At 46.9% G+C, this 143,623-nt stretch overlaps 4 protein-coding genes and 2 pseudogenes across 8 annotated transcripts; 2 read left to right on the forward strand and 4 right to left on the reverse strand.

Annotated features, from left to right (window-relative positions):
• The first annotated feature begins 43,468 nt into the window (after nt 1–43,468).
• Nucleotides 43,469–55,381, forward strand: LOC100280934 (uncharacterized). Its single transcript, NM_001153854.2, has 4 exons — nt 43,469–43,891; nt 53,734–54,113; nt 54,258–54,887; nt 54,978–55,381. Exons 1-4 carry the CDS (start codon nt 43,819–43,821, stop codon nt 55,176–55,178), a joined length of 1,284 nt encoding a protein of 427 aa, NP_001147326.1. The 5' UTR covers nt 43,469–43,818; the 3' UTR covers nt 55,179–55,381.
• LOC100193668 (sodium/hydrogen exchanger - dihydroorotase - Thiamine pyrophosphate pseudogene) lies at nt 45,280–53,610 on the reverse strand (annotated as a pseudogene). Its single transcript, NR_160406.1, has 18 exons — nt 52,415–53,610; nt 52,116–52,286; nt 51,804–52,041; nt 51,570–51,734; nt 50,902–50,999; nt 50,758–50,817; nt 50,627–50,673; nt 50,432–50,527; nt 50,320–50,366; nt 50,164–50,230; nt 49,964–49,985; nt 48,623–49,870; nt 48,331–48,448; nt 47,952–48,145; nt 47,350–47,591; nt 47,013–47,174; nt 46,627–46,732; nt 45,280–45,574 (listed from the first exon to the last, which is right to left on the reverse strand). The product of NR_160406.1 is annotated as a sodium/hydrogen exchanger - dihydroorotase - Thiamine pyrophosphate pseudogene (transcript).
• Nucleotides 55,382–55,497: 116 nt separating the features above from the next.
• On the reverse strand, nt 55,498–64,295 carry LOC100279780 (uncharacterized). 2 transcript variants are annotated; one of them, NM_001152738.1, is made up of 18 exons: nt 64,160–64,247; nt 63,523–63,620; nt 63,344–63,394; nt 63,108–63,221; nt 62,818–63,018; nt 62,629–62,730; nt 60,924–61,031; nt 60,613–60,843; nt 60,280–60,530; nt 60,033–60,204; nt 58,352–58,507; nt 58,207–58,257; nt 57,745–57,885; nt 57,464–57,661; nt 57,266–57,397; nt 57,006–57,179; nt 56,244–56,483; nt 55,498–55,991 (listed from the first exon to the last, which is right to left on the reverse strand). In NM_001152738.1, exons 1-18 carry the CDS (start codon nt 64,242–64,244, stop codon nt 55,797–55,799), a joined length of 2,700 nt encoding a protein of 899 aa, NP_001146210.1. In that variant the 5' UTR covers nt 64,245–64,247; the 3' UTR covers nt 55,498–55,796. The 2 variants fall into 2 exon arrangements, with proteins under 2 accessions (NP_001146210.1, XP_035822113.1); XM_035966220.1 differs by having other exon boundaries at nt 55,513–55,991; nt 63,523–63,693; nt 64,160–64,295.
• Nucleotides 64,296–93,574: 29,279 nt separating this feature from the next.
• Nucleotides 93,575–94,272, reverse strand: LOC118473502 (uncharacterized). The gene is made up of 3 exons (XM_035963170.1): nt 94,179–94,272; nt 93,929–94,081; nt 93,575–93,861 (listed from the first exon to the last, which is right to left on the reverse strand). The coding sequence occupies exons 1-3, from the start codon at nt 94,270–94,272 to the stop codon at nt 93,575–93,577; spliced, it is 534 nt and encodes a 177-aa protein (XP_035819063.1).
• Nucleotides 94,273–101,351: 7,079 nt separating this feature from the next.
• Nucleotides 101,352–103,693, forward strand: LOC103655953 (probable 3-deoxy-D-manno-octulosonic acid transferase, mitochondrial; annotated as a pseudogene).
• A 3,554-nt stretch (nt 103,694–107,247) lies between these two features.
• LOC100193505 (Proline-rich receptor-like protein kinase PERK4) lies at nt 107,248–118,277 on the reverse strand. 3 transcript variants are annotated; one of them, NM_001358760.1, is made up of 11 exons: nt 117,866–118,132; nt 115,786–115,897; nt 114,660–114,782; nt 110,103–111,178; nt 109,362–109,991; nt 108,800–109,276; nt 108,625–108,711; nt 108,343–108,490; nt 108,105–108,249; nt 107,830–107,991; nt 107,248–107,693 (listed from the first exon to the last, which is right to left on the reverse strand). In NM_001358760.1, the coding sequence occupies exons 5-11, from the start codon at nt 109,852–109,854 to the stop codon at nt 107,454–107,456; spliced, it is 1,752 nt and encodes a 583-aa protein (NP_001345689.1). In that variant the 5' UTR covers nt 109,855–109,991; nt 110,103–111,178; nt 114,660–114,782; nt 115,786–115,897; nt 117,866–118,132; the 3' UTR covers nt 107,248–107,453. The 3 variants fall into 3 exon arrangements, with proteins under 3 accessions (NP_001345689.1, XP_008651782.1, XP_020398049.1); XM_008653560.4 differs by lacking the exon at nt 114,660–114,782 and having other exon boundaries at nt 107,292–107,693; nt 117,866–118,277; XM_020542460.1 differs by lacking the exons at nt 115,786–115,897; nt 117,866–118,132 and having other exon boundaries at nt 107,292–107,693; nt 110,103–110,469; nt 110,837–111,178; nt 114,660–114,700.
• Nucleotides 118,278–143,623: the final 25,346 nt, after the last annotated feature.

Below are 143,623 nucleotides of genomic sequence, written 5' to 3' on the forward strand. Positions count from 1 at the left end.
CATAGGCAAGTAAAATGCGAATCGACTCAAGCCTAGCTACGGGTGCATAGGTTTCACCGAAATCCAAACCTTCGACTTGTGAATATCCCTTGGCCACAAGTCAGGCTTTGTTTCTTGTCACCACACCATGCTCATCTTGCTTGTTGCGGGATACCCACTTGGTTCCTACAACATTTTGGTTAGGACATGGAACTAAATGCCATACCTCATTTCTCGTGAAGTTGTTGAGCTCCTCTTGCATCGCCAACACCCAATCTGAATCTTGAAGTGCTTCCTCTACCCTGTGTGGCTCAATAGAGGAAACAAAAGAGTAATGTTCACAAAAATGAGCAACACGAGATCGAGTGGTTACCCCCTTATGAATGTCGCCGAGGATGGTGTTCACGGGGTGATCTCGTTGGATTGCTTGGTGGACTCTTGGGTGTGGCGGCCTTGGATCTTGTTCATCTTCCTTGTCTTGATCATTGTCATCTTCCCCTTGATCATTGCCCCCGTCTTGAAGTGGCTCATCTTCTTGATCTTCATTTTCATCCTCTTGAGCTTGATCCTCATCTTGGGTTGGTGGAGATGCTTGTGTGGAAGAAGATGGTTGATCTTGTGTTTGTGGAGGCTCTTCGGATTCCTTAGGACATACATCCCCAATAGACATGTTCCTTAGCGCAACGCATGTAGCCTCTTCATCATCTAATTCATCAAGATCAACTTGCTCTACTTGAGAACCGTTAGTCTCATCAAACACAATGTCACAAGAAACTTCAACTAGTCCAGTGGACTTGTTAAAGACTCTATATGCCCTTGTGTTTGAATCATAACCAAGTAAAAAGCCTTCTACAGCCTTAGGAGCAAATTTAGATTTTCTACCTCTTTTAACAAGAATGAAGCATTTGCTACCAAAGACTCTAAAATATGAAACATTGGGCTTTTTACCGGTGAGGAGTTCATATGATGTCTTCTTGAGGATTTGGTGTAGATATAATCGGTTGATAGCGTAGCAAGTGGTGTTAACCGCCTCGGCCCAAAACCGATCTGAAGTCTTGTACTCATCAATCATGGTCCTTGTCATGTCCAATAGAGTTCTATTCTTCCTCTCTACTACACCATTTTGTTGTGGCGTGTAGGGAGAAGAGAACTCATGCTTGATACCCTCCTCCTCAAGGAAACCTTCAATTTGAGAGTTTTTGAACTCTGTTCCATTGTCGCTTCTTATCTTTTTGATCCTTAAGCCGAACTCATTTTGAGCCCGTCTCAAGAATCCTTTCAAAGTCTCTTGGGTTTGAGATTTTTCCTGCAAAAAGAATACCCAAGTGAAGCGAGAATAATCATCCACAATAACTAGACAATACTTACTCTCGCCGATGCTTATGTAAGCTATCGGGCCGAATAAGTCCATATGGAGCAGCTCCAGTGGCCTGTCATTCGTCATGATGTTCTTGTGTGGATGATGAACACCAACTTGCTTCCCTGCTTGGCATACGCCACAAATTCTGTCTTTCTCAAAATGAACATTGGTTAGTCCCAAAATGTGCTATCCCTTTAGAAGCTTGTGAAGATTCTTTATTCCAACATGGGCTAGTCGGCGGTGCCAGAGCCAACCCATGTTAGTCTTAGCAAATAAGCAAGTATCGAGTTCAGCTCTATTTAAATCAACTAAGTATAGCTGACCCTCTAATACTCCCTTAAAAGCTACTGAATCATCACTTCTTCTAAAGACAGTAACACCTGTATCCGTAAAAGATAGTTGTAACCCATTTTGCATAATTGAGCTAATGAATCTACAAGAAAAACATTGGAAATAGAATGGTCGGGTGATATAGCAATTTTACCCAATCCTTTGACCAAACCTTGATTTCCATCCCCGAATGTGATAGCTCTTTGGGGACCTTGGTTTTTCTCATAGGAGGAGAACATCTTTTTCTCCCCAGTCATGTGGTTTGTGCACCCGCTGTCGATGATCCAACTTGAGCCCCCGGATGCATAAACCTACAAAACAAATTTAGGCCTTGTTCTTAGGTACCCAAACGATTTTGGGTCCTTTTACATTAGAAACAAGCACCTTGGGTACCCAAACACAAGTCTTAGAGCCCTTGTGTTTGCCCCTAACATATTTGGCAACTATTTTGCCTGATTTGTTAGTTAGCACATAGGAAGCATCAAAAGTCTTAAATGAAATGTTAGGTTCATTTGATGCAATAGGAGTTTTCTTCTTAGGCATTTTAACATGTGTAGAACGCCTAGAGCTAGAAGACTCATTCTTATAACTAAAAGCATGGTGAGAAACATAATGAGTCTCCTTAGCATGAATTCTCCTAATCTTATCCTCAGGATAACCAGCAGAATATAAAATATAGCCCTTGTTATCCTGAGGCATGGGAGCTTTGCCCTTAACAAAATTAGACAATCTTTTAGTAGGGGCATTAAGCTTGACATTGTCTCCCTGTTGGAAGTCAATGCCATCCTTAATGCCATGGCGTCTCCCACTATAAAGCATGCTACGAGCAAATTTAAATTTCTCATTTTCTAGTTCATGCTCGGCAATTTTAGCATCTAGTTTAGCTATGTGATCATTTTGTTGTTTAATCATAGCAAGGTGATCATGAATAGCATCAATGTTAATATCTCTACATCTAGTACAAATAGAAACATGATCTACGCTAGATGTAGAGAATTTGCAATCATTTAATTCAACAATCTTAGCATGTAAAATAGCATTCTCATCTCTAAGATTGGAAATAGAAGCATTGCAAACATCTAAGTCTTTAGCCTTAGCAATTAATTTTTCATTCTCATTTCTAAGGCTAGCAAGAGAGACATTCAATTTTTCAATCTTAGCAATTAAACTAGCATTATCATTTCTAAGATTGGCAATTGAATCATCACAAATATTTGACTTCTCAACCTTAGCAATCAAATTAGCATTCTCAATTCTAAGGTTGGAAATAGTGTCATGGCAAGTGCTTAGCTCACTAGTTAATTTTTCACATTTTTCTACCTCTAGAGCATAAGCATTTTTAACCTTAACATGCTTTTTGTTTTCTTTAATAAGAAAGTCCTCTTGGCTATCCAAGAGTTCATCCTTCTCATGAATAGCACTAATCAATTCATTCAATTTCTCTTTTTGTTGCATGTTAAGATTGGCAAAAAGAGTAAGCAAGTTATCCTCATCATCACTAGAATTTTCCTCATCACTAGCGGTTGCATACTTAGTAGAGGATCTTGATTTTACCTTCTTTTTCTTGCCGTCCTTTTCCATGAGGCACTTGTGGCCGACGTTGGGTAAGAGAAAAGTCCCTTGTTGACGGCGATGTTGGTGAGAGCACCTAGAGGGGGGTGAATAGGTGATCCTGTAAAAACTTGAAACTTAATCCACAAAACTTGATTAGGAGTTAGCACAATTAAGCCAAGTGGCTAGAGAGGAGAGCTTGCACAACACGATAACCACAAAGAGATCAACACAGAGATGGCACAGTGGTTTATCCCGTGGTTCGGCCAAGTCCAACACTTGCCTACTCCACGTTGTGGCGTCCCAACGGATGAGGGTTGCAATCAACCCCTTTCAAGCGGTCCAAAGACCAACTTGAATACCACGGTGTTTTGCTTTCACTTTACTATATCCCACTTGCGAGGAATCTCCACAACTTGGAGCCTCTCGCCCTTACACTTGATGTTCACAAAGAAGCACGGAGTAAGGGAGGGATGAGCAACGCACACAAGACACGAAATCAGAGTACCAACACGCACACAAGTCACAACAAGAGCTCACAACACAACCCGACGAGTTCACAACTCAAATGGAGCTCTAGTTGCTATCACAAAGAATCAAATGCGCGGAATTGAAGTCTTGGTGCTTAGGAGTGCTTAGAGAATACTTGGTGTTCTCCTCCATGCGCCTAGGGGTCCATTTTATAGCCCCAAGGCAGCTAGGAGCCATTGAGAGCAATTCAAGAAGGCAATTCTTGTCTTCTGTCGCCTGGCGCACCGGACAGTCCGGTGCACCACCGGACACTGTCTGGTGCGGATTTCTTTCCTTCTTTGGCGAAGTCGACCATTGGCGATTCAGAGCCGTTGGTGCACCGGACACTGTCCGGTGCACACCGGACAGTCCGGTGCCCCTTCTGACCGTAGGCTCTTGCCACGCGTCACGCGCGGATTCCGTGGCCGACTGTTGGCCCGACCGACTGTTGGCTCACCGGACAGTCCAGTGCACACCGGACAGTCCGGTGATTTATAGCCGTACGCCGCCGTTGAAGTCCCGAGAGCAGCTAGTTCGCAGATGCCAGCTTGGTGCACTAGACACTGTCCGGTGCACCACCGGACAGTCCGGTGCACCCAAACTGAGCAGACTCTTGGCTGCTTCGAGCCACGCTTTTCCAATTCCATTTTCTCTGATTCTAACACTTAGACAAACATGTTAGTACACAAAAACCAATGTACTAAGTCTAGAATCTTACCTTTGTATTGATTTGCACCTTATCCATCATTTGGCATAGTTTATCACTTAAGCACTTGTGTTGGACACTAAATCACCAAAACACTTAGAAATGGCCCAAGGGCACATTTCCCTTTCAGTTGGCGGCGTCCTCGTCGAAGGAGGAGTCAGTGGAGCTCTTGTCGGAGTCCCACTCCCGGCAAACATGGGCATCGCCGCCCTTCTTCTTGTAATATCTCTTCTTCTCCTTCTTCTTCCCCCTCTTGTCGTTATCCCTGTCACTATCACTAGACAAAGGACATTTAGCGATAAAATGACCGGGCTTACCACATTTGTAGCAAACCTTCTTGGAGCGGGACTTGTAGTCTTTCCCCCTCCTTTGCTTGAGGATTTGGCGGAAGCTCTTGATGATGAGCGCCATCTCCTCATTGTCGTGGAGACGTCGATGGGGACCCTACTTGGTGTAGAGTATTCTTTCTTCTCCTCTGTTGCCTTGAATGCAACGGGTTGTGCCTCGGGTACGGAGGAGGAAGCGCCTTGCTCGATGATCTTCTTGGAGCCTTTGATCATCAATTCAAAGCTTACAAATTTTCCTATTACTTCCTCGGGAGACATTAGTTTATATCTTGGATCACCACGAATTAATTGAACTTGAGTAGGGTTAAGAAATACGAGTGATCTAAGAATAACCTTGACCATTTCATGGTCATCCCATTTGGTGCTCCCGAGGTTGCGCACTTGGTCAACCAAGGTCTTTAGCCGGTTGTACATGGCTTGCGGGTCTTCTCCTTGGTTGAGCATAAAACGACCGAGCTCCCCCTCGATCGTTTCCCTCTTGGTGATCTTGGTCACCTCGTCTCCTTCGTGCGCGGTTTTGAGCACATCCCAAATCTCCTTGGCGCTCTTCAACCCTTGCACCTTGTTATACTCCTCTCGACTTAGAGAGGTGAGGAGTATAGTGGTGGCTTGGGAGTTGAAGTGCAGGATTTGGGCAACTTCGTCCGAGTCATAGTCTTCATCCCCCGGCGATGGTACCTGTACTCCAATCTCAACAACATCCCAAATACTAGTGTGGAGTGAGATTAGATGGTGCCTCATTTTGTCACTCCACATATTATAATATTCACCATCAAACATGGGTGGTTTGCCTAATAGGATGGAAAGTAAAGGAGTACGTTTGGAAATGCGAGGATAGCGTAGGGGAATCTTACTAAACTTCTTGCGGTCATGGCGCTTAGAAGTTACGGACGGCGTGTCGGAGCCGGAGGTGGATGGCGATGAAGAGTCGGTCTCGTAGTAGATGAGAGCACCTAGACGGGGGGTGAATAGGTGATCCTGTAAAACTTAAAACTTAACACCACAAACTTGATTAAGAGTTAGATCAATGAAATCAAGTGAGTAGAGAGGAGAGCTCTTGTGAAGCACAATAGACACAATAAGGACAAGCACAAGAGACACGAGGATTTATCCCGTGGTTCGGCCAAGTACAAAACTTGCCTACTCCACGTTGTGGCGTCCCAACGGACGAGAGTTGCACTCAACTCCTCTCAAGTGATCCAATGATCAACTTGAATACCACGGTGTTCTTCTTTACTTTACTCTTTCCCATTTGCGAGGAATCTCCACAACTTGGAGTCTCTCGCCCTTACAATAAGAATCTCAATGAAGCACTAGAGTAAGGGAGGGAAGCAACACACTCAAATCCACAGCAAATACGCACACACAAGACCAAGACTTAAGCTCAAAAGAGTATCCCAAGGTTCTCACTAGAACGGAGCTCAAATCACTAAGAATGTCAAACAAGTGTGCAAGAATGAAGTGTGAATGATCAACAATGCTCAAAGGTTGCTTGGTGTCCTCCTTCATGCGCCTAGGGGTCCCTTTTATAGCCCCAAGGCAGCTAGGAGCCGTTGAGAGCATTCCAGGAAGGCAATTATTGCCTTCTATCGACTGGCGCACCGGACAGTCCGGTGCACCACCGGACACTGTCCGGTGCGGATTTCTTTCCTTCTTTGGCGAAGCTGACCGTTGGCGGTTCAGAGCCGTTGGCGCACCGGACAGTGTCCGGTGCACACCGGACAGTCCGGTGCCCCCTTCTGACCGTTGGCTCTGCCACGCGTCGCGCGCGGATTACGCGGCCGACCGTTGGCCCGGCCGACTGTTGGCTCACCGAACAGTCCGGTGCACCACCGTACAGTCCGGTGATTTATAGCCATACACCGCCGTCGAAGTCCCGAGAGCAGCCAGTTTGGCAGACACAGCCTGGCGCACCGGACAGAGTCCGGTGCACCACCGGACAGTCCGGTGCACCCAGATCGAGCAGCCTGTTGGGGACTTGTTCTCAAATGCTGAACAAGGCAACACAAAAAATGTTAGACGTTAAAATCCTTCGTCCTTCGAAGCATTATTTCCCTTGAGGATATAATGATTTTCGGACGAAGGTTATGAAGGACATACCTTCATAAACACTACATATAATAATGAAGAAGAAGGCATATGAAATGTAAAGGATAACGTAAACAATTATATATTATTATTAACTCATTTCTATATTATTATTACTATGGAAAAATAGAAATGATATCAAATTACAAATGTACCTTCGGCTTAAAAGAAGGTAATAGTACAAGCGTGACGCAAAAGCAGAATGCCAAGTCAGCGTGAACAGTACGGGGGCACTGTTCACCTATTTATAGGCACGGGACATAGCTCATATAAAATTACATCCATGCCCTTTACATTTGGTAGTAATTCTATAGTAATCCACCGAGGTCTGAATAGCCTTTTCATCTTTAAGTCGGTTTCCTTTTCTGCTATCACGCCGAAGCTTTCCTGCTCACAGCTTCGGCGCTGTGTCGACCTTCGTATTCTTTGGGCTTCTCCTACTGTGGTACCGATTCGAGTCCGAAGATACCTGTTCACACATTATACTCCAGAAATATCATTAAATCATGTTTTTGAGGACCTTCGGAAGCCGAAGGCCCCAACAGTAGCCCCTCGCAATATTAATTTGTTAGAATAATAAATTTAGATTGCGACATGGACGAAGGCCTTAAGCCGAAGGTCCGAAAAAACACCTTTCCTTTGCTAGAATAGCAACATTCGCTGACAAGCGGGGTTTTCCAATTTTCAATGCGCTGGGCGTATAAATAAGAGCATAACACGAGCTCACTTGGTACGCTTTCTTGCCATCTGCCCTTGCTTACTCAATTTTCAGCTCTTGCGCACCAACACTTGCTTGGCTTTTTAAGTTTTTAAGCTTCGGCTTTGAAAACAGTTTTTTAGCATTTTCGAAGATGTCTGAAGATAAAAAGGCTGCTGTCGAGATGAAACTGAGTCTCTCCGAAGAGAAAAACCTGGGGTTTCTTGTAGCAATGTCGAAGACCAATACATAAAAGATCACCAAAGAGATTTTAGAAGGTTTATCTGAAGATACTGGTGACAGCGACAGTTATGATGTGGATAGTGGTGGTGAAGACTCCGAAGATCGCCCTTGGCGACCAAGCCATGCGGTTTTCGGCAAATCAAGTATCAAAGAAAATCATCTTGTCAGCATGAGGGGAAGATATTTCCGGGACTTATCCATTGTGAGGGCCGATGAAGGAGAGAAGACCTGTCCGTCCCCTGAGGAAAATGAAGTCGTAGTGTTCCGAAGCTTCTTGAAAGCTGGATTACGATTTCCCCTGAGCAGCTTTTTCGTAGAGGTGCTGAAAATATTTGAAGTCTATCTTCACCAACTTACCCCCGAAGCAATCATAAAGATGAATATCTTCGTGTGGGCCGTGAGAAGCCAAGGTCTGGAACCTGATGCGAAAAGTTTCTGCAACATACACGAATTGTTATACGAGACAAAACCCTGGGGTAAGGAACAGTATCACAATAATTTCTGCTGCTACAGTTTCGTCTCTCGGTCCGGGTCAAGCAGTCCCGTACCAACCTTTCGGAAGAGATGGCCCGGCGACTGGATGACAGAATGGTTTTATGTGAAGAATGACCTTGAAATACGGGAAGATATTAAAGGTATAATTATGCGCCCTATTTGGCAAAGCTTCGGCCTACGGAGGCCGAAGGTTGAAATGAATGAAGCTGCCGAAGAATGCCAGAGAGCCTTCGGAGTTATTTGCTCTTTTATTGGAACGAGGGATTTGGTCCAAGAGCATATTGCCTTCAGAGTATGGCCACTCGCGGAAAAATGGGAAATGCCGCAAGAGACCATAAAGGAGGCCGACGAAGGTGGACTTATCAGGCTGAAATATACTTTCAAGTTCGGAGATAAATTCGTTGAGCCAGATGATGACTGGCTAAAGAGCATTGAAAATGTAAGTGATGAACTACTTGGGGTTTATTCAAAGCCCGAAGATACTGCATTGTCGGCAGCCTTCGGAGGCCGGAAAAAGAAAAGACTCAACCGGGTATTTGATGCAATCAGGTTTGTCTACCCTGACTACCGTTATCCCATTCGAGGGCAGAAAAGAAAAGGCACAACTTCTGCGAAAGAAGAAGCTGCAGCTGCTCCTAGTGAGCCAGCACCGAAAAGAAAAAGGATAAAGGTCCTCACACATCGGCCACGCTATATTGAACCAGCCTCGGTGCCTGAGTTCACCGGAGAGACCTCTTCGGCCACCGAGGCTGAAGAGCCAACCTTGCTGCCAGAAATCGCAGAACTGGCCGAAGCGCCAACAACAACAGAATCGGAGGAACCAAAGATTTTATTACCAGAAACCAAAGAGATGGCCGAAGCGCCATCGACAGAAAAGATGGAAGAAACAAAGGGATCAATTGAGGGATCAAAAATATCAGAAATTTTAAGTCCTTCAGTAGAAATTGAAGTAGCAAGAATTAAAAAGGGCCCAGCGGTGACTCCGAAAAGAAAAAGAATGGTCAATGTGCTAGATGTTCTAGAGACAATTAAGTCCTCAAGCACAACTCCGAAGAAGACTGTTGAAACTTCCGAAGCGAAAACTGAAATTTTTGATACTAAGGCTCCAAAGCAACAAACTGAGGCTGAAGCTGGGCCCTCAGAGCCCACGAAGGTGGAATCCTTGGAAACCGAGGAAGAAAAAATGACGGAGCCAATTCTTTTTGAAGAAATCAGTGCTGTTGCCCCCGAAGCATCCCCCAAAGTCCTTGATTATATTGTTCGACATGCTTCGGGGAAAAAATTATCAGAAAAAGAAAAGCAAGAGGCCCAGCTTTACGCCCAAAAACTGAAATATCCAAAGGGGTGTTGATATTCAACGGCAGCGGAGAAGAAGACTTCTTGTATTGTCTCCCTGACAGCAAGGAGATTTCTGTCTGTCGGGAGATGAGCAAGAGCTTCGGATTCCCAACACTAGAAGACGGGCTCTCGGTGCTGTCGAAAAACGAACTGGCCGACAGCCTGGCGTACAATAGCTTAAAGGTGCAAAAAATGAGATCTTTGTATTTTTTCTTGAGACCAAAATTTTTCGTTTGCTTAAATTTATTGACGCACACACATTTTTCTTTGCAGGGCCTTATACTTAGCAATGCCCTCAGAGCCCAAAAAGATACCGAAGACGAAGGGTGTGTTATGGCCCTGAGCAACCTTCGTTCCGAAGTAATTGAACTAAGGAACGAAGGTCTCGAAAAAGATAAAATATTACATTCATTGATAAATAGAATAAAAGAAGACGAAGCTACTTTTAAAAGTCAAGCTGAGGCTCAGAAGCGTGAAATTGAAGATCTTCGAAAACAACTAGCCAGAGCTAAAGAGGAACGCATACTTGAAGAAACGAAGCGAGAACTTAGCGAACAATGGGCAAATCATTTAGAAGGAACTGTTGAAGAGCTTCGTTCGTCCAAGAAAAGATGCTATGACAAATCTATGGAGTGTGTTAAGAAAATGAAAGCTAGCTTCGCCAGCGTTGGCGCATTTTCGAGTGAAGAAAACTTTACAAGAGGCAACCCCGAAGGTCCCATCGAATGGATTAATCACGAAGCTGAGGCCTTTGAGGAAATTTTAAATAGCCACGGAGACATATGCGCTTTTTCGGGTGCCAGGGGGATTGCCACCATTTTGGAGAGAAAGGGCTGTGAGCATATAAAGATTTTAGCACAGTACGAAGGTACTTTGCCCTTCGAAGATGCAAAAGATCCTTCAGCCGAAGCTAGTATGGTTGGTGGAAAAATTTTCACCGATATCTGGGACAATGGTGGCCGAGAAATGGCCCGAGAAATTATCCAGAAAAGCGAAAAAGGCATCCATGACGCTAGAAAAGTAGCAGAGGCTGTTGAGAAAACCGCAGAGCCCGAAGGGCAAATAGGTATTAACTAATGGTTTTTATTGTGTTATAATTTTTGATTTTAAACTTCGTTCGCAATTTGTAATAGCAATGTAGTCGTATCCTGTCCTCCCTCAGATCCTACTAAAGCGTCTCCAGGCCCTCAGCCGAAAGATGACGATGAAATTAAAAAGATGGCTGAAGCTATCATGGATCAAGTTGTCAATCAACTCCTGAACGAAGCTGCGGAAGTAGTACTTAGGGAAGACTAGGTGCCATTGTAAAAGCATCTGAAATGTAATATATGTAATATCTTGTAACCCTGAATGTAATATACTTGTTTTTTATGGTTCAATTCTTTACGATGCATGAAATTTACATACATACCGTTTTTGAGTCTTTGACGAAAAAACACCTTCCCTTCTTTTCATGCTTCGTGAAGAAGAATTTTTCATTTATCACAACTATATCCATAGTGTTCTGATGAAGAATATCCAAACTTCGTGAAAACATTTTCCGAAGCTACACTCCGAAGATCAATATTGTATCTCCTTGTGACTTAGCATGATTTTCCCTTTTTCAAAGCATTCTTCCGAAGATCAATATTGTGTCCCCTTCTTGTATATGCAGCATGATGTATGATGCTTATGCTATGCGAAATGATATGATGATGTTATGCTATGTAAAATGGTATTTATTCCGAAGATACACGCACATCCCTGCAATAAAACACATAATCTTTTTAAATCATCGTTGACTTTTCGCTGTAAGCCTCCCTTAGGAGCTTCTTCGCCTTTTACTTCAGCGGAATCAGCGTTTATTTTTCGCTGTAAGCCTCCCTTAGGAGCTTCTTCGCCTTTTACTTTCGGCGGTATTCGCGTTGACTTTTCGCGCTTCGCCTTTTACTTAGGCGGTATCAGCGTTTATTTTTCGCTGTAAGCTCTGCATTCCCTTTGGAACGACTTTTGAGCAGAAAACTTACACTGCGCTCCTTTTGGAACGGCTTTTTGTAACTTCAGCAAACTTACTCTGCGTTCCTTGGAACGACTTTTTGTTGCTTCGAAGAATTCATGTCGTGCCTTTTAAAATAAACTCTTTATAATTCGAAGGTCCTTCTTGCTATCACAAATCTTCAAGCTTCAACAACTTAAGCCTGTAGAGGAGATATATTTTCCTTGTGGCAGACAACGAAATCATTACGTGAGATTTAAAAAGTGTCCTTTATTACACAGAAAATAAAACTGAATTGAAAAGACTACTATCAAGGTAGGATATTTGTCAATAAATGTGCTTCGACTCTGGCACAGTGTTATTGACTGTGCGAGCTTCGGACTGTTCTCTGAAGTCCCTTTGATGTTGAGCATATTGGCCCCCTTCTGGCTGCTGGCCTTGTTGCAGCGGTGGTGGAGGCGGAGGCTGTTGCCAGGAAGCTTGAGGTTGACTCGCCGAAGCTACAGAAACTGCAAGGTGGTTGCCTACATATTCTGGGATATAAGGTGAATGATACGAAGCAGTGTGCATGATCTGCTTCGGCTGACCCTGTTGTGCTGCAGCTTCGGCTATCTCCTTTTGTTTCTAGATGGTAACATGGCACATCCTGGTGGTATGGCCCTTGTTTTCACCACAGAACAAGCAAAATGTTCTCCTTGGTTGATCTCCAAATCTTCCGCCGAAGCCCCTGGTGCCTCTGCCTCTTGGAGCTGGCGGCCGGAAGGAGCTTTGCTGTTGCCCCGAAGCCTGTGAAGAGCCCTGTGGCCTTTGCTGCTGACTCCCCTTATCATCATTTTGAGTAGAGTTATGAATTGACCTGACGTGCCTCGGATAAAATCTTCCTCCGAAGCCCCTGGTCATTTCGGAAAACCTGAAAGCCTCCTCCCTTCTTTGACGAAAATCATTGTCGGCACGAATATACTCGTCCATCTTCTGGAGCAACTTCTCCAAAGTTTGAGGAGGCTTCCTAGCAAAGTACTGAGCTGAAGGTCCTGGCCGGAGTCCCTTGATCATGGCCTCAATGACAATTTCGTTGGGCACTGTTGGTGCCTGTGCCCTCAAACGCAAGAACCTCCGGACATACGCCTGAAGGTATTCTTCGTGGTCCTGGGTGCACTGAAATAGAGCTTGAGCAGTGACCGGCTTCGTCTAAAACCCTTGGAAGCTGGTTAACAACATGTCCTTCAGCTTTTGCCATGAAGTGATCATTCCTGGTCGAAGGGAGGAATACCAGGTTTGAGCAACACTCCTGACAGCCATAACAAAAGATTTTTCCATGACTGCAGTATTGCCACCATACGAAGATACTGTTGCCTCGTAGCTCATCAAAAACTGCTTCGGGTCTGAATGGCCGTCGAATATGGGAAGCTGGGGTGGCTTGTAGGATGGAGGCCAAGGTGTAGCCTGCAGCTCAGCGGACAGAGGAGAAGCATCATCAAAAGCAAAATTTCCATGGTGGAAATTCTCATAGCAGTCATCTTCGTTGAAGAAATCCTCCTGATGAAGATCTTTGTGCTAAGGCCTTCGGTTCTGCTCATCCTGAGTAAGATGGCAAACTTCTTCAGAGGCTTCGTCTATCTGCCTTTGCAGTTCAGCTAGCCTGGCCATCTTTTCCTTCTTCCTCTGCACCTGTTGATGAAGCATCTCCATTTCTCTGATTTCTTGGTCTAGCTCATCCTCTTGCGGTGTCGGGCTGACAGCCTTCCTCTTCTGGCTTCGGGCCTCCCGAAGGGAGAGAGTCTCCTGATTGGGGTCCAGCGGTTGCAGAGCTGCAGCCCTAGTTGCTGAAGCTTTCTTCGGCGCCATAGCGAAGGTTTATGAGTGGAAGTGAGTTTACCGGAGGTGGGCGCCAATGTTGGGGACTTGTTCTCAAATGCTATGAATTAAGAACAAGGCAACACAAAAAATGTTAGATGTTAAAATCCTTCGTCCTTCGAAGCATTATTTCCCTTGAGGATATAATGATTTTCGGACGAAGGTTATGAAGGACATACCTTCATAAACACTACATATAATAATGAAGAAGAAGACATATGAAATGTAAAGGATAACGTAAACAATTATATATTATTATTAACTCATTTCTATATTATTATTACTATGGAAAATAGAAATGATATCAAATTACAAATGTACCTTCCGCTTAAAAGAAGGTAATAGTACAAGCGTGACGCAAAAGCAGAATGCCAAGTCAGCGTGAACAGTACGGGGGCACTGTTCACCTATTTATAGGCACGGGACATAGCTCATATAAAATTACATCCATGCCCTTTACATTTGGTAGTAATTCTATAGTAATCCACCGAGGTCTGAATAGCCTTTTCATCTTTAAGTCGGTTTCCTTTTCTGCTATCACGCCGAAGCTTTCCTGCTCACAGCTTCGGCGCTATGTCGACCTTCGTATTCTTTGGGCTTCTCCTACTGTGGTACTGATTCGAGTCCGAAGATACCTGTTCACACATTATACTCCAGAAACATCGTTAAATCATGTTTTTGAGGACCTTCGGAAGCCGAAGGCCCCCAACACAGCCTTTTGGCTGTACACAGCCAACTTCTTCAAACTTGTTTCTCCTGTTTCTAGCACTTAGACACAATACATTAGTCTTCAAAACAATGTACTAAGTCTAGAAACATACCTTTAATCTTGATTTGCACTTCTTGAGTCCTTGGCACAATTTAACACTTAGGCATTGTGTTGGACACTTAATCACCAAAATACTTAGAAATGGCCCAAGGGCACATTTCCCTTTCAATCTCCCCCTTTTTGGTGATTTATGCCAACACAATTAAAAGCAACTAAAGGAAGTGCAACATCAATGCAAATGAAAACTCAAATTTGTTTTGATTCAAATTTGGCCTATTTGGATCATTCTTTGCCACCACTTGGTTTGTTTTTGCAAATCAACCTTAATTTCCTATCTCTAAGTCACACACACTTGTTGAGACATAAAGAGAGTTGTTCCAAGAGAAATTGATCAAAGATTTCAAAAACTCCCCCTATGTCGGTGTTTTGGGTCCGACCGCACACCTGGGGTTGCCCCTCAAGGTGTTTTTTAGGAGTAGGACGGTGTCGACGACTGTAGCAAAATGGTTCGTGCCGATTGCACGAAGGACAATGGACAAGATTTGCAGGTTCGGGCCGCTTAGAAGTGCGTAATACCCTACGTCCTGGTGAGTATATGAGCGTGGTTACAAGGGAGTTCTCTGGATAGAGGGCGCAGAGAGTTTGCGTGGGTGGCTAAGTAAAACAGGGTCGATCGTTCTGAAGGGGTGCCCCCTAGGCCTTATATACTCGACCGTGGGGCAGCACATGTGATATGATAACAACAAGTAGCTAAAAGATAGTGAACCTCTTGAGTTTATCCCTACGTAACCCTCGCCGACTTATCCTCGCATGGCTCCGTTGCACGGGGGCTTCAGCGCGGGAAAGTCGGGTCTCTGTTGCAATTCATTCGTTTGACGTTGCGGGCCGTCCAGGTTTGCACTAATCCAGTCTCATGTCTTCTCTTCTTCGTTGGTTGTCTTTCCCTAGGCCCACGAAAGAATGACCTCACGAATCATTGGGCCCTTGGGCCTTTCGTGAGGCCTTTTACTTCTTTAGTGGACCCAGGGGATATCTATCCCCCACAAGCCCCCGATCTTTGGGTTGATTTAGAGGTAATCAACTCAAAGATCCAAGGTCCAAGAAATGACTTCCTGCTGTCTTCTCTTGCTCTGATCACTCGTCCAACCAAAGTTTAGTTTTGTGCTTGTGCCTTAGAGGTCGGCATTTTGGATTGTAGGATTCTGGACTTCATTGGGTGCACCGGAGGTGCACCCAATGGGTGTAGCCCCCGACCTTCAAATGGATTTTTTAAGGATAATCCATTCGAAGGTCTTCCTTTCGTTTGTGGAAACTGGCATGAAGCTATTTTGCATTATGCTTTGGAGGTCAGCATTATGTCATCAATATTTTGCTGCAGAGGTCAGCGTATATTTTGTCTTTAGCAGCCGAGTTTGCAATCCATCCATATCTTGCTAGGTAGTGCAATTTATTTGCTTCTGCGATTGATTGGACGTTTGACGGACGTTCTCTGTCTAGTCTTCACGTCGCTTCTGTCGGCCATATCTTGTACTTTGCTGGCTATATTTGGCTTTCCTCTGATCCTTACTGATATCTCATTTTTGTCTTGAGGTATTCACTGCATGCCCTGCACGGATGTGACCGTTTTGAAAAATATACTTGATAATTCCTGGGCGTCCCCCCCCAATGGGTGTGGGCAAGGGACGGCTTGGTACGCTGAGTGTTTTAGCCGACTGCTTCTGAGTAGTAATGCGATGGGACGGCTAGTGTAATCATATCCTTTGCACTGTTGACTGGAGTCCCAATGGGTGTAGTGTTGCATGAAACGGCGTCCGCCGTCTGACGTGTCTTCGGATGGGTGGGAGTGCTTATTGAATGCCTTGCGACTGTTCAGTGACCGCGGTTGGAAGTGAGCGGTTGCCTTTCCCTTCTATAAATAACCCCTTTGCTTCTCTGGTTTTTTCACATCTCCTCGCTGCTCTTTACTGCCTTCTTCTCCTCCCTTCTCTTCCAAAGCTTCCACCATGGGCAAGAACAACAAGCGCAAGCGCGAGCCGACTCCTCCATCGGAGGAGTTTGGTGACTCGTAATACTCAGAGGAGGAGTTCTCCTCTGAGTCCGAGGGGTCTCCGGCTCCCATCCCCCTGCGTGAGTCGTCTGATGATTCAGACGACTCCCAGGGGCTTGCGGCGGAGGTCTGGACGTACATCCGGGCCGTCGAGCGCTCCGGGCTCGAGGGCTCGGATGAGTCTGAGTTCTCCTCGGACGAGGAGGACTCAGACGGCGGCGAGGGCGAAGATGACGACGACGACGACGGCGACGACGACGACGGAGGCGACGGCGACGGTGATGGCAGCAACGGCGGCGGAGGCAGCGGCGGCAAGGGCGACACCAAGGGCAGCAGCAGCGTGGGCAGTACCGGAGGCGACGGCGGCAAGGGCAGCAACGGCAGGGCCAGTGGCTAAACGCCACTGGTCTTTAAATATTAGTATAGTTAGAATAATATAATAGTAATGTAGAGTAGTATAGTGTAGTTTAGTAGTAGTAGTAATGTAGAGTAGAAATAGGGAAGCACCAACTCGCGAAGAGTTGGTTTGTAAACTTATTAACTTCCCCTTAATGAAGAACTGTCGTTGGCCCCATCTCGATGATTTGCTTTCTCTGATTGTTGAACTGGTTCTTTTGATATAGTAGATAAATAACTTGCGCATCACATTGACGCTTCCAGAAGTAGCTGCCGAGTAATATTGTAGTCGGTATCGGCGTTTTAGAAGTAACGCCGAGCGATTGAAAGTTGACATCGGCGTTTTGGAGGTAACACCGAGCAATCGAACACGAGATCGGCGTTTTAGAGGCAATCCCGAATGATAGAAGGTCGGCATCGGCATTGTAGAAGTAATGCCGAGCGACAGAATACGAGCCTGGCGTTTTAGAGGCAACGCCGAGTGTTTAAATGTCGACATCGGCATTTTAGAAGTAATGCCGAGCGATTTGGACACGAGGTCGGCGTTTTAGAAGCAACGCCGAGTGATTGAAGGTCGGCGTCGGCATTTTAGAAGAAATGCCGAGCGATTGAACACGTGGTCGGCGTGTTAGAGGACATGCCGAGTGATTGGAGGTCGGCGTCGGCATTTTAGAGGCAACGCCGAGCGATTGAACACGTGGTCGGCGTTTTAGAGGCAACGCCGAGTGATTGGAGGTCGGCGTCGGCATTTTAGAGGCAAAGCCGAGCGATTGAACACGTGGTCGGCGTTTTAGAGGCAACGCCGAGTGGTTGGAGGTCGGCGTCGGCATTTTAGAGGCAACGCCGAGCGATTGAACACGTGGTCGGCGTGTTAGAGGACATGCCGAGTGATTGGAGGTCGGCGTCGGCATTTTAGAGGTAACGACGAGCGATTGAACACGTGGTCGGTGTTTTAGAGGCAACGCCGAGTGATAGCCAGCTCCACGAGTCACTTTGAGGATAATAACCGAGTGATGAAGTGGCACGTCGGCTTTCTTGGAAATAACTGTCGGATATCCACGTGGCATGCTGGGATTTCGGAAATAACCGCCGGGTGATGACTGGGCACTTTTTGAAACGGTATCTGGCTTAAGAATATCCCATAAGAGTTGCGCTTTTAGCCGCCTTTGCTTTCCGTGCCCTAGTTCTTGCATTTCCGCATCTGAATCTTCTCTGCCACTCGCCTCCTACTCTGTCCGCCGGTGAGAAGCAAGATGGCGCCCAAGAGGAAAACTGCGAACTCGTCTGCTGCAGTGATCCCCGCAATCGACCCCAACAGTCAGTTACCCTTTGCAGGTAACCACATGTCTGTAATTTCCGAAGCTGAGCTCCTCCGTCTTGTCTCCATCGGGGTTCTTCCCCCGCGGGAACTCTGTTCTTGGCGGGTTTGCCATGGGACTACTGTCCCAACCGAAGATACCCACGAGTCAGTAGTTTACGCTCCTTTCCTTCTCCGCGGCCTCGGTCTTCCCATCTCTCCTTTTTTTCGTGGCCTCCTTGATTTTTATCACATCAACCTGACTCATCTGAACCCTAATTCCATTCTCCAAATCTCTATTTTCGTTCACCTTTGCGAAGCTTATCTCGGCGTGCTGCCGCACTTTGGTTTATGGAAGTATCTGTATCACTGCCGTCCTGGGATGGCCGGGGGGCAACATCAGTTGGTCGGAGGTGCCAGTTTGGAAATGCGCCGTGGGCGGAAGACCGAGTATCTCGAGATACCCCTCAAGGACAGCATTAAAGGTTGGCGTCTGGAGTGGTTTATAGTTGATAATTATGGAAATTCTCTCCCCTCCCGGTCAGGAAGACAACCAGACGTTCGAACTCCGAGTTGGACTGAGTCTCCCACGGATCAAGAAGTGGCCGAGGCAGGCGTGTTGCTTACTGAAGTCGGATTATTGAAAGAGAGAGGTCTGACTGCCGAAGCTGTGGTCACAGATTTTGTTTTCAAAAACATTCAGCCGCTGAAAGATAGGGCCTATTCGGCATATCTTTATCGAGGGCTGGCCGACTCAACCCGAGTTACCAATAGGAGAATTCCTTCTGTTGACTTGGTAAGCCGACTTGAGATGATCCTCAGGGGTAAAGTTTCAAACGTTGGTGCTCCAGTGGCATACTCGGCTTGGAACCTACCTTCTCCCAAAGCTTTCACCCTTTTTGTGTCCAATCCGCCCGTGACTGATAGCAATTTGGGTCTTAGAGTGCGACCCTCTGCTGAAGAGGTCCGTACTTTGGTTGCTTCGCTCGGGGAGATACCTGATGATGAACGGCAGATTTATTTTGAAGTGCCCCTGAACCCTAGTGATGCAGACATAAATGACATGCTTGATCTGCTAGCTGAGGATTCATCTGATGCTGCTCCTGATGGTACATTGGCAGTGGTGCCTCTTCCAGAGGTTGATGCAACCTTGGATGTCCCGAAAACTGTCAGTACTCGCCCGAGGCGCCCTAGCCGAACCAGTCAGCCCGAGCCTTCTGCTGATGAGCAGAAGAAGAAAAGAAGACGCCTCCGGCGAGTATCCAGCTTTGACGAGGACGCCAGTACCTTAGCCCCTGCTGCTGAAGAAATGACTGCAACTGGCCTTGCTGACATTGATCCCAATGGGTGTGCTCCGCCTGCTGCTGACCCCAACGAGGATGCCGTTTGCGCTGTTGCTGTAGAAGATGAGGAGGAAGAAAATGAAACTCCATTAACTCGGAAAAACAGTCGGCAGTTCGTCGCTAGTGGTGGAAGTAGTGGAGTCCCCTCTCCTGCTTTGTCTGCCCTTATTGGTCTGCAAGAGCTGTCCATGGCCAATTTTGATCAACTCTAGAGGATATGGTCCCAGAGGAGTTGCTATCAGAGCCTGTGGATGTTGATGCAACAGAGACTTGTGCTGCCGTGCCAGATGCTGGGCTGAGGTCATCCCGTGCCTCGTCGACCTTAGAGCATGATCTCGAGGGTCGGGATGCTGACTTGGATTGTCCTGATCCCATGGAAGTGGCTGAAGGCCCGTCAACCTTAGAGGTGGTCACGGCAGAGAGCTTGGACCCCTTGAATAGTGCTAACACGTGCCCAGCCCCCGAGGATGTCGCCGGGGAGGACTCAGCTCGGGTGAGGAGTGTAAGCCACTGCCCAGCCCCCGAGGGTGTTGCCGGGAATGATCCGGCTCAAGTGGGCAGTGCCAACTTTGACCCAGCCCCCGAGGGTGTCCGAGCGAGGTCTCCTTCCTGCACTTCCACGGATGTTCATGCAGGTTCACCTCCACACTCTGGCGGTATGGTGGTGGCCCAAACTCCGGATCAGGGGGTCGCTTTAGAGGGCAGCATCCCCACTGGTCTGGCGTTAGGCTCTGTTGAATGTACTGAGCTCGTTCCTGCTGGTCTGCTGCAAGCTGCTTCGGGTGGTGGTCTGGCATCTGGTTGTCAGTTGATTTCTCCTGACTTGGGGATCCCTTCGCTCTTTTCCAACCTCCAGGTACTGTGCTGTGCTTTAGTTTGATCTTTATGTTGCACGAGTTGTTGTCATTATGTTCATCTGTTCTTCTTATCAGGCTTTGGTGGATGGAATGGTCGGCCAGCTGAAGTCGCAGGGTGCTTCCATCCCGGAAGTGGCTTCATCTCTTGAGCGTTGGAATCCGGTGTTGCTTCGGGGTCGTGTATCCGAGTTGGAGGCAGCTAATGCTGGTTAGTGTCCTTTCTTCTTCTTCTTTATTCTTGTTCGTGGATTGTTTTACCTTCTGACCTTATTTTGTTTGAATACCTCTTGATAGGGATGACTCGGCAGGTTACAGTTCTTGAAGAAAAACATTCCCAAGATCAAGCTGAGATGGCTCGACGGTGCGCTGACTTCGAGGAGAAGTATTCTCAGAGCCAGATTGAATTGAGTCAGGTCTCTGCGGCTTTGGATGACGCCAACGCTCTGAGTTCTTCTCTTCATGCTCAGCTTGACTCTGAAAAGGTAACTTGCGAAACCGTGCTTCGTCTTATCATGCTTTTGGATTCTGAATGAGTTGATTTTTGCTTGTAGGAAGAAAAGCGCATCCTTGCTGCTTCTCGCGACAACCTGGACAGATTGTACCGAGATTCCAGCAATTCGCTAACCATCTTGGAGAGGAGCCACCGTTTTACGATGGAAGAGCTGGACAATCAGCGTCGTCAGCTGCAAGAATCTTCGGACGAAGTGACCCGCCTTACACAGTTGCTATCAGCAAAGGATGCCGCCATCAAGGGACTCCGAGCTTCTAAGAAATCCATTGCTCAGGAGTTAGAAGCTGCTCAGCTGGCTACTAGAGTTGCCGAAGAAACTGCCATCACTTTCAAAGCTCAGCGTGATAAAGCCCTCGACAAAGCTATTCGGGCGGGACGAATCTTGATGAGAAGACCCGGCGTGGTTGTCCCTGAAGATATAAGAGCCGATGTGAATGCTGCCCCTGATTCCTCGAATCGCCCTTCTTCGTCAGTCGTCCCTGAGAAAGACATTGGAAAATAAAGAAATAGTTCGCGTGCTCTGAGCGCGCAGTTAGCATGATCAAGTACTCGTTAGAGGTTATCGGCTTATCATTCGAATGACATCATCACTTTCTTATTGTATCCGAATTGCGAATTTGTGGTAACGCTGCACGATGATTATGAAGTTTGTTTGTGGGATATGGAAGTCATCCCCTGAATTGCATAAGCGCGAGTATGCCATACCGGCTTAAGCCGTCAATGACTTTTAGCCGATAACTCCGTTAGTAGGGTATAGTGATCACCCTAGGTAAAGTAAGCGTGAGCATGTTGCACCGCCTTAAGTCGTTGCCGACTTAAGTCGATTGCTCCGTTTGTAGGGCATAGTGGTCACCCCGAGTTAAGTAAGCGTGAGCATGTTGCACCGCCTTAAGTCGTTGCCGACTTAAGTCGATTGCTCCGTTTGTAGGGCATAGTGGTCACCCCGAGTTAAGTAAGCGTGAGCATGTTGCACCGCCTTAAGTCGTTGCCGACTTAAGTCGATTGCTCCGTTTGTAGGGCATAGTGGTCACCCCGAGTTAAGTAAGCGTGAGCATGTTGCACCGCCTTAAGTCGTTGCCGACTTAAGTCGATTGCTCCGTTTGTAGGGCATAGTGGTCACCCCGAGTTAAGTAAGCGTGAGCATGTTGCACCGCCTTAAGTCGTTGCCGACTTAAGTCGATTGCCCCGTTTGTAGGGCATAGTGGTCACCCCGAGTTAAGTAAGCGTGAGCATGTTGCACCGCCTTAAGTCGTTGCCGACTTAAGTCGATTGCTCTGTTTGTAGGGCATAGTGGTCACCCCGAGTTAAGTAAGCGTGAGCATGTTGCACCGCCTTAAGTCGTTGCCGACTTAAGTCGATTGCTCCGTTTGTAGGGCATAGTGGTCACCCCGAGTTAAGTAAGAATGCAAGTCAATCGTAAACGAGCCAAGTATCTTTGAAATCTCTCTTTATTGATGACGTATTTCCATTATACAGAATACATGGTCGCCCCGGCTGTTTTGAAATACAGCTAGGGGTAAAACTTTCGGAGGTGCTCTATGTTCCAGGAGTTCCCAACTTCTGTGCCATCCATCTGAGTGAGGCGATACGATCCGGGCCGAGTGACCTCTGCTACTATGAATGGCCCTTCCCATAAGGGTGATAACTTGTGCCGTCCCTCCCCCGTTAGAATTCGCCGGAGGACGAGGTCTCCTATCGAAAAGAAACGTTGCCGCACAGCTTTGTCGTGGTAGCGCCTTAGAGTCTGCTGGTATCGTGCTGATTGGATTACTGCATTCAGTCGTTCTTCTTCAAGTACATCAATATCCTCCAGTCTGGTGGCTTCGGCTTCTGCTATGCTTTCGAAGATCAATCTTGGCGCCCCAAACTTGAGATCAGCAGGTAGCACTGCCTCCGACCCATAGACCATGAAGAAAGGAGTATTTCCATGCAGCGCCCGGCTAGGTTGGGTTCTCAAACTCCAAACAACATAAGGCAATTCTCTTATCCATTTTCCTGCGAATTTTTCGTTTTTATCAAAGACCCTTTTTCTGAGTGCCTCCAATATCATTCCGTTGGCTCGCTCAACCTGCCCGTTGGCTCTCGGATGGGCTACAGATGCATACTTGATCTGAATGCTTTTTTGCTCGCAGAAGTCAAAGAATTCTGAACTGGTGAAGTTGGATCCCAAGTCAGTGATGATACTGTTTGGTATCCCGAAACTGAATATTATGCTTTGTATGAATTCCACGGCTTTAGCAGAGGTTAAAGAGGCAATGGGCTGGAACTCTATCCGTTTAGTGAATTTGTCAATTGCCACCAATACATGGGTGTATCCTCCTTGAGCTTTCTTGAAAGGTCCAATCATATCCAATCCCCAGCATGCGAAAGGCCAAGTCACTGGTATGGTCTGTAGCTGCTGTGCTGGCATGTGCTGTTGCTTTGACAGGTATTGGCAAGCTTCACATCTCTGAACTAACTCGGCTGCATCGTTCTTCGCCGTCGGCCAATAGAATCCTGACCTGAAAACCTTCCCGACTAGTGTTCTGGATGCCGCATGTACTCCACACTGCCCTGCATGGACTTCCTCCAGAAGTTGCTTCCCGGTGGACGGGAGAACGCACTTCATGAGGACACCTGACGCGCCTCTCCTGTATAATACCTCCCCAATGAGTGTATAGTGAGCTGATTGTCTGGCAATGCGCTCTGCCGAGTTCCTGTCATCTGGTTCTTCTTCATTCTTTATATACTTAATAATCGGTTGCCTCCAGTCATCAGAGTCTGACTCGGGTTGATCTATGATGTTGCACTCTTCTATTTGATCCGTCGAGATGCTCGGCTGGAGAATTTCTTGCACGAAGACCCCGGGCGGGACCTGAGTCCGACCGGATCCGAGCTTGGACAGTACATCGGCGGCCGTGTTCCGATCTCTTTCTATATGATGAAACTCCAGACCCTCGAATTTATCTTCTAGCTTTCGGACGACGGCGCAGTATTTTCCCATTGAATCACTTGAACAATCCCATTCCTTGTTTATCTGACTGATGACTACCAGAGAATCTCCATACACCATCAGTCTCTTGACACCCAGTGATATGGCGATGTTTAATCCGTGTATCAAAGCTTCATACTCGGCTGTGTTGTTAGAGGCTGGGAATAGCAACTGGAGAGCATACTTGAGGTGCTCGCCTCCCGGTGCAGTGAAGAGAATCCCTGCTCCTGCTCCCTGCAGCTTCAGCGAGCCATCAAAATACATTCGCCATACTTCTGCCGTTTCTGGATTGTCTGGGACTTGCTGTTCTGTCCACTCTGATACGAAATCAACCAGTGCTTGAGTCTTGATGGCGGTGCGAGGTCGGAACTCGATATCATGGGATCCCAACTCGCAAGCCCACTTGGCTATTCGGCCAATGGCTTCCTTGTTGTGAAGAATGTCCCCTATTGGAAAACCAGTAACTACTATGACTTTGTGATCGTCAAAGTAGTGGCGCAGCTTGCGGGCAGTTAGAAGTACTGCGTATAATAGCTTCTGAACCTGAGGATACTTTTTCTTCGATGGGCCTAGAACCTCACTGATGAAATAAACAGGATGTTGTACCGGATAGGCATGCCCTTCTTCCACTCGCTCGATTACCAACGCAGTGCTTACCACGTGAGTCGTGCAAGAGATATACAGCAGCAAATCTTCAGCCGGTTGAGTCGGCGTAGCTCGCCGGGGCGGTTTCAATACTGGTGGTGTTGTCAGGAACTTCTTCAGTGCGTCTAGAGCTTCTTGTGCTTCTGAAGTCCATTGAAACTTATCCACCTTCTTGAGTAGTTTGTAAAATGGCAGACCTTTTTCTCCTAGCCTGGATATAAATCTGCTCAGGGCTGCCATACATCCAGTGAGTCGCTGAACCTTCTTTTGCGACCGAGGAGCTTCCATCTTCATGATAGCTTCAATCTTATCTGGATTAGCTTCAATTCCCCGGTGGCTGACAATAAATCCGAGCAACTTTCCTGCTGGTACCCTGAAAACACATTTTTCAGGATTGAGCTTCCATCTATATCTTCTCAGGCTGTTGAAAACCAGCTGTAAGTCTTCGATGAAGTTTTCTGGATTCTCCGTTTTGATCACCACATCGTCTACGTAAGCCTCCACACGCTTGCCCCAGTGATCGGCTAAGCATGTTTGAATGGCTCTCTGATAAGTCGCTCCAGCGTTTTTGAGGCCGAACGGCATGGAGGTATAACAGAAAGCACCAAACGGGGTGATGAACGCCGTTTTTTCCTCGTCTTCTTTTGCCAAACTAATCTGATGATACCCGGAATAGCAATCTAAGAAGGACAGCACAGAACACCCGGCGGTGGAATCCACCACCTGATCTATCCTCGGGAGCCCGAAGGGATCCTTCGGACAGTGTTTGTTGAGATCAGTATAGTCGACGCACATGCACCAATCCACTTTATTCTTTTTGAGTACAAGAACAGGGTTGGCTAACCACTCGGGGTGTAATACTTCTCTAATAAATCCAGCCGCGACCAAGCGAGCTAACTCGGCACGAATGGCCTCTCTCTTGTCGGGCGTGAAACGACGCAGCTTTTGCCGGATGGGCCTCGCCTGAGGATAGACTTTCAATTTGTGCTCGGCCAACTCCCTCGGGACTCCCGGCATATCCGCAGGTTGCCATGCGAATACGTCTCGGTTGTCTTGCAGGAACTGGACGAGCGCGTTTTCCTATTTGTCATTCAAACTGGAGCTGATGACGGCCGTCTTGCGCTCATCAGCAAACCCCAGGTTGATCCGCTTGGTTTCTTCAGTCGGCCACATAGAGGTCGCGGCCTGAGCTTCGTTTGCCGGTACGGCGAGGTCTTCCTCAGGCTTAGAGTTCGCCGGTGTAGAAGGAACCGTTGACGGCTTGGTGGTGAGGGCTGCTTGGATGGCCACTCGGAAACATTCTGCGGCGCCTTGGAAGTCGGCGCGCACAGTTATGATTCCTTGCGGTCCTGGCATCTTCAGTATCATGTAGGTATAGTGCGGGATGGCCATGAATTTGGCTAGCCCCGGCCTTCCGATGATGGCGTTGTACTCGCAGTCGAAGTTCGCCACCTCGAACCTCAGGAACTCGGTTCTGTAGTTATCCGGAGTCCCGAAGGTGACCGGCATGTAGATGTGGCCCAGCGGGTATTCCCCTTCCGTCGGCACGATACCGAAGAAAGGAGTGTCTGACTCGTGGAGCTCTTTGAGGTGAACTCCCAAGCCTTGGAGCGTACGGGGGAAGGTGACGTTGATGCTGCTCCCCCCGTCCACTAGCACCTTCTTTACCCGGCTCTCTCGGATCACCGGATCGACGAGGAGCGGGTATTTGCCTAGATGGTCAAAGTTGAGCCATTGATCCTCCCGAGTGAAAGTGATTGGGCGCTCCGACCACCGGTATGGGGCGGGAGGGGCGGTGGTCGCCACCAGTATCTGGCGGTCGTTGAGCTTTTGTTGTCTTTTGTTCTCCTGCGACCCATGTCCACCGAAGATGACATTGACCTCCCTGTCAACGCGCGGGAAAGCTCCTCTTCCCCCCTCCTCCGGCTGATGGGGCTGTTGTGGTTCATCTGGTCCTCCCCTCGGCGGAGGAGGCGGTAGAGGTTGGAAGGGTCGGCCATGCCCGACGGAGTGCTTGAAATCCCGGCAGTTGCGGAGAGTGTGGCGCATGTCCTTGTGGTACAGGCACTGGGCGTCGAGGATGTCGTCCAACGTGCGCTCGCCTCCACGAGGCCCTCCTCGGGCGCGAGAGGCGGGTGGTCCGGCGGCGTGTACCTCTTCACGAGGCCTCTTCTCCCAGCGTTTGTCGGGTGGCTGGTTCGCGTCGCGTCGTGGTGCTGCCGGTGCGGGCTTTGCTCCTCCTATGAGATCCTGGGCCCGCTCGTCGGCGGTGATGTAGAGGTCGGCTTCCCGGAACAGCTCCTCGGAGGTAGTCGGCGCCTTTTGTAGTATGGCTCGGACGAAAACCGAGTCGTTAGATCCTCTGTAGAAGTCTTCGATCACGGCCGCCTCCGTGACCTCGGGGATGCGGTTTCTCATGGTCTGGAACCTTTTAAGGTATGACCGGAGAGTCTCATCCCCCCGGCGCTTGATGGATTTGAGGTCCCATGGTTGCGCTGGCTTGTCGGAGAGAGACTGGAAGTTGGCGGTGAAACGTCGACTGAAGTCTCCTCAGTTATCGATGCAGTGTCGGGGTAGATGTCGTAGCCACTGCAGCGCATCTTGCCCAAGGATGATGGGCAGATACGCGGTCATGACGTCTTCGGATGCCCCGGCAGCCCGAGCAGCGGTGGTATAGACGGCTAACCAACCCCCTGGATCCTGCTTAGGTTCATATTTGTCGACATTGGATACCTTGAAGTTGGGAGGCCATTGGATGGCCCTAAGGCGCGGAGTAAGGGCGGATACTCCGCACGTGTCCTCCTGTCGTCGGGGATGACGCCTGTCCCGGGGAGGGGAGTGGTGGTGATGGTTCCTCGACCGTCCCCGGGTGGTACCGCCAGTTGAAGCTGTTGCCGACTCAGTCCTGGTGGCCTGACTTTGAGTCGGGAAGCCATGATCTCGGTCATACTCCTCCCGACGGCGAATTTCGTTCTCATGCCGCCGTTCGCGCGAAGCATTGATAGAGCTTCGTGCGTCTCGGCGACTGTTGATGGCGTGTCGCAAATCGTTCGGCGGGTGAGCGAGCGGCAGAAGATGGTTGGCCGCCTGAGTGAACAGGCGTCGGTATCCCTCGGCGTCGGGAGTCCGAGGAAGTCCGTCAGCTATCCGAGCTAGAACGCCTCCGACTTCGCTCGGCGTGTTCATAGCCCGGGCGAAGTCGGGGTTCAAGTTGCGCCCGAAGAGCGGATTCTCGCGTCGTTGCCTTGCATCTTGCTCGGCTTGCTCCTGAGTCCGCCGGCGATCACGTCGTCGGGAGTTCCTTCGTTCCCTAAAGACGCGTTCTTCCGGAGTTTCTCCTATCTCTGAGACCTCGTCTCGCGAGACAGGCTGCTCCAGATCCCGTTCTCCGGCTGCGTGATGTCGTCGAACGTTCCTGCGTCGGTTCCTTCGTCGGCGGGATTCTCGCTGAGGTGGTTCTTCTCCAGGCACGGTCGGTTCATCGTCAGAGACGGCGGGCGACTCTGCTCTCCCGATGAAGAGGACGTCGGGGTAGAACGGTACTGCTGTCGCGGCGACTTTCTTTCCGTTCTCCTTTGAGGCCGGAGGAACGGGAAGAACGACTTGCCTCTCCTTGGTCTCCTTCTTTCTCACGATCCGTGTCCATTCTTTCGTCGGGGAAGTAGACAGCGGGGTCTTCTGGGTCAGCGAGCTTTTAGCTCCAGCCTCCCCGGAGATAATCTTTTTCCGAAGAATCGGAGGTAGCGTTTTTCCAGCATTTTCGGAGTTTGTTGGAGGAGACTTCTGTTCCGGCAGATCTGCGAGGCGGTGTAGAATCCCCTCTTCGTCCGCTACAGATGAGATTGTCCCGAAGCAGAATACAGATCCGGGACGTACGGCGATCTTGCTGTGGAAGGTGACGGCCATTGAGCTAGCTTGGATCGTCGACACACCCCCTACCTGGCGCACCAGCTGTCGGTGTTTTGGGTCCGACCGCACACCTGGGGTTGCCCCTCAAGGTGTTTTTTAGGAGTAGGACGGTGTCGACGACTGTAGCAAAATGGTTCGTGCCGATTGCACGAAGGACAATGGACAAGATTTGCAGGTTCGGGCCGCTTAGAAGTGCGTAATACCCTACGTCCTGGTGAGTATATGAGCGTGGTTACAAGGGAGTTCTCTGGATAGAGGGCGCAGAGAGTTTGCGTGGGTGGCTAAGTAAAACAGGGTCGATCGTTCTGAAGGGGTGCCCCCTAGGCCTTATATACTCGACCGTGGGGCAGCACATGTGATATGATAACAACAAGTAGCTAAAAGATAGTGAACCTCTTGAGTTTATCCCTACGTAACCCTCGCCGACTTATCCTCGCATGGCTCCGTTGCACGGGGGCTTCAGCGCGGGAAAGTCGGGTCTCTGTTGCAATTCATTCGTTTGACGTTGCGGGCCGTCCAGGTTTGCACTAATCCAGTCTCACGTCTTCTCTTCTTCGTTGGTTGTCTTTCCCTAGGCCCACGAAAGAATGACCTTACGAATCATTGGGCCCTTGGGCCTTTCGTGAGGCCTTTTACTTCTTTAGTGGACCCAGGGGATATCTATCCCCCACACCCTATTTCCCATAATCAGATATTCTCCCCATAAGAGACCAACTTTTGACAATAAGAGACAAACAAGAGTATTTTGACAAACAAAAACTCTAACTCTACTTTTCAAAATTCTCAAGTGGTAGCTGAGCCATTTCTTGCTTTGGCCTTATTTTCTCCCCCTTTGGCATCAAGCACCAAAACGGGATCAATTTTGGCCCTTTAACCCCATTGCCTCACCAAAATCTTCAACTAAGAGTAAAAAGGCAATAAGAGTACAAAAATGAACTTGGAATCAGTTACTCTTTCATCGGAGTGCAGTGGAAGTCTTGCATGGTCCAAGTCCACCTTTTCCCTTTCAAACCTCCTTTGAGACTAAATTAAGCAAACTCAAGCACACAGTTAGTCTCAAAGGGTCAAGTTGTAGCACATCTCCCCCTAAATATGTGCATCACTCACACAAGGACTTTTGAGGTCCGGGGAGTACTTGTACAACTTGAGCACCATAAATAAACAACAAAATGCATTAAGGAACATGATCAAGGCATAAAACACATGTATGCTATAAATCAATCCAGGTTCCACGAATCTAAGACATTTAGCTCACTTCGCAGCTTGCAAAAGGTCGACTCATCTAGAGGCTTGGTAAAGATATCAGCTAGCTGGTTCTCGGTGCTAACATGAAACACTTCGATATCTCCCTTTTGCTGGTGGTCTCTCAAAAAATGATGCCGGATGTCTATGTGCTTTGTGCGGCTGTGTTCAACAGGGTTCTCCGCCATGCGGATATCACTCTCATTATCACATAGGAGTGGGACTTTGCTCAGATTGTAGCCAAAGTCCCTGAGGATTTGCCTCATCCAAAGTAGTTGCGCGCAACACTGTCCTGCGGCAACATACTCGGCCTCAGCGGTGGATAGGGCAACGGAAGTTTGTTTCTTAGAACTCCACGACTCCAGGGACCTTCCTAAGAATTGGCACGTCCCCGATGTACTCTTCCTATCGACCTTACATCCAGCATAGTCGGAGTCTGAATATCCAATTAAGTCAAAGGTAGACCCCTTTGGATACCAGATCCCGAAGCAAGGCGTAACGACTAAATATCTAAGAATTCGCTTCACGGCCACTAAGTGACACTCCCTTGGATCGGATTGAAATCTAGCACACATGCATACACTAAGCATAATATCCGGTCTACTAGCACATAAATAAAGTAAAGACCCTATCATAGACCGGTATGCCTTTTGATCAACAGACTTACCTCCTTTGTTGAGGTCGGTGTGTCCGTCGGTTCCCATTGGAGTCTTTGCGGGCTTGGCGTCCTTCATCCCAAACCGCTTGATCAAGTCTTGCGTGTACTTCGTTTGGGAGATGAAGGTGCCATCCTTGAGTTGCTTCACTTGGAACCCAAGGAAATAGCTTAGCTCGCCCATCATCGACATCTCAAACTTTTGAGTCATCACCCTACTAAACTCTTCACAAGACTTTTGGTTAGTAGAACCAAATATTATGTCATCGACATAAATTTGGCACACAAAAAGATCACCATCACAAGTCTTACTAAAAAGAGTTGGATCGGCTTTCCCAACCTTGAAAGCATTAGCAATTTAAAAGTCTCTAAGGCATTCATACCATGCTCTTGGGGCTTGCTTAAGTCCATAGAGCGCCTTAGAGAGCCTAGCCATTTGGAATAGCCTGAAAGAATGGTGAGTGGCATATGCTAGCAAGATACGAATGGACTCTAGCCTAGCCACAGGAGCAAAAGTCTCCTCAAAGTCCAAACCAGCGACTTAGGCATAACCTTTTGCCACAAGTCGAGCCTTGTTCCTCGTCACCACCCCGTGCTCGTCCTGTTTGTTGTGGAACACCCACTTGGTTCCCACAACGTTTTGCTTGGGACGAGGCACCAGTGTCCAATCTTCATTGCGCTTGAAGTTGTTGAGCTCCTCTTGCATGGCCAACACCCAGTTCGAATCTAGCAAGGCCTCTTCTACCCTGAAAGGCTCAATAGAAGAGACAAAGGAGTAATGCTCACAAAAATTAACCAATCGAGATCGAGTAGTTACTCCCTTGCTAATATCACCCAGAATTTGGTCGACGGGATGATCCCTTTGAATCATCGCTCGAACTTGGGTTGGAGGTGCCGGTTGCGCTTCTTCCTCCATCACATGATCATCTTGTGCTCCCCCTTGATCACATGCCTCCTTTTGATGAACCTGATCATCGTCTTGAGTTGGGGGATGCACCATAGTTGAGGAGGAGGGTTGATCTTGCTCCTTTTGTTCCTGTGGTCGTACATCACCAATCGCCATGGTTCGTATAGCGGCCGTCGGAACATCTTCTTCATCTATATCATCAAGATCAACAACTTGCTCTCTTGGAGAGCCATTAGTTTCATCAAATACAACGTCGCTAGAGACTTCAACCAAACCTGATGATTTGTTGAAGACTCTATACGCCTTTGTATTTGAGTCATAACCTAACAAAAACCCTTCTACAGCTTTGGGAGCAAATTTAGAATTTCTACCCTTCTTCACTAGAATGTAGCATTTGCTCCCAAATACACGAAAGTAAGATACATTGGGTTTGTTACCGGTTAGAAGCTCATATGACGTCTTCTTGAGGAGACGATGAAGGTATACTCTGTTGATGGCGTGGCAAGCCGTGTTCACGGCTTCCGACCAAAAGCACTCGGGGGTCTTGAACTCTCCAAGCATCGTCCTTGCCATATCGATGAGCGTCCTGTTCTTCCTCTCTACCACACCATTTTGTTGAGGTGTGTAGGGAGCGGAGAACTCGTGCTTGATCCCTTCCTCCTCAAGAAACTCCTCCACTTGAAGGTTCTTGAATTCGGACCCGTTGTCGCTTCTTATCTTTTTCACTTTGAGCTTAGACTCATTTTGAGCTCTCCTTAGGAAGCGCTTGAGGGTCCCTTGGGTTTCAGACTTATCCTGTAAAAAGAATACCCAAGTGAAGCGGGAAAAGTCATCAACAATAACTAGACCATACTTACTTCCTCCTATGCTTAGATAGGCGATGGGTCCGAAGAGGTCCATATGTAGCAGCTCCAGGGGTCTTGATGTGGTCATCACATTCTTGCTGTGATGCGCTCCTCCCACTTGTTTACCTGCTTGACAAGCTGCACAAGGTCTATCTTTTTCGAATTGCACGTTAGTCAAACCTATCACGTGTTCTCCCTTTAGAAGCTTGTGAAGGTTCTTCATCCCTACATGTGCTAAGCGGCGATGCCACAGCCAGCCCATGCTAGTCTTAGCTATTAAGCATGCATCTAGACCGGCCTCCTCTTTTGCAAAATCAACTAAATAAAGTTTGCCGTCTAATACACCCTTAAAAGCTAATGAACCATCACTTCTTCTAAAGACAGACACATCTACATTGGTAAATAGACAATTATATCCCATATTGCATAATTGACTAACAGATAGCAAATTATATCCAAGGGACTCAACTAAAAACACATTAGAGATAGAGTGCTCATTTGAAATTGCAATCTTGCCTAAACCTTTCACTTTGCCTTGGTTCCCATCACCAAATATGATTGAATCTTGGGAATCCTTATTTTTGACGTAGGAGGTGAACATCTTCTTCTCCCCCGTCATATGGTTTGTGCATCCGCTGTCGATAATCCAACTTGAACCCCCGGATGCATAACCCTGCAAGGCAAATTTAGGCTTGGCACTTAGGTACCCAACTCTTGTTGGGTCCTACAAGGTTAGTCACAATTGTCTTAGGGACCCAAATGCAGGTTTTATCACTCTTGCATTTTGCCCCTAATTTCCTAGCAACTATCTTCCTATCCTTTCTACAAATAGCAAAGGAAGCATTTAAAGCATGATATATTGTAGAAGGACCATCCATAACTTTCCTAGAAATGTGAACAATATTCTTTCTAGGCACATGATGAACATATCTCCTAGACATATCTCTATCATGCATATAAGAAGAACTAGAAGCAAACATAGCATATGAATCATAAGCATGTGAATCATAACTTTTATAGTCATTTCTAGCATGTTTCCTATTATGATACATAAAAGCATGGTTCTTTTTGGTACTACTTGCCATAGGAGCCTTCCCTTTCTCCTTGGCAGGGATGGGAACCTTATGGCTTGTTAAGTTCTTGGCTTCCCTCTTGAAGCCAAGTCCATCCTTAATTGAGGGGTGTCTACCAATCGTGTAGGCATCCCTCGCAAATTTTAGCTTATCAAATTCGCTCTTGCTAGTCTTAAGTTGAGCATTAAGACTAGCCAATTCATCATTAAGTTTGGAAATTAAAACTAGGTGTTCACTACAAGCATCAATGTCAAAATCTTTACACCTATTACAAGTTGCAACAATTTCTACACAAGATGTTGATTTACTAGCTATTTCTAACTTAGCATTCAAATCATCATTAATGTTCCTTAAGTTAGAAATTGTCTCATGGCAAGAAGATAATTCACAAGAAAGCATTTCATTTCTTTTAACTTCTAGAGCATGAGATTTTTGTGCTTCTACAAATTTGTCATGTTCTTCATACAACAAATCCTCTTGCTTTTCTAAAAGCCTATTCTTATCATTCAAGGCATCAATCAATTCATTAATTTTATCTACCTTGGTTCTATCTAGGCCCTTAAATAAACATGAATAATCTATTTCATCCTCATCACTAGATTCGTCCTCACTTGAAGAAGCATAAGTAGAGTTTCGAGTACATACCTTCTTTTCCCTTGCCATAAGGCATGTGTGACGCTCGTTGGGGAAGAGGGATGACTTGTTGAAGGCGGTGGCAGCGAGTCCTTCATTGTCGGAGTCGGAAGAGGAGCAATCCGAATCCCACTCCTTGCCTAGATGCGCTTCGCCCTTTGCCTTCTTATAGTTCTTCTTCTTCTCCCTCTTGTTCCCTTGATCCTGATCACTATCATTGTCGGGACAGTTAGCAATAAAATGACCAAGCTTACCACATTTGAAGCATGAGCGCTTCCCCTTTGTCTTGGTCTTGCTTGGCTGCCCCTTGCGACCTTTTAGCGCCGTCTTGAATCTCTTGATGATGAGAGCCATCTCTTTATCATTAAGTTCGACAGCCTCAATTTGTGCCACCTTGCTAGGTAGCGTCTCCTTGCTTCTTGTTGCCTTGAGAGCAAGAGGTTGAGGCTCATTGATTGGACCATTCAATGCGTCGTCCACGTATCTTGCTTCCTTGATCATCATTCGCCCGCTCACGAACTTTCCAAGTATCTCCTCGGGCGTCATCTTGGTGTACCTAGGATTCTCACGGATGTTGTTTACAAGATGAGGATCAAGGACAGTAAAAGACCTTAGCATTAGGCGGACGACGTCGTTGTCCGTCCATCGCGTGCTTCCATAGCTTCTTATCTTGTTGATAAGGGTCTTGAGCCGGTTGTACGTTTGGGTTGGCTCTTCTCCCCTTATCATAGCGAATCTCCCGAGTTCGCCTTCCACCAACTCCATCTTGGTGAGCATTGTGACGTCATTCCCCTCATGAGAGATCTTGAGGGTGTCCCAAATTTGCTTGGCGTTATCCAAGCCGCTCACTTTGTGATATTCATCCCTGCACAATGAAGCTAGAAGAACAATAGTAGCTTGTGCATTTTTATGAATTTGCTCATTAATGAACATGGGACTATCCGTACTATCAAAGTGCATTCCACTCTCTACAATCTCCCATATACTAGGATGAAGAGAGAACAAGTGACTACGCATTTTGTGACTCCAAAATCCGTAGTCCTCTCCATCAAAATGAGGAGGTTTACCAAGTGGAATAGATAATAAATGAGAATTTGTACTTTGAGGAATACGAGAGTAATCAAAAGAAAAGTTCGAATTGACCGTTTTCTTTTTCTCGTAGTCGTTGTCGTCCTTTTTGGTAGAGGAAGATTCGTCGTTGTCGTAGTAGACGATCTCCTTGATGCGCCTTGTCTTCTTCTTCTTCCCGTCTTTGCGCTTGTGGCCCGAGCCCGAGTCGGTAGGCTTGTCATCCTTCGGCTCGTTGAAGATAGACTCCTTCTCGTTGTTGTTGACCACCATCCCCTTTCCCTTAGGATCCATCTCTTCGGGCGATTAGTCCCTTCTTGAAGAGAACGGCTTTGATACCAATTGAGAGCACCTAGAGGGGGGTGAATAGGTGATCCTGTAAAACTTAAACTTAAAGCCACAAAAACTTGATTAACGTTAGCACAATAATTGCCAAGTGGCTAGAGAGTAATCTCAACAAAACACAATAACCACAAGATATCAATCACAGAGATGGCACAGTGGTTTATCCCGTGGTTCGGCCAAGACCAACGCTTGCCTACTCCACGTTGTGGCATCCCAATGGACGAGGGTTGCAATCAACCCCTCTCAAGCGGTCCAAAGACCCACTTGAATACCATGGTGTTTTGCTTTGCTTTTCTTAATCCCGTTCGCGAGGAATCTCCACAACTTGGAGTCTCTCGCCCTTACAAAGATGTTCACAAAGAAGCACGGAGTAAGGGAGGGATTAGCAACTCACACAAGTCACAAAGATCACAGCAAATACGCACACACAAGACCCAGACTTAAGCTCAAAAGACTAGCACACTAGAACGGAGCTCAAATCACTAGAATGTCGAACAAGTGCACAAGAATGAAGTGTGAGTGATCAAGAGTGCTCAAGGAATGCTTGGTGTGCTCCTCCATGCGCCTAGGGGTCCCTTTTATAGCCCCAAGGCAGCTAGGAGCCGTTGAGAGCAATCTGGGAAGGCAATTCTTGCCTTCTGTCGCGTGGCGCACCGGACAGTGTCCGGTGCCCGATTTCTTTCCTTCTACGACGAAGCCGACCGTTGGTAGCCAGAGAGCCATTGGCGCACCGGACATGTCCGGTGCACACCGGACAGTCCGGTGCCCCCTTCTAGCCGTTGGCTCAGCCATGTGTCCCGCGCAGATCGCGCGGCCGACCGTTGGCCCGGCCGACCGTTGGCCCGGCCGACCGTTGGCTCACCGGACAGTCCGGTGAATTATAGTCGTACATCGCCGACGATTTCCCGAGAGCGGCCAGTTCGCCCGAGCCAGTCTGGCGCACCGGACACTGTCTGGTGCACCACCGGACAGTCCGGTGCTCCCAGACTGAGCAGAGTCTTGGCTGCTCGAGCCAAGACATTTCCAATTGGTCTTTTCCTGTTTTCAGCACTTAGACACACTACATTAGTCTCTAAAACAATGTACTAAGTCTGAGAAACATACCTTTTGACATGATTTGCACTTTGTCCACCACTTTGCATAGATCAACACAAAAGCACTTGCATTGGCACTCAATCACCAAAATACTTAGAAATGGCCCAAGGGCACATTTCCCTTTCACTTAGGGACCCAAATGCAAGTTTTATCTCCCTTGCATTTTGCCCCTAATTTTCTAGCAACCACCTTCTTATCCTTTCTACAAATAGCAAAGGAAGCACTTAAAGCATGATAAATTATAGAAGGTTCATTACTTGTTTTCCTAGGTACATGAGCATTTATCCTAGGCACATGATGAATGACATTTTTCCTAGCCAAACTTCTATCATACATCATACAAGAACTTGAAGCAAACATTGTATTTGAATCATAAGCATGTGAAACAATATCATTGCAACTACTATCATGATGAACATTCCTAGAATATCTCCTATCATGGTATAAGAAAGCATGGTTCTTTTGAATACTATTTCCCATAGGGGCCTTCCCTTTCTCCTTGATGGAGATGGGAGCCTTATGACTTGTCAAGTTCTTGGCTTCCCTCTTGAAGCCAAGCCCATCCTTAATTGAGGGGTGTCTACCGACCGTGTAGGCATCCCTTGCAAATTTTAGTTTATCAAAATCATTTTTGCTAGTCTTAAGTTGAGCATTAAGACTAGCCACTTCATCATTCAATTTAGAAATTGAAACTAGGTGTTCACTACAAGCATCAACATTAAAATCTTTACACCTATTGCAAACTACAACATGTTCTACACAAGATGTTGATTTATTAGCTATTTCTAACTTAGCACTCAAATCATCATTTATGCTCTTTAAGCTAGAAATGTTGTCATGACATGTAGACAATTCACAAGAAAGCATTTCATTCCTTTTAATTTCTAAAGCAAGGGATTTTTGTGCCTCTACAAACTTATCATGTTCTTCATACAAAAGATCCTCTTGCTTTTCTAATAACCTATTTTTATCATTCAAGGCATCAATTAGTTCATTAATCTTATCAACCTTAGTTCTGTCTAGGCCCTTGAATAAACATGAATAGTCTATTTCATCATCGCTAGATTCTTCATCACTTGAGGAAGCGTAAGTACTAGTATCACGAGTGCTTACCTTCTTTTCCTTTGCCATGAGGCAGGTGCGATGCTCGTTGGGGAAGAGGGCCGACTTGTTGAAGGCGGTGGCGGCGAGTCCTTCGTTGTCGGAGTCGGACGACGAACAATCCGAGTCCCACTCCTTTCCAAGATGTACCTCGCCCTTAGCCTTCTTGTAAGCGTTCTTCTTTTCCCTCTTGTTCCCTTGTTCCTGGTCACTATCATTATCGGGACAGTTAGCGATAAAATGACCAATCTTACCACATTTGAAGCATGAGCGCTTCCCCTTCGTCTTGGTCTTGTTTGGATGCTCCTTGCGACCCCTTAGCGCCGTCTTGAAATGCTTAATGATGAGGGCAATCTCTTCCTCATTGAGTCCCGCCGCCTCAACTTGTGCCACCTTGCTAGGTAGCCCTTCCTTGCTCCTCGTTGCTTTGAGAGCAACGGTTTGAGGCTCGTGGATTGGGTCATTCAACGCATCGTCAACGTATCTTGCCTCCTTAATCATCATCTGCCCGCTTACAAACTTTCCAAGTATCTCCTCGGGCGTCATCTTGGTGTACCTAGGATTCTCACGAATATTGTTCACAAGATGTGGATCAAGGACAGTAAAAGACCTTAGCATTAGGCGGACGACGTCGTGGTCCGTCCATCGCGTGCTTCCATAGCTCCTTATTTTGTTGACGAGGGTCTTGAGCCGGTTGTACGTTTGGGTTGGCTCCTCGCCCCTGATCATTGCGAATCTCCCAAGTTCGCCCTCCACCAACTCCATCTTGGTGAGCATGGTGACGTCGTTCCCCTCATGTGAGATTTTGAGGGTGTCCCAAATCTGCTTGGCGTTATCCAAGCCGCTCACCTTATGGTATTCATCCCTGTACATTGAAACTAGAAGAACAGTAGTAGCTTGTGCATTTTTGTGAATTTGCTCATTAATGAATATGGGACTATCCGTACTATCAAAGTGCATTCCATTTTCTACTATCTCCCATATACTTGGATGGAGAGAGAACAAGTGGCTACGCATTTTGTGACTCCAAAATCCGTAGTCCTCTCCATCAAAGTGGGGGGGGGTTACCGAGGGGAATGGAAAGCAAATGAGCATTGGAACTTTGCGGAATACGAGAATAATCAAAGGAAAAGTTTGAATTAACCGTCTTCTTTTTCTCGTAGTCGTTGTCGTCGTCCTTTTGGGAAGAGGAAGATTCGTTGTTGTCGTAGTAGACTATCTCCTTGATGCGCCTTGTTTTCTTCTTCCTCCCGTCTTTTCTTTTGTGGCTCGAGCCTGAGTCTGTAGGCTTGTCATCCTTTGGATCATTGACGAAGGACTCCTTTTCCTTATCATTGACCACCATCCCCTTTCCCTTAGGATCCATCTCTTCGGGCGATTAGTCCCTTTCTTGAAGAGAACGGCTCTGATACCAATTGAGAGCACCTAGAGGGGGGGTGAATAGGTGATCCTGTAAAACTTAAAACTTAACACCACAAACTTGATTAAGAGTTAGATCAATGAAATCAAGTGAGTAGAGAGGAGAGCTCTTGTGAAGCACAATAGACACAATAAGGACAAGCACAAGAGACACGAGGATTTATCCCGTGGTTCGGCCAAGTACAAAACTTGCCTACTCCACGTTGTGGCGTCCCAACGGATGAGAGTTGCACTCAACTCCTCTCAAGTGATCCAATGATCAACTTGAATACCACGGTGTTCTTCTTTACTTTACTCTTTCCTGTTTGCGAGGAATCTCCACAACTTGGAGTCTCTCGCCCTTACAATAAGAATCTCAATGAAGCACTAGAGTAAGGGAGGGAAGCAACACACTCAAATCCACAGCAAATACGCACACACAAGACCAAGACTTGAGCTCAAAAGAGTATCCCAAGGTTCTCACTAGAACAGAGCTCAAAACACTAAGAATGTCAAACAAGTGTGCAAGAATGAAGTGTGAATGATCAACAATGCTCAAAGGTTGCTTGGTGTCCTCCTTCATGCGCCTAGGGTCCCTTTTATAGCCCCAAGGCAGCTAGGAGCCGTTGAGAGCATTCCAGGAAGGCAATTCTTGCCTTCTGTCGCCTGGCGCACCGGACAGTCCGATGCACCACCGGACATTGTCCGGTACGGATTTCTTTCCTTCTTTGGCAAAGCTGACCGTTGGCGGTTCAGAGCCGTTGGCGCACCGGACAGTGTCCGGTGCACACCGGACAGTCCGGTGCTCCCTTCTGACCGTTGGCTCTGCCACGCGTCGCGCGCGGATTACGCGGCCGACCGTTGGCCCGGCCGACTGTTGGCCCGGCCGACTGTTGGCTCACCGGACAGTCCGGTGCACCACCGGACAGTCCGGTGATTTATAGTGGTACGCCGCCGTCGAAGTCCCGAGAGCAGCCAGTTTGGCAGACGCGGCCTGGCGCACCGGACACTGTCCGGTGCACCACCGGACACTGTCCGGTGCACCACCGGACAGTCCGGTGCACCTAGACCGAGCAGCCTTTTGGTTGTACACAGCCAACTTCTTCAAACTTGTTTCTCCTGTTTCTAGCACTTAGACACAATACATTAGTCTTCAAAACAATGTACTAAGTCTAGAAACATACCTTTAATCTTGATTTGCACTTCTTGAGTCCTTGGCACAATTTAACACTTAGGCATTTGTGTTGGACACTTAATCACCAAAATACTTAGAAATGGCCCAAGGGCACATTTCCCTTTCAGTAGACCACTTTCTTCATCTTCTTTTTCTTCTCGCCGCTTCGACGTGACTTGTCGTGTGAAGGGGATCCCTTCACCTTGTTGCCGGACTCCCCGGATGGAGCCTTCCCATGGCTTGTGGCGGGCTTCTCACCGGTCACCATCTTCTTCTTGGCGTGATCTCCCGACATCACTTCGAGCGGTTAGGATCTAATGAAGTATCGGGCTCTGATACCAATTGAAAGTCGCCTAGAGCGGGATGAATAGGCAAATCTGAAATTTATAAAGTTTAAGCACAACTACAAGCCGGGGTTAGCGTTAGAAATATAATCGAGTCCGAAAGAGAGGGCGAAAACAAATCACGAGCAAATAAGGCGGATGACACGATGATTTGTTTTACCGAGGTTCGGTTCTTGCAAACCTACTCCCCGTTGAGTTGTTCACAAAGACCGGGTCTCTTTCAACCCTTTCCCTCTCTCACACGGTCACCTAGACCGAGTGAGCTTCTCTTCTGAATCAATCGGGACACTAAGTCCCCACAAGGACCACCACACAATTGGTGTCTCTTGCCTTGATTACAATTGAGTTGGAAAGAAGGAAGAAGAAAAGCGATCCAAGCGCAAGAACTCAAATGAACACAATTGTCTCTCTCGCTAGTCACTATTTGATTGGAATGATCTTTAGACTTGGGAGAGGATTTGATCTCTTGTTTGTGTCTTTGAATGAAGTCTAGAGCTCTTGTATGAGGTTTGATGGCTGAAAACTTGGATGCATTGAAGTGTGGTGGTTGGGGGTATTTATAGCCCCAACCACCAAGTTGACCGTTGGTGAAGGCTTCTGTCGTATGACGCACCGGACAGTCCGGTGCGCCACCGGACATTGTCCGGTGCGCCAGCCACGTCACCAGGCCATTAGGGTTCGACCGTTGGAGCTTCTGACATGTGGGCCACCGGACAGTCCGGTGGTGCACCGGATAGTCACTATTCACTGTCCGATGCGCCTTCTGCGCGCGCAGTCGCGCACTGTAGCGTTTCACTGTAGCGTTGCAGACGACCGTTGGCGTGGACGACCGTTGCTCCGCTTGGCGCACCGGACAGTCCGGTGAATTATAGCGGAGCGGCCTCCCCGAATTCCCGAAGGTGGCAAGTTCGGAGTGGAACTCCATGGTGCACCGTACACTGTCCAGTGGTGCACCGTACACTGTCCGGTGGCACACCAGACAGTCCGGTGCGCCAGACCAGGGCTGCCTTTGGGTTGTCTTTTGCTCTTTTTATTTGAACCCTTTCTTGGACTTTTTATTGGTTTGTGTTGAACCTTTGGCACCTGTAAAACTTATAATCTAGAGCAAACTAGTTAGTTCAATTATTTGTGTTGGGCAATTCAACCACCAAAATTCATATAGGAAAAGGTGTAAGCCTATTTCCCTTTCAATATATATTTTGTGTGACCATGTTCAACTATTCACGCTTCCAGCAAATCTCGTCTTGCAAAATAAGCACTCAACCGCTTGACACATTTTCTCTCTCCTTTGCGAGAGAGGATCCGCAGTCACGGCTCGACCGAGGTTGACCCCGGGCAGGAGACATAGTCATGGCTCGGCTAAGACCAACCACGGACGAGAGACGCAGTTATGGCTCGCCCGAGGTTGACCCTGGGCGGGAGACGCAGCCACGCCTCGCCCAAGGCCAACCTCGGGCAAGTGACGCAATCACACCTCCCCCGCGGTCAACACCGAGCGGGAGACGCAGTCACAACTCATCCGAGGCCAACCTCGTGTGGGAGACGCAGTCACAGCTCGCCCGAGACCAACCCCGGGCAGGGACGCAGTTAGGCCTCGCCCGAGGCCAACCTTGAACGGGACACGCAGGCACGCCTCGTCCGAGGCTAACCTCGGGCGGGAGACGCAGCCACGGCTCCCCGAGGCCAACCCCGGGCAAGTGACGCAGTCATGTCTCCCCCGCGGTCAACACCGAGCGGGAGACACAGTCACGACTCATCCGAGGCCAACCTCGTGCGGGTGACGCAGTCACGGCTCGCCCGAGACCAACCCCGGGCAGGGACGTAGTTAGGCCTCGCCCGAGGCCAACCTTGGACGGGACACGCAGGCACGCCTCGTCCGAGGCCAACCTCGGGCGGGAGACGCAGCCACGGCTCCCTGAGGCCAACCCCGGGCAAGTGACGCAGTCACGTCTCCCCCGCGGTCAACACCGAGCGGGAGACGCAGTCACGACTCGTCCGAGGCCAACCTCGGGCGGGAGACGCAGTCACGGCTCGCCCGAGACCAACCCCAGACGGGGACGCAGTCAGGCCTCGCCCGAGGCCAACCTTGGACGGGACACGCAGCCACGCCTCGTCCGAGGCCAACCACGGGCGGGATACGCAGCCACGCCTCGCCCAAGGCCAATCTCGGGCGGGAGAAGCAGTCACGGCTCGCCCAAGACCAACTCCGGGCGGGGGACGCAGTCAGGCCTCGCCCAAGGCCAACCTTGGACGGGAGACGCAGGCACGCCTTGTCCGAGGCCAACCTTGGGCGGGAGACGCGGTCACGGGTCGCGTTGCCAACTATAAGCGAGAGGCGAAGACATGACTTTCCTGAGGCCAACCTCGAGAGGTAACTGTTACAACCTACACGATTGATTTGCCGTGTAATTACCAGAAGGCCGTTTGTGGTTTGTGTTCTATTGCAACGCATAGGCACCATACTAGATAGATCTTATTTACGTCGTCTAGATATGCGCAGGTAATAAGTATTTAACGAATATTTTGTTTAAATGAGGTAATCAGTCTACCATGTTGTAATCTTCAGTGGGCACTATAATAGATAGTTGGTGTTGCATAGATTAATAATGTATGTTCCCACCAGTTACCTCACATGGATAGATCTTGTTTAAACGAGGTAACCAATCTACCATTTCATTTGAAGAACATAGATATGGGCAGGTAATAAGTATTAAACGAATAGTATGTGTTCCGTTGTAACACACGGGCACCATACTAGTAGGAGCAGTAGTCCATAAGACCATAGACCATTGGAGTGATCAGCGGGCGAGACGCACTTTTCAGTGGCCTTCTCACCCTGCCTGGCACATGGCGCATGAATCTTCCTCTTCACCTCTCCTCATCTCGCGGTTGTATGGTTGATTAGCGCTCCTGTCATTACCTCGACTTAATTAGCGCCGATAACTACACGTGTGGCTGCCCAGACGACACAGCGTAATCGCGCATAATATCCACCTCAGAACCATGTTTATGACACCCCATGCCTAATTGCCTATGGCTGTATGGCACGCACGTAACTGCACAGCGTGGAAGAGGTTGACTGCTGAGGCTCGGAGAGCAAAACAACTGCCCATCAAATCATGACGACCTCGCGACTCGACTGTTCCCGGCCCGGCCGGGCAAATAATTCCCGGAACCCCCACCGTGGATTCTGCAAAGACGAAAGCGCGACGCGCACTGCCGCCATGATTTCCGACGCAAGCGATCCCTGTCCTTGGGTTCCATTTTCGCCGGTCGAGCTGGGGAGCATTACATGTCTACATCTGAAGCAACCCGGCGACCAGTATGACAGTACCTACCTATAAAAGAGAATCAAACAGGCGTGGCTGCACGGAACACACAGCTCGTGCAGGCAGATTCCAGATATACGCGCGCGCGAAAGACACACGGTGACCAGGGGGTCGACTGCGCGTACAACGCCTTGGCGTCGTTGCCACGCCCACGGCCGGGCCACCGGCACGGTGTCGCCGCGCGCTTTTCCGTCTTCTATTCCACGCAGTAGGCGGAAAGACTCTGCCCGCAGCCTCACCCTGCACTGCAGCCAGCGACGGCGCGAGTCCTTGCGTGCGTCTCCCGCCCTCCCACCCTCTCGCCTTGCTTTCCTCAGCGCCTTCGATCTCTCTCTCCCCTCGCCACTGGTAGCCATATTTGGTGGCAGCGAGCACCGCGCAGCGCGTCGGCATGGGGATCAGGAGGCGGCAGGACGCTGCAGCCATCTTGGGGCTCCTGAAGCTCTTCCTCTTCCGCTTGGCGGGTAAGTCAAGTCCATCTTGGGTGGCTACCATTTCTTTCCCTGCTAGTAAATTTGCAGACCTCGTGCTCCAGGGTTCAGAGTTCTTGGTAGCTCAGGAACTGGACGTCGAATACGCATATGTTACTGTCTCTTAGAATCGTGAAAATTGGCATGTACGAGTATACTACAACATTACAGCCTAATAACACTGGATCCTATCATACCAGATCAGATTATCAGGTGATAACACCTCCATCCTCTTTTTTTTTCAGAGTAAGATCGTTGTCTGAAACCCGTAGTGGTCTAGTTGCCTACCCAATTTAATCCGCTTTGAGAGTGGTTTCACTTTCCGCATACGCCTCGGTTTCTCGATTGAGCGTTCTGCACATTGCTTTTTTATAATTTCGGGTACTTACGTCATGCATACGTAGCTCAATCGTTCGTGGGGGGCAGTTACTAGTTACCGAACTTGGCTGCTAGTTTTTTTTCCAAATGGCGTGTAAAGCTTGATGTCACAGTTTTGGCTATTCTAAAAGAGCTGGACGGATTTGCTGGGATCTCTGCTTTTGCTAACCACGAAAACGAAATTTCTCCAGCAATATGTCGCAGTCGTATTCTTAACGTGGGGATTACGGTAGAAATTGCGCTCGAAGCAGGAGTAGCTGACTTTGACCCATGCCCATGGGTCATCCACCAAACCGGTTGGTCAGGGAATCTAGCACTAGCAGGGGCATGCGGCTTGCCAATTGCCCGATCTTTTTTTTCCTGAAGCAATTGCCCAATCATTAATGCGTGGAAATCAACGACTCCTGCCCGGCTGCCCCGTCTCCTGGACAAAACCCTGCAGTAGTTGGTAGCTGCAGCCTGCAACTACTCCAGACATGCAGCCAGCCAGCTACCAATGCTCTGTGGAGTACCTGCACGGCTGCACGCAGGCATGACAGACGATGGTGCCGAAAGAGGCGCCATGGCTGCCTAACTGTGCGTATCGTTCGTTGCTATCTAACCACTGCATGCTTGTTCCCACGTAGACGTAGGGTACATACATTTGCATGTGATCAAACGCGCGTTATGCGCCGGCCCCCCACAAATCACGCTCTCTCTCCATTTGGCCACATGCTCTCTGAATTTTAAAATCAGATAGAGTACGTATCATCATCGGCTCGTCGCTATTCCTATTTGTGTGTTTGCGTGCGTGTTAGCTTATATACTACTACTAGGTATGTGCCCGTGCTTTGCAACGGCACAATAAAATATTCAGCAAAATATTAGTGCACAACGATTACATAGAAACAAACAACAATTATATTATCACCAACTTTAATATCTCAAAAATTGTTGGCTAACAAATACAATGTTACCCTTATATGATTAGTGGCAGCAGCAATAACACATCTGAGAGTAGCCATGAAGTGAAACTATTTTGGTACTTTTCTAACAAAAACAGAAATATCTGAAGTTACATAATCTGACATGGCAGGTAACATGACTCATGAAAAGGATGAACAAAAATATGCTCCTCCCAAGCCATGCACTCTCTCTCTCTCCTTACAAGCAGAGTCCATCTCATCCAGATCCAATCGAAACTGATGAAATCTTCCAACTCCATCGGCGTTGCGGTGTTGTCTTGCGTAGTGGGCATGAACACTAAGAAGAGTGAGGTCAACCTAGATGTCTCTTGTGATACACAGAACTCCGTACCACCTACAATAAAGCATGTGAAAGAAAAAATAAGATAAAACCAAAAACAGGGTAAATGCATGTAGTTCTTTTTTCAACCAACTTTGTTCCATGGCTCACACTTTCTAGAATAGACTGCAATGAGAAGTAAAATAACAATCTTCAAGTTAGCAACAAATATTTGAATTGTCAAGCATCAATATATCCTCTCAACAGCAACTGATAACATAACCAAGTAGCACCAATACATAAATTAAGAATCCAAAATTACATGTTCAGAATGGTTAGAGGCAGAACACAAAAAGATATATTTCCTTATATATACATCAACACATGCAAACAACACGAAGCTCCTAGGAACGTGATATAAGAAAAAAACTGAAAACTCTCTAGCGGTGTTGGGAGCACGCTCTCCTCCACTTCCTTCCCAATCTCCCTCGCCCCGGCCAAACACTGAGTTTCAGATAGCTGCAAGGGGTTGCTGTCTGAAATCTGAAAGACAATAACAGTATACCAGGTGGCTGACTATTATGGGAACAACTAAAAAATAGAGTTCAGTTACTGGAAGTGTCTGTAGAAATACAATGTTTTACTGTGATGCTGCAATGCCAACATTGGCATTGAGAAGAATTAACTCATGTTGGAGCTATAAGAATTTTTTTCCTGGATTTAGATCACAATGAATAATGCCAGCATCTTTCATGATAATCAAGGGATCTAATATCTGAAAAAATATACACATCACATATTGTAACAGATACATCATGGGGTTTCACCAATATCTGAAAGAATATCCAGTATCTTCAAAGCGATGTAGGCAAGTAATCTATTAATGATAAATACTATTTCTAACTCACTTATCCATTGATAAATTACAGATGAAACTTTAAGTACTGCTACATTTTTGCGTTAAAATTAAGTTGGCTTGAGCTATGAACAATGAACCATTTTCGACGATTACTGAAGAGAGAAAAACAAGCATAATAGTATGAATGGTAAGGATTATGGTGAATCAAATTAGCATACTACAAATATATTACATAACGTAAAGAGCGATGGAAGCTATGGTCTTACACCTTGAGGTGGAGGGGGTATCTTGTGAATTTAGTGTCGCCCGGTGCCCATGGAAGTGCAGATATAAGAAGAGGCATATAAAGATTAGGGCATTAAGCTATAGCATTCCTGTAGACAAAGAAGAAATAACTAACTTTAGTAAGGCAATAGTGTGTACAGAAGGATAGATAGTGATCCAAGGAAAATTAGCACCACGATAATTTAGAGTGGTCTTGCATTCTACATATATTGAAAACAAAAACAATCTAATATTTCTAGAGCACCATAATTAACAATGAGAGCCCTATGCGTCAAAATATTTCTAACCCCTAAGTGCTTGATGTCCAATTGGTTACCAGACACTAACATGGGACAAAGTTAGGAGACAGAGCTACAAAAAAAGGCTTACCACCCTAAGAATCTGGCCTTGCGATTCTGATCTTTTCCCTTCTTGAGTAGCTGTCATGAAGAGTTGGGTGAGATCAGCCATTGGGTAACTTGATTTTGAAGCTGACAGGGAATGGATCGTCTCCATTGCTAAAACAGCATCACTGTTGAAGCCCCTGTTCACCTTAAAATTCAAGGGGTGCATGTTGTTATATTAACCAATATAATATCGCATTCCAGAGATACAAGAAGCAGCTTGACCAATAACTCTAAGAGCAAACTATAAAGCAACCCATGCAGACTTATAGAGTAGTAGAGATTAGTCTTTCAAAGTGAAGCTGTCATGTTTGTATTCGTACCTCAACCTCCATTGCACCGAAGCCAAATCCAGAATCGCCCTCCACAGCAACCACGAGTCATTCAGGTTCAGCTACTGCAGCTGCAATACAGTACCCCAATCCAATCCCCATCGTCCCCCATGTCCCTGCATCCAGTCTTGTCCTTGGTGCATTCTGCACAAGCACAGGCCTGCCAACATCCATGGTATTTGCCCCTTCTGAGACCACTACTGGAGCAGGACTCCCCTCGGCAAGGAATAAGACTGTAAAAAATGTGGAAGATCTAAGGGAGCAATAAGATCACATGGGCCTTCCTGTGGAATTCACATCCTCATGATGATATGCCAACTGAAACAGAAAAATACACCTACAAATTGAAATAAGTGTTTTCTTTCATAGTCTAAACATAAGGACATGTTCTAATTTTGCTACTTGCAACAATAATTGGAAAAGAGCATAAAACACTTCATCATACGAGATGGATGAACAACATACCTGAACATGCAAATACAGTAATTAATTAAAGCCAGAAGCCAATAAACAATACCCAATCGGAAGCCGGAGAGAAGGGAGAGAGGGAGAGCGGGCGGGAGAGAAGAGAAGAGAGGAGAGGGTGGGCAAACCGATAAATGTCCTGGTTGGCCATTCCCGAGGCCCGCGGAGTGCACAGGGCAACGACCGGCGCAGGCGGCAGGGCCAGGGGCGGCGGTGCTGTAGCATATACTGGGCGTTCATGCACCCCGGTGCTAGGCTGACAAACGAGCGGTCAGCGGTGGACAGACGAGAGGTGCTGCTCCTCCGTCGTCGGCGGCGGCGGCTGCGGGCGTCGTCAGGAATAAAAAAAATGACCGTCAGATTTAATGTATGGCAAGAAAGTGTGTAGTATAGTGTAGCCTTTTATTTTATTATTACAGCAAATTGGGTAAGTTGCCGGTGATTAATAAAAAAATGTCAAAATCGGTTACATGATGTAATTATCCAAAACAATGCAAGCTTATTTACTCGATAAACGTATTGAGGAAGATCCATCCAGCAGTGTGCCAATCCATTTCTTTCCACTTCCCCTTACATAAGGGTTCTGGACAAAAATAAGAGTACATAGACATAGCCCCGATTGGAACTATAAAATTCACGTGATTAGATTTTGCAATGGCAAACAGAAAATATGTACCTAAAATCATTAGATTTGATGTACGTATAATTATAGACATCTAGGTTTTCCTTTTCTGTTCTTTACTTATGAACCAAGATTAAAATTTGTTGACACGGATTATATTGACGACGATCGAGCAACCTGATAGAAAATCAGACGGACAGGGAGAATGATGGCGCCGCGAAGAAGCTGCGGTAGGTGAGGAGGGCCAAGACGAACATGCCGCCGTCGACGACCACATTGGAAAACAGCACCTTGCCCGTGTTGAACAGCTGCACCAGCAACATCTAGACTTGTGTTGTCTACGAGGTAGTGTCATGAGTGGGAAGAAGGTACTACCTGGCGACAACGCCTTCAATACTTCATCCATGTACTCCACCGCGCTCGCTGTTGTGGTCACGGACGACTTCAAGTTGGGCATGATGATGTCCCTCCCAAAATGCCTCGCACTGCCACAAAACCTCAGAAACATTGTCGAACACCCGGCATGCACCGCCAAAAATCAAGCAGCACCTACACCAAACGAACTTGTGTGGCACTGCAGCCTGAAGGACAGCATCATCACGAAAATGAAGGTGCCAAGCGAGGCGCTCACCACCTCCCAAAATGCCTCGCACTGCCACAGAACCTTGGAAACATTAAGTCGAACGCCTTCATGATGCAAATTGTTTCAATGCCTCAAAATTTAAAACATGTCCATCTATTAGACTAAAATACTGCAACTTCTATATAAGATTAAGAAATGAAGGCTGTTGATGTTGGTTTGTTTTTCTATAAACTCTGTCAAAGTTAGAGAATTTTTGACTTACGACAACAAAAAATGTCCTATGTTTTGGAATGGATAGAGGAAACAAAAGCAGTAACATAATTCCAGACCAAAGCTCAAACCAGATAGACCAAACACAAGATTAACCTTATTGTAAGCCAACACAATAGACACAACACCTCTCATGAGACCCGCCCACCAAACAATAACCTAAATGACCAATATCATGTAAGGAATATAACAACTGTTTCAAGAGAACATAAGAAGTTAAGATGTTGCTAAGTTAAAGACTTACCTGCTGCCTAAAAGATATCTTTCCATTTGGAGTTTTTTGGTCAAATTTGATAGAAAGGATAGTGGGAAAACAAAAGCAGCTCTTGAAACCAGCACCAAGGCTAAAATGGTGCTGCTCAAAGCGATAGACTTTACCGGGCTGCACATGATAGAAAATACAGATCCAGAAGAAAGATCTTCTAGTTGAGCAATGAAGAGAGAGAAAGAGGGAGAGAGTATGCCTATAAGTTTGACCGACAATCTTCCACTTCTCTATATCCAATGCATCCATACCAACATAAAGAAACAGAAAAGTCTCGAAGATAAACGACAATGTTGCAAAGGCATGCCTGTGATCCATCCAATAGTACATTAGCATAAGCATTACCAAAGAATGCATGATCAAAAGCAAATGTCCATACAGAAGGTATGAAGCTACTTACTTGGTTGTGACCCTCGAACTTTCTGTTACATTTTGCCAAGTATAGTGTGACATTACGATACCACAGAAAAACACAGTGAGAATGCCACTCAAATCGAGCAACTTACAATAAAAAAGCAACCCGTTAATAACAATTTACAGCTATGTTTGCTTTTAAAAAATGCAAAATGTCTGCAGAGGTTAAAAGTACAGGGTGCTCACTTCAGCTAGCATGTAAGATAAATAAGCCATTAGCATCATAATGGAAACTTCATGATCGGTTGAATGCCTGGGGTGCATGTCAAATAAGAGGAATGTAAGATGTGGAAATACCATCAATTTTTCAATTCAAAAAATTGTGTTGTGTCAAGTACAAACCTGCCAAAGTACAACTTCTTAATGGTATAAGCACTAAGAAGTCCAGACTACAGAAAAAAACACATGTCAGTAAACTTTAGCAAAGCTAGAAGCGGAAGAGCATATAACTTACAGCTACTCCAAGAATGGTGCTGGAGCCGAACAGATAAAGGAAACTGCCAATGAAGTTCAGTAATTTGGCACCGCTGATATTTCCATGATCAAAGTTCTGGATTGCATTGAACAACACAACAGAAGTTGTGTCATTGACAACACCTTCACCAAACACGAGGCTGTACAAGAATGGTGTCTCATCTTGGCTTAACACCTGCAAGGTACAAACCGAGTCTGTGGCCGAGAATATTGCCCCAAGTGCTGAAATTTAAGATGTACAAGAGTCAGAAAGAAAGAACTGTATACGGGCAACAGAAGTGTTTATGCTTTGGGTGATGAACTTACCAAGATAGTCTCCCAGTTCAAGTGCGCCGATATTAAGCCTTGATATTAGTCCTAGAGCGCCTATTGAGATCAAATGTGAGTTAGGCAGGCAGAAATCCAGAAGCATATAATCATGTTAAAAGTGAAATTTGGGACCGAACCTACCAAGGGATATTACAGTAAAAGAGATCAAGGTGCCAACTGCACCAAACAGTGTAATAGTAATGAAGTTTCGAAAGAACTGTTTCTTCTTCACTTGGAACCTGGCTTATTGGGGAAGAAAAAAAAAAGAATTGTGAGTGGGTTATACACAAAGGTTCTTAGTGCCAGATATTCAGCATAATCATACATGACAACATATCAGCTACACTCCTAACGCCAAAGACTTGGTGGAATAATTGCAGATTTATATTTAATAGCACAACATAGTTGCTTTGCTACTGAAGTGTTCAGAAGATGGAATCCTTTTTGGACTTTAGCTCAGAAAGCTCCAAAGAGAAAACCTATAGAAATAGGTTCTAAAACAATAACCAAATACGTGCAATGCTCCTATGTTAATTTCTTTCCAACATAAACTGCAGGATCACTGCCGTTCAATTAAGGATGCTCCTGCCTCCTGCATCAATTAGAAAGAAAAGGAGGAATTTTCTGAGCACACAGGCAGGGTAGCAACAACTCTTTTGATATAAATACTACTTTTAATCGTTAGGGTCTTCTTGCTTTTTTCGTTGTGTTTATTATTATGTGCAGGAAAAACTGATATAAATACTAACAAAAAATAAAATAATAACACCATAACGCTAGAACATAGCATCAATACACGAATCCCATACCCTGCATTGAATATGATCAGCGGCAGCAGGTAAATAAATAAGAGGTCCTCACTGAACACCAGCACACGTGAATGCTTCTCGCTCGACGCGAACAGGATGACTGCTCTAGTTCCCAGCCCCTGCAATCCCCAACATACAGCATTGCAACATCAAGGTCCCAAAGCCCTGACACAGAACAGAAGCATGAGCACAGCAGGGCAAAAGCGAAAAAGAAAAGGAGGCGGTTGGACTCACGATGAAGAGCATGGTGATGGACTCGTTCATCCAGCGGTTCTCCTCGAGGAGGTGCCCGACGACGATGCAGACGCACATGAATGCCACGAACAGCCCCACCGTCGCGATGGATGCGTAGTCCGCCGGCGGGTCGCCCAGCGCCATCGCAGCCTCCAGCCCCATCGTCGCCTCACAGCCAGGGGCCGCGTCCACCCCGCCGGGAGGGCCGCGTGCCTCGCTCGCGCCGTCGGGTGGGGGCCTGTTTATTTAACTATGACTTGATTCTGCCAACAGTCATCAGGATCTTGCGTGCACATGATCATGTTCCCTCACTTGAGAGTTTTCACAGCAACTCTCCAGCCTGCCCTCGGGGCCAACTTTGAGCAAGCTGAAGTAGGCGTCGGCGATGTACAGGTCCCTAGTCTTATCGAAACGGAGCCCGAGCGGGCAGCTGCAGATGTGCTCTTTAGAAGTGCACCATGCCTTGGTTTTTTTCTCTGATACCTAAAATCAAAGCAGATTATATTTCTAAGCAGTTCATAATCTAGTTCAAGAGAATAATTTAATCAGAGAGCAAATCATGTAGCATTGCTTATCACAGTTGTTCCCACCATCTACATCAACTTTGTTACCTAACACACGTCAAGTTTGATCTGATCTGTCAGCTGGGAAGAAGTATTCAGTTAGAAGAAGTATTCAGTTTGATGACGGCTTCTGTCATCTTGAAACCAATGGATTAGTAAGCAGAGCAGAAGCCTAGTGTCCTGTTCAGCGACACCAAAAACCCTTCGATTGGAGTGGGAATGCCAAATGTGGGTTGCATCGGCACCAGCAATGCCTGCCGCAGCTTCCAGAGGGATCAGCGTCGAGGTGTTGTCCACCACCGGGACTTCACCCGACGAAGTAGAAGGAGAAACTCTGATCTTTTTCTGTGTCACCGGATTCCAGACGGACTTCAGCGCCTCCGTCATCTCCACCACCTCCGCTTCGATCCCCCAGCCTCCACTTCTGCGAATCGCTTTGATAGGGCCCCAAACTTCTGATCAGGCTTGGCCGAGATCCCCGCCCGGCGTGATCCGCGAGATCCCCGCACGGCGTGATCCGCGAGATCCCTGCCCTGCGAGATCCATGCCTGCCTGCTGGGTGTGGGGGCGGAGCACGGGCGTGAGGTGCAGGGCGCCATCGCCGGGCGTGGGGAGATACTCCAGCGGCGAGGCCTTGGGCCCGCCGCAGAGCTCCTGCGTCCAGCGCGGAGAGGCCGTCGCGAATGGGACCCACCGCTTGCCGTCCCAGAAGACGACCCGGCCGTCGGCGACGCCACGCGTCCGGCCCGGCGTCGGGCCCAGCACCCGCGCGCATGCCAGCACGAACGGCTCCATGTGCTCCAGCGGAGCAGCGTCCGCCGACAGATCCATGGACTCGAGGTCGTTCAGATCCACGGCGGCCGCGTCCGGCACGTCGGATCTGAGCGTCGCCCCCGTCGTTGCAGCGAGGCGCTCGAGCTCGCCGGAGATGTCGGAGTTGAAGCCGCGGACCGCTTTCCACCAATCTCCAATCGCGGCGTGTGTGGCGGGCGTGCTGCAGACGCGCGACGCGAGATCCAGGGGACAGCGCGGAGGCGGTTGGAGAGGCTGGGGCGAGGATCCAGGGGACGACGCAGTGAGTGGGAGAGGAGGGCGACGCAGTGAGGGGGAGAGGAGGAGGTGGCGGCGTAGTGAGGGGAGAGGAGGAGGTGATTGCGTAGGGGCGCGGCGAGATTTCCGGACGCAGGGGCGCGGCGAGATTTCCGGACGCAGGGGCGCGGAACAAAGGCAGAACCGTGCACCACACCGGGTGGACGTCTACACTACTATCTTATAGAGTAGTATAGACTAGACAAAAAAATAAATGAAAATAGGCGAAATGCAATTCACGTGTCTTTGGCTCTGATATGCAACTTTGGTATTTACAGCGTCGCAGTCGTTCATCGGGGTCAACTACGGGACGATCGCGGACAACCTGCCGCCGCCGGCGTCGACGGCCAGCCTCCTCATGTCGACGTCCATCGCCAAGCTCCGCCTGTACGAGCCACAGCCGGACCTGGTCGCGGCGCTCGCGGGCTCCAACATCTCCATCCTGCTGGGCATACCCAACGGCGCCGTCCCGAACCTCGCGTCCTCCCCGGCCGCCGCCGCGTCCTGGGCCGCCGCCAACATCCCCACCACGCTTCCCGTCTCCTCCATCTCCGTCGGAAACGAGCTGCTCAACTCCGGCGACCCCACGCTCGCGCCCCAGCTCCTCCCCGCCATGCAGAACCTGCTCGCCGCGCTCCCGGCTGGCTCGACCACCAAGGCATGTATCGGTATCCTCTCCTCACACACGTGCGTGCGATCACTGATCAAATGCGTAACTAGCTAGAGGCGCATGGTTGGCCGGACGTACGGTTCTTGAGCAAGTCGATCAAGTTGGCAACTACTACTACTACTGTGCGTACAGATCTCCACCGTGCACTCCATGGCCGTGCTGTCGGCGTCGGACCCGCCGTCCTCCGGCGCGTTCCACCCGGACCTCGCCGGCAGCCTGGACCCGGTGCTGGACTTCCTGCACCAGAACGGCGCGCCGTTCATGATCAACCCGTACCCCTACTTCGCGTACGCCTCCGACACGCGGCCGGAGACGCTGGCCTTCTGCCTGTTCCAGCCCAACGCGGGCCGCGTCGACGCCGTGTCAGGGCTCACCTACACCAACATGTTCGACGCGCAGCTGGACGCTATCCGCGCAGCGCTGGACGCCAAGGGGTACAGCGACGTGGAGATCGTCATCGCCGAGACCGGGTGGCCGTACAAGGGTGACGCCGACGAGGCCGGCGCCACGGTGGACAACGCCAAGGCCTACAACAGCAACCTCGTGGCGCACCTCAAGTCCCAGGTCGGCACGCCGCGGACGCCAGGCAAGTCGGTGGACACGTACATCTTCGCGCTCTACGACGAGGACCTCAAGGGGGGCCCGGAGTCCGAGCGCTCCTTCGGGCTGTACAAGACTGACCTGACGGCGAACTACGACGTCGGGCTCGCAAAAGACAATGGCACGGCGGCCCCGACCAGCTTGACTCCGGTTCCGGCACAGGTGCTTCCAGTTCCAGATCAGTGCTCGTCACCTCTGCTGCTGCCCTTGATTGAGGGAACGCGGCGTTACTGATGCCATATGAATTTGCAGGGCACGCCGCAGCCGAGCAAAGGGACGATGCCGACGGGGTACTGCGAGACCACGTCCGCCGTGCCCGGCACCACGCAAGGCCAACAGTTGCCGCAGAGCAGCTCGTGCTACATTCCCGGCGGAGCTGAGTCGCGGCACGCCACATGGCAGCTTGTTTTATTGGGTGTTTTGATGTGCTTGGTCAAGGTAGCCGGCATCTAGTTACAACATCTGTGTGCGACGGAACGAGTACAGGGTTCGCTCTCCACAGTTGTGCGTATGGATTCACCACTGTAATAGAATTCACGAAAGCTGCTAGGCACGATCGAATGTTGAGCCACACGGTTGCACTGCTTTGGCCTCCACAGCTCCACTTGCAACTCCTTTTATGAATGATAGCACAAATAAAATTTCCGAAGCCAAAAGCCGTCGGACATAATCACTAAGCCATTCTATTTCGGCCGGTCGTAACGGGACGGAAATAAGGTATCGTAACGGGTCAAAAATAAGGTCGGGTCGAAAATAAGGTATCGTAACGGATCGGAAATAAGGTAGATAGATTCCACGAGTTTTCCTCTCAAGAAAGGTGGGATACAGTTCAGCACAAATCAAAAGGAAACCACGGAGGCTACAGTACATTCCAATTCCCAATATTCCATGAAATCAGTACTTGAATAAACATCAGATAATACCTGATGTTATTTGTACAGCAAAAAAATTTATAGAATATGCTAACTGATAATCTGAGATGTCCACGAAGAGACAAGGCTGTAAGCATCGAAGTATAAAGGCTATCTACCCGCTCTACACTTTTGGCAGAAGATTTGTATGTCTTGCACTTTATCCGCTGGCGACAATCTCATGAATCTTATCACTGACTTCAGGGTCATCTGATCTCACAGCTAATTTCATTGCCACTTCGTTGGGCCCGCTCAGTCCAAATGACAACCTAACTAGGACCTTCATGTTGCCAATAAATACACCAGATAGAAGGCAGGTGTGCGATCTTGCATTTTTCGGTACAACCTCAGTGCCCTGAAAAGTAAAAAAACAAAGTAACTGAAGCATTTAGCAACCATCCAAGTACCATTATCTAAAGACAAACAAAGATGCGAATATGTGCTCTAGTTGTCACCATGCCAACATAACTGTCCTGATATTCCAAATTATGTTCACAGATCACTCCAATGTTATAGCCCAGAAATACCTAATGATGCGTGGGGGGTGGGGGTGGGGGGGGGGGGGGGGGGATTTGACGATTTCTGAAATTGAGAATTGGAAACTGACCTCACACGGCTGCATTCCAAGGATATTAATGACAGCATTGACAGCCTCAGCCAAACTTTCTCTAACCCCGAGTCCATACTCATCGACACGCTCACTATCTGGGTCCATATTTTCCCAGGCGTTCCTGAAGTTGGAGACAACAACCCTCAGCATATAATCAGCTGAAACAATTTCAAAGTCCTCTAACTGGTATTCATCCTCCACACCATCCTCATCAGCTTCCCCCGTAGTTGTGTCAACCTGACAAAATGGGAAGGTATTTAGTTATAGGATAGGGCAGACCTAGTGCAGGACACACCCACATAAGTGGAGTCTGAAAACAGATAAACCGAGGCAAGTCTTCCATCCACAATTACGGAGAAGCTGCTTCAAACCTGCGACCTAGTGACTCAGTGCGATAGTTCTCACCATTATACCAGGACTGCCCTTCGTTTAGTTATAGAACACTACAAATTCAATTTAATTGAAGCCCATGTCTTACCATCTCAATCTAAATTAAAAAGACAGAGTCATGTCAAACTTTGAATATTTTCCAAAACTTCTTAAGAACCAAAGAAGGTAATACTAGATTTCACACAATTCAGAGAGTTTCCAGACAAGCTGAATCATATGTCATGGACGGTATGTTCCAAATCAAATCCATAATTCCATATGATACAGAACTTAACAAACTACAGTTTTTGAAAACAAACTATATTACTATTACTGTCTGATACAGGGAGAAGATTATAGATTATACACATGAAACACCATTATGTTTACCTCTTTAACTGTAAACTTCAACAAATTTAAAAACTTCCCAACAACAGGTACACGCTCTGGCTTTTCAAAAGCAACAAAAACTTGCCCAGGTGAATTATACGGCAAGCTTGCAAGAGGCTTTGAACAAATCTCTGAAAACTCCTCAGCATCTGAGGCATCAACGCAAACAGTGACCTGAAAGAAGCAAATACATTTACCAAACCTTCAGTGTGAGTAAACATTTAGTCCTTGAAGAAAATACTTGAAATGTAGATGCTTACATCTTCTAGCAGTTGTTCTTCTATAGTGTTTGCACAATTGTACTGCAATACAATGTAGCCGTCATAAATGTGTTTAACCACACTAACAGCATATTCAGTTTCTGCCTCTGTCAGCTCCATGGGTTCAGAGGACTGCAGAGATTGAGGGAATTAGCAAATGTACTTATCAAATTTCAAAAGATAGAACAGTATACAAACCTTGAAGAGCCTTCCAAACCCAGAGAACTCGGGAATGAACGAAAGCATTTTCTGATAAGCATCAACAGTTGAAACAGGGGCGGCGGCGGCGGCAGCACCAGCAGGTGGCCTCTTGCCAGGGGCTGCCTTCTCTTTAGGTGGTAGCGACCTGACTTCTCTTGACACCAAAGATATGTCAAATGGCTCCTCTGAAGGTTCCTGTTACGTTCTTAAAGACATATAAGCAAAAATGCATGCATTCATTTGAAGTATGCAGGATGTAATGTTCATTCTAAACATACATAAGTTCTTAGGCTTGCTTCCAGGTTGGCTAATGGCACATCAAAAGATCCAAATAGGAAGTCTTTCACATCCTTCTCATCATTACCAATGGCAACTTCACCGCTAAGGGTTTGGAGATAGAGTGTAGCACGATCACGAACCTATGACAGCAAACACACAATGACACTCTTGTTAACACAGGAATTCTGGGGTTCTATGCCGTAATGTCCATCTTATCAGGTACTCTGCTGAATAAGACTACCAAACCTGATCAAGGATTGTTTAAAATTTCATATGTGCTCAGAAGCATATTAAAACATGTACTCAGTTCCAAATTATATGATGTTTTAGCTTTTCTAAATACATTCCTTTTACTATGTATCTAGACGCAATGTATACTAAGTACATAGTAAAAGTTATGTATCTAAAAATGCCAAAACGTCTTATAATTTGGAATGAAGGGGGTAGAATTCTAAGCTTACCTCATCTTCAGTATCAAACAGGCATCGTTGCAAGAGAACAAAGATCTGAGGCTGAAACACAAATGCAGAATCCTAAATGAACTGGAAATGCACATGAAAAGTGGTAATATGAAAATACACTTACTAATCTAAGAAGTCACCATACCTTGAGCGTATCAACCAGGGCACCAAACTTTGCCAGCGTGCTGACAGCACTAGCACGAACAGTGGCATTTTCCAATATCACACGGTTGTATATGTAGCGAATGTACCTGCTTGGATCTGATGTCCTTGGTCCTTCATTTCCCAAAAAGTGCAAAATCTACGAAAGAAAAAAAACATCCCAATTCTTACGATCACAGTGGTTCAACAAACACTATTGAGATAATACAAGCACTTGAAGTTGCTCCATGTTTTAGATCCACATATTGTTTGTATTGCTAACGGCCATATGTGAATATATTCGGTAGAATATATTAATTTCACAAAATCTAATATGGGAGACACGGGCTTTTCTCAAATCTAACCAAGATGAGCAATATATGGACTCCTTGGATCAACAACTTTTAAACCTTGGGAGAGGATCTGGAAATGTTGGGCACCTGGAAAATGCAAGTTTTCATGTGGCTTGTGACTCACCATCGCTGCTGGACAGCTGACCGTCTGGTGAAAAAAGGGTTACCTCACCCTCAAAACTCTTTGCTATGTGATCAGGAGGATGAGACCTTGAACCATCTGTTAGTCTCGTTTTCTCTCGGGAAGTTTGGTTTCAGATTATGAGATCTGTTGGGCTGCAACACCTTGCTCCTGGCCATGAGAATTCTTCTTTTGAGGATTGGTGGGAAGGAATTTCCTCTTCTACTGTTGGACCAGCATACAAGGGGCTGCGCATGGATCTGAATTCCCTGATCATTCTTGGAGCTTGGGCCATCTAGAATCACCGCAACCGCTGTGTTTTCAATGGTGTCCAGCCTTGTACTAACTTGGTAATCAATTGGGTCAAAGAGGAGTCTCATCTTTGGTGTAGGGCTGGAGCCCGTGGATTATCTAACATCCTAGCGCTCCAGCCATTCGGTGACATCTGGTTTGGGGTCTTCAAGGTCACGGGTCTAGCTGCCTACTTTTGTAAATCTGCATCTATTATAGAGTGTGTGGGTTTTGCGTGGAGTTGCATGAGGTTCTCTTTTTACCTCACCTTTTCTGTGTTTTTCGAAAAAAAGAAATGAATACAATAAATGAATTGTTTTCTCTGACGTCTCTGTTGCACCATGAACAGCCAAGTGAAAACAATAGAAAAACACCCAAAGCAATCATTTGGTGCAAACACATATTATGCCATCAAGACGTGCACTTTCAGATATACCTCACTGCTGGTGCAAAACCATGAGTTCAAACCACGGAAGTGTTTTCTATGCATAAGCATTTTACTATTTTAGCGGACATCAAATAACTACAACAAATGGACATTACTTAATTCATACATAGCTGGAAAACTGGAAGTTAAAGAATAAATTCTTTATCAATAACAATAACACGCTGAGATGGTTAGGTACTTAGGTGGTCTGAGTAGCACTGCTCAAGTCCAGAGTTCGAATCCCTGTGGGAGCGAATTTTAGGCTGGGTTAAAAAATTCCCCTCATCTGTCACATACCAAAGCACAGGTTTAAGGCATGTCCCTGGTCGCGGTTGTTCTCACGTGGGCTACGGTGCCACTGTGTATGGGTGGGTCAGGGGTTCGGGGGTTTACTCGACCTATGTGAGAAGGTTTTCTTCTTAATACAATGCCCGAGGACTGTCTTACCCCCCACAGGTCGAGTTATTAGCAATAACATAATAATTGTAGTTACCTGACTAGAAAGATATGTGAATTCACAGTCTTCGATGAATTCACAAAGATGAAGCAGGCCAATTTCTTTGGCATCTGGTATTTCACTGACCAAAGTAACTATGGAATCCACTATGGCTTTTTTATACTCAAAGCCCCCTTCTTCCCTCAAGCTGTTGCTCAAAAAATTCAACCTGAAAGACAGAAGACATAGTCAAAGCAGTAGAATTGAAGGCAAAGAATCAACACTCTTTCAGTTGTTCACATACATTGAGCGATATTTTAGTGGGAACTTCAGGCACAAAGACCGTATAGCTTCAACAACAACTATCTTGAATTCATCTGCTATGTCAGACATGAAAAGGGTAATTTGTTTAATGAGACGATCCACACTTGATTCATTGCCAGTTTTAAGAAGAGTAGTAATTGCCAGGGTCGCTATACTCCTGTTCTGGTCTGACAACAAACTCTCCAAGTCCACATTGCAGTTTGTCACCGCCAGAGGTCGTGTCCTAGCAACCTGCGATATAATGGAAAATCAAGAAACAAATATTGCAGGAATAATTTTGAACAGCTAAGCTTGACGGCCATGTAAGGATAACCTTATTGAGAGTCCGGACAGCAGCAAATCGAAGCACAGGCTTGGATGAACTCAAGTATAACTGTAACAAAGTAATTGCTGGTGCCAATTCACGGCTTGTAACATCCATCTCTGTTATCTTCCGTGCAGCTTCCAAAGCCACCATTTCTGCTTTATGTCTGAGGGATGATTCCAGAAAATCAAAAAATGGACGGTCACCATTTTGAGTGTTCATGCTTGACTCACACATAACCTGCAAATTGTCCATTATATTTTAGGAATTCCCATATTTACCTAGTTTTATATGGAGCAAGATACGGGTTATTGGGTTACCTGGCTTGTGTAACGAATCAGAAGACATTGTGCAAGAGGAGAACGGACAGATCCCCTTGTCAAACTTGAAACTAGTTTGCTTACAGCTAAACGATCATTCTGTCTAATCTGCAAGTTGGGGAGAAATCAAATGAAGATTAAGTATAAAAAGCGAAGAGAAACTAGAGCATAGTACACATTATCCAAATGCACACTATAAAACCTGACCGTTTACTGAAACTATCATATAATTTTACATATACAGTAGAATGGAACCAAAGGAACTTAGGGTTTTTCCATCTTTTGGCCCAGGAAAGGAAAAGCCCACGACGAGTAGAACGTCCTAAACGCAAGTAAAACGCCTTAAAACGCTCAGAGGACATTTAACCAACGTTTAAATGCGTGAAACAGACGTTCTACTCCATTTTGGTAAAACGTTCGGATGTTTCAACTCTTAATCACATTTTGTCGTTTAAACGACGTTTAAGCGACGTTTTAATAACAATGATTGTCAGTGTTCCGAACCAGCACCAACGAGTAAATTTGTGTATGCACGTTTTGGCTCCGGATGATGTGCTCAATGGACGCAAGATTTATACTGGTTTGAACAAAACGACCCTACTTCCCGTCTTCGATGGCTCGCGCTACCGACACCTTGTTGCTCACAGTAGGGGTTACAAGTGGGCTAGAGAGGAAGGGGTGCCAAGTCTCTATGTGTGTGTGCTGAAGGGTCTATGTCTCAAGTGTGCTTCTCGGATTCGGTCTCTCTTCTTCGTCGGGCCGACCTTCCTTTTATAGATCAAGAAGGGGGCCGCAGGGGCGGTTACAGATATCTTCAATCGGAAGGAACTGCTACGCTGGTAAAATGGAATGGTTTTCTCTTGGTAAAATCCTCGTTGATATTTGTCCTCATATGACTCGTGCTCATCTTAAATATGTTGGGGAAGCGTGCTTGCGACGGGAGTCTGAACGCCATCATTACTCCTCCTGTTCGCCTCTTCTCGCGCCGAACCTTTAGTCTGTCCTTCTAGCTTTCTTCCATCGTCTTGTGTGCTCCGTAGGGAGTCGGGGGCTCAGGCCTAGGGCCCATAGGTTATGAGTGGGGCTCAGGCCTCGGACTCGTAGGTCATGAGTGGTAGGCGGATCGGCTCAACGCCGCGGCTCAGTGCCAGGCACAATTAATGTGGTGTGCGGAGCATTGATGGCGAGAGCAGTCTTATGACCGGACGCGGAATCCACTTGAGTGGTTCCCTGTCGATTCGTTCTGGCCCTCCGACCGTGCTTCACCTCGCCCGACCCCTGGGCTCAGGGCGCGGGGGTCTTCCGAAGGCGGTCCCGCCCAGGCAGGTCCCTCCCTACTCCTCTTCTGACTTGTGGCCCCCTGGGGCCCGGGTATCTGATCCCCGACACAAATGTAATGTTATTACGTAATAACAGCTTATCATTTAACTATGCGAGAACCAAGAACTGCAAGTCTACTATCTATGTCATTATGTCTGTCTAATTGTCTATGATATATTGTGCAACTGTGTGCATGTCTCGAGTAACATTCAAAAATTTAGTATGTAACTATAGTGTTTGTATGCATATTTACTGCTACAGTGCAAACTGTTTAAACCATATAATTTATTGTCCACACCAACTAAACGCTAATCAAAGGGTGACTGACCGTCTGGTGGGTTTAGCATCTAGGAAACCAATGGCTGGCTCAATGGAACAAGTATACCTGGTGAAGAAGAGCAAGGCCATGAAACTGGACAAGTGGAGCTCTTGATTGCACAGCTTCCTGAACTTCGTTGCTCCATCTTTTCACAATTTCTGGGTTTGCCTGTAGAGTGTAGACAAACTCACAAAAGATACAGTTAACCAACCTTAAACAAGAGATCGGTATATATGCATAGAATTATGCTAGTACCTGGGCCAGGTGGATGCCACTAACAAGAGAAGCACTAGCAACCACTGGGTTCTTGTCAACAATAGCTTGCTTCAAATATCTCTCAATTTGAGTTAGTAGGGTACCATCAATTATTCTACAAAGAACTCTAATAGCATTGGCACGGTACATATCTGTCTTGCTATTCATGTCCTTCATCAATGAGCTTGTGACTATGATGACCTATTACAATCATAAAGCTCAACCATCTTTTAATTAGATTAGAAGGCATCAAAAACATTGTATTCATCTGAAAACATCATTTATTTAACCTCATCTGACGATGGAGAAAGTTCTTTGATCATTAAGTACACTAGCCTCCTAAGACCAGCATCACTAGACTGGAATAACTTTGTTACTGCAAAGAAGACTTCCGTGGCCTCAACCTGTAACAGAAACATGCACAATTGAATTTTCTCCCCAATCAAACAGTTTTGCTTCTCTGTACAAATGTGTGCACACAGAAACTACAAAACTTTTACTACTATGCATTTTTTTACTACGGTACCTTGGTGAATGTCTCTCCTTGATTAAGTAAATATAATAGCTTGATGATGACCTGCAACAAAGTTCCAAACAGGGCAGGAAGCAGAGAAGAAAGCAAAGAAAATAAGAGGGTCAAATTATGTCTCAAAAACTCAGGTTACAAAGAATGACAAAATGGGAGAAAGTGCAAGGAATTCTTACTTGCGAACATCGTCTCACATCAAGCTGTGGATCATGGAAAGCTCGTGCCTCCTGCAGAACAGACCCCTTCTCGATCCCAAAGAATGGTGAATACTCGACTGATTAAAACATCCACCAGTCAATAAAGATGAGACAACTTGGAAGCATTTTACAAGCTTAATTGGATTGAATCTATAAAAAGACCAGATGACAGATTAATTTCAAACAAAGTGGGGTATGCTTAGGAACATGGCTATAGTAGTGTTACAGGAAGGAGGCAAATAGGCTAGGGAAGGGATCTAAACGAGAATATTGTTCGTGAGTCATGAAGCTCCAATGATGGAAAACCCAGATTCCATTGACTGGGTTAGATAGGTCGCACGACGCCGTAAACAAACGCAGTCCAGATCCACATAACTGCGAGCTCCCACCCCAATTCCCAAATAAACCCCGACGATCTGTCCAACCAGCGAAGTCTCGGAAATAAATCCGCAGCACCACTACCGCCGCGGATAACAACACGAATTACGGAGATACGACGAGATCGCGCTAGATCCGGCACACTAGAACGGGCAGAGGCACTCAGATCGTAGCCGCGGGAAAGCAGCAGGAGGCACGTAGGTTGGGTTTAGAGGGGGAGAGTGGAGGGGTGGATAACCATCTTCGTCGTCGTCGTCCTTCTTCATGTACGGATGCGCCATCTCCGGTACGGCGAGGTCGCCGACGACGAGTGAGCGAGGCATGCGACACAGCCGACGTATACACTGGGGTGCTGGTGGGTGGCGATGTGCAGTGTGCTTGGCTGGGAAAGGGTAGGGCCGTAGGGCGATGGTCCGATACTCCGATGGACGACCAGGACGAGTACGAGACCGTTTCGCCCGGGGTCCGGAGGCAACCGGGTGGTCGTGCTGCCGGTGCGGTGCGGTGGTGGGTTGATCGGTCGTCGATATAGGTGTATATTTGGGCGTCCGGTCCGGCCCAAGTCTGAAAAGATCCGTATTGTTTGAATTTTGGGTTGTATCGGACCGATCCATGAGTCTAGCCTTCGGCCCACGGTCCGGCCCGTAATTGCTTAAATGTGCCGGGCTCATTTCGGACGGCCCGAAATTATAAAAGCCCGAAATTCACATTATGGTCCGAAATTCATTTTTTGGCCCGAAATTCAGTTTTTTGCCCAAAATTCACATTAGAGCCCTAAATTCAAAAAAATAATAAAACAAATAAAAGATAAGACAAATAAATTTGAACAAATTTAAACTTAATATTTGTATTAAAGTTACCACAGCTATGCAATGACTAGCTCGTTTATAAATCATTTTGTTAGAAGGAAAAAGAGTATAATCAACTCTATACAAAGTTCATAAGTTCAGTTTATTGTCTAATGTTTATAACAAAAGTAAAATTACATCACACACTCTAATTCAAAGCTACAAAAAATATCTAACTAGCATTATCTTTATCTTTGTGTTCTTTATCAAGTATATGAAAGTGTGGAATGAAGTGTAGCTTTAATAAATATATGGGTCTTTTCGTGCCTCTATATATGGGTGCGGTGGGTGGGTTGATCGGTCGTCGTCGACAGGTACTATGGGCTAGGGGTGGATATCGAGCCAGCTCGGTTTGTTATAGCTCGGTAATCAAACGAGCTAGCTCAGCTCGGTTCGTTAATGGGGTGTTTAGTTTGAGTAATGAGCTAGTCCATCATCTTCTCACTCCTAACTTTTTTGTTTGGTTTGTGGAATGAATAGGTTGATACATCACCACTCCATTCCTCATAGTTAATTAATTAGTACTAATATGTGGAATGGAGTCATCCCACCAAATTTAAGGAATGGACTCATGATGCACCACTTAATTTTGGATGGAGTGGTTCCTCAACCCAAACACCCCCATAAAGTAGCGAGCTAGGAACCACGCTCAGCTCGACTCGTTTTGTAGCTCGAGCCAGCTCGTTTGACTCGCGAGCCATACATAACAAAACATGGCATGGCTTGAAAAAAAACAGCAGAAGTTGAATTTAAATTCTCAATCACACACAATGACACAACATGAGTAACAACATGTAGATTAAGACATTCACACTGATAACATGACTACATTAGTCCATATTTCATTATCCATAGCCATAGCCCATAGGACTAGGAGTATATCAGTCCATCACACATTAACAGTTAACACTGATAATAGTTTATGACAGTTCAGACTTTAGATTCTTAATAAAAACAGTAAAGGACTCAAAAGTTCCCTGGCCATGAAAATGCCTCGATTTGTCTTCTGAACCTTCAATCTTTTTATGCCTCGATTTGTCTTCTGAGCCTTTGACACATGATTGCCCTCCGATTCCTCCCCCTCCTCCTCCTCCTCCGCATCATCATCATCATCCCTTCCTCCTCCCCCACATCAGCATCATCATATAATTCATCATTCATGTCGATCAAAATCTCTTCCTCTTCTTCATTTCTCACATGCTGCACATTAACCAATTCATTATTTCTCAACTAATGATCAGTCCAAATACAACATTAGCTAGTGAACACAGAACACACCTTTTCTATAGATGTACATGTAGCTACCACAACAGGAATTTGAGTTGTCGATTGAGAGCCAGAACCTCGACGAACTTGGCCCCGCCGACGATTACCTTGCATAGCTGATGGTAATGGCTTCTTCCCCATTATTTTAACCCTTGATCCGCGACTTGCAGGTGATGGACGCACTTGTTTGTGGACTTCCTTCTTGTGGTGCTCGTCCTCCATCACTTCAACGGCGGTCAGCAGTGGCCGTCATAGGCTCGCAGCGTCTGTGCGCAGTGCGCGGGCGCACGGCGGTCGGCGGTGGACCGTCGCAGCGTCTGGGCTGGTTGCACCAGCGTCGGCAAGGTTTAGGGTGGCGGGTGGCGGCTAGGCGGCTAGGGTTAGGGTTTGAAGAACGTCCGGCGGTCCGGCCGCCATTCGGGATTCCGCTGTGTCTGTATGTGTGCCTTAGCGTGTCTGCGTGAGTGCGACTGCGTGTGGTGTGGCCGAGTGGGCTTAGCGCCTTAGCGTGTGGTGACTGGTGTGGCCGTGTGGGCTTAGGAGGGAGTTGCCGAGTGGGCCGCTTTAGCCTTTAGGTGACCGTGTTGCGCACTTGCGCTATGCCTGACCCATTCTGTGTGGTTGGCTCGCGAGCCAGCTCGCGAGTTGGCTCGAGCTAGCTCATTTTAACACCGAGCTACAATGTTGGCTCAGCTCGCTACAAAATAAAAACGAGTCGAGCGAGTTATCGAGCCACGAGTATTTTGTCCAGCCCTATACTGGGCCTCGGGGCCTCACCGTGATGCAACGCTGGATTCTAGGTAGTGTTTGGTTATATATATATATATATATATATATATATATATATATATATATATATATATATATATATATATATATATATATATATATATAGTTTGGTAGGATAGAACCGCTCCATTCTAGCAGTATGGATGTTTGTTTGGATCCAAATAGAACAGAGCTATCACACGTCCTTTTTCGCGCATGGGTCCCTCCTCCCTCGAGACTAGTGTTGGTAATTGGGCTGGGCTAGGCCGGCCTAATCCAGGTCTACCAGGCTTCGGGTCAAACGGACTCAGGCTAAAAAGTTTTAAAAAATTTGGATCGTCTCGTGTCAGTCTAAAAAGTAGAAATAGTGGTCCAATCTGGTCCCAAAGCAAGTCGTGACTTTGTTAGGCCGTGTCGGTCCAAGCCCGGCTATATATCTGAACCACATAATATCTAAATAGTACAATCACATAATGTCCATAGGATACTAAACAATACTAGCATCATTTGACCATATAAAGTCTAAATATTACAGCCACATAAAGTCTATAGCTTACTAAACTAAAAAATTAAACAGGTTGGGTTTCGTTGGGCCATGCCAGCCCAAGCCCGGCCCATGTGTGCGGGCCGTGTCGGGGCCTCACGGGTCGAAATTTGAGGCCTGGTCTAGGCCCGACTTCAGGTCGTGCTAGCCCAGCCCATATTATTCCATGTCAGGTCGTGCTTTGGACTCTTGTTTTTTGTTGTTCTCGTGCTGTCTTAAAAAAATCGGGCCATATTTCGAGCACTGCTCGAGACTACAGCAGGTGGACACATTTTAATATAAAACAAGAGAGTGTTTGGTTTCTATGGATTAATTTTTAGTCACTCTATTTTATTCCATTTTAGTTTCTAAATTATCAAATATAAAAACTAAACCTCTATTTTAGCGAACGGACGAACGAACCATGAACGATCGGACGAACCATGAACGATCGGACGAACGAACGGACAAACTAAGAACAGGGGGACGAACGATCGAAGAACGACCGAACGATCATTGTGCTAGTGGGTGCTTATGTGGGAGGTGGAGTGGGAGTGGGCGTGTGGGGGGGAGGGAGTTGCCATGAAATGGCTTGGGTGGGATGAGAGGAGGCCCTTGCCCCTCTATTTATAGCCATGGTGGGGGATTAGGGGGAGGGATGAGATGATTAGTGGAGGATGAGAGGATTAGTGGGAGATTAGCATGGATTTGTCTTATATGAGTGTAATTAGCTTGTAGAGCTCAACGTATGACACCGGAGGCATACGTATACGTGTGAGCATGAGGAAAGTTATGAAGAAAATATTTGTAGGGACTTCAAAAATGATTTTGAAGGTATTTCTGAGGAAGAAAATACTTAGAGATATATCGGTGGAATATTTGGGCAGTATTTCTGAAAGAGTTTGAGGGTGATCACTGGGGAAATATTTGTAGGATATTTTGAGGAGGATTTTAGAGAGAATATAGACCACTATATTTTACTTGTTGATATCAACTTGCAAACAAACATTTTGAAACAAAATTTGAAATTCATTTTGAATTTAGAGCGAGTTTGAGAATATTTCAGAATTTGAATTTTTGGGATGCTACAAATCTACCCCACTTAAAATGAATCTCGTCCTCGAGATTCGGCTTAGAAGGGTTATGGGTATAGCTTTACTTCATCTACATATCTTTACTTTGCACACGCTTCGAGGAGATGGAACTTCAACAAAATCTGGCCTTTGCGGAGCATCTGGTTGCCGATTGCAAACGCTGATTCTGGCTACTCAAGATCATCTTCAGGCATCTAGCTTTCGCTTGGCAACTAGCTTATTGAAGAAGCATCGATGCCAACACGCAAACCTTCCTCTTGCGAACTCCCACATGGATTCCTTCCTTGATTGGTCTTCTGGTGCTTCATCAACAAAACTTGGGTGACCACTTCTCATCTAGAAACTTATAAGCTTCGATGATATGGTCCTTCCACAAGCTTGCTACAGGCCTTCTTCTTTTTCTCCATAGCAGGAACCTTACTGGAACACTACCCCACTTAAAAAGAATGAGGGTAGAACTCTTGAATCTTGGGGATTTGAACTCCTTGAAGTACCCCATAACAAGGGTGTTACGGGGCCTTCTTCTGTTGTTACTGCTTGAGCAGGTTGCGGTGAAATGACTGACACGGGGTTGATTCTGGGAGATCCTTCTTCTTATCTTCTCTTCACTATCTTCTTTTCACTGACCCTTTTTTCTCTTTGCTCTTCCCATTAGAGGATTCTATCAAAGAGTATTACCATCATACAGAGGAGGAAACCAAGGACTATGAACCATGTACAACAGTCTTCAACCCAAGAATCACCAAGCATTGTGATCTTAGGGGCGAGGGAGTGGAAAAATGGAGTTGCTTGCTGAAAGGGAATTAGGCTTACACCTAGTCCCTAATTAATTTTGGTGGTTGAATTGACCAACACAAATAATTGGACTAACTAGTTTGCCCAAGTGCATAGATTATACAGGTGTAAAAGGTTCACACTCAGCCAATAAAAAGACCAAGATTTGGATTCAACAAAGGAGCAAAGGGGCAACCGAAGGCAACCCTGGTCTGGCGCACCGGACTGTCCGGTGTGCCACCGGACATGTCCGGTGCACCAGGGGGGCTCAGACTCAAACTCGCTACCTTCGGGAAGTTCCAGAGGCGACTCGACTATAATTCACCGGACTGTCCGGTGTACACTGGACAGTGTCCGGTGCGCCAAGGAAGGTCGGCCTCAGGAACTCGCCAGCTTCGGGAAACTCCAACGGCTAGTCCACTATAATTCACCGGACTGTCCGGTGTGCACCGGACTGTCCGGTGCGACTCCGGTGCAACGGCTATCTCTGCGCCAACGGCTCTCTGCCGCGCAATAAATGCGCGCTCTGCGCGCGCAGATGGCAGGTGTGCCCATACTGGCACACCGGACAAGGAACAGTACCTGTCCGGTGTGCACCGGACACCCAGGCGGGCCCACAAGTCAGAAGCTCCAACGGTCAGAATCCAACGGCAGTGATGACGTGGCAGGGGGCACCGGACTGTCCGGTGTGCACCGGACTGTCCGGTGTGCACCGGACTGTCCGGTGCGCCATCGAGCAGACAACCTCCCAACGGCCACTTTTGGTGGTTGGGGCTATAAATACCCCAACCACCCCACCATTCATTGCATCCAAGTTTTCCACTTCTCAACCACTTACAAGAGCTAGGCATTCAATTCTAGACACTCCAAAGAGATCAAATCCTCTCCAATTCCTCACAAGGCTTTAGTGATTAGCGAGAGAGATTTGTCGTGTTCTTTTGAGCTCTTGCGCTTGGATTGCCTCTTTTATTTCTCACTTGTTCTTGAGATCACAACTCCATTGTAATCAAGGCAAGAGGCACCAATTGTGTGGTGGCCCTTGCGGGGAAGTTTTGGTTCCCGGCTTTGATTTGAGAAGAGAAGCTCACTCGATCCGTGGATCGTTTGAGAGAGGGAAGGGTTGAAAGAGACCCGGCCTTTGTGGCCTCCTCAACGGGGAGTAGGTTTGCAAGAACCGAACCTCGGTAAAACAAATCTCCGTGTCTCACTTGCTTATTCGCTTGGGATTTGTTTTCCGCCCTCTCTCGCGGACTCGTTCCTTTATTACTAACGCTAACCCCGGCTTGTAGTTGTGTTTATATTTGTAAATTTCAGTTTCGCCCTATTCACCCCCCCCCCTCTAGGCGACTTTCAATTGGTATCAGAAGCCCGGTGCTTCATTAGAGCCTAACCGCTCGAAGTGATGTCGGGAGATCACGCCAAGAAGGAGATGGAGACCGGCGAAAAGCCCACTACAAGCCACGGGAGCACTTCAACGGAAGAGTCCCGCACCAAGAGGAAGGAGAAGAAGAAGGACTCCTCCAAACGGAAGGAGAAAAAGTCTTCCTCTTCTCACCACAAAGAGAAGAAGGAAAAATCTTCTTCCTACAAGCCGCATCGGAAAGGCGACAAGCACAAGAGGATGAGGAAAGTGGTCTACTACGAGACCGATACTTCATCAACATCGACCTCCGACTCCGATGCGCCCTCCGTCACTTCTAAGCGCCAAGAGCGCAAGAAGTATAGTAAGATCCCCCTACGATACCCTCGCACTTCCAAACATACACCTTTACTTTCCGTCCCATTAGGCAAATCACCAACTTTTGATGGTGAAGATTACGCTAGGTGGAGCGATTTAATGCGATTTCATCTAACCTCGCTCCACAAAAGTATATGGGATGTTGTTGAGTTTGGTGCACAGGTACCGTCCGTAGGGGATGAGAACTATGATGAGGATGAGGTGGCCCAAATCGAGCACTTCAACTCTCAAGCAACAACAATACTCCTCGCCTCTCTAAGTAGAGAGGAGTATAACAAAGTACAAGGGTTGAAGAGCGCCAAGGAGGTTTGGGATGTGCTCAAAACCGCGCACGAAGGAGATGAGCTCACCAAGATCACCAAGCGGGAAACGATCGAGGGGGAGCTCGGTCGGTTCCGGCTTCGCAAAGGGGAAGAGCCGCAACACATGTACAACCGGCTCAAGACCTTGGTGAACCAAGTGCGCAACCTCGGAAGCGTAAAGTGGGATGACCACGAAGTGGTTAAGGTTATTCTAAGATCTCTTATTTTCCTTAACCCTACTCAAGTTCAATTAATTCGTGGTAATCGTAGATATACTAAAATGACCCCCGAGGAAGTAATCGGGCATTTTGTAAGTTTTGAATGCATGATCGAAGGCTCAAGGAAGATCAACGAGCTTGATGATCCATCTACATCCGAGGCTCAACCCGTCGCATTCAAGGCGACGGAAGAAAAAAAAGGAGGAGTCTACACCAAGTCGACAACCAATAGACGCCTCCAAGCTCGACAATGAGGAAATGGCGCTCGTCATCAAGAGCTTCCGCCAAATCCTCAAGCAAAGGAGGGGGAAGGATTACAAGTCCCGCTCCAAGAAGGTTTGCTACAAGTGTGGTAAGCCCGGTCATTTTATTGCTAAATGTCCTATATCTAGTGACAGTGACCGAGGCGACGACAAGAAGGGGAGGCGAAAGGAGAAGAAGAGGTACTACAAGAAGAAGGGCGGTGATGCCCATGTTTGTCGGAAATGGGACTCCGACGAAAGCCCAAGCGACTCCTCCGACGACGATGACGCCGCCAACATCGCCGTCACCAAGGGACTCCTCTTCCCCAACGTCGGCCACAAGTGCCTCATGGCAAAGGACGGCAAAAAGAAGAAGGTCAAATCCAACTCCTCCACTAAATATGAGTCTTCTAGTGATGATAATGCTAGTGGTGAGGAAGATAATTTGCGTACTCTTTTTGCCAACCTTAACATGGAACAAAAGGAGAAATTAAATGAACTTATAAGTGCCATCCATGAGAAGGATGATCTCTTGGACTCCCAAGAGGATTTCCTAATCAAGGAAAATAAAAAACATGTTAAGGTTAAAAATGCTTACGCTCTACAAGTTGAAAAATGTGAAAAATTGTCTAGTGAGCTAAGCACTTGCCGTGAGATGATTGACAACCTTAGAAATGAAAATGCTAGTTTAAATGCTAAGGTTGATTCTCATGTTTGTAATGTTTTAATTCCCAATCCTAGAGATAATAATGATGATTTACTTGCTAGGATTGAAGAATTAAACATTTCTCTTACTAGCCTTAGATTAGAGAATGAAAATTTGATTGCTAAGGCTAAAGATTTTGATGTTTGCAAAGTTACAATTGCCGATCTTAGAGATAAGAATGATATACTTCATGCTAAGATTGTAGAACTTAATTCTTGCAAACCATCTACATCTACCTTTGAGCATGTCACTATTTGTACTAGATGTAGAAATATTGATATTGATGCTATTCATGATCATATGGCTTTAATTAAACAACAAAATGATCATATAGCAAAACTAGATGCTAAAATTGCCGAGCACAACTTGGAAAATGAAAAATTTAAATTTGCTCGTAGCATGCTTTATAATGGGAGACGCCCGGGCATTAAGGATGGCATTGGCTTCAAAAGGGAAAACAATGTCAAAATTAGTGCCCCTCCTAAGAGATTGTCCAACTTTGTTAAGGGCAAGGATCCCATGCCTCAGGATAACGAGGGTTACATTTTATACCCTGCCGGTTATCCCGAGAGCAAAATTAGGAGAATTCATTCTAGGAAGTCTCACTCTGGCCCTAATCATGCTTTCATGTATAAGGGTGAGACATCTAGTTCTAGGCAACCAACCCGTGCTAAGTTGCCTAAGAAAACTCCTAGTGCATCAAATGATCATAACATTTCATTTAAAACTTTTGATGCATCTTATGTGTTGACTAACAAATCCGGCAAAGTAGTTGCCAAATATGTTGGGGGCAAGCACAAGGGCTCCAAGACTTGTGTTTGGGTACCCAAAGTTCTTGTGTCTAATGCCAAAGGACCCAAAACCATTTGGGTACCTAAAGTCAAGAACTAAAATTGTTTTGTAGGTTTATGCATCCGGGGGCTCAAGTTGGATACTCGACAGCGGGTGCACAAACCACATGACAGGGGAGAAAAGGATGTTCTCCTCCTACGAGAAAAACCAAGATTCCCAACGAGCTATCACATTCGGGGATGGAAATCAAGGTTTGGTCAAAGGTCTTGGTAAAATTGCTATATCACCCGACCATTCTATTTCCAATGTTTTTCTTGTAGATTCATTAGATTAAAATTTGCTTTCTGTATCTCAATTATGTCAAATGGGCTACAACTGTCTATTCACTGATGTAGGTGTCACTGTCTTTAGAAGAAGTGATGATTCAATAGCATTTAAGGGAGTGTTAGAGGGTCAGCTATACTTGGTAGATTTTGATAGAGCTGAACTCGACACTTGTTTAATTGCTAAGACTAACATGGGTTGGCTCTGGCACCGCCGACTAGCCCATGTTGGGATGAAGAATCTTCACAAGCTTCTAAAGGGAGAACACATTTTAGGATTAACAAATGTTCATTTTGAGAAAGACAGGGTTTGTAGCGCATGCCAGGCGGGAAAGCAAGTTGGAACCCAACATCCACACAAGAACATCATGACGACCGACAGGCCACTTGAGCTACTCCACATGGATCTATTCGGCCCGATTGCTTACATAAGCATCGGCGGGAGTAAGTACTGTCTAGTTATCGTGGATGATTATTCTCGCTTCACTTGGGTATTCTTTTTACAGGAAAAATCTCAAACCCAAGAGACCTTAAAGGGATTCTTGAGACGGGCTCAAAATGAGTTCGGCTTAAGGATCAAGAAAATAAGAAGCGACAACGGGACGGAGTTCAAGAACTCTCAAATCGAAGGTTTTCTTGAGGAAGAGGGCATCAAGCATGAGTTCTCCTCTCCCTACACGCCTCAACAAAATGGTGTAGTGGAGAGGAAGAATCGAACTCTTTTGGACATGGCAAGGACCATGCTTGATGAGTACAAGACTTCGGACCGGTTTTGGGCCGAAGCAGTCAACACCGCCTGCTACGCCATCAACCGGTTATATCTTCACCGAATCCTCAAGAAGACATCATATGAACTCCTAACCGGTAAAAAGCCCAACATTTCATACTTTAGAGTTTTTGGTAGCAAATGCTTTATTCTTGTTAAGAGAGGTAGAAAATCTAAATTTGCTCCTAAAATTGTAGAAGGCTTTTTACTAGGATATGACTCAAACACAAAGGCATATAGAGTCTTTAACAAGTCCTCAGGACTTGTTGAAGTTTCTTGTGACGTTGTGTTTGACGAAACTAACGGCTCTCAAGTAGAGCAAGTTGATTTTGATGAGATAGGTGAAGAACAGGCTCCATGCATAGCGCTAAGGAACATGTCCATTGGGGATGTGTGTCCTAAGGAATCCGAAGAGCCTCCACATGCACAAGATCAACCATCCTCCTCCACGCTAGCATCTCCACCAACTCAAAATGAGGATGAGGCTCAAGTTGATGAAGGACAAGATCAAGAAGATGAGCCACCTCATGATGATGGCAATGATCAAGGGGGAGAGGCAAATGATCAAGAAAAGGAGGATGAGCAAGAACCAAGGCCGCCACACCCAAGAGTCCACCAAGCAATACAACGAGATCACCCCGTCGACACCATCCTCGGCGACATTCATAAGGGGGTAACTACTCGATCTCGTGTTGCCCATTTTTGTGAACATTACTCGTTTGTTTCCTCTATTGAGCCACACAGGGTAGAGGAAGCACTCCAAGATTCGGATTGGGTGGTGGCAATGCAAGAGGAGCTCAACAACTTCACTAGGAATGAGGTATGGCATTTAGTTCCACGTCCTAACCAAAATGTTGTAGGAACCAAGTGGGTCTTCCGCAACAAGCAAGATGAGCATGGTGTGGTGACAAGGAACAAAGCACGACTTGTGGCCAAGGGATACTCCCAAGTCGAAGGTTTGGATTTCGGTGAAACCTATGCACCCGTAGCTAGGCTTGAGTCAATTCGCATATTATTAGCCTATGCTACTTACCATGGCTTTAAGCTTTATCAAATGGACGTGAAAAGTGCCTTCCTCAATGGACCAATCAAGGAAGAGGTCTACGTTGAGCAACCTCCCGGCTTTGAAGACAGTGAGTACCCTAACCATGTCTATAGGCTCTCTAAGGCGCTTTATGGGCTCAAGCAAGCCCCAAGAGCATGGTATGAATGCCTTAGAGATTTCCTCATTGCTAATGGCTTCAAAGTCGGAAAAGCCGATCCCACACTCTTTACTAAAACTCTTGAAAATGACTTGTTTGTATGCCAAATTTATGTTGATGATATTATATTTGGGTCTACTAACGAGTCTACATGTGAAGAGTTTAGTAGGATTATGACACAGAAATTCGAGATGTCTATGATGGGGGAGTTGAAGTATTTCTTAGGATTCCAAGTAAAGCAACTCCAAGAGGGCACCTTCATTAGCCAAACGAAGTACACTCAAGACATCCTATGCAAGTTTGGAATGAAGGAGGCCAAGCCCATCAAGACACCCATGGGAACAAATGGGCATCTCGACCTCGACACGGGAGGTAAGTCCGTAGATCAAAAGGTATACCGGTCGATGATTGGTTCATTGCTTTATTTATGTGCATCTCGACCGGACATTATGCTTTCAGTTTGCATGTGTGCAAGATTCCAATCCGACCCTAAGGAATCCCACCTTACGGCCGTAAAACGAATCTTGAGATATTTGGCTTATACACCTAAGTTTGGGCTTTGGTACCCTCGGGGATCCACATTTGATTTGATTGGTTATTCGGATGCCGATTGGGCGGGGTGTAAGATTAACAGGAAGAGTACATCAGGGACTTGCCAGTTCTTGGGGAGATCCTTGGTGTCTTGGGCTTCAAAGAAGCAAAATTCGGTCGCTCTTTCAACCGCCGAAGCCGAGTACATTGCCGCAGGACATTGTTGCGCGCAATTACTTTGGATGAGGCAAACCCTGCGGGACTACGGTTACAAATTAACCAAAGTTCCTTTGCTATGTGATAATGAGAGTGCAATCAAAATGGCCGACAATCCCGTCGAGCATAGCCGCACTAAGCACATAGCCATTCGGTATCATTTTCTTAGGGATCACCAACAAAAGGGAGATATCGAGATTTCTTATATTAACACTAAAGATCAATTAGCCGATATCTTTACCAAGCCTCTTGATGAACAAACTTTTACCAAACTTAGGCATGAGCTCAATATTCTTGATTCTCGCAACTTCTTTTGCTAGATTGCACACATAGCTCATTTATATACTTTTGATCATATCTCCTTTATATGCTATGACTAATGTGTTTTCAAGTCTATTTCAAACCAAGTCATAGGTGTATTGAAAGGGAATTGGAGTCCTAGGCGAAGACAAAGGCTTCCACTCCGTAACCCATCCTTCGCCGTCACTCCAAGCTTCTCTCCATCTTTAGGGGGAGAGTTCAAAGCAAAAGGACTTCGTCTTTGGTATAATCTTAACTCATTTACTTATGACCAAAGGGGAAGTTAGTACTTGAAGGGCTCTAATAAATCCGTTTTTGGCGATTCATGCCAAAGGGGGAGAGAATATGAGCCCAAAGCAAAAGGACCGCACCACCACCAATTTCAAAAACTTAGTGCTTTCCAAGAGTATTTATCAATTGGTATCCTATTGTGTTCAAAAGAGGGAGGAATTAGGCTAGTTTTTCAAAATGATATATCAAAACCCTCTTGAACACTAAGAGGAGGATCTCCTTTAGGGGGAGTTTCGTTTAGTCAAAAGAAAAGCATTTAAAACAGGGGGAGAAAATTTCAAATCTTGAAAATGCTTTGCAAAAATCTTATTCATTTACCTTTGACTATTTGCAAAAAGATCTTTGAAAATGATTTACAAAAGAGTTTGCAAAAACAAAACATGTGGTGCAAGCGTGGTCCAAAATGTTATAAGTAAGAAACAATCCATGCATATCTTGTAAGTAATAATATTGGCCAAAATCCAAGCTACCTTTACACTTACATTATGCAAACTAGTTCAATTATGCACTTCTATATTTGCTTTGGGTTGTGTTGGCATCAATCACCAAAAAGGGGGAGATTGAAAGGGAATTAGGCTTACACCTAGTCCCTAATTAATTTTGGTGGTTGAATTGACCAACACAAATAATTGGACTAACTAGTTTGCCCAAGTGCATAGATTATACAGGTGTAAAAGGTTCACACTCAGCCAATAAAAAGACCAAGATTTGGATTCAACAAATGAGCAAAGGGGCAACCGAAGGCAACCCTGGTCTGGCGCACCGGACTGTCCGGTGTGCCACCGGACATGTCCGGTGCACCAGGGGGGCTCAGACTCAAACTCGCTACCTTCGGGAAGTTCCAGAGGCGACTCGACTATAATTCACCGGACTGTCCGGTGTACACCAGACAGTGTCCGGTGCGCCAAGGAAGGTCGGCCTCAGGAACTCGCCAGCTTCGGGAAACTCCAACGGCTAGTCCACTATAATTCACCGGACTGTCCGGTGTGCACCAGACTGTCCGGTGCGACTCCGGTGCAACGGCTATCTCCGCGCCAACGGCTCTCTACCGCGCAATAAATGCGCGCTCTGCGCGCGCAGATGGCAGGCGTGCCCATACTGGCACACCGGACAAGGAACAGTACCTGTCCGGTGTGCACCGGACACCCAGGCGGGCCCACAAGTCAGAAGCTCCAACGGTCAGAATCCAACGGCAGTGATGACGTGGCAGGGGGCACCGGACTGTCCGGTGTGCACCGGACTGTCCGGTGCGCCATCGAGCAGACAGCCTCCCAACGGCCACTTTTGGTGGTTGGGGCTATAAATACCCCAACCACCCCACCATTCATTGCATCCAAGTTTTCCACTTCTCAACCACTTACAAGAGCTAGGCATTCAATTCTAGACACTCCAAAGAGATCAAATCCTCTCCAATTCCTCACAAGGCTTTAGTGATTAGCGAGAGAGATTTGTCGTGTTCTTTTGAGCTCTTGCGCTTGGATTGCCTCTTTTCTTTCTCACTTGTTCTTGAGATCACAACTCCATTGTAATCAAGGCAAGAGGCACCAATTGTGTGGTGGCCCTTGCGGGGAAGTTTTGGTTCCCGGCTTTGATTTGAGAAAAGAAGCTCACTCGATCCGTGGATCGTTTGAGAGAGGGAAGGGTTGAAAGAGACCCGGCCTTTGTGGCCTCCTCAACGGGGAGTAGGTTTGCAAGAACCGAACCTCGGTAAAACAAATCTCCGTGTCTCACTTGCTTATTCGCTTGGGATTTGTTTTCCGCCCTCTCTCGCGGACTCGTTCCTTTATTACTAACGCTAACCCCGGCTTGTAGTTGTGTTTATATTTGTAAATTTCAGTTTCGCCCTATTCACCCCCCCTCTAGGCGACTTTCACTTGCTATTTGGCAGAGGGGATTTTATCTGGAGTCTTTTGCTTGGGATGGGATTTGAGGGAGCTGGTGTGGAAGTTTTATTGGCGAGCAGTATGCGAGGTGGTGTTCGGGTGCGGTGTGGAGTGGTGGTGATGGAGCAGGTGACACGAGGCAGCAGGTGCGATGGGGGGATGGTGTTGCTGGCGGTCATGGCGGCGGCGGGTGCGCTGCAAATGGGAAGTGGGGCGGTGGTGGTGCGCATGGAGGTGAGGCACGAGTGCGGGGGGCACGGGCGAGTGGTGGGGTCAATGACCCTGACGTTTGTGGTCTCTGGTTCCAAGAATCCTTGCCTCTTTGTATGGTAATAACTCCTTTTGTCCTCTTTTCCTCTTTACTTTGACTCAGGGGTAGTGCTTTGATTCTCACGGTCGGTCCTTTTGACTGAGCGACTGGACTGGTTTCTTCTGTAGCTTATTCCACGCTTCAAGGGTAAGCTTCTCGATATCTTCTTGGGTAAGGCACTTGAGATGGGTTAAGATGAGAATGGAAGCATAAGGTGAGGATTGGATCTAATTTGTGATCTATGTTTTTAGAGAAAACCTTTCTTAAAAGAAAGAAAACACACAAGCTCAGTAATGATAAGCACAAACAAATCAAATGTTTTGAATACAGGAAGAATAGAGTTTTTCCAAAGCACGGATTACTCAGATTCGGGGGCTAAGCATAACTACTATTGCTTGGCTCCTGAATTGAGAACTATGATAAATGCAACTTATGAGCACTAACGTTAAAGCATCACATATGCACTCAAAAGGGAGGAAAACATCAAGCGAAATTCATTTTGAAATGCCCTAGGGGGCCACACAATTAGAGTTTTGCAAAACACGAGTCTACACGATTACCTCTCATACATGCAGGGCTCTAGCCAAAGTGAAGAAAAACTTCACTACCCGATGCATGCAGAGGACTGGGCATAACTAACTTTAGACCAAGCAGCTTCTCTTCTGGTGAGGCTGGCACACAACTTCAATCTGAGACATCTCCTGGATGGGTTCAGAGGGAGCTGATGTTGATGACTTCTTCTGGCAGCGACTAAGATGGCAGGGCGGGGTCGAACTCTTCTTCAAGCGGGACTGGCTCTTGTAGCTCCTCAGAGGGCGGCAGTGCTGGTGGGGTGCTTGCAGCTTCTTCTCTGATCTCACGCGACGGTGCTGGAATCTTCTTCATGGTGAGGGGCTCAAACAACTCTGGCGGGGGATCTTGGAAGGACTCGGGGTGCTTTTGCTTATCCATAGCCTGAGGGAAGACTGGAATTCCTTCCAAGACTATGGCTCCTTCTGGGAGTTCCCAAGCCTTCTTCTCTCCTCTGATAGAGACCGGGTGACCTTCAAGAATATGATCTTCAACTCTCCTGGGTTGAACTGGGTTGGATGAAGCGGGCTCTTGGATCGGCAGGGCTCTAGGTTGGTTATGGGTGACCAAGTAGGCCTCCATCAACTTCTGGACGTGCTCATCCTTGGCTTGCTTCAGGGCTTCAACAGCAATGACTTCACGACTTTCCAAGGCAGCTACACAGGCTTGAGTTGAGGTGAGATCCACATGGAGCTTACGGTTGAGCTTCTCTGCATCTTCTGCTCGGGCAATCATTTGACGGTGGTGCCGAGCCAGGAAATCATACTGGGCATTCAGGGTGAGCAGGTATGCAGTGAGGTACATGACTGTGGGGTCGTCCTCAAGCAGCTGCTGACCTTCCAATGCACGCATCCTGGCCATCCAAAATGGACGGTCTCTCTGAAAGGGCGGAAAGAATCTGAGCGGTGTGTCGGCCACTTCTTCTTCATAGATCTGATACAGGGTCCTCAATGCCTTGCGAGCGACGACTTGGCAGGTGTCCTTGAATCTGTGCCCAGCAGCAGTGACACTCCATTCCACATGGTGCGGACTGGATCCAATGTATACAGTCACGACACATTTATCTGTGCCATGCTCGACAAGTTCACGACCATCATACTCTAGCTGGCTCCTGATTCCGAGGCGGACTGTGCATGCTCTCAGCAACTTGGGGAAATCATCTTCATTCTGGCAAAAGCTGGTTTGGCAGCGAACCTCCATCTGACTTCTGAGAGAAGGAAAGGGGGGAAGCATTTTTGAAATGAAGGGATGAGAGCAAGATTTTTTTAAGAAAATAGTTTTGACTCAAAAAGTTTTGGATCAGGCTAAGGGTTACGTCATGCGGCCAACCTAACAGCTTTGATACCACCTGAAGCGTCCCAATCCTCTAGGACTCAAATGTGATACAATTACTAGTCCCAGGAGGCTAGTAAACACATTTATACATCAGATGATTACAGGTCTGCTTAAACGAGACAAACCTATAAAGGTGGCGATCAACTTTAAGAGTTGGTCCACAACTCGGGACATATCATCAGAGTGGGGCTGAAGTAGCCCGATATAAGCAGCGAAGCAAATCAGAGGTTCAACAGCCACAGGCAAGGTTGGGAACAGTCGTAACTCTTACCCGATCTCCTTTTTCTGAAAAACAACAAATAAGCAAGGGTGAGTACAAACGTACTCAGCAGCCCACCTTCACCCGCGGAATGGGGAAATCAGATATAATGCATGGAATATCTGGAGCTCAGGATATTTTGCAGAAACAGCAATATTTTATGCAGGGTTGTTTTGTAAAACATTTTGTATTTTGCAAAGCGCATCCTCTCCCAAAGGAGCATGAAGTTTTTCAATATAGAACAAAATCCCCTAGACTAAACCATCCAGGTATCTCAGCAGTTTCCCACTGGTTTTCATTTTCAAAAACATCTACTAGACTTTCCGTCCACCATAGCTCACGGCTCAACCGCCGGACCTTTTCAAAACCAATTTTCTCAAACGCACCTTTTTTTGAAAACAAAACATTAATTGGCATACCATACCAGACTCGTCCATTCCAGTGGACACGGACTATTCGAATAGGTTTTCAAACTCTGTGCAAAGGGGTACACTTTACCCACTAGTCCGGTTTCTGCGATCTCACCGTCATGAGACCCGAATGCCGAATCTCTTTATTTCCTCGCACGTCCTAACCTTAACGGTTATACCGGAAGGAGTCAGGCCACCGCCATGTCCAAACCGGACAAAACATTCCCCCTCCTTATCCTCCCGGTGCTCCCCAACCTTCATAACCCTGGGGTTGGACCGTACGAGTTCAGATTGAGTGACTGCCCACACAGTCTCGAGTGGTTGTACTTATCATGAGTACAGGTAGTGAAGGATGACAACCCGGTCCTTATGTGAGGGGACAATCCTTCTGCTCACACCTAAACCAGCTGAGCCATCACCTTAGGCCCTCCCCTAAACCAGGGAGTCCCTGATCATCCCTACTCAAAGATGATAAGGGTGAAAACCCTTCATCATACACATTTTGAAAGCATTTTCTTTTGAAAACTCACACCTTTCCTCAAATCATTTGTAACAAATATATCAGGAATTGATTGCGGCAAGCGACTGGGTGGCCATAATAACTTGTCTCAAAAACATATCATGCATAAAATAACAGGCTGAGGGTTGTGGTTGAAAAACATAGGTAATTTATGCATCAAAGGGATCCAGTGAGCTTGTCGTGCTTATCCGGCGAAGGGGGAAGAGGAGCTCGCGGAACTAGCTTCTAGCTCCACTGCCTGGCATAGACTTGCAGATCTGGCCTCCACGAGACGACACGAACGCTCCGATAACTATGCAACATGAACAAACAAACATAAAAACCAACTAGTATACCAACAAATATTTAGTATAGTGGTTAGAATAGCGATATATGGATGGGTAGAATCGTGAGTAAAATCTGTGTCATGTGGTGTTGAGATACTGCTGGTGGTGGAGCGAAGGTGCTTACCAGGAGGGTGGACTGGAGACGAAGCGACACTATGCGTGTAGCCGGTAGAGCGGAGTAACTGAGTGGGTGGAGTGTTTGCCTTGGCTGAGGGTGTTGAGTGTATGGAGTGGGAGAGGGTAGCTGGGTGTATGTGGTGTAGCACAGTGAAGTTCACTGTTGGTGAGAATAGTGACGAATGAAACGTCTGACTTAATATGAACATGAGAGTTATAGGCAGAATATGAGACAAGAGTATTTTGGGAGTTTTCTGGAATATGAACCATGCTTAAGGGATGACATGGTTGGATAGGGAATAGTTTGACAAGAATTTTAGAAACAAGAATGACTGAAATCTGAGTTTGGATGGAGGAGTTTTGGATTTTATAATCATAGGGAGAAAAAGAAAAGGAAAAGAATATTCTTGGAATATTCTAGAATTTGAATATTTAGAGATATTTGGAAAATAAAGAATACAAATGTATTTTTGAGCGGGGTGTGAGGAATTATTTTTGGGTTTTTCTTGGGCATAGGTTTATGTTGGTGGAAACTGTTCCTACCTACTGTGTCACATCAGACAGCAGCGAGGCGGGACCCAAATAGCTGGAATGTTGTGGTATTCTGGTCCGAGTGGGCTGTGGTATCTTGGGCCAGGTTTTATAGGATTGAAGATGTATCCATACAAACATGGTTTGCCTTTCTTTTTAGAAGTCTGGCTTGAAAGAATCCCAAAGTTAAGCGTGCTCAACTTGGAGAAATCTAGGATGGGTGACCAGATGGGAAGTTCCGTACTGGAATGAAAATCACAGTCACCGGAGTAGGTCTTAGGTGGACTGGAATATGGGTCTGGCTGGTCTTAGGTGGACTGGACAGCATGATGGATGAGTAGTTGAAATTCGGGGTGATCGGATGCTCGATGAATAGTAACGATAAATAGTAATGGTGAATAGTTCGTATGCACGAACGATGAACGGTGAATAGTGACGATGAACAAACAATGAACAATGAATAGGAACTATGAACGAACGATGAACGATCGAATGATCGAACGAACGATCGGAATTTCGGCAGCATAACGGCAAGAAAAAGATTATTTGGACGAACGAACGATCGAACGATCGGACAAACGGACGAACGAACCATGAACGATCGGACGAACGAACGAACAAACTAAGAACATGGGGACGAACGATGTGGGGGGGAGGGAGTTGCCATGAAATGGCTTGGGGTGGGATGAGAGGAGGCCCTTGCCCCTCTATTTATAGCCATGGTGGGGGGATTAGGGGAAGTGATGAGAGGATTAGTGGGAGATTAGCATGGATTTGTCTTATATGAGTGTCATTAGCTTGTAGAGCTCAACATATGACACCAGAGGCATACGTATACGTGTGAGCATGAGGAAAGTTATGAAGAAAATATTTAGGGACTTCAAAAATGATTCTGAAGGTATTTCTCAGGAAGAAAATACTTGGAGATATATCGGTGGAATATTTGGGCAGTATTTCTGAAAGAGTTTGAGGGTGATCACTGGGGAAATATTTGTAGGATATTTTGAGGAGGATTTTAGAGAGAATATAGACCACTATATTTTATTTGCTGATATCAACTTGCAAACAAAAATTTTGAAACAAAATTTGAAATTCATTTTGAATTTAGAGCGAGTTTGAGAATATTTTAGAATTTGAATTTTTGGGATGCTACAGGAATTCTGGGAGCCGCTCCGCTATAATTCACCGGACTGTCCGGTGTAGCACCGGACTGTCCGGTGTAGCACCGGACTGTCCGGTGCGCCAGCGGAGTAACGGCTCCACAGCGCCAACGGTCGTCTGCAACGGTACAGTAAAAGTGAACAGTGCGCGCCTGCGCGCGCAGAAGTAAGAGCAGCGCGAGAAGGCGCACCGGATAGTGAATAGTGACTGTCCGGTGCACCACCAGACTGTCCAGTGGCCCAGAAGTCAGAAGCTCCAACGGTCGAACCCTAACGGTCGGGTGACGTGGCTGGCGCACCGGACTGTCCGGTGCGCCATGCGACAGCAGCCTTCACCAACGACTATTTTGGTGGTTGGGGTTATAAATACCCCCAACCACCCACCATTCATTGCATCCAAGTTTTCAGCCTTCACACCTCATACAAGAGCTATAGACTTCATTCAAGACACATACAAAGAGATCAAATCCTCTCTCAAGTCCAAAGATCATTCCAATCAAATAGTGACTAGTGAAAGAGAGACACTTGTGTTCATTTGAGCTCTTGCGCTTGGATTGCTTTTCTTCTTCCTTCTTTCTTGATTCCAACTCAATTGTAACCAAGGCAAGAGACACCAATTGTGTGGTGGTCCTTGTAGTGACTTAGTGTCCCGTTTGATTGAGAAGAGAAGCTCACTCGGTCTAAGTGACCGTTTGAGAGAGGGAAATGGTTGAAAGAGACCCGGTCTTTGTGACCACCTCAACGTTGAGTAGGTTTGCAAGAACCGAACCTCAGTAAAACCAATCATCGTGTCATCCGTTCTTATTCGCTTGTGATTTATTTTCGCCCCCTCTTTCGGACTCACATTTAATTCTAACGCTAACCCGGCTTGTAGTATGTGCTTAAGTTTGTAAATTTCAGATTTGCCTATTCACCCCCCTCTAGGCAACTTTCAGAAGTGCAATTCAATCTAAATGAATGTCTGTAATGCATTACTTCTTTAATGTGAACGACATAATTTCAATGTCAAATGTTCGATACAACTAAACTTAAAGTGAAAAGGTCTAGAATAGCTAACACATACAACAACTAATAACACTAGTTAGTTACCCGTGCTAACGCTACGACCTAATTTGGTAATGCTAATTAAATATCTGACATATTATAATTGAAAACAACCAAAACTTCTTAGTGCGTGAAAATGAGATAATAATTATGTGTTCAACAACAAAAAGAAGAGAAGAATTATATCTTGCATGAGTCTCCACGGCCTAATTTAATAACGCTAATTAAATAATCAACATAACCTCATTCTTAATTGTGTGGACTTAGAACAAGCAGAGCATATTGCATCCTGTAGCACGGAGAAGTCATCCCAGTTGTTTGTGGCGTCATCTGCCGGTGTCGCAGATGGCCATCGTGCGGCCATGACCAGCAACCCTAGCCTGCAGCGAGATGAAGTGAGCTAGAGTGTGTTGGTACAGGCATTATTCTATATTCATAAACAATTCTAGGAAACTTGACAAAAACTTCATGCAAATGGGAGGTTTCACACTTGCAAGAGAAAGAATAGTCTCGGGTAGTGCCCAAATACAATCACCACACACGCAGCCTGATGCAACGGCTGGTCTGAACGAGTCTGCTTCAGTTTTGTTCTTCATTTCCCAAATGAAGAGTATCGTACAGCTCAAGAACATGTCAATATAAAGGAATGGCTACTGGCCTACTTCCATGGGGATGGGGATGAACTTCGCTACCTTTCTCATGATGCCGAATGTCCCTGAAAAATAGAGTGGTAAAGTGAAGCATGCATATACCTTTCTCACAGACATCAGAGCAAAAAGACCAACAAAGTTGACGAGAAACATAAACCCCATCATCCATCCAAGATGAGGATCCTTGATAACCTGAAGATCATTGGCCTCTGTCTTGTTAGCAATTTTTGCACTCATACCAAATAGATATCCACTAATCTGTCTATTAAATTAGAATCTGATAAACATTCACATAATTGAGTATTAGTCGTTGGGAACTCTCGAAATACACTCGTTTGCTTAGACCATCTCCAAGAGTAGAGGCATCCAGAGAACCATTTCTAAAATAGCTCATGTGTATTCAAATATCAAGCTCCAACAGTTGGGCCATTATCGGCTGGCCCAACGCATTCAATCAATCCTCCGACCAAAACACCGTCTCTTCCCTCCTCGACGCATCCGTGCACACCAACTGTCGAAAGAACCGACACAGGAACCTGACGCAGAAGCAGGCACTTGACCATGAACAGGATTCAAAGAACAGGCACAACTGATGAACGGGAGGACCTGACGATGAATGGGATTGGATCGAATCAAACATCTGATGGACGGGATTGATGGAAACAGGCACCTGACGACAGCAGGCTTGGGGAGAAACTGAGACCGGAATATCACGATTCAAGACGAAAGCAACAACGGCGAAACCACGCCAAGCTATTGAACAACGGATGAATGTGAAGAAGGGATTAATACCACAGACTCCACAGTGATACGCTTCACACAGATGTGGCAGCAACACGACGGCGCAAATTGCGAACGAAACTGATATGATATATTGGTTCGGTTGTTGGAGGTACCGTATATGCATTTTTGGGCCTTAGCCTCAAATGGCTGTATGGGTATCCTAATTTTCGACCTATTCTTGGAGATGGTCTTAGAAAAGAATATTTGACCCAGCTTGGTAACGAAAACTAACCGATGGTTCAAGGTCTTACATAGAACAAACCAGAGGGGTGAACCATAAGCACTAATTAGATTCAGCTAGAGGACCACATGAAAAGGCTAAATAAATAAACACAAAGGTAGTAGGTGTTGAAGTTGACTGGGTACAATCCTAAAAGCTCAAGTTTTCTAAACACGAGTATATTTTTCATGCTAAGGGTCACATCATTTTCAGTATTGAAAGTTTTGGCAAACAAATTAAAAGTAATAAATAAGAAGACAAAATAGCTACAGGTTGGGTATCTCCTCCTGAGCAGAGTCCTCAGTTTTCAGCAGGGGTACCACAGAGATACAAAACAATTGCAGATTTGTATGACTCAACAAAAGCCTGGTGAAATCACTATCTGTCAAAGCGCCTATGCTGATAAAATCATTGAAGTCTGTGGGATGAAAGGGTGTAATCCAGTTCACATTCCAATCGAGCAACAGTGCAAGTTAATACATGGAAAACCTGACAAGGTGTTAGCTGCTACCAAGTACAGAAGTATAGTTGGGAGTCTGAGATATCTTGTAAACACCAGACCTGACCTAGCATATTCTGTGGGAATGGTGAGCAGATTTATGGAGACACCAAATTCTGAACACTGGACTGCCATTAAAAGAATTGTAAGATATGTGGCTGGTACAACACAATACGACTGTAGGTATGTAAAAGAGGATAGCTCAGAGTTGTTGGGATATTCAGACAGCGACCATCCAGGTGATCTTAAAAAAAGGTAAAGCACTACTGGTTATTAAGTAGCTGCAGGTTATTCGATGAACAGTAAAAAAGAAGTGAAAATTATTATATCAATCATAGAGGTTACAAAGCATGAGATTAATATGTATACCTATATAATTGTACCATGAGTCATGTATGCATAACTTTCAGAGTGCAATAATGTAAGCACATCTTTCAGCATTCCCAGCTGATCTTGGTATGGACATCATAATCTGCACTATAGAGAGGAAAAGGAGCACCAATTAGACTCTGCAGCTGGAGCTCCACAAGAAAAGGCCAAATAACATGTAAAAATGATGCAGCTAACACGTGGAGACACCATGAAAGTAATATTGTCAGTATTGGCAGGAACACACAAATATTCATCGAAAAATATAACACGCGGATTATTCAAACATAGGAAACATATGTGCTATTTGCATGGACTTACCAATTGTCAGCAGTTGAGGACATCTTTATACACAATATTCTTGGTGCTCTTCCCTGTGGGATCTAATTCCTTCTTTGGCCTAGCCAGAATTCTAGTAGTTTGTCTTGACACACCCCTCGACAATGCCACATAAAGTTGTCCATGCGAGAACACAGGCTCTGGCAAGTAGATGCCAACATTTGGGATGGTTTGCCCCTGTGCTTTATTTATGGTCATAGCAAAACTCAAGCGGATAGGGAATTGTTTCCTCTTCAACTTAAACGGAAGAGAAATATCATCTGATGGACACATTGGAATCCGAGGAATGAACACCCTTGTACCCGCATTGTGACCACCAACAATTTCAGCATCAATTGCATTGTCTTGCAATGCTCTAACCATGAGTCTTGTTCCATTGCACAAGCCATTATTAGGATCAAGATTGCGGAGAAGAATCACTGGACTATTGATTTTTACTTTGAGCACATGTGGGGGCAAACCATTTGGAGTCATGGAGTTCAAAAACTCAATAGGATAGTTATTTCTAGAATCATCATCGACACAGTCAAAGCTATGATAAACTTTTCCATTGCCCGGAAATTTATCAATCATCTTTGCATTGAGTTGGTCCACATGCTGATTTTTGGTTGAAAGGATGGCACGCGTGCTCATATAAGCTATTGATCTTGCATTTTCCTCAAGTGACGGGAAGACATCTACAATGAGCTTGTTTATTGAATCTTCAGTGTCTGTATAGCCAATCACAATTTCTTCTGGAAGACGCACATAATCAGATCCAATAGTCTCCTCAGTTCCATTACCAATTCTAAGGAGATATTCCGAAAACCATTTATCAGATTGAGCCCTCATGTTCATAGTCAAACGTATCTTCCTTATACTATCCCACAAATAAGATCTCTGTAATGTGGCATCCGTTATTTGTGCTCTTGTACCACGTGTCACTACAGGAAGCACCTGGCGAAAATCTCCACCAAATACTATAACCTTTCCACCAAATGGCAAAGAACATGTCATAATATCTTGTAGGGACCTATCAAGGCACTCAACTGCTTGATGCTTTGTCATCGCAACTTCATCCCAGATAATTAGGGACGCTGTGCAAAGTAATTCCGCAGTGCCACTTTGCTTTGTGAAGTTGCATGTGCTATTGTCAGCGAGTTTAATAGGGATTTTGAATCTTGAGTGTGCTGTGCGTCCTCCGGGCAATATGGACGCTGCTATACCCGAAGTTGCAGTAGCAATTGCTATTAATCCCTCTGAACGTACTCTAGCAAGTAGTGCCTTATATAGGAAGGTCTTACCCGTTCCTCCTGGACCATCCACAAAAAACAACCGGTTTTTTTTATTAAGTACGTGATCTATGATTTCATCAAATCCTGCACGCTGTTCATTGTTAAGACATGTATATATATCCAAATGTTCTTGATCCACACCAATAGCAAGTTCCTCTCTGAGCTCTCTCATTATATCATTGCAAAATTCACCTAATTATCACAAAGGAATATGTACTCATAATAAAACTTAATGGTTAATTGAAAAAATTATATGAATATTGATCTATATAGCACACCAAGTTGAACTTCACTAAAGGCACCAAGTTCAGAAACAGTTATTTATATACCCCTTAATTTGCAATAAGTACAATCATTTTCTTACAATGGAGGAAAGTACCTGTATCATTAATCTCAGGAAGATCATAAGATTTGATATCCTTCCCCATCGACCGAACCAACTCCCGAATGTCTTTAAGGACCATTTGTTGTACGCATGTCGATTTAGGATTGTCTCGGTTATAATCTTCAGACATTGAGTCATTGTGTTTGTCCCACAGTCCACGTACATTAGTGGCCTCACAAAATACAAGAATTGTTGCAAATAACCTTCGCAGAGCAGGTGGCATTTGAAAGGTTGCAGCCTCACTCAAGCAGTCATCAAGGGACATGTCAGCCTCTATGAGTCCTCTTTTTTCGCATGCTTCTCTGAAAGTTGAGCATGTGATGTCACCCAATGTTCTTAAATCCTCAAATGAGTATGCACCTCTAACATGATTTATAAGTACTCTCAAGAAATATCTCTCCCCTTCAGCAGGGTGTGCATACACAATTCGACCAATCTGTCCCCTTTGTTTTCGTCTCTGCCAGCGCTTGCTACCATGAATCCACCTGTAGTATTCTGGAAAATCTTTATACAATAATGTCCTTGCAAAACTATCAGCACGATTCTTAGTGAAGTACTCTGTGAGTGTTGTCATAGAAGAAGTTGGCTCATTGACAATGTCTTGTAGTTTAGCTGTCTCGTCAATAATAACAGACTGCATACCTGGTAAATGGCATTGGAGTTGCAAAACAGATGGATTGACACCAAACAATGGAAAACCAAGAATCCTATGTACAGCTTCAGGTGGGGATATGTATCTGGCATCCCTGTACTGCCGAATCTCATTGATTACTCCATCTTCCTTATGAGCAGGGTCAACTGAGAATGATGCACGATCGTGGCCTTTGTAAACATATTTGCACATGTACTTAATGGCTTTGATGCTTGAGCAAGCTTCAACATTTATGTGGCAGTTATACCTCATAAGCAATCCAGGATTGTATGGAACCACCCACCTGTTATCTAACACACATCCTCTTACCTTTACACAACGCCCATCATCTCTCCTCCTATACAAAGGGTATGAATCCTTTCCTTGTTGAGTTGCAGCACAGAATTGTCGAGGATAGCGAAAACGACACTCTTCATTGACCATACAAGGACACTTTTTATTTAAAACTCCACAAGGTCCATGTAGCATATGCTTGATGACCAGATTATGCAAAACATGGTATTTATCCTTCTCTGGTATCTCTGCACAAATCACTTTGTCATATGCATCTGGGCTTGTCAACTTATTGTGTAGGTTCATTATCAATAGAATATGTTCATGTGGCAATCCCCTTTTCTGAAACTCGGTAACATGCACATAGCCCGCAACTTGGCCAAAATATGCTTTTTTGATCAATAGATCTTTCATGTCTCGTAATTTGGCCCTGTATACCCTTGTAACCAGCTCTGGTCTATCTTGTGGTGTCTGGCCAGGTAGAAGATTGTTTGTAATCTCCTCCCAGTATGGATTGCAAGTCATTGTGATGAAGTAATCTGGTTTCCCAAGACGTTGGACAATAGCCATTGCATTAAGAAATCTTTGCTGCATATCGCGATCACCCCCTTGGAATGTACGAGGCAAAACAATTCTCTTACCAACCTCTGAAGCTCTATTCTCCCCGGCAGAAATTACATCCACAAGACCCTATGAGGGTGCAACACAATATAAAATTATAATAAAGCATAAACAAAAAATATGAGAAGAGTAGCCCTCCAAACAATAAAAGTTGTAGTCATAAGTATCACTCACCTGGTATAGTTCAGCCCGTATAATTTTCTGGTTAACAGGGTTAGAGTACCAGTCAAGCCTCATAGACTCAATCTTGATATACATGTCAACGACCCATTGTTGGAAAAGTCGCCCTCCAAATAACAAGATATTAAAAAACCCCTCTCTAGCTTGTAGCAAGAAACAGTAATACTCCCTTGCTGTCACAAACCTTGCAGATTGAACCACTCCTCCATTCGAAATGTCGTAGTCATCTTGTTGGTTGTCTTCATCCAAATAATAATGAGTTGCATGATTGTAAATTATATTAGCCATTATCCAAATAATCCATGAACGTTTATAGACTGCTATATACTTCCTCCCTGATCCATGACATGTGCAAAGACAATTATTTACGTACCTGTATGTTCATTATTAACAGATCGAGTATCATTGTGGTCAGGAGCATTGAATGTAGCATTTACTGTAGGGGTTTCATTGTATGGCATAAACCGATTCCAGCCAGTTTGGCCCCGAGGAAAAAATAATGGATATGCCAATGGGTCGTAACAACCATGGTATGCTTTGATACATGTAGGGCGATCTCCTGTAGCATAAATGATCACACTTCTATCAAAACTTCTTTGTGGGTCATTTCCTTCGAACCAAATAGCAGCAACTTGTGAGGCAGTGGGCGCATTGTACCTTATTTATGCAGAATAAACATGTTAAAATCATGTATTACAAAAAGAAATGTGCTACAAGTAAACAACAAAGAAATGTGATGCATAGTCAAGTACCTTCGTTGGTCAGGCGTTACATTAGTGTTGAGTTCAATAACATAGTCATCTAGATTTGGAATGGATCCAAGTCTATTGAAAGTTTGTACATACGGATTTCCCTCTAATATTGTCAAGATATTTTTAATGATATTAATATCAAGGTCTGGTGATCTCCGTGCCCTGTGGGCCAATGTAGCATCTTCTGTATCATAGAAGTAAAGTTGCAAATGACGAGGGCCTTGAGAACCGGGCACTAAATGGTCGAGACGATGATACAAGGCACCTTGGACACGAAATGTATATATACCCGTATTAGCTGCTGTGCTAACTCGTCGGTCCAATGTAACTCCAAGACTGGTGAAGGAGAAATGAGAGTTGAAGTACCGTATGTTTTTTCTAAAATATTTTGCATCGTCATCTCCCTGACTGGTGAACAACCTTTTCAACTCAGTAGGAACATCAGGTATGTGCACTTTAATCTTTCCCTTTCTGCAACACATTCCGTGTGGCTCAAATTCAAATTTCATGGCTCCGCAATAACAACAGTCAGGTATTTTTCGCAGAACATGGTGTCTATCTGGCAACTTATGGTAGACATAGTCATATGGATCTTCGGTATGACTGGAGTACCCAAGCAGACGATATGATTCAAATGCATCATCTGTGTTAAAAAACAAATGCACTATTTGCAGTTATTAAAAACAGAAATGAACATTTCTGGGTAAAATAATATAAATCATAATTTATGGTTACCTTCACCATGAAATTCCCGACTTCTAGTATATTCATTATGTTGAGCAATATTGAAATCATGTGGTGTTATTGGATGCTCTGATGTGTAAACCAAACATTAGAAATGTGTTAATGATGTAAAGGTAAATAACGAATGTGCAGATCGAATATTATACCCATATGGCCTTCTAGGCTTGGTTGTGTAGGCTCAATTAATACAGTATCATAATCTCTCAATTCAGGTTCATGGGTAGGTGTGTCATGAACAATATGTTGCTGTGTCTGGATTGATAATGGAGCACCTGATAGAGTGTCTGGCATCATAGAAAGCCATGGTAAGCCTTAAGAGGAGACACATTTATTTTTTGAATGATTCACTTGTACTCACCAGTTATCGTGTCGTCTTGTACACATTGTCTCAACTTTTTGTATTCACGTCGCTTATGCAGTAGAATTTCTCTATCTGCATCATCCATATTGATGTACCTCGCTCGGTTCATTATGAGGTTGCCCATGGTAGATGCAGTAATTGCTGAAGACAAAAGGAAATCAAATTAATAAATTATGTAAATAGTAATTATAACAACGAATACCTACCAGATTGATTATAGGTTGAAGGTTGAGAAATGGTTGAAAATGGTTCCACTGATATTGACAGTTGGTGCAAAGAGCCCCTCGCTACAACAGGCGTTACCGGCTCTGTCACCTGTGAGTTGGTTGAAAATGGTTCCACTGATGTTGGCAGTTGGTGCAAAGAGCCCCTCGCAACAACAGGCGTTACCGGCTCTGCCATCTGTGTGTTGGTTTGTATTACGATCGAAGATCCAGTAGCATAAGCTTGTGTCTGTCTAGGCGAGTATAGTACTACAACAGGAAGAATGAGTATTAGTAACTAAAAAATAGGACAATGTTAATTATGGGCAGGAAGTACCTGTGTCAGCCTTCTTCATCGCTCGATAATCACGCATTCTTTTATTTCTCGCCTCCCTTTCTTCGTTGGTTTCTTCAGCCTTTCTTCTTGCACGGTATTCTCGTTGTTTTCTATTCCTCTCCTCCCTATGACGCTCATGTTCATCGGACGGACCTGGTTGTGGGAACATATATTTGCAAAAAGGTTCGACATCAGTAATAATAAATAATAAATGAAAACATTATGCTACTTGGTTTGATTATGCATGAACCTGTGATAATTTGGTTAGATATATCAGTAAGCGCAGTCTGTCGTCTTGTTCCCATTGTGTACTCCATAGGATCAATGGGACCAGTCGAGTCCATGTATTGCAATCCGGATGCCTGAGAAATTGTTGAACATGGTGTCTGCAACAAGAATCTCGTAGTATACGGTGTCTCAGCCCGTGCCACATGTGTGTTATCCCCTCCAGGAGCTTGCATTACGATCGAAGATCCAAAACAATAAAGTTGGGACTGTCCGGGCGAGCAAAAAAAACAATAGAATATATTATTCATAGGGGATACCTGTCTCAGCCTTCTTCCTCGCGCGATAATCACACATCCTTTTATTTCTTGCCTCCCTTTCTTCTGTGGTTTCATCAGCCTTTCTTCGTGCATAGTATTCTCTTTGTTTTCTGTTCCTCTCCTTCCTCTTACGTTCTTCGTCATCAGATCGCACTGTTTGTGGGCACATATTTCATAATTAAATAGCTCGATATTATCAGTATTAAACGAAAACATGGAAACATAGCAGTATGAACCTTTGTTATTCTCATTAGTTATATTTGTAAGCGTACTCCGTCCCATTTTGTGATCAACAGTAATAATATGAAATGTTCCTGTAACCTGAAAAGCTAAATGTTAAGAATAAATGCATCAACCGTTAGTCATAATGTATCCGGCTGGCGCACCCTTGCATATCCAGTGCGTTGTAAGATCAACGAAGTGAATGTATATGGCAAAGAAATCTTATATCTTGAAATCTAAAGAACATGCAAAAAATGCAGAAGTGTCACTGAAGCCATCTTTTCTTCCCAAACCACGTTAAATGCAAGAATAAAGTGCCGGTCAACAGTACACAACATTGAGCCAAGATTAGCAGATATAAATGAACCAAGCATATGCCTAGTATTCAATATAAACATGACAGACACAGATTCTTCCTACCTTCAATAAAAATGAATATTTGTGCCCCGTTGGAAACAAACAGTAGCACATTCATCAAATAATTCTAGGCCTTTAAACACAGACATCATGCTAGCAGATATCATGGCTACTCAGAATTAAATTGATAACAATTAAATTAGAAAAATAAACATTACCTATTCTGGATTTCTCAACAACAGGAAAAATCTCAATGTAACATTTGTCTCTGAATGATCTCAGGCTGAAGATCTTTACATCGTACTGTAAAAGCAAATGCACACAATTGAGTTTGGTATCATATATACATAAATATACAATCAAAAAGGGGCAATAGTATACTATGATTCCAGTCCCAGAAGAACAAGCATGACAGACAGATGCTCCTTTGAAAAGTTTTTTTGTCCAACGGAAGAAAATCTAATATACTCCTAACAGAGAAATCATGCTAGTAGTATTGTTGCTACACTAACAGAGTCTGCACACTGAGTTGCTGTTTTATACATGAGCCTTGTTTATATGGGTTACAACTGTACTCGAGATCCCATTATGTTGTGGAGTTCAGATGTAAAAAACAGAAAGTTGGTTGTTCCTATCCGCTACAATAGAATACCATGAGTTGCTTGCATCTCTATATATTTTCAATCACTTACGAACACCAAACAAAGTAATTAAGGGATTCATGGGACTACTTCACCAGGTAAATGGAATAAATCACACAACCAATCGTGCTAGAACAATACACAGAAAAGGGTCATACCATGCTTGTACTTCTAGATCGTCAGCAATGGAAGCACCAGTACCGGCAGGTTCCCACGAGAGGCCTTGAGACGACGACGAGCTTGCCATACCTAGTTGTTACAATCTGGTGAACCAATTGAATGCAGATGACGACGCAACAGCCCCATCTCACTGGCGCAAGGTCTTCTTCGTCGTAGTCCGGCGTCAGGCTGGGGAGCAGCGCGAGCGCCTCCTCGATGGCCCTAGGCCCCTAGTCGCGGCCGCGTCGAAGGCGTGGGCGGGGTGGGGAGCTCCTGGGATTAGGTTTTGCCGGCCTCGGCGTCGGCGGTCGCCGTGATGTAGGCGCGTTCAAGCGGGGTGGGCAGTTGCTGAGGCGTGCGAGCGCGTCTGTGGAGGATTTGGCGGCGGCTGAACCATCGTCGTTGGCGGCCTCGTCGCAGAGAATCGCAGAGAAGGTTTGGTGGGGCGGTTTCACGGGGCCTGGGCTGGGGAGAAATGCACGAGCGAGTGCGAGTGCGTTTCTGCGTGAGAGTGCGTGCGTTGAGATGATCCATTAGAGACTGGCCGTCTGATACGTTTCAGTAAGAGATCTAGTACGTTGGTTTTGACAGTGGGATTATTTTGGAGCTAATACGTTGGGTGTATTTAGCTGGGGCATGAGTGTGTGGGATAATTTGTATGGTGTATCTAGCTTAGTTGTAACTGGTGGGTTTAAGGGGTAGAGATGTATAAGTGTTGCAGCGCTCTAGACTCCAGGGTGTATTAAAAGAAGGTTCATGACACATGAAATGTCTTAGAAAAGTTTCACAAGTTCTACACTGACAATTAATAATTCATAACAGCCATCTGTCATTGGTTACAAACTTCAAATCAATAATAGTTATATTGTTATCATTTATTCATAGAGCTATTTTCCACCCACCCCTAACCTTTTCTAGCACCCGCCTAGACCTGGGTGACAACGTGGGCACGAAGCACCACAGCGACACTCAGTGTTGATGGAGGATGGCGCTACCCCGCGGTCATGGTTCCACACACTGCCTCGGTCATGGTTCCACACACTGCCCCGGTCATGGCTTCGCACGCTACCCTGGTCATGGTTCTGCATGCTGCCACGTCGACACTGACTTCCTCTCATCGCTGCCTTGGTCATGGTTCTGCACGCTGCTGCCTTCGATGTTGATGGAGGATGACATAGGGTGTTGCGGAGCCTAGACTTATATAGGTAGTGTTTGGTTCAGCGCCACCAGCGGCAATGGGAACGGAGCGAACTGCTGTCGGTAGCTGTTGCAGTGGAGGTAATCACGTGATTTGTTTGGTTACATTTTGTATCCGCTAAGTTCTGCGCGGGATCGGCTACCACTACCTTGAGAGAGGCAATGAGATCCTACAGCCCGGTATCCCATCGCGCCGTGATGGATTACGGATTGTTGCAAACAAACGTGAAGCAACGAGAAGAAATAGCGGCGTGAATGATTACGGACTGAAATAGCCCCAACCAAACAACTCCATAGTCTGAGCCACAGGACCACCCACAGGATTAGGTTGTTAGGCAGTTACAGTCGGATCCGCGCGCAACAACCCGCAACAGACGGAGCAAGGAGACGACATTGGCGGTATGACCCCACCTGGTTGTGACGGACATGATCACGACAAGATATTCCAAGCGGGTCCCATATGGCAGAGTAACGAGTCCGGTCGACGCGTGAAGGGCTGAGCAGCTGGTGCACGGGCCCCACCTATCGGTCTGGGGCATGGGATGGCCAGGCGGCTGGTTAGAAAATGGTCCACACATGTGGGATGAAAGAGGAGAAGATGGGCTGCACAGGTGAAGGGACGGAATGGGCCAGCGCAGTTTCTCGGTCTGAGACGCTCGTTCTTCTATTCTTTTTTTCTTTTCATTTAATTATTGTTTTTCTATTTTACTATTATTTTAACATTCAACTTCAAATCCAAGTCTCCAATTCTAAATTGAGTTCATGTTTTCAAGATGTGAGAAGCTTTTACTTCAATCTTTTTATTGAAGGTTTCTAAATACCTAATTTATAAAAGACTAGTACCATTAATTTAAATAATTGTTTTCTTTCTATTTCATTTCCTTTTCTATTTAAATTTCAATCTCAATTTGAGCTTGCTATTTCAAATATAAGCGCTCAAACAAAGATCCAACATGTGTGCATAACTACATTATTTATTTAAAAGAACATATCTTTAATTAAAAATGTACACACGCTAAAATAAATTCCCAAATTATTCTTTCTTATCTAAAAAACTACATAGTCTCTAAACACCTTTTTGGGGTTTACATCTGATGACCCACCGACCGGTACAGAGCTCCAGCCGCTGGAGACTAGTTGCAGAGCCCTCTATGCACTCGGTCTAATGCTCCACAGAACCATTTCGGTGCGCCAGAGCACATACCAGTTTTGACAATTTTAAACATATCTTTGTATGACTTAGGCAAACATATCTAGCGGCTTTCCAACTAGTCTAACTCATGAAAGGGGTTGTTTCGAAAATCCTTCAACTCATATTCCTTCTTTAGCTCAATAATGGCTCCAATTGAGTGATTCATTGAAATTTAACTATCTGACCTCTTTAGCTTAGTCAAATATGTTTCTAGGTGATGAGGACATCACTCATATACATACAATGTATGGACCGATAACACGATCACGTGCACGGCAACTAAATCTCCATGTTCATTCTAGCCTAGTCAATTGCGTTTTAAAGCTTACACTTAGGGCCATAGATGTTTTGATGATTAGAAACCTTTAAGAGGACTAGCAAGGACTTGGAAAAGGCCAAGGTATCAAGTAGGATAAGCAAGGGCGTCCACAATAGGAAGGAGATCAGGCCCGATTGAGTTGTGATTCCATCTTGGATTCCATGACTAGTCTGCACTAAAACAGACGCCCTGGACACATCTAAACTCCGATTGGGTCGGACTTTATATGGATGGAAAGCTAAGGAGATAAGCTTTCCATCCCAATTGGAGCCTACTTAAAATTCATCTGGAGTCAACAAGAATCGTCGAAACAAGTCGGCATTCAGATTTTGTTTTGGTGTTGCGACACCGTGAGTTGGGATGTTGGCCCGTGTATCGCGTTGGATCCCGTTAGGGATGCGTCCATGGGTCTTGCACATCATAATACTCTATTTAATCATTAGCTGATGCCACCATTAAGGTTGGTGTTTTGCTTAGATTCATTATATCATAGAATAGTGTCGTCGTTCATCGGTTTGTGAGACCGCACCTCGTAATCAACATAGTTTTGGTTGTGTTCTTCCTGTTTTTGCTTGTGTTCTTGATTGCGCTTACAGGGATAAGCCTTTTTGGCGAGTCACTCGTGTGTCACACATGATAACCAACAAAGCAGTGGTGTAGTGATTACGAGGAATCGTTCGCTCGGAGCCTTGGATCATCAACGCCAAAGTCTCCACCCAATCAAGTTATCCTACCTCATGGAAGATCGGACCTTGCCCTCTATCACTAGGTATATTTAGAACTTATCCAAACTATATAACTATTGCTAGTTCATCTATTCCAAGTTTTACTCCTTTTGGTTGGAATCGAGCTGATTTTGACTTAGAACTGAATTTTTGAACTTATGAACCTGTGAATCAAAGACTAGGCAAACTAGTTAATTCGAATGATTGTGATGGTCATCAAGCACCAAAATCAATATAGAAAATGGTTTGTGGTCATTTCCCTTTCATTGTCCCCTTTTTGGTGATTGATAGCAACATATAACCAAAGTGAATACGAAGTATGAAAATGTAACTAGTTTGCACTTTAGACAAGAGTTCATAAGCTACTTAAGTGAAATATGTTCTAAGCGAATATGAGTGTTTTCGATATGATTAACATTTTGGACCACATTTGCACCACTTCCATTTGATTTTGCAAACTTTTGATAAGATCTTTTTCAAAGTCATTTACTTTTGGCCGAAAGTATAAGAATGGAAATTTCACAAGTTTCTAAGTTTTTAAGAATTCTCCCCCTTCTTCAAATGCTTTTGTTTTGGCCAAATAAATTCTCCCCCTGAATAAATTCTCCCCTTTTGGTATGAAATTTTTTTTCATCCTCTTAGCTATCAAGAGGGTTTTCTCAAATGAAAGGGTATCAATGTGGAAGGCTAAAAAGTTTCGAAAAAACTGATGGTGGTGCGGTCCTTTTGCTTTGGCCTAGTAATTTCTCCCCCTTTGGCATTGAGAACCGCAAACAAAGAAATCGAGAGGCCTCTACAACAAACATATGAAGTTAAATACATGAGTTGGGGCAAATAGTGTTGATACCGAACGAATATGCAGTGGCAAGATTAGGGAGGCAAACAACAAATATATGATCATGAGTTGTAGTCCTTGTAGGGTGATTAGGGAAGTAAGGAACCACAAACAACGAATACATAAGAAGGTGATTAGGGAAGCAAACAAGATTTGTTAAAGGAGGGATATACTGTCATGAGTTGTAGTCCTTGTAGGGTGATGCATGAGTTGATGAGGACAAAAGACAGCGGTCTAATTTCCAAATTAGATTTTGAGAAGGCATATGACAAGATCTGATGGAATATGAATGGGCAAAGGGGCTCCTAACTTCTGTAGGGTTACTAAGGCAAGGAGATCCTCTTTGTGCATTCCTTACTTGCTCTTTAATTTGGTGGCTGATGTATTTAGTTGTTTGTTAGATAAGGCGGTCGCCAAATGACATATCATTAGGATTCTTCTTGTTCTGATATGTGGCAAGATTTCTTATGATTAGTATGTTGATTATACTATCATCATGGTGGATGACAGTGAACAACCCAGCTTAAAATCATCTTGTACTAATTGAATCTCTGAATTAATTATCATAAGTGTGAAACCTATGTTTATGGCGTGTTTCCTGGGGGGAGAGAATTATAAACATGTTTACAAGCTGAAAAATTTACCTGTTAAGTACCTAAACAATATTGTAACACCTAATCTCTACTACTCTATATGTTCTTATTGTAGTCGTCCACACCCCTGTCTCTGCCTCCGCAGTCCGCACCCGCGACACCGCCGCGCGTGATTCGCGTGACCCCCGCCCCCGCCATCCTCGCGCGGCCCCGCGCGTGGAAATCTTCCTGTGCCCCGCCAGCACAACCAGTCCGTAACTCTGCCCCATCCCCGTCCAACCCCACGCCGTCGCCACCGAGAAATCCGCCATGCCATGAGACACCCCCGCCATGGAGGCACCTCGCGCGATGCCTCCCTCCACCCTCGTCCTCGCCCGCCATCCACCGCCCCCAAATGTCGTGTCCGCGAGGAGCCCCACGTCGTGCCCGCCATCCACCTCCCCCAAGTGTCGTGTCCGCGAGGATGAGCTTGTCACTGCGGGAGGCAAGGAAGACCACGAGCGTGGGGAGCGGATTCGAGGAGATGGCGAGCAAGAGTGCCTGCGCAGTGTGAAAACGTGTCTGCTCTGTCCTGCGAACTGGCCTCTGCCATCCCTGTTGCCAAAACAACTCTTCCTTCGTTCAGTGTCGAACTATCGATGTGGTCGGCCCGCGCGGCGTTGCGTGGGGGATGGGCGTTGTACGAGCTGTACAGGACAGCGAGCCGCGTGGCGGCGCCGACAGTGCTATTGTGGCGGTGACTGCAAGAGCTGGAGCACCCGACGCGGTGGCCGGAGCGGCTAGGACGGTCGTCCGCGGCGCGGCCTCGGCCGGGCTCTCCGCTCGTGTGGTTTCATGTCGTATCCCTTGGCGAGGGAATGGCCGCGCTTCCCATTGTTCGCCACTACGTCCGCCTCCGTCGCGGCCTCCTCGTGCTTTTCACCACCACCACCCTCTCCTCGTCGTAAGCTCCCGTTCTCAGCCACAAGTGCCATTTTCAAAATTCATATTGCGTTGTCGTCCCCTAAATATCTACCACCATTTGGCTTGTATGCAGAGAAGTTATCATGAATCTACTCCCTGATGGTGTCATATATCAGGTGCGTTTGCAGACTGCTCATGTAGCTTCAGACCCTATGGCTGTGCTGGATTTAGTTTAGTGGGGATGAACAGTGTGTTTTCTTCATAGTGCTATTTGATAATTCGTGTTGGTGTTGCTTTGTTCATCTGTTAATGCTTCACCATGCCTGACTAGATAACCATACATTGATACAATACAGTTGTAATATCACTTAAAATTCACAGGATCATTGGGTATTTACCTAGCTGCTGTTACTGAGTTGTAATAGTAATACTTTGAGTGAAAATTGGGAGGGAAAGTGTAGTTTGTCCAGATGCTGGGACTGGCTGCCTTAAGGATTTCGGAAGTCCACATTGGAAGCAGCTTCATGTGCAATTTTTGCATGCTGTGTTTATTTCTCCCTTCCAAGTTCCAACCTCATTTTTGTATGCATGTAGTTTGCTCCTCTTGACTGTCCTACTGCAATAGATAGTTTTATTGGATACTGGAAGCCAAGTTTGGTACTTCTTCTGGAAAGTGAACTCTAGCCAAACCTCATCATGTCTGCAGCAGCAAAAGGGGTCAGTGGCTTTCTCATAATTTTGGAAATTGTCCAGATCACTTTTCATGATCATGCTTGTTTTCTAGCAGTAGCAACGAGTGGTTTCCTCTACAACTCGAATTCCTTTCGATTCAGTTCCCTGTCCAGGATTTGTGTGGGTGACTAATAAATTGTGCTTGGCTGGAATGCAAATTGCTCCATGGTGTTGTTAATTTGTTCTAAGTTGGAGATGAAGTGACTGACTCCATGGGCATGTGGTTCACCTCCCTACTGGTGCTGGACAAATATCAGGCTGGCATTGACGTATAATGTGCGGCTAAGGTTGATGACTGATGACTGGTGAGGAACCAGACAAATGATGAGTTGAATCTTTCAAAGTTCAGTTTAGTATCCAATTTTTTTCTCTCAAATCATTGGTACTGTGTACAATCTTGAAGCTTCCTGGAAACCACCCCTCCTCTACAGGTTTGTTCAACCAAGTCAGCTTCCACACCGGTCAGTGTCTTGGACTTTCTCTGCCACTCCCAGACCTTGGTATCTTTTTTATGGGTGCTCATTCTGTCATTCACCACACCTATCTTGTGCTCACCGCTCCTACTACCACAGGTCCAAAGCAAGAAAGAAGGAATGAAGAACGATAATGGCTCTGGTCGGGTAGGTGGCGACGATGGCGCAGCTGGTGGGCGTGGACGCGTTCAGCCTCTTCATTCTTGGTCTCTTTGTGTTTGTACCCATTACTTTCATTTACTCTATGCTGAGTTGTTAAGAACATTACAAATGTTCTGCATCGTGCAGGTTCTCCATCTTCCATTTACCAACTTTTGACCCTTCTGTACTTGAGTTTCGGCCTGTTTGGATCCAAGGCGCTAAATTTTAGTCCCGTCACATCAATAGCGGAAAGGAGGGTTGAACAAATGATGAATTAGTGCCATATCTGCAGCTGCTAGAGGTGGGTATATGTGGTCTTCTATAAGAGAGGCCAATGCCACCCACACAAATCACACAACTACGTGGTGAACACAAAATGAACTATTCTTTTACTAAAGATAAAGATACTAAAGAATATTATGCTAATTTTTGGAGGGCGCTCTCCTATTTAAGGAGGGTTTCCAACAAAACAAATTCAAATTTTTGTTGGTTATTGAATTATTGTTAATTCAAATGCTTAAAATGCCCTCTATAAGCTGTACGATATTTTAAAATGTTTTTATTTACATTTACATTGTTTGTTTATGACCAAAAAAGCTCTTATAAGTTGAACCGTTCTTTCAAATTTTGATTAGTATCTATCATTTCACATATTCGGTTATAACTGTATGTTTTCCTTGATTGTGCCTGATATTTGTTTGTAGATATCACCAGACGGGAGGGAGCATTAGCTTTAGCCTATCAGCTATTCAGAATCTGCAGATGGGAGGGAGCATCAACTATTCTATAATTGCTTGATATATTTTTATGTAGTGTTGCTTGAGTTTTATAACATGACCGTCGAAACTGGATTGGCAGTCAGCTAGATATAACCGACCGTCGAAACTGGCTTCTTATCATGGTACGCAGTGCGCTGCAAGCCTGCAAGTGACATCAAATTGGATTGGCAGTCAGCGGGTGTCACAGTGTCAGTGTCGATGGAATGGTTCTGCAGTGCATGTGCTTCTGTAATTTCCACAATAAGTAGTCAACTGCCCCTGACATTGTAGTGATCCCTGCACGTTGGTGGAACTCGACAACTTGCCAAAGCGCCAGAGTCCATCTTATGAATAGAGAAAATAACAGCAGCAAATGACTGCATTTTTAGTTAATCCTTTTATTCCTAAATTAATTATGTTTGTTAATGCTTTTATTCCTAAAATAAGTAACCGAGCACTGGATTCTTCGCAATTTGATTTGCGAGATCACTATGGCAACAGACAAACCAGACTGAAAGGAGAACAACTCAACATCAATCTTGGTTATCAACCAAGAGCCTAAACTCCTTTGTCATGTGTTATCGTTTCAATCCTAAACTATGCATCGTTGTGGATCTTGAAGATCTGGTTACAAGCCTACAACTTAACTGATATATATTACATGATGATAATATGTATATTCATGGTGACACCTTTGCTCCTTGAACATGTTGTAGTCTATTGTGTAGTTGCAAAAGAATCTGTGAATTACCAGTTAGTGGAGATTGAGAGGGATTCCCCAGCTAGCAGCTCAAGCAGATTAGGAAGTGGCTCATCTTCATCTACTGGCACAGTACAGTGGAGCAAATGAGTATATATCACCATTAATGCTGAGTTATCGATCAAGTAGCTCGTTAATTCATTAAAATTCCTTACAGATTCTGACTCTGATGTTACGATTTATTTTTTCAATAACCAGAGGATGACAAGCCTACTACAGGAGTTGGTCCTAAGTTATACAATAAGCCTGACTTTTTTTTACAGAGCACAAATGCCATGTTTTTCCTGTTTGGGCTAGCACCACAAATGAAAACAATAAATTGGACTCAGCCTATCGTGAAGATATGAAGGAAGAGCACTGTCCCATTATTCTGTTTTTTCGGTAATTAAAGCATCATCTCCATTCTTGGTTGTTCCCATTTTTCTATTATTTAGTAAGTAGCTTATCTAGCTAATGTTAAAAACTGGAAGAAGACCATGTTTCTAGCATGAACATGTCAGCATTGTGCCATCAACAACTTCCCTGTTAGCTCACGATACACCATGCTCCAGCCCGCCCCCTGGTTATCACTAATTCAATCATCTGTGGTGCCGATTGTGTTCCCAAGATGCACTGAAATAGAGCAAGATCAAATGAGGATGAAGTTACTGTGTAGAGATTTTTGTTCCCCCTTTGTAGCAGCATCCATGGATTTTATTTGCGCAGAATTACTCTCTTTTACTGGTTCATTCAATAATTCAATTTGTTGCTTGGAAACCACTGTATAATAAATACAAATGCTATGGTATGATTTTGTGGATTCTGATCGCTCCTTTTCTTGTTAGCATGAATTCTTGTAATTTGGCATGTCTTTTTGGTTTTGCATATATGGTCTGGTCCTGAAAGAATATTGTACAGATGAATGATGCAGTAGGCTGGTAGCTTGTAGTACAGGAACGGGTTGGTAGGCCAACTTTGAGATTTGCATCATGTTGCGAGGAAATTATTGATAGAGAAATCAAAGCAACAAATTCGTGTTCTGGAGACTGTTCATGCACAATATCTTGCCATTATGGCACTATCGAGATCTCTCAATATGTTTTTGCTTCTGTTTTTGTCTCCTAAAAAATGATTGTGGCTGGTCATTCACTCATTCTTCTTATAGAATTCAAGTTTCTATCTTCAAATCTGAATTGAATTTAAATGAAAGTGACACGAGAAACATGCTTCATGCTTTCTTTTGTCTTATTTGTGATGTTTCTCACCTAAAGATATGTGCTCGTTCCTGAAATTGACTGTGTTGTTGTGTTCATGGCAATTTGTATTTTTGAATTTCAATATATTTTATTATAACATGTTTACTCCGTAGCAATGCACAGGGATGCCACACCTACAAATATTTCATAAAATACCACATGTTGTATGAAAAAAAATCAGGTTTGTGCTTTTCAGAGGGGAGTCATTCAATAGATTTACCCTATAACATGATCAGCTTATCTTATTTTAGAAAGATTCCTTATGCTATTAGCATTTAAAATTGCATTTCATTGTGCTTCAGGAAAGGTTTGCATTTGGAAGAATGGGATTTGATTGGTGATTTGTGGATCGTATGACTGGTGATTGGAGAAGCTAGAGTGCAACGACAAGGAGACAATGGAGAATAAGTATTTCACCCCAATCAAAGGTGAAGACTAGCATTCTCATGAAAAAAGCCAGTCATTACTGATATTTTTTTCTGTTCAGGATCTAATTGCTCAACGTTTATGCCTTTCATTTACTACCTTCATTCTTTTTTTTCAAAAGTGTTTAGTGCATCAACATTGTTTTCAGTAAATGTCTTTGACTGTTGCCTTTTATTGCTATATGTCGGGTCGTTTTGTTGCGATGTTGTGCACGCGGTTGTAGGGAGGGCATATTGTGGCGGCTACGAGGAACCGATGTTCCTGTGTGGCGGTGACAACGACACCGTGGAGCCAAGGCAATGTCAGCAAGCTGATTTTTCAGATTGGAATCTATGGTTCTTTTTAAAGATCGAATATGTTCTAGCATCTTAAAAAGATTTGTCATAATGTAAACATTTGTTCTGAGGTCATTTAGGCCTCAAACAGAATTTCTTGGACTTATTTCGTTGGAGGGAATGGGACATCTCGAGATCTAAATGTGTATAGAAGATCCAAATGTGTATAGAACATATATTTTTTATGGGTATCAAATATGATTATGTGCAAAGCACGAACATAGTACTATAACAATAAAACACACATTTGTACATAATTCATTATGATATTATATGTTACCGTTGTAACGCACGGGTACTCACCTAGTTACAAATTATGTATGTATCACTGCTTCTGCTAGGATTCAGAGCAAGAACGATACTTGATCCTTCGAAGGGCAACGACACGACATCTAAGGGTAAACTGATTCTTACCAATTCTTGTTTAAACAGCCTGCCTATTTTCCATTTGGATTTCCATCACCCGCCAATCGGAGCTCACACCAAGACGTATAGTATAGCACGAGGACAACGTTTTTAAGGAAGGTAGAAAACAAGTTTAGGGTAATAAATAGGAGTATGTGAGGAAGCCAAATGATAGAGATACAGGCATTATCAGTACTATAACGGCAAATGAATGTTTACTACTTCCAAATTTTCAAATTATAACTGGTTATAGGCTTATAGCTCTTCTAGCTAGAACGGCTTATAATTTGGGACAAAGAGAGCAGTAAAATGGAGTCGGAAAGTTCCTAATCCCTCGGCGCATTTGGACACCCGCCAGCAAAATTTGCACAACTAAGCAGCGAAATTCGCCAGTCAAGCAAGCAGCAACATGTCACACACAAATACGTACGTTACATGACATTTTATGAGCATCATTACATGTACTAAAGCTGTCACGATCGAGGGTTGGGTATCTCTGATAGTATCCGACAGTCGACATCGACCCCTTGGTATAAATATTGTACACCACACACGCATCTCGGACGAGGAGGTCAGCGATGTTGCTGCCGCTGGGTCGCCGCTTCCCCGGAGTCGGCGCCGTACTCGCTTGTCCCGCTGTAGTCGTTGCTGAACTCGCTGCTCTCGAAGGCCACCTTCCTGAACTTGCTGATGTTGGCCGCGTAGTTGGCCCCGTCGTACTCCGATCCGGAGCTGAACATCATGCTCTGCCCTGGCTTCACCCCCTCGTTCAGGTCGTCCAGCGACGCGTCCCCTTCCAGAGCACGGACGATCTGCACAAAGCACGGCCGCACAGGGGGGCACCGCACGGGGCGAAATCAGTCCAGGCCTCCAGGGTAAAATCTCGAACGCGTCACGTCGTTTCGCAGGCTAGTAGGGGCCTCGAAGGAAGCAGAGGCTACGATTCACCTGTTTCATCTTGGGCCGCCGCTTGGCTGAGTGGCGGACGGCCGCCGCGGCAGAGGAGCACATCCGCTCCAGCTCCAGCCGGTCGACCCTGTTCTCCAGCCGCGGGTCGAGCAGCTCGTCGAAGTTGTCTTCGGACAGCGCGCGCGCCAAGAGGGGCCTGGCCTGCATGCACACCACCGCCGCGAACGTGTGAGAACTAACTGAGCATGCGCGGACGGAGGCAGCTGCAATGCAATGCAAGGCAGCGCGGAGAGGGGCGGCCATGGCCAGCCTACCCAGTCGACCAGGCTGTCCTCCATGTAGTTCGTGGGATCAACCGGTCTCCTGCCGGTAATGAGCTCCAGGAGCATGACGCCGAAGGAGAACACGTCCGACTTGTCGGTGAGCTTGCCGCTCGACGCGTACTCCGGGGCCAAATACCTGCGTGCATAAACGTGCAAATGGCTGATCGGCACCTTTCTTTTGCTGCACGGTTGCACGCCCGCCGTTGCGCGTGGCATGCATGATGCTTACCCGAAAGTTCCCATGACACGCGTGGAGACGTGCGTGTTGGTGTCTGTGGTCAGCTTGGCAAGTCCGAAATCCGCGACCTTAGCCTCGAAATTCTCGTCCAGAAGGATGTTGGCTGCCTTGATGTCACGGTGGATGATCCTGGGGTGGCCTTAATTTGTCACCATGCACATTAGCAAGAAAACCGGCAAAGATGAACATGGGGTATACATATACTTTGACAACAAAAAAAATCGTCAAATAAAAAACACAAGGAACTAATTAAGGGGTCAATTTGGAGCTTACAATCTTCGTGCAGGTAAGCCAAGCCCTTGGCGGAGCCGAGGGCGATGGCAAGCCTCGCCGGCCAGGCCATCACCGGCACACCCTTCCCTGCACCCACCACGCATGCATGAATCATGATACACCATAACGAGTACTCAGATTGTCCAGCGCGGAAACTCCGCATACTGGTACTGACCGTGGAGGTGGTGCTCGAGGGTGTTGTTGGGCACGAACTCGTAGACAAGCAGGCGCTGGGAGGAGCCGGCGATACAGTAGCCTACGAGGGAGACGAGGTGGCGGTGGTGGACTCGGCTGATGATCTCCACCTCGGCCTGGAACTCGCGCTCGCCCTGCCCGCTCCCGGCCTTGAGCTGCTTCACGGCCACCTCCTTGCCGCTGCCCGCGAGCACGCCCTTGTACACGTACCCGAACCCGCCCTGCCCCAGCAGGTTCGTCGATGAGAAGCCGCCCGTCGCCGCGGCTAGCTCCTCGTACGAGAACGAGCTCTTGGAGAAGCCCAGCGACGGCATGCCCGGCGAGGGCGGCATCTGGCCCAGCCCCGGCCCGTGCGAGCCGCTCATGTCCCCGCTTGCGGGCGAGTACGGCGCGTGCCAGCCGTGGTCCATCGCGCTGCTCTGCCACTTGGGCATGCTGTTCGCGTAGAAGACGTTCCCTGCACGCACGCACGCACGCCGCGGCGCGCCATGTCAGTTATTACTCCACACTCTCGCCATTCGCATGTCGTCAGCAGCGTGTACCGTGCTCGTCGGTGTAGTACGGCATGTTCATGTGCGGGGGCTTCTTCCTCCTCTTCTTCTTGGCGCAGCACACGCACGCGGCGATGCACATCAGCAGGCTAAATGCCAGGACCCCAATCACCACGCCGGCCAGGATGACATCCACCTGCGTCGACCCGCTGCTTCTGCTTCTGCTTCCGCTTCCGCTTCCGCTCTTGCTGCTGCCACTATTATCGGAGTCACTGTCGCTGCGCTTTGGAGCCGGTGGTGACGGGGAGTCCCTCGACGGCGCGGCCGGCGAGCCTCTGGCCGCTGGCGCCGTGCTATCCTGCGGCGACGCCGGTGGTGGCGGCGACAACGACGGTGCGGGTGGCGATGGCGACGGCGAGCCCGAGCCGGAGGACTTGGGTGGCGGCGTCGATGAGTCGGAAGGAGGCGGCGTCGACGAGTTGGAAGAAGGCGGCGGCGACGTGTCATCAGGTCCAGCGGGCGCCCCGTCTGGCGGTGTGGCCATGATTAATGTTTAACACCTTAACGGGGATGGAGTTCTGTCTTGGTGAGGATGATGATCCACCCCGGCCTCTAGATTGTGCGCCGGGGTTCGATTGGAACGACGCACCTCCTCCTCCTCCTCCTCCTCGTGACGAACCCCTGCAATGCAAATGCCGCCAGAGCCGAGATCAGAGGCGCGAGGAACCAAGTCGATGTAAAAAGGCGTTAAAACGCGAAGATCCTTGGTTCGTTCATGCGCTCATGGCGTACCTCCCTTTTCTCCTTGTTCTTCTGCGGAAGAAGCGAAGGGGTTGAAACCAAACCACAGAGACGGAGGAAAGGGAAGTAGGCTTCAAAGCGTCACATTGCCCAACCTCCAGTGCTCCACCGCACCGCCATGCCACATTTCCAGGACGAGAGCCGCTGCCCTCCCCCCTCCTTGGCATTTGTTTTCCATTTTTAGCCTCAGTACCTAATGGGACGCTGTCGGCCATTGGAGCTAGGCTGGTTGACAGATTTTCTGTCACAGACATGTCCCAAAATGTGTTCATCTGCCATCTTCTCTTGGGTTCTATTTTCCCCTTTGAGACAACGACAACACTTTATGAACTGATTTCCGTACTATCATCAGTGCCATCTAGCATGGTGACAAATGTGTGTACAGTGCAGAAGATCCACAAATACAGAGCACACGAGTCAGCTTCGCAAGCAGAATTTGCATCTTGAAATTGCTAGAAACCGTCAATAATTCTCATAAATAATACACTTAAATTGCTACAAACTATCAATAATTCTTACAAATAATAAACAACAGCAGAGTTAGGGGGCGTTCGGTTTCTAAGCCTTAATTTTAATCCCTAAATTGTCAAGAATATTGACTAAAATAGAGATAATCTCTCTTTTAGTCATTGTGTTTGATAATTTAGGACTAAATTAGAGGGACTAAAAATTAGTACCTAAAACCAAACGTGGAGAAGATTTATGGTGGAATCAGTGGTACGTACCTTTGCAGACACGAAATAAAGCAGGAAATTTTCACATGCAACGTTTCTAGTGGAATCCTTTTGATTTTAATGATGTTAAAAAATAATCTGGGTTCACTGAATAACTAATGTGAGCTTTGAAAAATGCAGAGACAACATCGATGCATTTAAGTTAGCTGCAGAAATCAAATTTCACTGAAGCACTTGTGTTCCATCTTTGCGCCTTCAGCTCTAGAAAACACTAGAGAAGTTCTCATAAAAGCTCTGAGGCAGTTTGAACAGTGGTCCGTCTTTCTCCATCCAATCTACCCACGTGGGCCATGAGGAGAGAATAGCCAACTTGCATATATCTACACCCAAAACCTAAAACACAATAAGATCAGCTTCAGCTTCATAGCATAAACAACGAACAACTCGTTCTATTCAATTGAACTGATGTGAAAATGGTAGAGTTAGGCCCTGTTCCAATCTTGCGAGATAAACTTTAGCAGCTTTTTTAGCTAGTTTTAGCCATTTGTAATCTAAACAGGTGAGCTAATGGTGGTAATTGAAGCTAAACTTCAGCACTTCAATTCATATAGTTAAAGTTTAGCAGGAAGCTAAAGTTTATCCCGTGAGATTGAAACGGGGCCTTACTTCTGCTTTATGAGGCCAAACAACATGTAATAATCAGAAAAACCTTGCATTTTCATGGATGATCATAACTCGAGCCTGATTGGGATGCAAAATAATCGGCAAAAGATCACCCAGGCCAAGTCGCAAAAAGGGCTTCAGTAGTGTCGGGGACCATAATTAGGGGTACCCTCAAGGCTCCTAATTCTCAGCTGGTAACCCCCATCAGCACAAAGCTGCAAAGGCCTGATGGGTGCGATTAAGTCAGGGATCGGTCCATTCGAGGGACTCGATCTCGCCCGAGCCTAGCCTCGGGCAAGGGCAGCCGACCCCGGAGGATCTCCGTCTCGCCCGAGGCCCTCCTCCAGCGACGAACATACTTCCGGCTTGCCCGAGGCCCTGTCTTCGCCAAGAAGCAACCCTGACCAAATCGCCGCGCCGACCGACCAAATCGCAGGAGCATTTAATGCAAAGGTGGCCTGACACCTTTATCCTGACGCACGCCCTTCAGTCGACAGAGCCGAAGTGACCACAGTCACTTCGCCGCTCCACTGACCGACCTGACAGAAGGACAGCGCCGCCTGCGCCGCACCGACTGCAGTGCCACTTGACAGGGTGAGGCTGACAGGCAGTTAGGCCCGACCTCAGGCACCATAGGAAGTTCCGCTCCGCCCGACCCAGGGCTCGGACTCGGGCTAAGCCCCGGAAGACGGCGAACTCCGCTCCGCCCGACCCAGGGCTCGGACTCGGGCTAAGCCCCGGAAGACGGCGAACTCCGCTCCGCCCGACCCAGGGCTCAGACTTGGGCTAAGCCCCGGAAGACGGCGAACTCCGCACCGCCCGACCCAGGGCTCGGACTTGGGCTCAGCCCCAGAAGACGACAAACTCCGCTTCGCCCGACCCCAGGGCTCGGACTCAGCCCTGGCCTCAGCCGACGGTCTCCGCCTCGCCCGACCCAGGGGCTCGGACTCGACCACGGCCACGGAAGACAGACTCGACCTCGACCTCGGAGGAGCCTCCACATCGCCCAACATAGGGCGCGGACCGACCACGTCGACAGGAAGCGCCATCATTACCCTACCTCAAGCTGACTCAGGCTACGGGGAACAAGACCGGTGTCCCATCTGGCTCGCTCCGCCAGATAGGCAATGATGGTGCTCCGCACGCTTTGTGACGACGGCGGCTCTCAGCCCCCTTACGGAAGCAAGAGGACGTCAGCAAGGACTCGACAGCCCCGACAACTGTCCTTCCGCCAGGCCCCAGCGCTCCTCCGACGGCCACGACATCACACGAACCGGGTGCCAAAACCTCTCCGGCTGCCACGACGGCATGTACTTAGGGCGCTAGCTCTCCTCCGCTAGACACGTAGCACTCTGCTACACCCCCCATTGTACACCTGGATCCTCTCCTTACGCCTATAAAAGGAAGGACCAGGGCCCTCTTACAGAGGGTTGGCCGCGCGGGGACGAGGACGGGATAGGCGCTCGCGTGAGGCCGCTCGCTCCCTCTCCCGCGTGGACGCTTGTAACCCCCTACTGCAAGCGCACCCGACCTGGGCGCGGGACGAACACGAAGGCCGCGGGATTTCCACCTCTCTCACGCCCATCTCCGGCCACCTCTCTTCCCCCCTTCGCGCTCGGCCTCGCGCCGACCCAACTAGGCTGGGGCACGCGGCGACACTTCACTCGTCGGCCCAGGGACCCCCCGGTCTCGAAACGCCGACAGTTGGCGCGCCAGGTAGGGGCCTGCTGCGTGTTGACGAACAGCTTCCCGTCAAGCTCCAGATGGGCAGTCTCCAGCAACCTCTCTAGCCCGGGACGGTGCTCCGTTTCGGGAGTCTTGAGTTCATGTCCCTCGACGGCGGCTACGACATGATACTCCTTCCCCCGCCGTGCGACAGCGACAATGGCGGCCGACAGCCCGCCCGCCGGCGGCGGAATCGACGACGTCTTCCCCGTGTGGTGGAAGAACAACATTCGAGTTCACCCCGTCCTCTCCCCCGCCGACGGAGGAGGAGGCGGGGCAACCAAGGCCAAGCAGGAGGCAGCGCCTCGTCGGCTGTCGAGCGAGTCGACGGCGCCAGCGCCCCAACGGGGGGCGCGTCGGGCATCGACCTCGCGTTTGAGACGAAGACGAGCGTCGTCTCCCCGCGACACGCCAATTCCGAGCAAACGGACGACGCCAGCACGCTCGCGAAAGGCTTGCTGGACGTCACCCTCGTACCTGAGACGACGGTGCAGTCAGTCCCCGACGTGACTTCATCACCGCCCGTCGACCAAGAGGTACCGACCGATTCCCATCTCACGCCCTTTGGATTCAGCCTCGACCCGCCAAGCGGCTTCGCTTCGGCGGACGCTCTCGTAGAGGCGAGTCCAAACCCTCTGGGGTATCGTATGCGGTCACCCTGGGACTGGCTGATGGACGTCTCGACCTACGGACCCTCGGGGTCCGAGGAAGATGACGAGCCCGATTTCTGTTGGGATTTCTCTGGACTTGGTAACCCCAGTGCCATGCGGGACTTCATGACCGCATGCGACTACTGCCTTTCCGACTGTTCTGACGGTAGCCGCAGCCTCGGCGACGAGGACTGCGGCCCAAGTCGTGAATGTTTCCACGTCGATCTAGGGGGTCCCTCCGAAGGCAACCATCTCGGTATGCCAGAGAACGGTGATCTCCCTAGGCCTGCGCCTCGCGTTGACATCCTACGGGAGCTAGCTGTGGTCCCCGTTCAAGCGGGGGGTCATGACCCACAGCTCGAGCAAATCCGCGGGGTGCAGGCCAGGCTTGACGAGGGAGCAGGAGCACTTGAGCCGATCCGCCGGGACGTTGAGCAGGAATGGGCGGGCCAGCCTCCGGCCGGAGAAATGCGTCATCTACCCCAGGGTATCCAGCACTGCATCGCCGACGATGTCAGGGTAAGGCCGCCACCCACTTCCAGTGGGGTCGGCCAGAACCTGGCTGTGGCGGCAATGCTTCTCCGCGCGATGCCGGAGCCATCGACCACCGAGGGGCGGCGAATTGTCACACCCGGTTTTGGAAGGTAAACCGAATGCGAACCATGTACGTGCCAGGATCAGAAATTCACGTACACAACGATTACATAAATGACTCATCATAGCACAATGCTTCGAATAACAATAAAGGGTAAGTAATAATATGAAAGACTAGAGTCATTTACATAGTAAAATCAAAGTACACAGAATAGAAACGTAGCCAACGTAAATAAACCCACCACAGGCAACTGACTGGGGGTGGTCGCTAGCCTAATCCTCGAACTCGTTGAAGTCCCAGAACTCCTGGAGATCCGCCTCGACGCCTTCTTCTTTACCTGAGCATAGATTGCACCAAAGGCAACCTGGTGTTTTGTGAAAGCAAGGGTGAGTACACATCAACGTACTCAGCAAATGTCCCGTTTGGCTGTAGTGGACTAGCTTTATGTGGGGTTAAGTCAAGCAGTTGCTTTTAGTTGGTCAGATTATTATTACTAGTAGGAAGCTAGGTTTTAGCATTAACCCAAGTTCTTAACCCAAAGTACCCTTTCCAAACGGAAAGAATACCACTTACCATTACCATAATCATAATCAAAAACCATCATCCTCATCACCACCTGCAAACTAACCATCTCTGGTCAAAGTATCTCTAATCAAAGAGGATCCCAAGGCTGCTCTTAACCGTGAGCACGACTGATATATCAGTTTCATTACCCTCTGCAGAGGTCGCACACTTTACCCATGAGCCGTGATTCCCATTTTGCCCGGGGATCATGACTCCCCATTGATCACTTCCTAGGTGGTCCGGCAGGGTATCACTACGTAGCCTTTACAAAGATTCCCTAGAGGTCATAGCCGCCCGTTAGGTTTCTCCAGTTTGATAAACACAGTACCTCTCCTCGCAGGAGGGTGACTAACAAAAGCAAAACGAAAGAACCTCGGCACTCAGCCTCGGCAGAGCAAGCACTGTGCCTGGACCCCATTGACGGCACGACGACGAAGCAACTACACCTCTAGTTCCTCTAATTAATTAGCTAAGGGCATCCCATTTCACCCTCATGGTTGCACTGTTATCCCGGGTGGTCTCTCAACGAACAGGTCCTTACGGAGAGGTACTCGGGAAACAGCCCGAGTCCCCTAAATGCCACAAGTATATCATCATATCCAGAATGAAATCATAGTATCATCATTGTATCGCATCATGTTCATTGATTAAAGTAAAGCGCTAGCATGTAGCTAACCATAGTAACCCAAAAGGTAAATCAAGGACCAGGTAAATAGAAAGCTAGTAAATCCTTAGGTTGTTCATAGTATGCGGGACAGTGTATTATAAAGTAAATGAGACATAATGGGTCAGAGGACACTTGCCTTCACCAAACAGATGCTCAGGATCTTTAACTTTGTAGAACTCGAAGAACATGTCCACTTGATCGTCGAAGTTTGATCATCGATTCCTCGAAGCTCGGGAACAGCTCACGATCTATTCGCGACGCGCAACGAATACAAACAGACACAAGCAAACATATATTTACATAAGAACATTACATCATACAAGATAAAATATTATAAAAGCGAGCAATATAAAATAGAGAGCACTTCTACGGTTACGTGAGGAAAAGAATCGCGATAATCGAAGTTACGGCCGAGGGGTTAGCATGTTTACACTATGCAATTATTAATTAGAATATTTAATTTGGCGTAATTATATTAATTGATATTTAATAAATGCAACTAGAGATATCGCCTAGCTTTAATTAGTCTATAACGCTAACAACTGTCAAATAAATAAGTAATTTAAGTAACACGAGGACTCCTAAGCGAGACGAATTTACAACGCACGACACAACACGACAGTGTGCGAAGCGACGCGCGGAACAGCACGCGACCACGAGCACATCACGCGCGACTAGCGCACAGACAGTGCGACGACGCGTGATACTCACTAACAGATAACGTGATTATACTAAACAAGTATTAAATGAAAAAGCGTTTAAATTGGTATTCATCAAGTTAGCATTTATCTATAAAGACGCGAGTTAGAAACTATAAACTAGTTTAAATTCGAAGGTCATTTTTAATATGTATCAAATGAATAACTAATTAAACAATTAAAACTTGTGACATGGTAAAATACGTGACTAATATGAAATCGACATTGTTACGAAGTTTACACGACTGGAATGAGTCGAAATAGGTTTACGACGTATTATATATTGAATAACTAATAATTCGCCGCTAATAAACGACGTGACATACAAATACTACTAAATTATGTCGTTTCTATATTAAATATAGTATTTAAGTCGGCACAATCACGTTAACAGTTATCAACAAATACATAATTAAAATTATAATTTAGATTCGATTGAATCGTTATTTTAATAATCGAAAACTAAATAATTAATTAATTATTTAACATTAACAATATGGCGAATTGATTTTATTATAAGGCACGCAAATAGCGAATTACGCGAACGACGACGCGCGCGACAGCATGTGAACTAGCACGCGCGAAATATCACGCGCGACTCGAGAATCAATATCTGATACCACGTTTATACTAGGCGAGTATTGAATCTAAATATTTGCGTTGGTATTAATCAAATTAACATGTATTTATAAAAGTGCCACTAAAACAATAAATTAGTTTAAATAAATTGCTACGTTAATAACCATCGAATCAATTAAATAACTAAAACGTGTATCACTGTAAAATAATGTTACAAACACGTAGGCGATGATGTTACAAAGTTAACGCCACTGGAACGTGTCGAAACAAATTTATAACGCAAAAGCTATCACATGTTTACTAAATTGCCTAATAAAATGTCGTGGCGCGTTGTGATCGGCCAGATCCAAGGCACACGAAGGACCACACGACACACGGTCACAGAAGATCTTGGGCTCCCTAGCACAAAACAGGGAAATACAGATCTCTGCCACTCGAGCATCTGCCAAGGCAGTTTGCATGCATGCATGCAACTGCAAAACGAGCGTGCGTGAAGGGAACACATGGAGCCATGGAAGAATTAGTGGTGCATGAGCGTGGGGCCAGGGCAGTTCCTTTTCTCCAGTCTAATCACTCGGCACAAGCACACATGGATCGCCTGGGCATGAGCCATGAGGCCGCACGGCACAACACAAGGTCGCGTCGAGGCGAAGCTCGCGACTGCGCGTTGGCGGCCAGCAGGCAGAGACGTGGGGTGGCTAGCCGATGCGCGGGTGTGCATGGACGTGCGCAGGAGGGAGCACGAGCGGCTTGGGCTTGCCGGCCGAGAAGACGAGACGAGACTGTGCAGCACAGATCCTGTGGCTCGGCAACGCGAGCGCGCGTGTGCGAGGACACGACTGGGAGGTTCATCGGGGCACAGCGGCATCGCGAGCGTGGCGCGAGAAAGGCGACACAGGTGAGGCTCGCAGGGAGGGGGTAGACGGAGGGGTTACTCACCTCAACGCGAAGCTCGGACGGCGAGGACAAAATGTGAACGGCGATAAAGAACTCCATCGCGATGGACGACGGCGACTTGGCAAGGCGACATCGCGGCGAGCTTAGCGCTGGTTCCCTGCTCGACGGAGATTAGACACGGCTACAAGGCCGAGGCACCACGTGACGGCAAGAGCGTGTTGCTGCGAGGCGAGAGGAGGAACGGCTGCGGTACAAAGAAGTGGGGGTAGACAAGTGCGTTTGAATAGGGGTGGCCGGTGGAAGTTGTTGCCGATCCTCATGCGTCGTGGGCGACTTAGGCAGGGGAGACGATTCAGAGAAGATAAACAGGAGAGGGGCGGCTTGGCGGGTGGGTCCCACATGCAGGCGGCGGCGGCGCTCCCACGCGCGTGCGCTAGGGCACGGCGAGTGCCGCGCGGGCGGGGCAGGCTAGCTGCGCGGAGTGGGCTGCGACGAGGGAAACGCGAGATGGGCTGTCGGAGGGAGCGCGCTGGGCCGGCCCACGCGGAATGAGGGAAGGCGGCCGAGTTGGCTGGTGATGGCTCGGGCCCTTTTCCTTTCTTTTTTTAATTTTCTTTTCTCACGCATGACCCAATTTAAATGAATGCACACCAATTTCACTCATCAAACAAAAATAGGTATGCTCCAGCATGATGCAACAATCATAACTCTCATAGAGTTCTATTCCACTAAGCTTGATATTTATATAAATCAAAATAACTCTTCGTTATTTAGAGAAAGAAAAGGAGAAAAGGAGAGAGTAACACCTGAATTTGGTGAATATTAGAAAAGAAATTTTATACCCCAAATTCAGGGTGTTACACGAATCCAGGGAGAACTCAAGAATCTCCTGGAGGGCGCCGCGGTCCGGCGGGCCGAAAGCTCCGCCTCCCGAAGGCAGGGGTACCCCTCGGAACATCATGCCGCGACTTCCCGGTTCATGCGGGAAGCCTCGGTCTACACCGGGTGCACGCGCAACACAGCGCCTGCGGCCCCGGGACGCCTCGGTAACGAGCCCCATCACCGCGACCGTCGGGCCCGCCTCGACGAGAGGGTGCGCCGAGGCTACCACCCCAGGCGCGGAGGACGCTACGACAGCGGGGAGGATCGGAGTCCCTCGCCCGAACCACCCGGTCCGCAGGCCTTCAGCCGGGCCATACGACGGGCGCCGTTCCCGACCCGGTTCCGACCCCCGACTACTATCACAAAGTACTTGGGGGAGACGAGACCGGAGCTGTGGCTCGCGGACTATCGGCTGGCCTGCCAACTGGGTGGAACGAACGATGACAACCTCATCATCCGCAACCTCCCCCTGTTCCTCTCTGACACCGCTCGCGCCTGGTTGGAGCACCTGCCTCCGGGGCAGATCTCCAACTGGGACGACCTGGTCCAAGCCTTCGCCGGCAATTTCCAGGGCACGTACGTGCGCCCTGGGAATTTCTGGGACCTCCGAAGCTGCCGACAGCAGCCGAGAGAGTCTCTCCGGGACTACATTCGGTGATTCTCGAAGCAGCGCACCGAGCTGCCCAACATCACCGACTCGGATGTCATCGGCGCGTTCCTCGCCGGCACCACCTGCCGCGACCTGGTGAGCAAGCTGGGTCGCAAGACCCCCACCAGGGCGAGCGAGCTGATGGACATCGCCACCAAGTTCGCCTCTGGCCAGGAGGCGGTCGAGGCTATCTTCCGGAAGGACAAGCAGCCCTAGGGCCGCCCACCGGAAGATGCCTCCGAGGCGTCAACTCAGCGCGGCGCCAAGAAGAAGGGCAAGAAGTCGCAAGCGAAACGCGACGCCGCCGACGTGGACCTTGTCGCCGCCGCCGAGTACAAGAACCCTCGGAAACCCCCCGGAGGTGCCAACCTCTTCGACAAGATGCTCAAGGAGCCGTGCCCCTATCATCAGGGGCCCGTCAAGCACACCCTTGAGGAGTGCGCTATGCTTCGGCGCCACTTCCACAGGGCCGGGCCACCCACGGAGGGTGGCAGGGCTCGTGACGACGACAAGAAGGAAGATCACCAGGCAGGAGAGTTCCCCGAGGTCCGCGACTGCTTCATGATATACGGTGGGCAAGCGGTGAACGCCTCGGCTCGGCACCGCGAGCGTCGGGAGGTCTGTTCGGTGAAGGTGGCGGCGCCAGTCTACCTTGACTGGTCCGACAAGCCCATCACCTTCGACCAAGCTGACCACCCCGACCACGTGCCGAGCCCGGGGAAATACCCGCTCGTTGTCGACCCCGTCATCGGCGACGTCAGGCTCACCAAGGTCCTCATGGACGGAGGAAGCAGCCTCAACATCATCTACGCCGAGACCCTCAGGCTCCTACGTGTCGATCTGTCCTCGGTCCGGGCAGGCGCTGCGTGTAACACTCAAAATTGTATACAAGGAATAAATAATGAATTCCCTATTGTATGTGCCATATTAGCATCATAAAAGAGCACACATGTAATCGAGAGTGATTAATTAAAACCAATGCTACCAAAATAAAAGAAAATGCATCATGTGGAGTTTATATGTTTGTGCATCAAATAAAATAATAATAATAATAATAATGATAAGGATAATAAGATAATAAATACTAGAAGTTCAAACAAACCCTAACTTAAAATTAGGGCTTTTGAAAATAAGGAGAGAAATGATATAGAAATATAAATGATATAATTATACTTCAAGAATTGGTATTCTTAACTTCACAAAAGTAATAAAGATCAATGTAGCACGAGTTTGACTTCAAAAATTCAAATTCAAATTTAAACCTAAAAAGGAAGAAAAGAGAAAGAAAAAGATAAAAGAAAAGAGAAAGGCATCTAACTGGGCTGCCTGGCGGTATTTCGGCCCACTAAAGAAATTACCCCGCACAGCCCAAATCCCTCCCCGCGGCGCCGACGGGTGGGCCCGCATCGTCAGCCACACCCTCTGCCGCGCGGCCCACTCCACTTGCGCGCAGTCATTGTCGCTGACTGGTGGGGCCTCCTTGCCAGACCGTCTTCTCCGCCGTAACAACCAGGAGAATTCCGCGCGTGATCCTCGCCGATAGGTTCGCCAGTCGAACTTTCCCCCCCTCGCGCGGACTTGTCCGTGGTGTATAAAAGTCAAGCTCCGCGACACCCTTGACCCAACATCAAAACCCGGTTGGCTTCTCAGGGGCGGATAAGGGAGAAGCATCGCTGTCGCGGGGGAATCTCCGATTCAATCGTCGTCCGCACCGTCGAGGGTGCCTGGGATCTTCCTCGGGCTCGGGGAAGGGCAGCCGTGGCCGCTTCACCAAGGATTGGACGCTTGTGGCGCTGGAATTGCTCGCCAGGCGTGTGGCATCGCCGCGGGACCGCCCCGTGCCGTGGTCGGGTCTCCTGTCAGTCCAAAACGTCGGTAAGTTGTTCCTATCATGTTCGCCTTGGCCCCTGCTATGTGTAGCGCTCTTCGGATCAAAGCTTGGGTGCGAGCGCGGGGGATGGGCGTGCCTGCCATGGCCGCCGTCGCGTGGTGTGCGCGCGCCCCGCCTGTGGGTCGGCCGGGGGGAGAAGAAGCTCGTGAGTCCTCGGATCTGAACTGGAGGGCTGGGATTTGATCGGGTGCAAGCGAGATCTGGGCCGCACGCGTTTGGATCTACGGTCGCGATTAGAGTAAACATACCCCTTCATCGCATAAAAATCTGGCCGTCAATTTTGAATCGGAGGGCTGTGCGTGGGCGCAGGCGTGGTCAAATCTTGGCCGTGGATCTCAGATCCAGTGGCTGCTGCGCTTACCGCTTCAATTATTAAGTCAATCTAATCTAAGTCGCACGTTCTCAATCTGACGGCCCATATCAACAGATACCCCTTCGTGGTGTAACATTTTCTAAAGAGACCCCCGAAGAGAGTCAAATCAACCCGCAGTCCAGTCTAACTGTGCGCTGGGTCTTAGGAAAAGTTCTAAGTTAACCCATGCGCTTCTGTTTAATTGAGGCGCAGTCCAGTGGATAGGAAAATCATAGAAAATGATTTTTAGTGTTAAAATAAATCCAGACACTTTTTTAATTCATAACTAATTCATTTTAGCTCCTTTTTGACCCATTCCAGTTGCAATAATTTTGTTTTAATATTATTTATCACCTAGTACCTTTGTTTAGCCATGAAACTTAAACTAAAATTATTCACTTGATCTATTCTACACCAAGCACTATATAACTCCAGAAATTCATAACTCCTCCGTTTTAACTCCGATTGGATCCGTTCAAGTCGCGTTAGTATCGTATAAATATTTACTACGCAGTAACAATATTGATTATATCATGTCTCATTCTTTTATAAGTAGATCTTTATTTAACTTATGTTAGTTAGTCTTGTGAAACTGCTTATCATTGTAATCTAATAGAATATGATCTATGGTTAATTTATAACTTAGATTAAAAGTTGAGATAATTATTTATAGAACAAATTCTCATATGATTCACACTAACTAATTTATAATATAGTTTAATGGTTAAATCACATAGATCCCCCATAAGTCATAACTTCGCAACCATGACTCCGATCTTGGTGGTTCTCGATCCCACGATCTCATAGCGACGCGTAGATTATTATTATGCAGTTTTCTCATGTTTGGTGTGATGTTAATTTTGCCTATACAATGTTTGTTTGTATTGCTACGACTAGCAGTGAGGTCACGAGTCATCTGAAGATCATCCTGGTACCTGGAATCTCAAGTCCCAGGCAAGTTGTGCCCTTGATCACTTCTTTTTACCTACTCATGTTCTCATTAATCATAATGATCTGCATAGGTTAATTCGGATGGGACCCAATAGGTCACCCTAGTTTGTTCATCCTGAATACCTTGTTTACCCCTGAATCACTTGGGTAGTTCTGCTACTGCTTTATATGGTTTTGGGTTAATATTTCATTACATCTATGTTCCAATTATGTTGTTATTCTATTTATGTTCATGACAAGATCATTAAATGTTAATTGGAACATAGAGCATAACTTGAGAAACACGTGCCACCACAAGGGTTTATGGACGCCCTTGGCTGATTAATTAGGAAAGCTAGTGGAGGACTACCTTACCCGAAAGGGGCAAGGGCAGTAGGGGAGTGGTCAGTGTAGGGAGGCCCTCGGGAGGATTTTGCTGCGATGGCGGTCCTGCAAGGGATTCCAGCATTGGAGCTTCCTATAAACTATAGCGGGTTTTCTGAAGCTAGTGGAACTTTGTAAAGGCCTCGTAGTGTTACCCTGCCTCGCCTCCTCGGTAGAGGTGTATGGGAAGTCGCGATCCCTTGGCAGACGGGTAACATGACTTGTGGGTAAAGGGTACCACCTCTGCAGAGTGTAAAACTGGTATACTAGCCGAGCTCACGGTCATGAGCAGCTCAGGACTCTCTGATGATTAATTTATGGAACTAAATTCAAGTTGTCATATGCATTGCATCGCAGGTGATGATGTTACTTTTGTTCTACTACTTAATTGGGTTGGTATTTACTTATACTTAGTAATTGCTAATAAAATTTTGACCAACTTTAAAAGCAATGCTCAGCTCTAACCATCCTCTTTGGTAAGCCTTACACTTCACGTGAGCTCCCACCTTTGGCGAGTTCATGCACATTATTCCCACAACTTGTTGAGCGATGAACGTATGTGAGCTCACTCTTGCTGTTTCACACCCCCCACAGGTCAAGAACAGGTACCGCAGGATGAGGCGCATGGAGGATGCTGCGATGAGTTCGTGAGAGAGATCTAGGCCATCGTCTCCCATGCAACTTTGGGTTGCTGGACCGTTGTCTCCATATAATGTAATTATTTATTTATTTTGTACAAAACTCCGATTATATAGTAAAGATGTGACATTCGATCCTGTGCCATGATTCATCATATGTGTGAGACTTGGTCCCAGCACACCTGGTGATTATGTTCGCGCCCGGGTCTTGGTGCCCCGAAATCCGGGTGTGACAGAAGTGGTATAAGAGGAATGTTGACTGTAGGACGAAACCTAGATAGAACTGGACAACCATTATCTACTTACCTTTGCTACTCTGATTCTTTCTAAACTTTTCTTAATCTTTTCTCACCTATTTCCGCTTTACTCTGATTATTCTTACCTTTTCTTTCTAAAAGACAAATGTGGATTTCACATTTTGAAATCTTGTACCTAAAGTGACCTTTAGGAATAGGAGACCTACTCTTAGGAACAAAAACAAAACTATTTTTATAGATATCTATGAACTTGAATGTTTGTTCTTATGATACTTGTTTGATTTGGATCTTTGATTGAGTGTGATGAGTTGTGGAATAATGTCCACAATTACATCTGCATATACATATAGGAAAAAAATTGCTTATAAAAAAACTAGATAAACTAGATTATCCCTTATTAAATTATCTAGACTAACAATAGCCATCTTATCTTAAAAAAAGATACTCATCTTATCTTGAAAATATTTTATGTCATCCTAATAGATCTAACTGACCTCAAAAGATTCTAGCTTATCTTTATGGAACCATCTTATCCTAATAAGCATACTTATCCACCCTAGTTTAACAACCATGATCTAATGCACATTAATTAGATCTTATCTAGTCAAACTAGTCATATCTGATCTAATCTAGATCCTACCTGATCTAATATGATCCAATCTAAAAGGAGTTACTTAACCAAGCTAATTAATACTGGTAACATAGATTAGACCATATTCCTATAAATGGGTTAAAAACTTAAATGAGTGTCTTAGACCAACTCATCCATGAAGCCACGACCTAGCCTATGTTATAGGTTGCTCAACCCATTTATCCCAAAAGCAAAGCAAACTCTATTTAACCTACCTATCCCAGGTACCAACAATTGTTATCCCAACTCGGTTGATAGTATCTAACACCAAGATCGATGGTCCCTAGATCAGACTCAAGATGGAGATCAACCTCGACACGGAAAAATAGCAGTCAAGTCAGATCTCGAGATGATTCAAGATTCATCACCTTAGATGGAGTCTTTCCATACCAAGATCTCCTTACCATCATCTACCATTGCTCTAACCAAATCTCATATTGCCTAATAGTTGGCTAGACATAAAAGATACACATGCTTTCCTAATCACCCGCTAATTTGTGTTAAACACTTGAACAAGAAAAAAACACTTCTAATTTTGGACCAATTAGAAAGTAAAAGCTAAATTTCAACCCAATCATTCTATATCCCTTTTCTTACAAATCTCGAGGACGAGATTATTTTTAAGGGGGGTAGGATTTGTAACACTCAAAATTGTATACAAGGAATAAATAATGAATTCCCTATTGTATGTGCCATATTAGCATCATAAAAGAGCACACATGTAATCGAGAGTGATTAATTAAAACCAATGCTACCAAAATAAAAGAAAATGCATCATGTGGAGTTTATATGTTTGTGCATCAAATAAAATAATAATAATAATAATAATGATAAGGATAATAAGATAATAAATACTAGAAGTTCAAACAAACCCTAACTTAAAATTAGGGCTTTTGAAAATAAGGAGAGAAATGATATAGAAATATAAATGATATAATTATACTTCAAGAATTGGTATTCTTAACTTCACAAAAGTAATAAAGATCAATGTAGCACGAGTTTGACTTCAAAAATTCAAATTCAAATTTAAACCTAAAAAGGAAGAAAAGAGAAAGAAAAAGATAAAAGAAAAGAGAAAGGCATCTAACTGGGCTGCCTGGCGGTATTTCGGCCCACTAAAGAAATTACCCCGCACAGCCCAAATCCCTCCCCGCGGCGCCGACGGGTGGGCCCGCATCGTCAGCCACACCCTCTGCTGCGCGGCCCACTCCACTTGCGCGCAGTCATTGTCGCTGACTGGTGGGGCCTCCTTGCCAGACCGTCTTCTCCACCGTAACAACCAGGAGAATTCCGCGCGTGATCCTCGCCGATAGGTTCGCCAGTCGAACTTTTTCCCCCCCTCGCGCGGACTTGTCCGTGGTGTATAAAAGTCAAGCTCCGCGACACCCTTGACCCAACATCAAAACCCGGTTGGCTTCTCAGGGGCGGATAAGGGAGAAGCATCGCTGTCGCGGGGGAATCTCCGATTCAATCGTCGTCCGCACCGTCGAGGGTGCCTGGGATCTTCCTCGGGCTCGGGGAAGGGCAGCCGTGGCCGCTTCACCAAGGATTGGACGCTTGTGGCGCTGGAATTGCTCGCCAGGCGTGTGGCATCGCCGCGGGACCGCCCCGTGCCGTGGTCGGGTCTCCTGTCAGTCCAAAACGTCGGTAAGTTGTTCCTATCATGTTCGCCTTGGCCCCTGCTATGTGTAGCGCTCTTCGGATCAAAGCTTGGGTGCGAGCGCGGGGGATGGGCGTGCCTGCCATGGCCATCGTCGCGTGGTGTGCGCGCGCCCGGCCTGTGGGTCGGCCGGGGGGAGAAGAAGCTCGTGAGTCCTCGGATCCGAACTGGAGGGCTGGGATTTGATCGGGTGCAAGCGAGATCTGGGCCGCACGCGTTTGGATCTACGGTCGCGATTAGAGTAAACATACCCCTTCATCGCATAAAAATCTGGCCGTCAATTTTGAATCGGAGGGCTGTGCGTGGGCGCAGGCGTGGTCAAATCTTGGCCGTGGATCTCAGATCCAGTGGCTGCTGCGCTTACCGCTTGAATTATTAAGTCAATCTAATCTGAGTCGCACGTTCTCAATCTGACGGCCCATATCAACAGATACCCCTTCGTGGTGTAACATTTTCTAAAGAGACCCCCGAAGAGAGTCAAATCAACCCGCAGTCCAGTCTAACTGTGCGCTGGGTCTTAGGAAAAGTTCTAAGTTAACCCATGCACTTCTGTTTAATTGAGGCGCAGTCCAGTGGATAGGAAAATCATAGAAAATGATTTTTAGTGTTAAAATAAATTCAGACACTTATTTAATTCATAACTAATTCATTTTAGCTCCTTTTTGACCCATTCCAGTTGCAATAATTTTGTTTTAATATTATTTATCACCTAGTACCTTTGTTTAGCCATGAAACTTAAACTAAAATTATTCACTTGATCTATTCTACACCAAGCACTAAATAACTCCAGAAATTCATAACTCCTCCGTTTTAACTCCGATTGGATCCGTTCAAGTTGCGTTAGTATCGTATAAATATTTACTACGCAGTAACAATATTGATTATATCATGTCTCATTCTTTTATAAGTAGATCTTTATTTAACTTATGTTGGTTAGTCTTGTGAAACTGCTTATCATTGTAATCTAATAGAATATGATCTATGGTTAATTTATAACTTAGATTAAAAGTTGAGATAATTATTTATAGAACAAATTCTCATATGATTCACACTAACTAATTTATAATATAGTTTAATGGTTAAATCACATAGATCCCCCATAAGTCATAACTTCGCAACCATGACTCCGATCTTGGTGGTTCTCGATCCCACGATCTCATAGCGACGCATAGATTATTATTACGCAGTTTTCTCATGTTTGGTGTGATGTTAATTTTGCCTATACAATGTTTGTTTGTATTTCTACGACTAGCAGTGAGGTCACGAGTCATCTGAAGATCATCCTGGTACCTGGAATCTCAAGTCCCAGGCAAGTTGTGCCCTTGATCACTTCTTTTTACCTACTCATGTTCTGATTAATCATAATGATCTGCATAGGTTAATTTGGATGGGACCCAATAGGTCACCCTAGTTTGTTCATCCTGAATACCTTATTTACCCCTGAATAACTTGGGTAGTTCTGCTACTGCTTTATATGGTTTTGGGTTAATATTTCATTACATCTATGTTCCAATTATGTTGTTATTCTATTTATGTTCATGACAAGATCATTAAATGTTAATTGGAACATAGAGCTTAACTTGAGAAACACGTGCCACCACAAGGGTTTATGGACGCCCTTGGCTGATTAATTAGGAAAGCTAGTGGAGGACTACCTTATCCGAAAGGGGCAAGGGCAGTAGGGGAGTGGTCAGTGTAGGGAGGCCCTCGGGAGGATTTTGCTGCGATGGCGGTCCTGCAAGGGATTCCTGCATTGGAGCTTCCTATAAACTGTAGCGGGTTTTCTGAAGCTAGTGGAACTTTGTAAAGGCCTCGTAGTGTTACCCTGCCTCGCCTCCTCGGTAGAGGTGTATGGGAAGTCGCGATCCCTTGGCAGACGGGTAACATGACTTGTGGGTAAAGGGTACCACCTCTGCAGAGTGTAAAACTGGTATACTAGTCGAGCTCACGGTCATGAGCAGCTCAGGACTCTCTGATGATTAATTTATGGAACTAAATTCAAGTTGTCATATGCATTGCATCGCAGGTGATGATGTTACTTTTGTTCTACTACTTAATTGGGTTGGTATTTACTTATACTTAGTAATTGCTAATAAAATTTTGACCAACTTTAAAAGCAATGCTCAGCTCTAACCATCCTCTTTGGTAAGCCTTACACTTCACGTGAGCTCCCACCTTTGGCGAGTTCATGCACATTATTCCCCACAACTTGTTGAGCGATGAACGTATGTGAGCTCACTCTTGCTGTCTCACACCCCCCACAGGTCAAGAACAGGTACCGCAGGATGAGGCGCATGGAGGATGCTGCGATGAGTTCGTGAGAGAGATCTAGGCCGTCGTCTCCCAGGCAACTTTGGGTTGCTGGACCGTTGTCTCCATATAATGTAATTATTTATTTATTTTGTACAAAACTCCGATTATATAGTAAAGATGTGACATTCGATCCTGTGCCATGATTCATCATATGTGTGAGACTTGGTCCCAGCACACCTGGTGATTATGTTCGCGCCCGGGTCTTGGTGCCCCGAAATCTGGGTGTGACACTGCGCCTTTCCACGGGATCATCCCCGGGAAGCGCGTCCAGCCCCTCGGACAACTTGACCTTCCCATCTGCTTCGGAACGCCCTCCAACTTCCGAAGGGAGACCCTTACGTTCGAGGTGGTCGGGTTCCGAGGAACCTACCACGCGGTACTGGGGAGGCCATGCTACGCGAAGTTCATGGCCGTCCCCAACTACACCTACCTCAAGCTCAAGATGCCGGGCCCCAACGGGGTCATCACCGTCGACCCCACGTACAAACACGCGTTCGAATGCGACATGGAGTGCGTGGAGTACGCCGAGGCCCTCGCCGAGTCCGAGGCCCTCATCGCCGACCTGGAGAGCCTCTCTAAGGAGGTGCCAGACGTGAAGCGTCATGCCGACAACTTCGGGCCAGCGGAGACGGTTAAGTCCATCCCCCTCGACCCCAGCAGCGACGCCTCCAAGCAGATCCGGATCGGCTCCGAGCTCGATCCCAAATAGGAAGCAGTGCTCGTCGACTTTCTCCGCGCGAATGCCGACGTCTTCGCGTGGAGTCCCTCGGACATGCCCGGCATACTGAGGGATGTCGCCGAGCACTCGCTGGACATCCGAGCCGGAGCCCGACCCGTCAAGCAGCCTCTGCGCCGATTCGACGAAGAGAAGCGCAGAGCCATAGGCGAGGAGATCCACAAGCTAATGGCGGCAGGGTTCATCAAAGAGGTATTCCATCCCGAATGGCTTGCCAACCCTGTGCTTGTGAGAAAGAAAGGAGGGAAATGGCGGATGTGTGTAGACTACACTGGTCTAAACAAAGCATGTCCGAAGGTTCCCTACCCTCTGCCTCGCATCGATCAAATCGTGGATTCCACTGCTGGGTGTGAAACCCTATCTTTCCTCGATGCCTACTCCGGGTATCACCAAATCAGGATGAAGGAGTCCGACCAGCTCGCGACTTCTTTCATCACGCCCTTCGGCATGTACTGCTATGTCACCATGCCGTTCGGCTTGAGGAATGCGGGCGCGACGTACCAGCGGTGCATGAACCATGTGTTCGGCCAACACATTGGCCGGACGGTCGAGGCCTACGTCGATGACATCGTAGTCAAGACGAGGAAAGCCTCTGACCTCCTTTCCGACCTTGAAGTGACATTCCGATGTCTCAAGGCGAAATGCGTGAAGCTTAATCCCGAAAAGTGTGTCTTCGGGGTGCCCCGAGGCATGCTCTTGGGGTTCATCGTCTCCGAGCGGGGCATCGAAGCCAACCCGGAGAAGATCGCAGCCATCACCAGCATGGGGCCCATCAAAGACTTAACAGGCATACAGAGAGTCATGGGATGTCTCGCGGCTCTGAGCCGCTTCATCTCACGCCTCGGCGAAAGAGGTCTGCCTCTATACCGCCTCTTAAGGAAGGCCGAGTGCTTCACTTGGACCCCTGAGGCCGAGGAAGCCCTCGGGAACCTGAAGGCGCTCCTCACGAATGCGCCTATCTTGGTGCCCCCAGCTGCCGGAGAAGCCCTCCTGATCTACGTCGCCGCGACCACTCAGGTGGTTAGCGCCGCGATTGTGGTCGAGAGGCAAGAAGAGGGGCATGCATTGCCTGTTCAGAGGCTAGTCTACTTCGTCAGCGAGGTACTGTCCGAGACCAAGATCCGCTACCCACAAGTTCAGAAGCTGCTGTACACGGTGATCTTGACGCGGCGGAAGCTGCGACACTACTTCGAGTCTCATCCGGTAACTGTGGTGTCATCCTTCCCCCTGGGGGAGATCATCCAGTGCCGAGAGGCCTCGGGTAGAATCGCAAAGTGGGCGGTGGAAATCATGGGCGAAGCAATCTCGTTCGCCCCTCAGAAGGCCATCAAGTTTCAGGTCCTAGCGGACTTCGTGGCTGAATGGGTCGACACCCAGCTCCCAATAGCTCCGATCCAACCGGAGCTCTGGACCATGTTCTTCGACGGGTCGTTGATGAAGACAGGAGCCGGCACAGGCCTACTCTTCATCTCGCCCCTCGGGAAGCACCTACGCTACGTGCTACGCCTCCATTTCCCGGCGTCCAACAATGTGGCTGAGTACGAGGCTCTGGTCAACGGGTTGCGGATCGCCATCGAGCTAGGGGTCCGACACCTCGACGCTCGCGGTGACTCGCAGCTCGTCATCGACCAAGTCATGAAGAACTCCCACTACCGCGACTCGAAGATGGAGGCCTACTGCGATGAGGTTCGGCGCCTGGAAGACAAGTTCTACGGGCTCGAGCTCAACCACATCGCCCGACGCTACAACGAGACTGCGGATGAGCTGGCTAAAATAGCCTCGGGGCGAACAACGGTTCCCCCGGACGTCTTCTCCCGAGACCTGCATCAACCCTCCATCAAGATCGACGACACGCCCGAGCCCGAGGCACCCTCGCCCGAGCCCGAGGCACCCTCGGCCCAGCCCGAGGTACCCTCGGCCCAGCCCGAGGTACCCTCGGCTCAGTCTGAGGCATCCTCGGCACGGCCCGAGGCACCCTCAGCTCGGCCCGAGGCACCCTCGGTTCAGCCCGAGGCACCCACGGCCCCCGAGGGTGAGGCACTGCGCGTCGAGGAGGAGCGAAGCGGGGTCACGCCTAATCAAAACTGGCAGACCCCATACCTACAATATCTCCACCGAGGAGAGCTACCCCTCGACCGAGCCGAGGCTCGGCGGTTGGCGCGACGCGCCAAGTCGTTCGTCTTGCTGGGAGATGGGAAGGAGTTGTACCACCGCAGCCCCTCGGGCATCCTCCAGCGATGCATTTCCATCGCCGAAGGTCAGGAACTCCTACAAGAGATACACTCGGGGGCTTGCGACCATCACGCAGCGCCTCGAGCCCTTGTCGGAAACGCTTTCCGGCAAGGTTTCTACTGGCCGACGGCGGTGGCCGACGCCACTAGAATTGTCCGCACCTGCGAAGGGTGTCAGTTCTACGCAAGGCAGACCCACTGAAAGGGAAATGTGCCCTTGGGCCATTTCTAAGTATTTTGGTGATTGAGTGCAAACACAAGGGCCTAAATGTGAAAATATGCTCATGGATGAACAAAGTGTAAATCACAAGTAAAGGTATGTTTCTAAGCCTTAGTACATTAGTTTTGTGTACTAACATCTTGTCTAAGTGTTAGAAACAGGAGAAAGAAGAAAAGAAAAGAAGTGGAGAGTGGCTGTGTACAGCCAAAGGCTGCTTCGGGCTGGGGCACCGGACTGTCCGGTGTGCACCGGACAGTGTCCGGTGCGCCAGATCAGCGCAGCGCAAACCAGCCGCTCTCGGGTTTTTCTCCGGCGACTTCGGCTAAAATTCACCGGACTGTCTGGTGTGCACCGGACTGTCCGGTGAGCCAACGGTCGGCCGGGCCAACGGTCGGCCGCGCGATCGGCGCGCGACACGTGGCCGAGCCAACGGTCGGAAGGGAGCACCGGACTGTCCGGTGTGCACCGGACTGTCCGGTGCGCCAGATCTGCAACGGTCGGCAACGGTCGGCTTCGCTTTCTATGGAAACAAATCGGGCACCGGACAGTGTCCGGTGTGCACCGGACTGTCCGGTGCGCCACGAGACAGAAGGCAAAGATGGCCTTCCAGATTTGTTCCCAACGGCTCCTAGCTGCCTTGGGGCTATAAAAGGGACCCCTTGGCGCATGGAGGAGTACACCAAGCATTCCTACAACTCTTCTAAGCACCAAGACATCAATCTCACGCATTCGTTTCATTGTGATAGCATATAGAGCTCTTGTGGAGTTGTGAACTCTTTGTGTTGCGTTGCGAGCTCTTGTTGCGACTTGTGTGCGTGTTGTTGCTCTGATTTTCGAGTCTTGTGTGCGTTGCTCATTCCCACCTTACTCCGTATTTCTTTGTGAACTCAATTGTAAGGGCGAGAGACTCCAAGTTGTGGAGATTCCTCGCAAACGGGAAAAGATCAAAGGAAAGAAAAACACCGTGGTATTCAAGTTGATCATTGGATCACTTGAGAGGAGTTGAGTGCAACTCTCGTCCGTTGGGACGCCACAACGTGGAGTAGGCAAGTTTTGTACTTGGCCGAACCACGGGATAACCACCGTGTCAACTCTGTAATTGCTTTCTTGTGGTTATCTTGTTTTGAGTTCTCTCTAGCCACTTGGTCATACTTGTGCTAACCCTTAACAAGTTTTTGTGGCCTAAGTTTTGAACTTTTACAGGATCACCTATTCACCCCCCCTCTAGGTGCTCTCAATTGGTATCAGAGCCGTTCTCTTCAAGAAAGGGACTAACCGCCCGAAGAGATGGATCCTAAGGGGAAGGGAATTGTGATCAACGACAAGGAGAAGGAGTCCTTCGTCAACGAGCCAAGGGATGACAAGTCCAATGACTCGGGCTCGGGCCACAAGCGAAGAGATGGGAAGAAGAAGAAGACAAGACGCATCAAGGAGATCGTCTACTACGACAGCGATGAGTCCTCTTCTTCCCAAAAGGACGACGACCACGACAGACAAAGGAAACCGGTTAATTCTAACTTTTCTTTTGACTACTCTCGTATTCCGCAAAGTTCAAATTCACATTTGCTTTCTATTCCACTCGGCAAGCCCCCACACTTTGATGGGGAGGACTACGGATTTTGGAGCCACAAAATGCGTAGTCACCTATTCTCTCTCCATCCTAGCATATGGGAGATTGTAGATAGTGGAATGCACTTTAATAGTTCGGATAGTCCTATATTCATTAATGAGCAAATCCATAAGAATGCACAAGCTACTACTGTTCTTCTAGCCTCATTGTGCAGGGATGAATATAATAAAGTGAGTGGCTTGGATAACGCCAAGCAAATCTGGGATACCCTCAAGATCTCTCATGAGGGAAATGACGCTACCTTGCTCACCAAAATGGAGTTGGTGGAGGGCGAGCTTGGACGGTTCGCGATGATAAGGGGCGAGGAGCCAACTCAAACATACAACCGGCTCAAGACCCTTGTCAACAAGATAAGGAGCTATGGAAGCACGCGATGGACGGACCACGACGTCGTCCGCCTAATGCTAAGGTCCTTTACTGTTCTTGATCCTCATTTGGTGAATAATATTCGTGAGAATCCCAGGTACACCAAAATGTCGCCCGAAGAAATTCTTGGAAAATTTGTAAGCGGGCGGATGATGATCAAGGAGGCAAGGTACGTCGATGACGCGTTGAACGGTCCAATCCACGAGCCTCAACCCATTGCTCTCAAGGCATCGAGGAGCAAGGAGGCACTACCAAGCAAGGTGGTGCAAATTGAGGCGGCCGGGCTTAATGATGAAGAAATGGCTCTCATCATTAAGCGCTTCAAGACGGTGCTAAAGGGTCGCAATGGACAGCCAAGCAAGACTAAGACCAAGGGGAAGCGATCATGCTTCAAATGCGGTAAGCTTGGTCATTTTATTGCTAACTGTCCTGATAATGAAAGTGACCAGGAAAAGGGAAACAAGAGGGAAAAGAAGAAGCATTATAAGAAGGCAAAGGGCGAGGCGCATCTAGGCAAAGAGTGGGACTCGGATTGCTCCTCGTCCGACTCCGACAATGAGGGACTCGCCGCCACCGCCTTCAACAAATCAACCCTCTTCCCCAACGAGCGTCACACATGCCTTATGGCAAGGGAGAAGAAGGTATGTACTCGCAACTCTACCTATGCTTCTTCAAGTGAGGAAGAATCTAGTGATGAGGATGAAGTAGATTATTCATGTTTGTTCAAGGGCTTAGATAGATCTAAGATAGACAAAATTAATGAGTTAATTGATGCCTTGAATGAAAAGAATATACTTTTAGAAAAGCAAGAGGATTTGTTGTATGAAGAGCATGATAAATTTGTTGAGGCACAAAAATCCTATGCTTTAGAAGTTAAAAGAAATGAAATGCTTTCTTTTGAACTATCTACTTGTCATGAAACCATTTCTACTTTGAAAGGTGTCAACAATGATTTAAATGCTAAATTAGAAGTAGCAAATAAATCCAATTCTTGTGTAGAACATGTTGAAATTTGTACTAGGTGTAAAGATTTTGACATTAATGCTTGTAGTGAACACCTAGTTTCAATTTCCAAGCTTAATGATGAACTGGCTAGTCTTAATGCTCAACTTAAGACTAGCAAGAATGATTTCGATAAGCTAAAATTTGCAAGGGATGCCTATACAATTGGTAGACACCCCTCAATTAAGGATGGACTTGGCTTCAAGAGAGAAGCTAAGGACTTAACAAGCCATAAGGCTCCCATTCCCGCCAAGGAGAAAGGGAAGGCCCCTATGGCTAGTAATGTGCAAAAGAACCATGCTTTTATGTATTATGATAGGAGACAAACTAGAAATGCTTATAGGAGTTATAATGCTTTTGATGATTTTGACTCTCATGCCATGTTTGCTCCTAGTTCCTCTTATGTGTATGATAGAAATGTTACTAGGAGAAATGTTGTTCCTAAGAGAAATACTATTCATCATGTGTCTAGAAAGAATGCTATTCATGCTCCTAGGAAAGTAGTGAATGAACCTTCCACAATTTATTATGCTTTAAATGCTTCCTTTGCTATTTGTAGAAAGGATAAGAAAATTGTTGCTAGGAAGTTAGGGGCAAAATGCAAGGGAGACAAAACTTGCATTTGGGTCCCTAAGGATATTTGCACTAACCTTGTAGGACCCAACATGAGTTGGGTACCTAAGACCCAAGCCTAAATTTGCCTTGCAGGTTTATGCATCCGGGGGTTCAAGCTGGATTATTGATAGCGGATGCACAAACCATATGACGGGGGAGAAGAAGATGTTCACCTCCTACGTCAAGAATAAGGATTCCCAAGATTCAATCATATTCGGTGATGGGAATCAAGGCAAGGTAAAAGGGTTAGGTAAAATTGCAATTTCTAATGAGCACTCTATCTCTAATGTGTTTTTAGTAGAGTCACTAGGATATAATTTACTATCTGTTAGTCAATTGTGCAATATGGGATATAACTGTCTGTTTACAAATATAGATGTGTCTGTCTTTAGAAGAAGTGATGGTTCACTAGCTTTTAAGGGTGTATTAGACGGCAAACTTTATTTAGTTGATTTTGCAAAAGAAGAGGCCGGTCTAGATGCATGCTTAATGGCTAAGACTTGCATGGGCTGGCTGTGGCATCGCCGCTTAGCACATGTGGGGATGAAGAACCTTCACAAGCTTCTAAAGGGAGAACACGTGATAGGTCTAACCAATGTTCAATTCGAAAAAGATAGACCTTGTGCAGCTTGTCAAGCAGGGAAACAGATGGGAGGAGCGCATCACAGCAAGAATGTGATGACCACTTCAAGACCCCTGGAGCTGCTGCATATGGACCTCTTCGGACCCGTCGCCTATCTAAGCATAGGGGGAAGTAAGTATGGTCTAGTTATTGTTGATGACTTTTCCCGCTTCACTTGGGTGTTCTTTTTGCAGGATAAGTCTGAAACCCAAGGGACCCTCAAGCGCTTCCTCAGGAGGGCTCAAAATGAGTTTGAGCTCAAAGTGAAGAAGATAAGGAGCGACAACGGGTCCGAATTCAAGAACCTTCAAGTGGAGGAGTTCCTTGAAGAAGAAGGGATCAAGCACGAGTTCTCCGCTCCCTACACACCACAGCAAAATGGTGTGGTAGAGAGGAAGAACAGGACGCTCATTGACATGGCGAGGACGATGCTAGGAGAGTTCAAGACCCCCGAGTGCTTTTGGACGGAAGCCGTGAACACTGCTTGCCATGCCATCAACAGGGTCTACCTTCATCGCCTCCTCAAGAAGACGTCGTATGAGCTTCTAACCGGTAACAAACCCAATGTATCTTACTTTCGTGTATTTGGGAGCAAGTGCTACATTCTAGTGAAGAAAGGTAGAAATTCTAAGTTTGCTCCCAAAGCTGTAGAAGGGTTTTTGTTAGGTTATGACTCAAATACAAAGGCGTATAGAGTCTTCAACAAATCATCGGGTTTGGTTGAAGTCTCTAGCGACGTTGTATTTGATGAGACTAATGGCTCTCCAAGAGAGCAAGTTGTTGATTGTGATGATGTAGATGAAGAAGATGTTCCGACGGCCGCTATACGGACCATGGCGATTGGAGAAGTACGGCCACAGGAACAAGATGAACGAGATCAACCTTCTTCCTCAACTATGGTGCATCCCCCAACCAAAGATGACGAACAGGTACCTCAAGTGGAGGCGCTTGATCAAGGGGGAGCACAAGATAATCAAGTGATGGAGGAAGAAGTGCAACCGGCACCTCCAACCCAAGTTCGAGCGATGATTCAAAGGGATCATCCCGTCGACCAAATTCTGGGTGACATTAGCAAGGGAGTAACTACTCGATCTCGATTAGTTAATTTTTGTGAGCATTACTCCTTTGTCTCTTCTATTGAGCCTTTCAGGGTAGAAGAGGCCTTGCTAGATCCGGACTGGGTGTTGGCCATGCAAGAGGAGTTAAACAATTTCAAGCGCAATGAAGTTTGGACACTGGTGCCTCGTCCGAAGCAAAATGTTGTGGGAACCAAGTGGGTGTTCCGCAACAAACAGGACGAGCACGGGGTGGTGACGAGAAACAAGGCTCGACTTGTGGCAAAAGGTTATGCCCAAGTCGCAGGTTTGGATTTTGAGGAGACTTTTGCTCCTGTGGCTAGGCTAGAGTCAATTCGAATCTTGCTAGCATATGCCGCTCACCATTCTTTCAGGTTGTTCCAAATGGATGTGAAGAGCGCTTTCCTCAACGGGCCAATCAAGGAGGAGGTGTACGTGGAGCAACCCCCTGGCTTCGAGGATGAACGGTACCCCGACCATGTGTGTAAGCTCTCTAAGGCGCTCTATGGACTTAAGCAAGCCCCAAGAGCATGGTATGAATGCCTTAGAGACTTTTTACTTGCTAATGCTTTCAAGGTTGGGAAGGCCGATCCAACTCTTTTCACTAAGACATGTGATGGTGATTTGTTTGTGTGCCAAATTTATGTTGATGACATAATATTTGGTTCTACTAACCAAAAGTCTTGTGAAGAGTTTAGCAGGGTGATGACGCAGAAATTCGAGATGTCGATGATGGGCGAGTTGAACTACTTCCTTGGGTTCCAAGTGAAGCAACTCAAGGACGGCACCTTCATCTCCCAAACGAAGTACACGCAAGATCTGCTAAAGCGGTTTGGGATGAAGGACGCCAAGCCCGCAAAGACTCCGATGGGGACCGACGGACACACCGACCTCAACAAAGGAGGTAAGTCCGTTGATCAAAAAGCATACCGGTCAATGATAGGTTCTTTGCTTTATTTATGTGCTAGTAGACCGGATATTATGCTTAGCGTATGCATGTGTGCTAGATTTCAATCCGATCCTAAGGAGTGTCACTTAGTGGCGGTGAAGCGAATTCTTAGATATTTGGTTGCTACGCCTTGCTTCGGGCTCTGGTATCCAAAGGGGTCTACCTTTGACTTAGTTGGATACTCTGACTCCGACTATGCTGGATGTAAGGTCGATAGGAAGAGTACATCGGGGACGTGCCAATTCTTAGGAAGGTCCCTGGTGTCATGGAATTCTAAGAAACAAACATCCGTTGCCCTATCCACCGCTGAGGCCGAGTACGTTGCCGCAGGTCAGTGTTGCGCGCAACTACTTTGGATGAGGCAAACCCTCCGGGACTTTGGCTACAATCTGAGCAAAGTCCCACTCCTATGTGACAATGAGAGTGCTATCCGCATGGCGGAGAATCCTGTTGAGCACAGCCGCACAAAGCACATAGACATCCGGCATCACTTTTTGAGAGACCACCAGCAAAAGGGGGATATCAAAGTGTTTCATGTTAGCACCGAGAACCAGCTAGCCGATATCTTTACCAAGCCTCTAGATGAGAAGACCTTTTGCAGGCTGCGTAGTGAGCTAAATATCTTAGATTCGCGGAACTTGGATTGAATTGTAGCATACATGTGTTTATGCCTTTGATCATGTTCATTCTGCATTTTGTTGCTTATTATGGTGCTCAAGTTGTACAAACACTCCCTGGACCTCACAAGTCCGTTGCAAAGTGATGCACATGTTTAGGGGGAGATGTGTTACAACTTGACCCTTTGAGACTAACCATTTGCTTGAGTTTGCTTGATTGAGTCTCGAAGGAGGATTGAAAGGGAAAAGGTGGACTTGGATCATGAAAGACTTCCACTGCACTCCGATGAGAGGGTAACGAATTCCAAGTTCATCTCATGAAATCTTATTGCCATTTGCTCTTAATTGACGACTTTGGTGAGGCAATGGGGTTAATAGGCCAAGATTGATCCCGTTTTGGTGCTTGATGCCAAAGGGGGAGAAAATAAAGGCCAAAGTGATAAATGGATCAGCTACCACTTGAGAGATTTTGAAAATAGTAGAATAGAGTTTTTGTTTTGTCAAAAGCTTTTATTGTCTCTTATTGTCTCTATTTTCAAAAGTTGGCTTCTTGTGGGGAGAAGTGTTGATTATGGGAAAAAGGGGGAGTTTTTGAAATCCGTGGTCAAATTCTTTTGAAATGACTCTCTTTATGCTTCAATATGTGTGTTTGACTTATAGATAGAGATTTGAGTTTGATTTGCAAAAACAAACCAAGTGGTGGCAAAGGATGATCCATATATGCCAAAATTGAATCAAAACCAATTTGAGTTTTTATTTGAAGTGATTTTGCACTTGTTCCACTTGCTTTATGTTGTGTTGGCATAAATCACCAAAAAGGGGGAGATTGAAAGGGAAATGTGCCCTTGGGCCATTTCTAAGTATTTTGGTGATTGAGTGCAAACACAAGGGCCTAAATGTGAAAATATGCTCATGGATGAACAAAGTGTAAATCACAAGTAAAGGTATGTTTCTAAGCCTTAGTACATTAGTTTTGTGTACTAACATCTTGTCTAAGTGTTAGAAACAGGAGAAAGAAGAAAAGAAAAGAAGTGGAGAGTGGCTGTGTACAGCCAAAGGCTGCTTCGGGCTGGGGCACCGGACTGTCCGGTGTGCACCGGACAGTGTCCGGTGCGCCAGATCAGCGCAGCGCAAACCAGCCGCTCTCGGGTTTTTCTCCGGCGACTTCGGCTAAAATTCACCGGACTGTCCGGTGTGCACCGGACTGTCCGGTGAGCCAACGGTCGGCCGGGCCAACGGTCGGCCGCGCGATCGGCGCGCGACACGTGGCCGAGCCAACGGTCGGAAGGGAGCACCGGACTGTCCGGTGTGCACCGGACTGTCCGGTGCGCCAGATCTGCAACGGTCGGCAACGGTCGGCTTCGCTTTCTATGGAAACAAATCGGGCACCGGACAGTGTCCGGTGTGCACCGGACTGTCCGGTGCGCCACGAGACAGAAGGCAAAGATGGCCTTCCAGATTTGTTCCCAACGGCTCCTAGCTGCCTTGGGGCTATAAAAGGGACCCCTTGGCGCATGGAGGAGTACACCAAGCATTCCTACAACTCTTCTAAGCACCAAGACATCAATCTCACGCATTCGTTTCATTGTGATAGCATATAGAGCTCTTGTGGAGTTGTGAACTCTTTGTGTTGCGTTGCGAGCTCTTGTTGCGACTTGTGTGCGTGTTGTTGCTCTGATTTTCGAGTCTTGTGTGCGTTGCTCATTCCCACCTTACTCCGTATTTCTTTGTGAACTCAATTGTAAGGGCGAGAGACTCCAAGTTGTGGAGATTCCTCGCAAACGGGAAAAGATCAAAGGAAAGAAAAACACCGTGGTATTCAAGTTGATCATTGGATCACTTGAGAGGAGTTGAGTGCAACTCTCGTCCGTTGGGACGCCACAACGTGGAGTAGGCAAGTTTTGTACTTGGCCGAACCACGGGATAACCACCGTGTCAACTCTGTAATTGCTTTCTTGTGGTTATCTTGTTTTGAGTTCTCTCTAGCCACTTGGTCATACTTGTGCTAACCCTTAACAAGTTTTTGTGGCCTAAGTTTTGAACTTTTACAGGATCACCTATTCACCCCCCCCCCTCTAGGTGCTCTCACCCACCTGCCTGCCCAGGCTCTGCAGACGATACCCATCACTTGGCCTTTTGTCGTGTGGGGTCTGGACCTCGTCGGCCCCTTGCAGAAGGCACCCAGGGGCTACACGCACCTGTTGGTCGCCATCGACAAATTCTCCAAGTGGATCGAGGTCCAACCCCTAAACAGCATCAGGTCCGAGCAGGCGGTGGCATTCTTCACCAACATCATCCACCGTTTCGGGGTCCCGAACTCCATCATCACCGACAATGGCACCCAGTTCACCGGCAGAAAGTTCCTGGACTTCTGCGAGGATCACCACATCCGGGTGGACTGGGCCGCCGTGGCTCACCCCATGACGAATGGGCAAGTAGAGCGTGCCAACGGCATGATTCTACAAGGACTCAAGCCTCGGATCTACAACGACCTCAACAAGTTTGGCAAGCGATGGATGAAGGAACTCCCCTCGATGGTCTGGAGCCTGAGGACAACGCCGAGCCGAGCCACGGGCTTCACGCCATTCTTTCTAGTCTATGGGGCCGAGGCCATCTTGCCCACAGACTTAGAATACGGTTCCCCGAGGACGAGGGCCTATGCTGACCAAAGCAACCAAGCTAATTGAGAAGACTCACTGGACCAGCTGGAAGAGGCTCGGGACAAGGCCTTACTACACTCGACGCGGTACCAGTAGTCCCTGCGACGCTACCACGCCCGAGGGGTCCGGTCCCGAGACCTCCAGACAGGCGACCTGGTGCTCCGGCTGCGACAAGATGCCCGAGGGCGGCATAAGCTCACGCCTCCCTGGGAAGGGCCGTTCGTCATCGCCAAAGTTCTGAAGCCCGGAACGTACAAGCTGGTCAACAGTCAAGGCGAGGTCTACAGCAACGCTTGGAACATCCAACAGCTACATCGCTTCTACCCTTAAGATGTTTTCAAGTTGTTCATATACCTCGCTCCCACGCAAAGTTTAGTCATCAAGGAAGGGTCGGCTTGCCTCGGCAAAGCCCGACCCTCCCTCGGGGGCTAAAAGGGGGGAACCCCCTCTGCGTCGAATTTTTTCCTCGAAAAAAGATCCTTTCTGCCAGAATGTCTTTCGTGCTTTTCGACTACTTCGAAAGTGGATCCTGAAAACGACGGAGTACACGTAAGCAGCCAAGGCTGACCGAGCCGAGGGACTCCTACGCCTCCGGGATACGGATACCTCACTCATCACCTTCTGCGATAAGTAACTCACGTTCGGATAAGTGATTCCGCAGACCAAACAAGTCTTCACGTTCGAAAGCTCCTCTACCGAAGCGATTCTTCGAGCCTTCTCGACTGCGTCGGTGATAGAACCCTATGGACGGGTAAGAGTGCGCGTAAGCGGCAAGGCCGACCAAGCCGAGGGACTCCTACGCCTCCGGGATACGGATACCTCACTCATCACCTTCCGCGAGAAGCAACTCTCGCCCACACAGACAACTCTATTACCGACGAAAAGTCTAGATACTCGAAACAAGAGGAAAAGAAACGCAGCTTTACAACACGGCGAGGGTGTGTTTGGGCCTCGGCGGCCGCAGAAAACACACACTACAAGATAATCCGATCCTGCAGGCTCGGATCTGGACAGTTGAAAGGAGCCGCAGCACCCTCGGCGTCGACAACACCTTCGGCGAGGTCCGACCTAGCCTCGAACGGCGACGCGGTCCGAGGATCTCCACTCTGAAGGACGACGTCATCACCACGCCCGGGCCATCGCCGCCAGGGTCTTCTCCGAGAATCCGGCCCGAGCAGGCGGCTCGGCTAGTCACCCCTAAGCCTCGGCCAGCTGTCCCCCGAAGACATCAGCCGGGCCCGAGGCCTCGGAAGATCAACTCCGGCGTCGGTCCCGCTAACGGACGACCCGGCCAGGCTCCGGCCGACCAAGTCTTCTTTTTGAGCCAACTCTGCCTCTGTCCATGCTGATACCGCTACCCCTGGCTTCGGCTCATCGAAGAGCGGCCGAGGGGTTCCTTTAACTAAGCAAGAGAAGCCTCGGACAACAAGGCTGACCGAGCCGAGGGACTCTTACGCCTCCAGGATACGGATACCTCACTCGTCACCTTTGCATAGGGCGACTCACGCTTGGTGAAGCAGTTTAGACAACCAACAGGCGAGTCTTAGTGCTCGAAAATGAGGAAAAAACACGGCCCTGTGCCAAAAATACATACATGTTCAGGCCTCGACAGCCACAATGAACAAAAACACTGGCATTCAAAGTGCCATTACAAACGGAACTCCGGTTCCACCTCCGCGGGTACGAACAACCCCACTCGATGGGGGAGCTACGGAGCAACAGAAGACCGACGAACGGCGCGCCGTCACCCGCTCCAGCAGCGGCGACGACGACAACTTCTGCTCCGGGGGGCCGAACAGCGGCAGCGATGACCTCAGGGCGGATGCTGCTGCCGGGAGGCCCCCGCCCATGCCCAAACTCGTGAGGCAAGGATGGGCAGAAGGCCGTAGAGTTGGAGGTCGGCCCGTAGGCGGCCCCGGCTATCTCGTCGGCGGAAGAACCTCTTCCAGCTGTTGTGGCGGGAGCCGGCGCCGAGAGCGGCTCCGAAGCCACTCGGGTCCGAGAGCCAGGCACGCGGCAGCTGCCAGCGCCACGGACGGCAACCGCCCTTCCCCCCCAATCACTGAGGGAAGGAGCGGGTCACCGCCCACGCAGGGGCCGACCCCAACTCGGCACACTCCCCTCCCCAGCCCTGGTGATGAAAATCCTTGAGGCTGAGGGAGGGGCAGAGGCCGCAGCCCGGCTTGCTTTCCCCCGCCATCGAACTGGAGGTCACCATCTTGGGTGACCGCCGGCGGAGGGGTGCAGCCGGGCTGCATGATGAAAATCCTTGAAGCCGAACGATGGCTGAAAGGTACCAACTCCCACGGAGTTGCGTTCCCCCAACGACAAGGCGGAAGGACTGCGGGCATCCCCCATCCGGGGGCTCGGAAGGTGGAAAGACACGATGCATAAGGGAGCGCGAAGACATGGTCGCCTTTCAAGGGGGTCACCCTCCTTTTAAAGGCGACTCTCCCTACTTGCGTGCCCAGCCGTCGTGGGCCGAGTCT

Source organism: Zea mays, chromosome 1 (assembly GCF_902167145.1).
Source record: "Zea mays cultivar B73 chromosome 1, Zm-B73-REFERENCE-NAM-5.0, whole genome shotgun sequence".
NCBI lineage: Eukaryota > Viridiplantae > Streptophyta > Magnoliopsida > Poales > Poaceae > Zea > Zea mays.

Coding starts and splice junctions, on each gene's coding strand:
- LOC100280934 (NM_001153854.2), top strand. CDS start 43,819: ATGGGGATCAGGAGGCGGCAGGACGCTGCAGCCATCTTGGGGCTCCTG. Junction 54,114..54,257: donor CGGCTGGCTCGACCACCAAG/GCATGTATCGGT, acceptor CTGTGCGTACAG/ATCTCCACCGTGCACTCCAT. Junction 54,888..54,977: donor TGACTCCGGTTCCGGCACAG/GTGCTTCCAGTT, acceptor ATGAATTTGCAG/GGCACGCCGCAGCCGAGCAA.
- LOC100279780 (NM_001152738.1), bottom strand. CDS start 64,244: ATGCCTCGCTCACTCGTCGTCGGCGACCTCGCCGTACCGGAGATGGCG. Junction 57,398..57,463: donor GGTTTGGAAGGCTCTTCAAG/GTTTGTATACTG, acceptor CAATCTCTGCAG/TCCTCTGAACCCATGGAGCT. Junction 55,992..56,243: donor TTGGAATGCAGCCGTGTGAG/GTCAGTTTCCAA, acceptor TTTACTTTTCAG/GGCACTGAGGTTGTACCGAA.
- LOC118473502 (XM_035963170.1), bottom strand. CDS start 94,272: ATGGACTCGACTGGTCCCATTGATCCTATGGAGTACACAATGGGAACA. Junction 94,082..94,178: donor ATCTAACCAAATTATCACAG/GTTCATGCATAA, acceptor TCCCACAACCAG/GTCCGTCCGATGAACATGAG. Junction 93,862..93,928: donor GATGAAGAAGGCTGACACAG/GTACTTCCTGCC, acceptor TTCCTGTTGTAG/TACTATACTCGCCTAGACAG.
- LOC100193505 (NM_001358760.1), bottom strand. CDS start 109,854: ATGGCCACACCGCCAGACGGGGCGCCCGCTGGACCTGATGACACGTCG. Junction 109,277..109,361: donor GTACTACACCGACGAGCACG/GTACACGCTGCT, acceptor GCGTGCGTGCAG/GGAACGTCTTCTACGCGAAC. Junction 108,712..108,799: donor CCTCGAGCACCACCTCCACG/GTCAGTACCAGT, acceptor TGGTGGGTGCAG/GGAAGGGTGTGCCGGTGATG.